At 39.3% G+C, this 144,179-nt stretch overlaps 5 protein-coding genes across 11 annotated transcripts; 4 read left to right on the top strand and 1 right to left on the bottom strand.

The window, feature by feature from the left end:
* The first annotated feature begins 27,493 nt into the window (after positions 1-27,493).
* On the top strand, positions 27,494-45,930 carry mfsd2ab (major facilitator superfamily domain containing 2ab). The gene is made up of 14 exons (XM_038309056.1): positions 27,494-27,720; positions 31,386-31,511; positions 32,079-32,203; positions 37,356-37,479; positions 38,806-38,884; positions 38,972-39,147; positions 39,260-39,347; positions 39,684-39,802; positions 41,373-41,456; positions 43,180-43,263; positions 43,358-43,470; positions 43,563-43,706; positions 44,149-44,325; positions 45,120-45,930. Exons 1-14 carry the CDS (start codon positions 27,631-27,633, stop codon positions 45,169-45,171), a joined length of 1,581 nt encoding a protein of 526 aa, XP_038164984.1. The 5' UTR covers positions 27,494-27,630; the 3' UTR covers positions 45,172-45,930.
* A 7,518-nt stretch (positions 45,931-53,448) lies between these two features.
* Positions 53,449-54,518, top strand: LOC119799230 (SOSS complex subunit C-like). The gene has a single exon (XM_038309039.1). It carries the CDS (start codon positions 53,628-53,630, stop codon positions 53,937-53,939), a length of 312 nt encoding a protein of 103 aa, XP_038164967.1. The 5' UTR covers positions 53,449-53,627; the 3' UTR covers positions 53,940-54,518.
* On the top strand, positions 54,126-55,100 carry LOC119799239 (leucine-rich repeat extensin-like protein 5). The gene is made up of 4 exons (XM_038309048.1): positions 54,126-54,281; positions 54,385-54,496; positions 54,576-54,685; positions 54,777-55,100. Exons 1-4 carry the CDS (start codon positions 54,126-54,128, stop codon positions 55,044-55,046), a joined length of 648 nt encoding a protein of 215 aa, XP_038164976.1. The 3' UTR covers positions 55,047-55,100.
* Positions 55,101-58,078: 2,978 nt separating this feature from the next.
* On the top strand, positions 58,079-67,712 carry yars1 (tyrosyl-tRNA synthetase 1). The gene is made up of 14 exons (XM_038309058.1): positions 58,079-58,230; positions 58,667-58,736; positions 58,811-58,957; positions 62,796-62,971; positions 63,054-63,183; positions 65,333-65,413; positions 65,514-65,606; positions 65,689-65,824; positions 65,913-65,998; positions 66,071-66,206; positions 66,288-66,388; positions 66,473-66,666; positions 66,878-67,019; positions 67,090-67,712. The coding sequence occupies exons 2-14, from the start codon at positions 58,680-58,682 to the stop codon at positions 67,198-67,200; spliced, it is 1,590 nt and encodes a 529-aa protein (XP_038164986.1). The 5' UTR covers positions 58,079-58,230; positions 58,667-58,679; the 3' UTR covers positions 67,201-67,712.
* A 4,379-nt stretch (positions 67,713-72,091) lies between these two features.
* Positions 72,092-136,028, bottom strand: kiaa1522 (KIAA1522 ortholog). 7 transcript variants are annotated; one of them, XM_038309050.1, is made up of 11 exons: positions 135,880-136,005; positions 135,543-135,634; positions 135,017-135,417; positions 81,744-81,902; positions 81,582-81,625; positions 81,346-81,481; positions 79,975-80,082; positions 79,717-79,880; positions 79,473-79,646; positions 76,083-79,377; positions 72,092-73,937 (listed from the first exon to the last, which is right to left on the bottom strand). In XM_038309050.1, exons 3-11 carry the CDS (start codon positions 135,246-135,248, stop codon positions 73,897-73,899), a joined length of 4,353 nt encoding a protein of 1,450 aa, XP_038164978.1. In that variant the 5' UTR covers positions 135,249-135,417; positions 135,543-135,634; positions 135,880-136,005; the 3' UTR covers positions 72,092-73,896. The 7 variants fall into 7 exon arrangements, with proteins under 7 accessions (XP_038164978.1, XP_038164977.1, XP_038164979.1 ...); XM_038309049.1 differs by lacking the exon at positions 135,543-135,634 and having other exon boundaries at positions 135,880-136,028; XM_038309051.1 differs by lacking the exon at positions 135,543-135,634 and having other exon boundaries at positions 79,473-79,643; positions 135,880-136,028.
* Positions 136,029-144,179: the final 8,151 nt, after the last annotated feature.

The raw sequence follows: 144,179 nt of genomic DNA, 5'->3' as shown, positions 1-144,179 counted from the left end.
TTATGTAGAAACTTTTAACCAAACAGTCTGACGAATGAACTCATGTTTGAAGGCTGGAATTGGATGAGATATTAATTTAAAATTAAATTTCAATCTAAAACCAAATGTAAATTGATCTTTAACCTTTGTTTTTGATATATTTTTCATTTATGTGTCTAAAATTAAGACATGGAACCTTAAAAGTAGTAGTATTTCCCTCAGAAGTCCTATAAAATCAGGTAGGTCCTATAAAAATTGCTAGGACCAATTCTCTTTACTATATATATGCTCCCAATCGGTAGAGTTATTAGACATGTCACCAGGTGATTATAAACCAGTTCAAGCACTGAGGAAATGCTTAGAAGAAATCAATGCCTGGATGTGCCATAATTTTCTTCAACTGAATAAAAACAAAACTGAAGTAATAAAGTCTTTGGACCAATAGAGGAGAGATCTAAAGTTAGCACACAGCTTCAGTCGCTTCAGCTAGTAACCACTGATCAGGCCTGAAATCTAGGTGTAGTGCTGGATTCAGACTTTCTATCACCTGAAGAACATTTCCAGGATTAAAGGACTAATGTCTCAGCATGATCTGGAAAAACTAATCCATGCGTTTATTTTTAGTGGAATTGATTACTGCAACGGTGTTTTCACAGGTCTGCCTAAAAAGTTGATCAGACAGCTGCAGCTGATCCAGAACGCTGCTGCCCATGTCCTCACTAAGACTAAGAGAGACTAAGTAGAGCACAGCAGCCCAGTTATAAAGTCCTTACACTGGCTCCCTGTATCTCACAGAATAGACTTTAAAATACTTCTGTTAGTTTATAAATCTCTGAATGGCTTAGCACCTAAATACATCACAGACTTGCTATCAGTGTATCAACCCTCCAGACCACTCAGGTCTTCTGGCTCCAGCCTGCTCTGCATACCTAGAACCAGAACTAAACATAGAGAAGCAGCATTTGGTTCCTATGCTCCACTTATCTGGAACAAACTTCCAGAAAACTGTAAAAGTGCGGAAAGCCTGAGTTCCTTTAAATCAAGACTAAAAACACATTTGTTTAGGATTGCCTTTGACTGCTCTAGTTAAACAGTTCAACTTGAATATCATTAGTTCAACTTTTTTATTTTCTTTAGTCCAACTGTTTTTAATTTTCTTTTTTGTTTCTGCATTTTTTCCTACTTGCTTTGATTCTGTTTTATTTCCCTATATTTTAATCATGTAAAAAACTTTGCATTGTCTTTGTAGTGAATTGTGCTATGCAAATAAATTTGCCTTGTCTTGCCTTGCCTAATTTCCACTGTTATGCTGATGATACTCAGCTATCTGTCTATGAATCCAGATGAAGCTAACTCATTACATAGATTACAAGCATGTCTTGAAAGCAAAAAAAAAACCAAAACAAAAAAAAAACTGGATGATTCTTAATTTTCTCCTTTTGAATGCAGACAAACCAGACGTTATAGTCTTTGGACCAGAGTCTTTGAAAAAGAAGCTGATTAGTCAGTCACTTCATTTGGATGGAATTAAACTGATTTCAAATAATAAAGTAAAAGATCTTCGTGCTGTGTTTGATAAGGACCTGTCATTTAAATCCCATATCAAAGACGTTTCTAGAATTTAATTCTTTCATCTGAGGAATATAGCAAAAATTAGTAATATCCTGTCCAGGGGTGATGCTGAGAAACTAGCCCATGCATTTGTTACAGGAAGTCCACAAGCTGTAGTTAAAAGCCTTCAGCTGATCCAAAATGCTGCAGCCAGAGTTCTGATGAAAATGAAAAAGAGAGATCATATCTCTCCTATCCTGGCTTCTCTTCATTGGCTTCCTGTTAAATCCAGAATAGAATTTAAAATCCTCCTTCTCACATATAAAGCCTTTAATGACCAAGCTCCATCTTATATCAGAGATCTGATTGTTCCTTATGTTCCTAACAGAGCACTTCGCTCTCAATCTGCATGATCTGGTGAACTGTGAAGTGTCTTGAGATGACGTGTTATGAATTGGCGCCATATAAATAAACTGAAATGAAAATCCTGAAAAATCTCCTGCCTCAAAAACATTGAAATATAGAGTTCATCCACTAGGTGGCAGCATAGTGAGACAAATGTACTGGAGCTGATTTCGACAAAGCTCTATAATTCATTTACTTTCTACTGTCAACCTTGGTGTAACACTGGTGTCCTCTGAAGGACAGCACATGGTCATAGCAAAGGAAATAAAAACACCAAACACATTGAAAGTGAATGAAGCTCCTTTAAAGACCAATCAATTATTAAAGCTTCGCTATAACATTTTATATTATATATTAATTATTAAGAATAATTATAATAATCTGGCCCACTTTAAAACCTTAATGTGAGGAGATAAGGGAAACATGATAGCTGAAATATAGAACACTTATAAAGATAAGAACATGTTTTACAAATCTTTAGAAGAAGGCTCACTGGAAACTATCGTATGTTTTTATAATGAATTTATAACCTCAGTTGAACAGTTCTGAAATATGTATTTAACTTTGGACTAATTTGATAAGAGAGCTGGATTTCATCACTGGTTGTTCCTAAATGCTGATTTATAACAGAAATGCAACTGGTGAGCAGACACTTGGCTGTCCTTGTGTCCCAGCAGACAGGGACATGAGGGTCAGTACACTATAGCCCCCCCAGTCAGATAAAGACCTGCTCACATCACAGTTTCCATTTAAAACATAAATAGAGCATCTACCCATACAGAGCAGGATGTGTGATTTACATTTTGACACCCAGCTGGTCTTGTTTTGCATGCTTTCTAACCACATGGTGACTGGGGTCCAGTCTGAACCAGCCCCTCCCCCCTGCCGATCAATGAACAGGTCGGTCACTTCCACGTCCAAACTGGAACCTGAACAGACATGGGGGAGGATGACCTTCTGATGCTTGAGGAAAACATTACATGGTCTGAGCATACCCATCAGCCACGAGGTCCAAAGCACATGATCTGATATAAATACAAATGTATTACTAGAGCTGATCTGGTGTCTGTTTGTTTTCCCCCCACATTTTATCATGTCAAATCTATAAACATCAATGCATTTTACTGTAAAAATAATAAGAAGAAAACAGTCAAAAGTACTTTTTCATGTACTTATGTCAGTACTCTGCACCTTTTGACACTTTGTGAAGGTTAAGTTTTTACTTTGATTGATCTGATCTTAAACCCTTCTAAGAATCGCCCTCGCCGCCCTTGTGGAAGATGATCCTCCATTTTCCTTCATCCCATTTCCAGGACTTTTTTTATGGCTTGCAGTTAATAGGACCTTGTAATCTTCTTTTTCTGTCTTCCACTGAGCAGATTTATGCACAACTAAAGGTTTTAAACTTTTTAACCATTTTTTTTTTAACCTTTTTTAAGTTTTTGGAATAGAAGTTCAAACACAGAAGGTTTCTTTTATATAGATTATTTTTCCTGAAATGCAGATCTCTGCAGCTCTTTACCACAGATTATCTGATCTGTGATTATCTGATTATCTCTCCGGCTTTCTTCCTAACTTCTCTCCTGGTTTCCATGGTCTTCATCATGCTGTGATCAGTGATGTTCTCTAATAACCCTCTGAAGTCTTCATCAAACATTATTTACACATAGAGTAAGTGTGGTTGCATTCCAATACATAACGATGATTCTGAGATGTAAACATCTAGACACTTATAATTAAGTTTAATGAAATGATAAACACTTAAAAACATTCTGGCTGCAGGAAAATAGTTATTACATCAAGATAATGAGTTTTCAGCCTGCATCCATGCATTAGTTTACAACTTTAAACTAAAAGAAATCTTTTTTACTGTTTATAATACTGTGTTTTGATTTGTGCTGAGAGTTATAGTACATAGACGATCCTACAGTTTGACAAGCAGGTCAGCTTGATTCGGTCCAAAGGTAGCTTTTATATATTCTTCTTTAACTTTTTACCAGCGTCTAATGATTTTATGGGGGTTTAAGGTTTCTTTTAATGAATCAAGAGCAGCATGTTTCCTGGTAGCGTTAATTAATAGGTAAAGATAAGCTTGCAGAGGACTGAAACATTTTAAATAGCAAACTCCTCCTGTAGATTTATTTGAACCCCCATCTATAATTTTCCTCTGTTTACCGCCTACCATTTCCACACAGTTTTGCATTTTCCTTCCTTTTTACCTTCTTTTCTACACTCCTGCACACAAATATATATAAATGCACATCTGGCAGCTGGCAGTCAGCTCAGCTGTACTCTGAGCGGATGACCACGTGTTTCTGCTCACATGCAGGATGTTCAGATTCCCCATAAAATCTGTCTGCACTCACATGAACAGACAATTTATATTGTTGTTCACACTCAGACGTGGGGGTGTTTTTCCATGTAGCTTAAATAAAAGCTACTTTTTAAACTGAAATCTAATCTAAACAAAAAAAAAATTAGGCTTCGTGTCAAACTGATGGATCATTGAAATGGTTTTACTGCCTTTATATGTCTGTTTAGTTTTTTGCTTTCCTACCAGAAAAAGGCGTCTTGGTTGAAACAAATTCTAGATTTAGATCTTCTAGAGGTATGAAGTATTTGGGACTTAACTGTTATATTGTACAAATGAAAAGTCTATTACTGCCATTCTCTCTGCTACAGCATTAGAGTCATATTCAGAAGTCAGAGAATTCAAGATGGCTGCCTCTTATTGGAACAGGTAGTAGAAACTTCAATTCAATTCAGTTTATTTATAGAGCACCAATTCACAACACATGTCATCTCAAGACAAGATCATACAGTCAAATTGATTTGAAGTTTTCTATCTGAGGAAAACCAGTTGATTGCATCAACTCATTGACTCAAGTGCACACTAAGCATGCTTGTAGCGACAGTGGAGAGGAAAAACTCCCTTTTAACAGGAAGAAACCTCCAGTAGAACCAGGCTCAGTGTGAGCGGCCATCTGCAGAGCAGCCATCTGTTCTACTTTCCATAATCTCTAAGACAAATTATCTTATAGACAAACTGAACTAACAGCTAACAATCACCAAGTAATTTTTCACGTTTGGCTGAATAATTAGATGCGGCTTCAAAATAAAAGACCTTCAAATCTGATTCTGCAATTCTCCTCTTAGCTGAACTTGTCAATGAGTTGATGCCATCAACTGGTTTTCCTTAAATGGAAAAGATAACATGTGTTGTGAATTGGCACTATATAAATAAACTGAATTGAATTGTACATTTAACACTTTGCTGAGAGCGGCCATGTTTTTCCATCTTTTAGAGTAACTCCATCAACTCAGAGATGATGTCACTCTAACTGAGCTTAATGGAAGGCAGAAAATATGCTGGGGCAGCCATGTTGGATTTTGAGGTGACAAAGAAACCAGCACATGGGCATGTTAATTTCAGGGACAACAGAATTTTTCTTACCTCTATACAAAAAAATAAATTGTTTAAAGATAAGTGAATAAATTATTAAATATGATTTTAGCAAGAAAGCAAAAAAAAAAACAAATACTTCCTCCTGGGTCAGAAAAGTTAGAAGCTAACATCGTCTCATAGTTTTTTTCACACTACTTCTGTTATACTCCATTAATCTATTTTATTTGCATAAATTCACCATAAAGATACTGGTGTTAAAATGAAAGGTGGACATAATCACCAGAGAAAATGAATCCAAAAGGTAATTACACAAACAGAATTGTAAATAAATAAAAATAATGAATAAAATGTAAAGAAAAATTGACCCGTTGGCACATTTTGGGGAATTACAGCAGAAACATTCTACAGAAATATGTATGTTTTGAAGATGTTTTAAAATCATTCATTAATTCAATCCTTTTTTTTGTGGAAATAATAAACAATCTATTCCACATTATAAATATTTCCCCCAAATCCCCCTCTTTGGACATTCCTCTTTGCTCTCCTCTCTTGTAGCATTTAGGTCTGGGTCTATGGTTGTGGTAGAAGGATGGTTTTGTGTCCACTGAACCAGGATCAAGTATTTTTGAAGTGATGTCTTGAATAAACTCTTATGGAGAACTCATTTCAAGGCAGAGACCAACAGACACACCTAACTTTATGTCTTAAAAATGTGTCTCCTGGTAAAGTTAGTCATTTTATTCATTTATATTTGTGATTGTAAAACAGAAAAAGATTTTCCTGGCATGTGTCATAGCAACAAGTTGGCATATAAAGACTCATCCAACAACGCCAAACAGAACACCAAATCCCCATAGTTGGTTCAGACCTTCCAGGCTTGGTTCTCTTACTGTCCCTTTGCACAGAGACCAATAAAGTCTAAAATGCAAAAAAGGTTATGATAATAACTGTAATAAATATGCCAGCATATGCGCTGTTTTATAACCTTACTGCCTGTTGTATTTTGCATACCTTATCTCTGTTGCCCACCATGTTGGATGCCTGCTTTCTCACAGCTCTCATATTGTAACTTTTTCCCACAAATGGAGCCTGAAAACTTCGATGCTCCTCCAATAAAAGCATGATCTGATCAAGACACCGTTTTCGCACCTAGATTCCAGCTGAGACTTAAAACATTAAATATTATCCCTCTCTATACATCTCACTCTGAGGTGCCTCTTTAGACTTGACCAAGAGCTCAACTGTATTTTCATTTAGTCACGAACCTCAATTTCTAAAACCTGAGAAGGAATACATCAGGTCATAATGATACAACAAAGAAAGGTGTTAAGTAGCTTAGTATTTGTCTATAAAGGTGCTGGAGACTGAGATAGCATGTCTATAAAAAAAAAGTGTGTTTAAAGGACACCCCTAAACACACAAACAAGTATACACATTAAAAAGGATCTTTGAAACTTTTGAATGTCTTTTTTGTTTAATTTAACACTCATAGATGTCCGGCGTCATGCTGATAGATAAAGGTAGTGGGATGATGTGTCAGGATATACTGTAGTTCTTTCAATAATGTCTACCTGATTTTTCTCTGGCTTCATATGATTCCTTAAGTCGACATTAGTACGGTGTGCCTCAGGGCTCTGTTATGAGGCCCCTGGCAATTTCTGCTTCTTTCATGTCTGATCTGGTTTATACGCTCCCTCTGCAGTATTTTCTGAACACTGTAACAGCTGTGTTATTTGCCTGCTACGTGGATGACATTCAGTTATTGCTCTTAATTTATAACATCTCTGGACTGCATATCTTAAATTACTGGTTAGGCTATCTGATTTGAATTGCAAAAAAACTAAGACGCTGCACTTGTCTTCAAATGCCAAGTCTTGTGTTGGGAACCTTGGAGTAAGTCTATCTGGTTTTACCTCTAAAGCTTATTATGTTATTTGCTCATAGATTTAGATATTGGTACATTAGGTTGTACTATCGACAGCCATAACTAGAAACAGATATCAAAAGGTGTATTTCTTGGAAATTATGGATTATTTAGGTTCTAACTCACATGCCTGAATGAAAAATTCTTGGAACCTTTATTTTTATTTTTATGGAAAAGAACTGGTATACAGCTCAGAACCTATAAATCAATTTGTCTCTATCAGGTGCCTGGGGTTATGTGACCAAGCCCTGCCTGACTGTGCCTAATAACTATCGATAACAGTGCTTCCATAGCTCTATGCTTCTGTTTGATGTCTAGAGACTTTAAGTGTTTTTGTTTTTTTAAGTAATTGAAACCACACAATTCTAAATTTTCTTTTGCTAAACTATATGAATGTTTAGTACTTCCATCTAACACACATAAACAAAATAACTTACATAATGGGTAGATATATTGAATTCAATACAGGGAAACACTGAAGAAAAACGCTAAGGACTTGAGACTGGGGTTACTTGAAAGATTTAAAAGTGTAAGTTAACAGAGTCCATCCAATCTGCTTGAGCTTTAGCTTTTTTTCAAAGAAGGCTGAATCCAACTTTTAGCTGAGGTTGGCCTCAAAGGCTTTAATTGCAGCAAAAAGTGATTCTACAAAGTATTTCCTGTTTGTTTATTAAATAAAAATCAAGGGCTGTGCCTTAACAGTAACAAAGTGAAGAAATTAGAGTAGTCATAGTCTTTCAATTCAGTGTAGGACTGAACTGGGGAGGAAAAAAACAAGGAGAAAAAATCAATGTATCTATTTGAGTAAGTTGACACGCAACCAACATAAACACAAAGGTGTCGCCAAACTGGGTTAAATGTCATGATGCCACTAGATCATACCACCCTGGTTCATTGAGGTTCAATGTTCAATCTGTCGAAGCCACATTGACAAAAATACGGACCTTGAAACTCTCACCTCAGCAGAGGTCAGAGTGTGTGTTGTCACCGGTTGTTGTGTCTGCAGCACAACTAAGGTCATATTATGGACCAAAAAGGGGGGGTGGGGGACTTACTCATACTGTCCCTTTCATCACTTTCACATTACCACAGTTCAGCCACAAAGTTTCCCCTTTTAACAGAGAGCAAGTTGCATTTCCCTTTTATTTGGATTGAATGAGAATCAGAGTTAGACTGTAAAAAACAGTTTCTGTCTATAAGAGAAACAGCAACTGTAATAACCTTCAGACTCAAATATTGACATATTATAGCTAATTCTGCAAGTAACCATCAAAGCCACATATTTAGTTTGAAACAGAAACATACTGGATCAGGTTTGAGTCAAATGAACCATGTCTTTGGAGTTATCTCTGTGCTATACTTGTCCTGTTAGTTGAGCAGCGTTTCATTTAGTTGATTAGTTATTATTTAAGAAATTTTAGAACATGCTATAGGGATCAGTACTAAGTTAGTAGCTCCACTAAGCTGCCCCCTTAAGGTATGTTAATGATAAATCTCCTCACAAAAAAGACAAGAAAAGATAAATCTCAACACAACATTACCACTGTGGAAAATGTTGGTGGCAGCATCCTGCAGTTTTAGATACTTTTCTTCAGCAGAGAGAGGGAAGCTTGTCCAAGGTGATGGAAAAATACATTGACTTAAGCACGGGACAATGATTAATAACAACTTTTTAGAAGCCACAGGCGATCTGAGACTAGCCTTAATTTTATATTTTGTTGATCCACCTTTAGCTGCAGGTAGAGCTTCTAGTCATTCCCTACAATATGCCATAAACTCAGCTCACCTCTCTTAAGCCAGGTTGGCCATTTTCTTTGTTGTACATCTCAAGCCTTATCAGGTTGGATGAGAGACATCTGTGCATGGACATTATCAGATCTCTTCAGACGATTTCAATCTCATTCAAGTCTGGACTCTGACTTGGAAAGTCCAGGACATTCAAAGAGCAGTTTTTTTTGGGATATATTGGCTGTGTGTTCAGGGTCATTGCCCTGGATTGGTGGTGAAGAGCACCATGGAGCAGGTTTTCATCCAAAATGTCTCTGTACATGGTGGTCTTCATCTTCGCCTCTATCCTGACTAGTTTGTCTGTTCATGCTTCACTTTAGGGATGGTAATAGCCTGGTGATGATAAGTGAGTGGTTTGCTCAAACTTGAATCCTGGTATTCATGTCAAAGACTTTAATTGTTGTCTCACCAGAACAGAGAAATCTGTTTCTCGGGGAGTCCTCCAGGTGCCCTTTGGCAAGCTTCAGATAGGCTGCCCTGTGCCTTTTATTAAGGAGCGGCTTTCATCTGGCCACTCTACCGTCCTACAGCCCTGTACGGTGGTTTGCTCTATAAGTAGTTGTCCTTCTGGAAGGTTATTTCCTCTCCACAGAGGAATGCTGTAGTCCTGACCATGGAGTTCTTAGCCAATTCCCCTTCTCACCCAATCTCTCAACCTGTGCATCCAGCCAGCTCTAGGAGGAGTCCTAATGGATCCAGACCTCTTTCTTTTCAGAATCAGAAATACTTTAATAGTCCCAGAGAGAAATTACTTTTGTTACACGCTCCAGTTACAGTTATATATATATATATATATATATATATATATATATATATATATATATATATATATACACACAACCAACCACACAAGATAATAAAGATTAAAAAAAAATATATGAGGGAGGCGTTATAGTGATTGATGACCACAGGTAGAGATGATATCCTGTGGCGCTCTGTGGTGCATCTGAGTAAGAGGAGTCTTCTGCTGAAGGAGTTTGTCTGCTGGACCAGTGTGTCATGGAGAGGATGTGAGTCATTGTCTAAGATGGACTGAAACCTAGACAGCATCCTCCTCTCTGCCATGCTTGTCATAGTATCCAGTTGCTCCCCCACAACATCACAGGCCCTCCTGATCAGTTTGTTCAGTCTGTTGTTGTCAGTGACCCTCAGCCCACTGCCCCAGCATGTGAAAGCAAAGAAGAGCGTGCTAGCAACAACAGACTCATAAAACATCCTCAGCATTGCCCCACAGATGTTAAAGGACTTCAGCCTCCTCAGGAAGAATAGTCGGCTTTGGCCCTTTTTGTAGACCGCCTCGGTGTTTCTAGTCCAGTCCAACTTATTGTTAAAGTACATTCCCAGGTACTAATACTCCTCCACAGTGTCAACATGAACCCCCTGGATGGAAACAGGGGTTACAGGTATTTTTGTCCTCCTCAGATCCACTATAATCTCCTTAGTCTTTGTCACATTGAGCTGTTGGTGGTTCAGCTCACTCCAAGTGACAAAGTTGCCCACCACAGTCCTGTACGTCCAGTCCTTCACTTTCCTCATCCTTTTCAATGCAGCCAACAATTGCTGAGTCATCAGAGAACTTCTGATGGTGGCAGGACTCAGAGCAATAGTTGAAGTCCGAGGTGAAAAGGGTGAAGAGGAAGGGGGAGAGGACAGTCCCCTGAGGGTCCCCAGTGTTGCTGACCACCCTGTCAGACACACAGTTCTGTAGGCGTACATACTGTGGTGCCCGTCAGGTAATCAACAATCCAGGACACGATGGGGGCCACCACCTGCATCGCAGTCATCTTCTCACCTAGTAGAGCCGGGCGGATGGTGTTGAAGGCACTGGAGAAAACAAAGAACATGATTCTCACAGTGCTTGCCGGCTTGTCCAGATGATTGTAGACTCTGTTTTACCATTGATTGAGGCTCAGCGGTGTCACCACATAGATTTCCAGGGGTGTCAAACTGAAATCATCGAGGGCCAGTGTCATGTAACTTTTAGAGATGTTCCTGGTACAAATGACAATAAAGTTTGTCTAAATCAATGTCTAACACATCTGAATCAAAGGAATTTTCCAAGTTCTGTATATGCCTGCTAATGACCTGGTTATTTGATTTGGGTGTGTTATGAAAGGGATACACCTAAAGGTGCAGGATGCTGGTCATCCAGTTTGACACCCCTGCTCCAGACAGTCCTTTCTCAGCAGTCTACAGACAGTTCCTTTGACCTCATGCTTGTTGTCTGCTTTCTGACATGCCCTCTGGGACTTCATATAGACGGGTTTGTACTTTCCCTAATTATGTCCAATTAACTGTGAGATTTCACATAAGCTGTAGAAACATCTCTAGATGTTCACCAGAAATAATTTGCCTCTCAGCTTAACTTTGAGTTTTCTGGTAAAGATTGTGAATAATTGTTTAAAATGAATTTGCAACAATCACAAAACAACTTCTAATAAAATACTAAGCAAAGAGTGGAGCCCTGTTGATACTTTCCAGATGTGCTTCATTTACTATGGGAGACTTTACACCTTGATAAAGACATACATTTTTGAGAGATATTTGCAATATATAATTTAAAGACATTTCTGTTTGTCTCAAAATCAAATTAACCCCAAAAAGCCTCTGATGTATTGAAGGTAATGTGTAAAAATATTAAACAATTTGGGAATAAATTAGTGTTGCACCACTACCAATACCAGTATTGTGCGGGCCCCGATCCAGCACTAAAATGGTTGTATCGGTATCAGTGAGTATCAACAAATAGGGCAGCGATACAGTTTGGAGAGCCAAAAGTTTATTTATTGTCACCTATACCAGGTAGGCAATAAAAAGTTCTACTGGATTCACTTGGTATTAGTCTTTTTCCTACTTCATAAAGGTAGGCAGCAGCTTGACAAAGCCATGATGGCAACTATTTTACATCCAAGTAGCATGCAGTTCTTCATATATACACACACATCAATTTCAAACAGATGGTATCGGTATGACATGGGCAGATTCTGCACAGCCAGGTATCGGTATTGCGCAACACTAGAATAAATACAATGTACTGTGCTGTGTGAAATAGTATTTATTAAATTAGGATATTTTCTGTTTTTTGCTTCTGCAATTCAGGTTCAGATGTGTCACTTCTTTACCACGGCTTGGAACGTCTTTGGAAAGCTAAAACTTTCTGTTTTATTCCTTCCATAATGCTGCATTTTCTTTTTTTTTTTAAAGAAGATTTTTATACCTCTCTAAACCCCATGACTTCCATTCAGGATGTATTTACCTTTTTGTGGGATCACTATGTACCAAATGCTTTTAGTTTCCATTTGAGCACCACAGGATCTGGTGTGACTTGTAAGCTCTTTTGTATGAAGAACAAAGCTGCTAAGGTGCGTCCATTTTAAGGTAAGTCAACCACAGGGCGGATCAATGCATTTTTATCTTCATTACATGTCTATACTATTAGTAAGTCTCTTACAAGTTTTTTGTTATACCAGCAACATGAATACATCCCTTGATTTGGCTTCTTTTGTTTTTAAACTGACCCTTTCAGGAATGCTTCTTTTTTCCTTGCTGATTTGATAAACGGCCAGTTTGGGTATCCACAGGTTTGAAGAGCATTTTTGATGTTTGTGCTTCCCTTCTGTTTTTGTAGGGACATGCTCAGCACGATGTTGTACGGTTCTGATGAGTGAAAGTTTGTGTTCCAGTGGAAATAGGAAGTCCACTCACACAGACCAATATCTTCTTTTTGACTCACACCACCCATTGGAACACAAACTTTCAGTCAGGTACCTTTCAGGAAAGGTATTCAAAGAGTATAGACGAGAAAAATCACATGTGGGGTTCCTCAAGGCTCCATTCTGGGGCCCTTCCTATTCAGTACATTACATTAATTACTCCCCATAGCACATATATTATAGCAAACAACAATATCAGCTACTATAATTATTCAGACAACACACAGCTTACATTGCAGTATCAACAGGTGTCTATGAACCTGTCAGAACATTGGTTATATGCTTAGAACAGATCAATACTTGAATGTTCCATAATCTGAATAAAAATAAAACTGAGGTAAAGATAACACTTTTAACAAAGGAGGAGATATCCAGAGTTAGCTCACAGCTTCTGTTAGTGCAACTAGAAAACAGTGATTATGGGCGTAGTCTTGGTGTCATGATGGAATCAGACCTGAACCTTCAGAGGCAAACAAATGTAATTACTAAATCAGCCTTTTATCACCTGAAGAGCATCTCCAGGATTAAAGGTCTAATGTCCAAGCAGGATCTGGAAAAACTAATTCATGCATTTATCATTAGTAGAATTACTGCAACAGTATCTTCATAGCTTTGCCTAAAAAACCCATTAGACAGCTGCAGCCGATCCAAAACGCTACTGCCCATGTTCTCACTAGAATTAAGAAAGTAGAACACATCAGCCTGGTTCTAAAGTCCTTCCTCTGGCTCCCTGTAGCTCAGAGAATAGACTTTAAAATCATTCTATTAGTCTATAAATCACTGAATGGATCAGCACCTCAATACATAACATATTTGTTCTCAGTGTATCAACGTCCCAGACCACTCTGGTTTTCTAGTTCCAGCATCTCTGTTCACCCAGAACTAGAACTAAACATAGAGAAGCAGCATTTAGTTCCTATGATCCATTGATTTGGAACAAACTCCCAGAAAACTGTAATGGTCCTGAAAGCCTGAGTTCTTTAAAGTCAAAGTTAAAAACTCTTTTAGAGCTGTGTTTGACTATTAAAGTTTAACTGTTAATTATTTGTTATCATTAGTAAAACTAATAATGTGAGGTATTATCAGTTTGTTTGTGGTCTCACTGTTTTGTTTGTTTTACTTCCTCCTTTTATTGTGGTTTTATCTTTATTTGCTTTTATTTTCCTTCTATTTTATTGTTTAATTCATGCCAAGCACTTTGAATCCCCTTTTTTCTGAATTTAGCTATATTTATAAACTTTTCTCCATAAGTGAAAATACATAACATTGAAAGTAATACTGTTTCGCTAAATGCCGTTTCTATAAAAAAAAAAAAAAACACAGCTAAACATAAGTAGAACCAACATTTTCTACTTTCTAAATGTTTTAATCTATTTCTAATTGGACAAGCAGAAGATACACCAATAAAAAAACCCAGCTCCATCAACGGGTTCATACCAAGCCAGTATAAGTACTTTGAAATAGAACAGATATGTTGTGCAATAAAAACGAAAAAAAAAAAATAAATAATAATAATATAAAGTTAAAAAGAAGTTTAACAAGAAAAAAGAAACTTTTTCATGCTGGGACAAAAGGCCACAAAAAAGAGTTTTCAGAGCCTTTATGAAATTAAACAGTGAACTATGTCCATTGTGCGTTGGCAGTGACTTCCAAAGCCTTTAACCAGCATCAGTAAAAACGCTCTAACCTCTTCACTCTACACAACCAGAACTAGCTTGGTGTTTGTGAACGCCCTAATACTCAGAGAATTCAGCTTGCAGGCAAGGTTAAGTAATCAAGTTGAGTTGTGATAAAAGAACAGATTACAGTTTCAAAGTCCTGATTTAAAATAACATGTTTCACTTTTGCCAATTGATCTACTTGATATAAAAAAATCACCACTGAAGTGATCTAAATGTCATGACTAAAATCACTTTTACTCCAAGCCTGGTGACAGTGGGTTGTATGTACCGCTCCAGAGGGCCTAGCTTTATAAATATACATTAGAATTAAGGATGTATAGAGTCGTTTTAAGGCTCTAACTTTCTCTTCACACTCAAAGAATGTGTAGAGTAGGTTTCTTCTTTTTTTAAGGGAAAATAAACCAGGCAGTCATTGGTGTAAAAATGAAATGCACAATTGTCTTTCCTGAAAAGTGGAGCTCAAGGAAAGCAGATAAAAAAAAAAGCAAAGGCCCGAGACCCGAGCCTTGTGGTACACCACAGGAAAGAATAAAGAGTGGAGGATTTAAAATTTGTTTTTTTTTTTAGGTAGGGAAATGAACCTGTCAAGGGCAGTCCCTTGAAAAGTGTCAAATAGTTTCTAAAAGAATACAATCAAAAACTAAGTTTTCTAATGGTACTGCCACCTGTGGCCTAAAAAGGAACTGCAGTCCCCTTCTGCTTGTTCTCAGTAGCCCAGCTCTTTCTCGCCAAGTTTTTAAAATGTTTTTTACCTTGTGAGGGATTACCATTGGTTTCTGAGTTGAGCTGGATGCTGGCCGCTTCTGAGTATCCACAAAATTAATCTCGAATTTAATGCTTTTATTATTCGCTAGATTGGGCCTATTTAACGTTAACCCGCTTGATGACATATCAGTAGGAACTTCCGACCTGAAGTAAATTCAGGAAAATAGGATAAAGGCTTATAGATGCATTGGTATCGAACTGAGGTCTCAGTCTTGTAATCAAACAATGTTTTAGGCATAAAGGGGTCAAATCAAAAGGCTATTTTAAAGATATTTTTCAGTAAAAACTTTGAATATTTCTTAAAAAGGCTTTAGAAATGTTATGTGCCATTAAATAATCCATCAATATAATACATAAACTATTTAACTGCAACATTTTCTAAAAGAAAAGACAACCGGGAGAGTATGGAGTCATAAGAAACGCCTAAAATTTGACAATACAGTTGAATCCAGGCTTAGCTCGAACCAGGAAACAGACTATAAGCTTAAAACAAATATACAGACCACGAGTATCTTCTATGGAAAAAAATTAAATGGGAGAACTCAAAGGTAGTGACGGTGGTATTTGCAAATATCTCATTAAAGAGAGCAGCAAGAAAATTCAGCAGAATGGGTAAAGTGGCCGTTAACCGTTAAAGTGTTCCTATGTTTCCAAAGAATTCTACGACAGAATACCGAAAAGATGCACTAAGTTCAAAAGCAGGCCTGCCTGTTCCTCCCTTTCAATACCCTTAACAAATATAAAGACATGTCAACACACACTGTCACATGTGGGAATATATAGGTGGGGATAAGAGAAGGAGCATAATGTTTGATGCAAGTCAGAGCAGGTTAGGTGGGTAATAACAGCAAAGCGCCCTACCTTTTCTGAGACTTCCTCTAATCCCTGTTGACTTTAACACAATTACAAAGTCACGTGTTGCAAGCACAGTTTGCAGCTCATTGCTTCAATGGATAAAAGGACTGTAAACTGTTGATATCATGTAATGATCACTTTAATTCTGAATTACAATGTTCCATTAAGGATATAACTTATTTCTTCCTTACATTACTCACTTATTATTATTATAATAAAAAACAACTCTTTCCAAAAATCATGTGACAGATTCCCCCCTTCACTCGTCTTACATTGTTCTACGTCTTCCACCTAAGTTTCCATCCCACATGCAGCTCTGTGTACCCTAGTGCTGCGCTGACGCACACAGTGTTCAAGCCACCGGACAACCTTTGCCTTCTCTGCATAGCATCGAGCTCTCACACTCTCACACTCTCACACACGCTGCGTGTGGCAACAAACACACCCAGTTGTGCCTTTGCTCTTACACACATAATTAATACAGATTCACTCATACAGAGCTGTGATCCAAACTGGCTTTATGCCATTACTGCACATGCCTTGTTAGCACAAAGTGTTCCAACATGTGAATCCCTCCTCTGATATGAACAGGCGTATTTAAGTTCTATTATGGAGTGAAGCATCTACTTGGAATGTCTCACTGCACTCGACCGACACAAGTAAAATCTATGCCATGTGCCAGATATGGGCAATGTGGAGTCAACAAGTCATCTCCATGTCATGTATTTAATTTACCCAGCCAATTAACCAGGTGAGTCCAATCTGCACAGGTTAATTCACGGTGAAGATTGGACTCACCTGCTTCAGTGGCTGGGTAGAACAAATACATGACATGGAGATGACTTGTTAACTCCACATTACCCATGTCTGCCATGTGCTCAGTGGCTTACTTAGCCATTTTGGGGTCCCAGACAAACTTTTATGAAGGTGTCCTCCTCCAGGTCTGCCTAATGTCCCAGTAGAGCCCTGGGTGTGAGGGCCTCTGTAGGGCTGTCACAATATTCATACTAAAATACTGTTACATAGTTGCTCAATGTTTTACTCTGTTTCTGCCCTGGCCTCCGCAGCTGAAGAATCAGAGGCATGAGTCTATAATCTTCAGTAATTTGCATACTCTTCTGGAGGTAGCTATCAATCAACAGGCTTGCCCTCAGCATGCTTTATTCTAAATGAGTGATGTGCCTTTAGTCAGAGAGGGGCCCGTCTGTGTAGGAGGTGTGGCTTAGAGCTCCTTCCAGAGGAATGTCGCTTAAAACTTGCTAAATTTGTAAGCCAGAGTTTGACTTATTTTGCTGTCATTTGGGTTCAATTCAATTCAGTTCAGTTTATTTATATAGCACCCATTCACAAAAAGGTCATCTCAAGGCACTTTACATAGACAATTCAACCAGATCATGCAGTCAGATTGGTTAAAAGTTTTCTATCTAAGGAAGACATGCTGATTGCATCAACTCGACTCGAAAGCAATCCCTCACACCAAGCATTCTTGTAGCAACAGTTGGGAAGAAAACTCCCTTTTAATTGGAAGTAACCTCCAGTAGAACCAGCTCAGTGTGAGCGGCCAACTGCCGAGGTTGGGTTTAAGGGACAGAAGCAGACATAGAAAAAGAAGCAGAGATACAAAAGGCAACTGTTAACCAGCTCTACATGTGGCCCCATCCATGAAGCAAACAGCCAGGCAGACAAGCTCCACGCCAGGCCCCATGCCAGACGACGAAAGAGATCATATACATTTAGTCACAGTCAGAGAAACAGGACTACACTGAAAAGCAGACCAACCTCACAGCAGCCAAGCTAATATTTCTCTCCCGGATGGTGTCACAGCCAAACAGGAACTGACCAGATGAAGCTACTAGGATGAGAAAAAGCAGAGAGAACTTAATGTTGGAGATGAAACTACAAATTCTGCAGAGTGGGAGAATAAAGATTGAATTAAGTAGAATGATGAAAAGGGGTCCCTATGTCCTCCAGCAGTCTAAGCCTATAGCAGCATAACTATAGAGATAGCTCTAACTATAAGCTTTATCAAAAAGGAAAGTTTAAAGCCTCATCTAAGAGTAGACAGGGTGTCTGCCCAGTTTCTTCAACAGAAGAGGAGCCTCATGACTAAAAGATCTGCCTTCCATTCTACTTTTAGAAATTCTAGGAACCACTAGTAAACCTGTAGATTGAGAGCGAAGAGCTCTTGTAGGAACATAAGGAACAATCAGATCTCTGATATCAGATGGAGCTTGGCCATTTAAGGCTTTATATGTGAGAAGGAGGATTTTACATTCTATTCTGGATTTAATAGGAAGCCAATGAAGTGAATCCAGGATATGAGAGATATGATCTCTCTTTTTAATTTTCATCAGAACTCTGGCTGCAGCATTTTGGATCAGCTGAAGGCGTTTAACTACAGTTTGTGGACTTTCTGATGGTAAAGAATTACAATAGTCCAGCCTTGATGTAACAAATGCATGGACTAGTTTCTCAGCAGCATTAACCCTGGACAGGATATTTCTAATTTTTGTAACATTTTGGGGAAGAAATGAATGAAGAAAATTGTATGGGATTTAAATGACAGGTCCTGATTAATAATAAAGCTGGCTCTGTCTGAGTTTAATTCAATTACTTTGGCAATCAATCCAGTGAACTTAACCTGATTGGGACCAGGTTTACAGCTTATGTTCATACTGCAAGCCTTAATGCTCAGTCCCTATTGTTTTTTGTTCACATTTCCAAATATATATGCTATCCTAGGGGAACTGCGTGGGAATGAGTGTCCCCCATGTGCAGTAGAGGACATACTGATGTCACAAGTATTAAGCTTGCTTTTTTTTATGGAGGTAAACATAGATGTTAGTGCATCTTACAATCTTTCATTTCTTTTCCCACCGTAGCCACCGCATTAACAACCCACCCTTTTCAAGAATGTCGAAAATAATTACTGTATGCCATGGCTGTGTAGCAATCTGGCCATTCAGAAAAAGATCGTATTTGAAAAGATCAGATACGTATCAGATTTAGGACCGCATATTCAAATGGCCCAGATGGTATTTGAGAAATTCAGATCTGTGTTGTTCAGGCTGTCATGAAAAGATCAAATACAGGTCGCATATTGGCAAAAAAAATCAGATTTTGGTCATTTCAGACTGCAGGGTGAACGATGCCTTATGCTGCTTTTGAATAGTACAACAGGTAAGGACGCTTAAGCCAAAGCAGAGGTGCATTAGTGGTTCGCATGATAAATGCTATCTGAATAGTGCTGGCAGTAAGGAAGAAGCTAGGGAGAAGAAGCAGTACCTCATCTGACACATAGGAGCAAATGGTACAGCCCAGCTCACCTCACAAAGTTTAACATAATATATATTATTCCATGACGTAATCTCATTGTGACACAAACTGTTCTATGCATGAATATGTTTAGTGTTTTATAATTGAAAGCCTTAGTCGTTTGCTGCATTTGGTTAACTTCCAATTATACAAGCATTATCCATGTGTGTCTCCGTCATGTAATAACGTCCATAAGAATTAAGGCTGTATTCAACGAGATTCAACACAGCAGTTCGTACTGTTGACCCCGGGAAAGAAAGATAAAGGGATAGGAGCAATTAACAGAAGGTAGGAGCTACTCCAAAAACAGTTAAAAACAAACCAGTGGAATTTGTTTTCCAAGTTTGAAACTTTCAAACTTTAAACTTCCAAATTTTTACCTTGGGAAACAAAGTCCATTGGTTTGTTTTTAACTTTTTTTCTTGGAATGACTAGGACCTAAATGACTGAGAATCTTCACCAGCAAGGCAGGAGCTACAATTCTAGGCTTTTGGTATCAAATCTATGAGTCTTATCTGTTGAATTCAGCACCAGGGGGCACCATGCATTCGCCATCACAAATAACCTATGCATTTTATAAGCATTCTATAAGCAAAGTTATAAGTTACAGTTTATATAATGGATTTCATGCAATAAAAGATACACACTTTAACTTAAGCAGATTTACACGCAAACATGGAAGTTATAAATCATATACAAAATATCTGAATATTTTCCTGTTTTTGCTTTGTGAAACAAGAACTTCAGAAACAATTTGAGAAACAATTAAAACTGCACATGAATAGCTTTGTTCACAAGATTATTCTTGAAAACAAATTTTTTCCCCAAATTGCAGTATTCCCATTTGGCAAAATTATTTTCGCAATTACATTTAACGCAATTTGATGATAAATTAAGGGACAGCTAGAGGAGGGAGCTGCAGTTTTAAGGAGAAATCTTGGAGTATCCAGTTTTTTCAGGGATTGAAACAACCCTTTTGCTTTCTGTCACCCTTTTCTGCATGGATGTTACCGATTTTTTAAAGAAGAGTTAAGTTATTTGAAGGCCTTAATGGGACCTCCGCTCTCTCACAACATTTCCAATCATACACTCAGACACCTTTCAGAGGCCTGTCTTTCTTGGCCAGTCGGGTAAAATCTGGTGAGGACATCCTTGTCCCAGACAACTCAATGTGATATATCGTGTTTTTCAACCATTTTTTGTATCAGAAAAATGTATATATTTCTCTTTTCTGTTCACTTTTCAGCTCTGCTTCTTATTTTACTTTTCTCATCTCTCCTGCTTGCTTGAGCAAAAAACTGCAGGTGAGATGAAATGATCAGTATATAGGGGAGCAGAAGTGGACAAAGTACTGTGTCGCATGTTTTTTTTTTTATTGTTTTAATTGCCCATCAAATCTATTTAATTTTAAACATACCTATATTTTGCATTGATTATAAGCCGAGCCACTTACTGTTGTGACCCATTCTAGTAGGCAGCCCCAGGTGCTTGCCTTCCTTGCCTGTATGACAGGCTCACCCCTGTCTGTGCTCCAAGTCAGGTTCTGTATCACCAGTTATCCCTCTGGGATTCATGTCTTTTCCTCTCTGTGTGCCCTATTTTCAGTGTGATTCTAAAAGAACCAGGAGAGATGTGTAAGGTGATCAAAGATGGCAAAAGTACTCACTTTCCGTACTTGAGTAAAAGTACAGATACTTGTGTTAAAAAATACTCTGGTAAAAGTGGAAGTACTGATTAAACTTCTTTACTCAAGTAAAAGTAACAAAGTACAGGCTTGTAAATTTACTTAAAGTATAAAAGTAAAAGTAGAAACCTCTTTTTCATGCCGTTGCCTATTTTAAATGGATATCTGCCAATAGGACTAGATCTCCGTTGTGTTCATTTTCAATCATCTCGTCGTCCATGCTACTATGCTAACGCCACCGCCACCAAGCTGCAATGATTTGCCGCGAATGAATACGAATACGAATCTGTCGATTCATCTTGTAGTGGTGCGTCAAATGCAACGTAGATTCCCATCCAATTAGATTGAATTTGGTATTGATGACGTGAAAAATAATAAGGGTAACTCCATTGAAATGATTCAAAACTAAAGTAACGAGCCAATTTTTTAAAATGTAAGAAGTAGAAAGTACAGATATTTGTGTAAAAATGTAAGGAGTAGAAGTAAAAAGTCGCCATAAAAATAAGTAGCTTCACACTTAATTACTTTTAATTGTGACCTTTGTGCCTCCACTTGGATGCCCTGATCACCTTTCTCCAGATAACGCAGGTAATCAATTCTATTTTGATTTTAAATGGAAAAAAACAGCCATAAATCATAATTATTTTCTCCCATCTTATGATGCAAGATTGAGCCTGCCCTCTTCTTCTGCCTTCTAGGCAAACAGTTGTACTTATACATAAATCTGAAAGTATGCATAAACCAGAATGTCTGCCTTGTCTGAAGGGAACTCAAAATTGGGCAGGAACCTTTAGACATGAAGACAGAAGATATTTGCCAAGAAGCTTTTTTATGTACAGTGGATCTCAGTGCGCCTCTGGCTGTTCTATAAAGGTCCCTGAAGTTTGTTGAGGAGTATTAGACAACAAACAACACTATGACGAGTATTTTTAATCAGTTATCTATAAATGGTAAAGGAATGAGAGAATTACATCTACCTCTGCATGGTAGGGATATGTGAATGTAGCCTGACAGGCTAAGTAAGATCCACAAATTAGGTTGCGAATTTTCAATTTGGTAACCGCAGCTTCTCCACCAGGTACAGTGCCGCTTTACGGGAGACACAAAAAAAACCCTGCCTATCCAGCTCCTGTTCCCCCATTGGTGAACAAGACCCCAATAAAATTAGGCTCCTCAACTTTAAGCAGGACATCTCCCTCAGCCCTGAGAAGCCACTCTACCTTTTTCAGGCTCAAGAACGTGGATTTGGAGGCGTTGATCTTCATCCCATCTGCTTCATACTCAGCTGCAAACCACTCCAGCAAAAGCTGTAGACCATGATCTGATCAAGCAAACAGGACCACATCATCCACAAAAAGCAAAGACACATTTCTAAGGCCAGAAAAATGGATCCCCCAAACACCCCACCTTGGCTGCACCTAAAAATTCTGTCCAATAAGTGTTATGAACATAATTGGTGACAAGAGGCATCCTTGGAGGAGTCCAGACTTTACCAGAAAGGAGTCCGACTTACAACTAAGCTCAGGCCTCGGACCTAAAGGGACCTAACAGCCTGTATCAAAGGGCCAGGGTACCCGTCACACAGTATCCCTTGAGGGACAGGGTCAAACAAATTTTCCAAGTCCACAAAGCACATGTAGGCTGGAAGTCCAAACTCTCATGCACCCTCCAGGACCCTACAGAGCAGGTATCCCCAAAGTCTGTCCTCAGGGGCTGCTGTCCTCCTGGTTTTAGAGGTTTCCCTGCTCCAGCACAGCTGATTTACATTGTTAGTTGATTAACATTCTTTTGCTGAACTGCAATCATCAGAATCAGCTGTGCTAAAGCAGAGAAACCTCTAAAACCTGCAGGACAGCAGTACTCTAGGACCGACTGTGGGGATGCCTGCTCTGTAGGGTCCTGGAGGGTGCATGAGAGCTTGGCTTCCCAGTCTACATGTGCTTTGTGGACTTGGAAAATTTGTTTGCCCGTGGTGGTGTAGAACTGGTCCTGTGTTTTAAAACAAGGATGAAAACCATACTGCTTTTCCTGAATTCAAGGTTCCACGATCTGATGGACCTTCCTCTTCAGAACCTCTGAATAGATCTTATTAAGAGTGTGATCCTAGTGTGGTTGGAGCATGCCCTACAATCCTTCTTTATGAGTAGAGGGACCACCATCCCAGTCCATGAGTCATACATGTGAGTTAATAGGACACTACAGATTAATTGAGCACACAACCTCCACTGCCAAATAAGGTGATGGCAGCATCATGCTGTGGGGAGGATTTTTTTTTTTCAGTAATGAGTGGCAAGCTGTTTGGAGTTGATTGGGAAAATTAATGGAGGTAAATAAATGGTAAACTTGGGAGAATATTTGGGAGGCTTCAAAATGCTTGAGACCAGGGTAGAGGACAATGCCAAACAAAGAGCAAAAAACAAGGTTTATATCAAAGCAAAAGGACATAAATCTACTTAAGAATCTATGGCGAGGCCTAAAAATAGTTGTCCCTGATGCTCTTCAGGCATTTGGACTGAGCTTGATTTTATTTGCGAAGGAAATTAGCAAAAACGTTGGTTTCTTGATGTATAAATCCAGAAGACAAATACCCCAAGAATATCTTCCAGCTGTAAATGCAGAGAATGGTGATTCAACGTGTACAGACTGGGAGAGGCTGAAAAGAAATGTAATACAAAGATTTTATTCATAAAAATTGATCACATCTGTTCATTAAAATCAGATTCCTTCTACTTTGCACTACAGTGTCTCTTGATCTATCACATAACACACTGAATAAAACAAACTGCTCAGTAGGTGGGTATGAACTTTTCAGTGCAGCCTGTTCTTCTGGCTTACTTCTCCAGCCAAACTTTAATAGCTTTATCTAATCTGCAGAGCATGTTTACACACATTGATCCATCTGTTACAGATGCAAACAACGTGTGCGATTGGGCTGAACTTGACTGTACAGTTGGCAAGTTCAGGGTTCAACGCCCTCTGATCTCCAGCAGAGATTTAATAATGCAGTTAGGAAAGCCTCTTTAGGGGTGTGTGTTCGTGTGTGTATACAAACACGACCCCCAGATAAAGCTGCATTCCAAATGTATATTTGAACAGTGGTGAAGCATCAGGGCAGCCTGCTGCGTGAGGTTAGCTTGCCTTAATGAGCGGCTGTGTTTGTCTAGGATGCAACTAGAAAACAAGCCAATTCCCAAACATCTCCTATGAAGCCTATGTTCCTCCCACGAGTACACAAAATAGTATTCAGACCTGTAGCGGCACGAATGTTGCAGGTTTTATGGAATGTGTACTTAGCTAAACTAGGAGCATTTACAGAACGGTGGAAAATATTTTCCCAGCATAAACCTGTCACTGCAACACATTGACAGAATGTTAGAAAGCAATCTCCAGACACCACCTATGATGGAGCTTGTGTACATCCATATATAGCAGCATGGATGAAAGGATGTCAGTGTAAGCTTTGGCTTTATTGATGGTCAGTACAGAGAAAGGTGGTCCTGTTTGGTTTAAACCTGCACACAGGAAGATCAGCCATGAAGGATGACCATCCAGAAAGGGAAGCAAACAGACACTCAGATCTGGTATAAACAATTTTACTTAACAGGGGCGGCTCCAGAAAGGTAACCGTAAGGCGGCCAGTTGGGTTTCCTTGATGATCTTAGAGTGGCGCTCCAAAACCAAGGGCTCAAGCAGCATGTACCATCTTCTTAGGGCTTTACATGTGGGGAAAGAGCCTAACCTTTATAGGATGGTGTTGCATTTGAACTAAACCCATAGACCAAGTGTAGGCCTACCTACTGTGAAGGAAGAACAAAAGAAAAACACAGAGGGAACAGAAAGTTAAAGGTTGAAATCCCACCAAAAATATGCAAAATTCTAAAGTGGTAGAAGGATGTGGCAGCCTACAAGCCTTAAGCAGCATAATTACAGATAGATTTTAGAAAAAAATTGAGCCACCGTAACTAAAAAATAGGTGTTTAAAACCCTAGGAAAAAAAGTAGAAGACGTGTCTGCCTCGTAGATTAGAACTAGAAGTTGGTTAAACAGAACAAGACTCTAATGATGAAAAGCCTTCTATGCTTTAGAAACTCTACGATCCAGCAGTAATAGTGCAGTCTGGAAGCAAGATTTTCTCTGTTAGGAACATATAGAAATATAAAAGCACTCTGAGAGCGCCTCCACAAGGAAGGAAATTCCCCCCAAATTTTGACTTGAACCTAAAGCTAAAACTTGCACATGATCTGAATCATTACCAAGTACTTCAGTACTTTTTCTTGTATTTTATGGGCAGTTGGCAAACAACTTTTGATGTTCATTAACTCCATCTTCTGTAATGAAGTGTGGGATAGAAAGGCAGTCATCCATCCATCCATTATCTGACACCCTTGTCCCGAGTGTGGTCGCGTGGGGTGCTGGTGCCTATCTCCAGCAGTCAATGGGCGAGAGGCGGGGTACACCCTGGACAGGTCGCCAGTCCATCGCAGGGCAACACGGAGATACAGGACAAGGACAAACAACCATTCATGCACACACTCACACCTTTTTTTAGACAAGTCAATTAACCTAACAGTCATGTTTTTGGACTGTGAGAGGAAACCAGGGTACCCGGAGAGAACCCACTCATGCTCAGGGAGAACATGCAGACTCCATGCAGGGTCCGGGTCAGGAATCAAACCCAAAACCTTCATGATGCAAGGCAGCAGTGCTGGTCCAGTGCTGCCCGCTAATATTTAATTGATATTTCATTGAAAGTAATTTTCTGTTCTAAAAGTTTAGCTTTAGATAATCTCTGGTTTTTATAGGCGACTTAATACAATGAATAATTACACGTTCTACAGTTTCTGATTCTCCACAATAGCTACAGTATTTTGTCTTCATTAAAATACCTCCAGACCTTTTGAGTCCGACGCTGAGGCTGTCAATAGACACTGCTGCCACCCTCTGGTTTAGAGAGGAACTGCTTGTTCCGCCAAATATCCAGCAGTGTTAGAGAATTTTTTATTTTTTATTCCTATATCCAGATTATGATCTGGATCATCACCAACATGTAATGGATTCTTCCTTGGCACGAGGGAATCCTCTGATAAAAATTTCATGAAATTTCATCCACACACATAAACTCTCATAAAACCTAACCTGTTTTGCGGATGTAACAATGAGACCTGAAAAGTAGAATTACAAATTCTCTCAGTCAATAGGGACCCAGTGAGGGAAGCTTAAACAGGTGAAATACGATCTCTTGTGAATTCTTATCAAAACTCTTGCTGTAGTGTTTACAATCAACACAAGACCTTGAACTGCATTTTATGGACTTCCTGATAGTAAAGAATTACAATAGATGTGCCTTGAGGTAACTAAAAATGCATAGACTATTTTTAGTGGCACTCTTAGCCAGAATATGGGAAATATTCCGTAAGTGAAAGTAGTAAGTCCCATGAACTTTTTATCTATTGGGTTTCAAATATATTTCCTGGTTTAAAAAAAAAAAAAAAAACACAAAACATTAAGTTTCCTTTTTTTTTTTGTCTCTGTTGCCCCGTGATGGACTAGTGACCTGTACAGCATTTACCCCCTTTCACCCATAGACTGCCTGGAGATCCAAAGATGAAATTGAGCTCTACTTAAGTTAGAAGCAGAATATTTAAAGTTAATGCATGAGGCTTTGTAAAATATTTCTAAAAAAAAGATCAATATCTTAAGCCAGAAGATCTGTTGCACTATGCTGGGGGAGCATGGAAGCCCCCTCCATGGGACTCTGGAGAAAAGAAGTTGCAAGCTCACTCGGACTGGAAAACTATCAAAGAATGGGACATTGAGAATCTATAGGAGCCAAATATGAGGATTGTAGGGACTGAAAGTGGAGCTTATTGATGGAAGTTTTAAATGGATGTCTTGACTACAGTTTTTATTAATATATTGCACCCTTTTTTCCTATTTTCTTTTTTATGTCTCTGCCTTAATCTAAAGGGCTTTGTATATTTTTTTGGAACTAGACAAATGCAGGTTTAAATTGTGAAAGTAGGAGTGAATATAAATGTGTATAAGTACATGTTAAAAGGTTTGTTGTATCAAAAAAAAGAGAAAATTCAAGAAAATATATTGGAGAAAAAAAAGATTTCTGAACTCAATTTAATTTACGACAAGTATATTAAGTTATCTTTGAAGAATTAGGAAAAAGCAAATAACAAAAACACTCATTATAATAACTATGAAAAGAAATATATATATTTTAATATGATGGAAATAATTATTTTATACAGTAGAACATTATGCCAGTTTTGTTTACATCTGCACATTGAGGAGTGTCTGCAGAAATGAGGATGACTTTGATCTAATCGGCAGGGAAGTAAAGGGGCGTGGCCTAATGTGGGGTGAAATGTACGAGGGGGCGGGGGAAGAAAAGACTACTTCCACCATCACCACATCCTCCTCTCAGTTTTCAAACACGTCGTGTAAAGGGAGGATACAGGCGTGGTAGCTTTGACCATATCTGGAAGACTAGTTTTTAAATCGTGAATTAAACCTAACCGCTTGCTGTTTTTCTTTCCCATTTTTTTTTTGCGATGGCCAAAGGAGAAGGAGCTGAGCAATACTCCAACGCTAGTTTATTAAATAAATCGGACAGCTCGGATTCTGTTAAACTCGCAAGAAAGGTAAGATAATTTAAAATACATATATATACTAATATTGCATTGGGGGATGTTGCATGCTTTTATATAATGTCGTTTTAAATCACCAACAGGTAGAATAAGGCTTGATTTTAGGAGGAAATGTTGAATAGTGGAATGAATGGAGCCCAGCCGTAGAGTGAAATACGTTAGCCGGGTGGGCGCGCGACGTTTACTGACATCTTTCCGGTAAAACCAAATAAATACTAATTTAACCTAAAACTCATGTTTTTGAATTAAACAATATATAAATAACGATGCATATCAAGCGGAGCATCGGTCCGAGCTTCCTCCATTCCGCTTCTTTTCGTTTTTATTTGTTCTCCATATTTTTTTTAATATGCTAATATAGATGCTAAGATAAGTGACGTTCTAGAACCGTTTTTTGCAGCATGTCGGGGACTATTTATACATCCATAGATAAGCGAGATGGTTTATAATGTTCATATAATGTTGAAGAATCTTTGTCTTTTTTTTAATTAAATGACCGATCAGAAAATGTAAAAATACATAAATAAAAAGAAAAATGCCGCTCGTGCGGTGCTAATATAAGGAGAATTTGATGTGCAGTTCAGGAAATAAAGGTGACACAATGTTCAGATTAAATTAGCCGCAGGATTTAGCTTCACTACCAAAAAAAGGGGTGTGACTAAAGCCTGTTTTTCATTATTTATCTTTTCTTTATATATAATCTTATCAACAAGCCATTTCCAAGCATTTTTTTTACAATCGTACTCATATTTCCTATGCCTCTGAATGCAACAGGAAGAATCCGTCAAGGTGACGTGTCAGAGCCAGCTGAGGCAGTCAGCAGATAGCAGAGAAGTTCCCCACCGTTTCCATCTCTGACCACAACTTAAAAAGATCATAGCAACGTAACCACATATAAATAGCCCCGTTCTTTGCTACTTTGTTTGGGGAAACCTCATTTTTCCACGAAATCCAGGTTATCAGTGTACAGTTGTAGCTTATAGTAACTGATAGCCCCATGTGAACTGATAAGAATATTTCTAACTTGTGAAACTCATCTCTCCGTCACCTTTTAAATTTAGACTGCATCATTATTTCATTTACAGATATTACTTTCATGTGAGCAGAGATTTTCCCTTAATAATCCCTTAATTGTATGTGTTTAAGCCTTAAGGCACTCATTGAAATACTTTGAAAATCAAAATTTCAAGACAAGAATGTCATTAGAGGACAGCACCTTATTACTTTTTTAACATACAAATAATAGATTTTTGAGCAAAAAAAGAAGCTAAATGTAATAACAAGAAATGACCTAATATGCCCATATATATATATATATATATATATATATATATATATATATATATATATAAATTTAAATGGTCCAAAAGAAGTTGATGAAAACACATTTTTTTTGTTACAACATAACCTTAGAGACATTCATTCTGATACAGGCACTTACATTGTTTACTCTTTGCTTTTTAACTTTTCAATTAGCCCTTTACCTTTTTTTTTTCTAAACTTAGTAACCTTTTTTTCCAACTTAATTTACAGTAGGTAATAAATCGTTCAAGGCCAAATGCAGCAGTATCTTTGCTGAATGGCTGGATATAAATCTAGAGCTCACTAAGGGGATGGGGCGATTCCATTTGTAAGTGATCAAAAACAGTAATTTGCTCTATAAAAGGTTAAGATTAACTGAACCAGTTATCGGTATCTACTGGGAAAACTTGTTGGTAAAAACAGTAATAATAAAATGAATGAAATTAAGAGCTTTAAAAGAGTTGGCTTTTAAAAATATCCAAAATGCTTAATTACTGCATAATCCTTCAATGAAACATAACTTTGATAAGTTCCACATCCCACAAAGTGTTTTTTTTCTTTGTATCTGCATTGATTAAAATGCGTTACTGGTTCGTAATTAATCTAAAACTAAAAAAATCCCTTCTGCACCAAAGCATTTGCTTTTTAACTTGATCAAGTTTGAAAATACAAAGTATTTGTTTGTTCACCAAACCTGGAGTTGTGCTTTTATACAAATTATTTATATGAAAACAGAAAACGCACAATATTCTCTATTTTCCCTGCCTTTTAATGATCAGAGCTGCTGTAGGAAAAATTGCCTGCTTCTGACCTCTGGATGATTGATCGATTCAACTGGTTAATTTTTAATGTTGTTTGTTTATTTTAACTCGTGGCTATGATGTTGCCATCGCTCCTAGTGTGGAGAGTCAAACATAAACCAGGGTGCTATTAAGTTGGTAACACCCATGCGTACGTGTTGCATGTGATGCATTTTAAAAGTAAGTAATCCTTTGCTGACAGGTAGAGCAGGAGTAGAACAACTGAGCAAGGTGGAGAAAGACAAGTTTAGCTGCTACTACTACAACAATGAGAGAGAGGTTATGAATTATGCCTGTGTGTCGTCACAGATGTGTTTAATGTTCAGCAAGAGTGCATTTGTGGCCTAAACAGACCAGAGTTGAGTGTTTCAACAAGAAATAAACTTGTTTACTCAGAGTCGGAGACTCTGTATTGTTATTTAAGGCAAAGCCAGGTATTGTATGCCAACTAGGACACGTGAAGATGTACCTTTTGTGGTTCAGGATTATTTTCATACAGGCATGATATCAAACGGGCTTTGTTCTCCCATCACCTGACTAGTTAAAGTGGTTCAGTGGATCCCAGGGCCCTGATTGGTCAGAAGGAGGGTGTGTGTTCTCGCCTCATTTTGGCATCTTTCCCCCTTTCTGGCGGTCATGTCAGTCCAGGGTTCTGTTGCCCTGGCATCCTCTGACATGACCACCCAACACTGCTCCGCCTCGGGTCGTGTGCTGCCTTTACTGGGGCTGTTTACAGTCGTGTCTGTTGAGGTAATAATTACGTCGACGGTGGGGAGAATGGGGAAGAATTGGCGCCTGTTGGGAGAACCAAAGCTTACCTGTGTCCTCGTGGCCGGCTCCTGCCAAATGCACTGCACCCCGCTTACTGCTGCTGGCAAAGGGGAACTCTCTCTTGCTGTTGTGCTTCTAAGACTCAAAGTGATTTGATATTTAGGTCAAATTTCTTATGAGACTCTTGCAAATCTGCCAAACTGAGCAGAAAGAGGGAGCGAGGCGAGAGGAGCGATTAAGGAGTTGAGGCGGAAAGAGAGAAAGTTTCCCAATTAGAAGCTTTGGAAATCAAATTACCTGCTGCCCGGAGGATTAATGCACTGCTAACAGTTTCCCTTAAAACTCCAGAGCTTTGAACCCTGATCAAAAGTAAGAACTTGTAGCATTTTTAGCATGCAATCAAATTAATCACAACGCCTTTCGGAAGTATAGAAAAATACTACTTGGTTTGTGCTAATTTCTGGATGTATAGGGCTGCCCCTCTCCAACCTGTTGCTGCACACTGACACACAGCTACCCTCGCTTACTAATCAAGTAGATGTTGTTATTTGGAAATGTTTTTCAGTATTTTAGCCACTCGGGTCGCAGACTCCTATAAAATCTTATATCCTGTTATTAAAATAAATAATGAATAAATATTTTACATGGACAATAAAGTAAATAATAATCAATGGCAGTCTTGCTCCATTTATTTTAACAAAACCAATCATAATGTAAAGTAATATATAATTTTACTTTGTTCATTAACGCTTTAATAATGTCTTTCATTTTTTTTTCCCATCCCAGTCTGAACACAGGCACAGGTTGACCATCTGCAACAAGATCTGCTATGCAATCGGCGGTGCGCCCTACCAGATAACCGGATGTGCTCTGGGCTTCTTCCTTCAGCTCTATCTGCTCGACGTAGCTCAGGTAAGTTTTTTTAAACGCCACAGACACACATGCAGAGCACTGCAGAGTTCAAAGTAAACTATAAAGGTTTGGTTTTGGGTGGTAAACCTTTCTAGCTGACTGAGATGGCGAGCGCTGTGATTAGGCTCCACTGTATCTGAAGGATTCAATCGGGGGGCTTGATTTCAAAATATTTTGGAGGGGAACAATGCCAGCGAAATGAGGAGGGTCTTAGTTTAATAGGCTCTTACATTAATCTGATGGTTCGGGGGTCATATTAGCCCATTAAGCCCGCGGCGTGGCAGGGTAGAGCTTTGTTCGCCTTCCAAGGCTGCTTGTTATGGGGCCCTTTGGGGGACGCAGCATGGCGCAGGTTGTACAGTCAGGATTGAAGCGTTTCATTCAGCCATCACTGCTAAAAGTCCTCTAGTAAAGTTTAAGCTCATATTACCACTGTCACGGCTACTGTTTAACTTTATATTATCAGTTTAAGATGTTTTCATTGTACCTTGAGCTTCGTTTGCTCGTTAACCTGTACACTAATTGCCCTGATCGTTTAGTATTTTAACCTTTGTCTTTTTCTTTCAGTTGGATCCTTTTTATGCCTCAATCATCCTGTTCTTCGGCCGAGCTTGGGATGCTGTGACGGACCCCACGGTGGGTTTCCTGGTCTCCAGAAGCCCGTGGACTCGTTTTGGCCGGATGATGCCATGGTATGTGTTTTAGTACAGATTCCTCCTCTGCTGTTGAGGCTTAAGCAGCTTTCTGTCAAAGTTGAGACTCTGCCAATTTCCACGACCCTGCTAATGAGGCCCATTTACGTAACTTCCTCACTTGTTGTCACATATTTGCCATTGAAACAGTGGAATAGAGAGGCAGGGGGGGCTCAGTGAGATAGTGGAAGTTTTCCAGCCGGACTGGACGTGTCATTGTTTAGGGGTGGAGCTTATGTAGCCCACGTCACCTTATTCACGAGAAAGGTAACTATGAGGCAAGCTAAGGTTTGTCCTGTGACTCTGCCTCATCACCCTCATGTGGATGCACTCTGTCTCTCTCCCTTATGTTTTTTTTTCCTGCTAATTCTGTCACTGGACCAGTTACGTGTGAAATTTATTTAGCTGCAAGAGTCCAGAACAGATTGTTTTCAGCTAAAACACTACGTTTCCAACTACAGAGAGCTTTGCTAAATCTAACTCCTACCTGCTACAGAACCGGTTTTGTTTTTTTGTTTTTTTTGGACGTATGCTGCACACTTTTTAAATTTTTTTCTGCTCAGATGCTCTTATGTGAAATTTCATTTATCATTAATATGACTTAAGTAATTTTCCACAATTTTTATGCGCAGATTAATTCATCGGTGAGCCGATGAGTCTTGACGGTGCAGGCTTTACATTTTCCTGATGTATAAGCATTAATAAGGAGGGACATCTGTTTAAAAACACCATTTCTCATTAAAAGCCAGGGGTACGGCTTTTAGCGTAACCAGCTTCTGTCCTGAAATGCGCTGAGGAGGGACCCCGGAGGTCAGTCAAAAGACCAGTTCATGAAGAAAGAGAATATCTGCCTGATTTTTTTTTTTCAGAGGAACCATTTATTTTATTTTTTTTAAGCTGTGATGACGCCGCTATGCTAAAATATACGAGCAAGTACCCTGCTTTTAAGGCAGTGCCTAAAATCGCAAAATATGGTAGTGGCTGCATCATACTGTGGGAATTTCTTTTTTTGTTTTTCTATAGCAGAGATGGAGACACGTAACAGTTTAGCTGAGGATAGATAGAACGTATGCTTTCAAATGTCCTGCGTTGGCCAAACCCCCCAAAAAAACAGAGTAACACTGCAGAGGGGTTCAGAGAAGCCTTTGGCCCACATTTGAGGAGACATATTTGACAAACTGACAGGGAGTGTAGGGTGTCAGTGGTGGTTCTGATTATAGAAGACTTCATCCATCTCCTGTCAGCACATCAGTGTCAATTTTAGGGGAAAGGAAATGAGCCAGTTGAGGGAAAAGGTAAAAGGTAGAGCAGGTTCAGGAGGGTGATTTCCACTTGGCAGCTTTTTAATAAACGCTAAAAGGGAGATGCATTATAGTTGTCTCTTTCTATGCTCTGTTCTCCCTCAGGAGTGCAATGCACAGGAGCCTATACTAATTAATAATGCAATTGGTTCCTCTGAGGCTTGGATGCTGATCTGATTTGTTATGAAATGTAAAGATCGGATGATACAAAGGAAACATAAATCGGATCTATGCGTCTGTTTCTACAATATAAAACAGGCCGTCCTAATAAGGTGATGCTTTATGACTCATCAAAATAGTTTTGAATCCAGATGTTTTAAAACGGGGTCAGGGTGGGTGCTGACGTGCTGGAAGAGGCGGATTTCCTCCCATTTTTCTTTTATTTCGTCATTGGGGAAAGGGTGTGTGGCTGCAGGCGGAGGAATGGCCGGCATGTGCAGTCACATCGGCTTCAGCTCTCTGGTTAAACGAAGCACATGAGGGCTGAGGAGGGAGTGAGCTGTTCCTTTGTGAGGAGGGGGGGAGGGAGAGAGCCTCTGATTGGTCCAAGCGAGAACACACCACCTATCTGGGCCAATCACATCTCAGGAAGGAGCCTTGCAGGATTTTTAAAGAGCGGCTGAGGAATCCGGAGGTTACTGCAGTTCATATTTCCCTCATAGAATGAGTCTCTGTGTTGCAGCAGAGCTACAAGTAACTAAATGAAATCTTGAAATTTCTGTCAACATAATCAAACACGGGGCATCTGACCCATCTTAAATGAATCTTAAACTCTGTACAGGGTAAATATGTGGCTTTTCTACCTCACCGCTGAGACGTTTGAGGGAAAGGTGTGTGCATTCTGAACATCTCTAAGGTCTAAAATTATTCAATTGCAAAGAGGCCATCCCTTCAGATCCAGAACATACACTATATTGCCAAAAGTATTTGCTCACCTGCCTTGACTCACATATGAGCTTAAGTGACATCCCGTTCCTAATCCATAGGGTTCAATATGACGTCGGTCCACCCTTTGCAGCTAGAACAGCTTCAACTCTTCTGGGAAGGCTGTCCACAAGGTTTAGGAGTGTGTTTATGGGAATTTTTGACCATTCTTCCAGAAGCGCATTTGTGAGGTTGCACACTGATGTTGGACGAGAAGGCCTGGCTCTCAGTCTCCGCTCTAATTCATCCCAAAGGTGTTCTATCGGGTTGAGGTCAGGACTCTGTGCAGGCCAGTCAAGTTCATCCACACCAGACTCTGTCATCCATGTCTTTATGGACCTTGCTTTGTGCACTGGTGCACAGTCATGTTGGAAGAGGAAGGGGCCAGCTCCAAACTGTTCCCACAAAGTTGGGAGCATGGAATTGTCCAAAATGTCTTGGTATGCTGAAGCATTCAGAGTTCCTTTCACTGGAACTAAGGGGCCAAGCCCAGCTCCTGAAAAACAACCCCACACCATAATCCCCCCTCCAACAAACTTTACACTTGGCACAATGCAGTCAGACAAGTACCGTTCTCCTGGCAACCGCCAAACCCAGACCCGTCCATCAGATTGCCAGATGGAGAAGCGCGATTCGTCACTCCAGAGAACGCGTCTCCACTGCTCTAGAGTCCAGTGGCGGCGTGCTTTACACCACCGCATCCGACGCTTTGCATTGCACTTGGTGATGTATGGCTTGGATGCAGCTGCTCGACCATGGAAACCCATTCCATGAAGCTCTCTGCGCACTGTTCTTGCGCTAATCTGAAGGCCACATGAAGTTTGGAGGTCTGTAGTGATTGACTCTGCAGAAAGTTGGCGACCTCTTCGCACTATGCGCGTCAGCATCCGCTGACCCCGCTCCGTCAGTTTACGTGGCCTACCACTTCGTGGCTGAGTTGCTGTCGTTCCCAAACACTTCCATTTTCTTATAATACAGCTGACAGTTGACTGTGGAATATTTAGGAGCGAGGAAATTTCACGACTGGATTTGTTGCACAGGTGGCATCCTATCACAGTTCCACGCTGGAATTCACTGAGCTCCTGAGAGCGACCCATTCTTTCACAAATGTTTGTAAAAACAGTCTGCATGCCTAGGTGCTTGAATTTATACACCTGTGGCCATGGAAGTGATTGGAACACCTGATTCCAATAATTTGGATGGGTGAGCAAATACTTTTGGCAATATAGTGTATTTCTGCTGGAATCAAGGTTTAAAACCACACCCAAGCCTAGTTATATGCACCTTTATTAAATAGCTGTTGGCAATAAAACATGTTCTTACAGCTTTGTGAGGGCCAATTAAAAGCTGTCACGTGTTGATTTATACGTCTGAGGTGAAGATCTCTTCCCCTAATCAGCAAAACTATTAATATGTCCCAGCAGCGGGATCATGTTGGCACTAAACTGGGCTCTGTAGGGCGTCAGCACAGTTCAGCAGGTTTGCAAACAGAAAATTGGATAAGATACATAACGATTTCATTAAAATATTTTTGGATGATTGAGGGAAAAAAGAAAAACATGAGCCAAACGGTTTGGGACAAATGGCACAGAAGATATACGTTCCTGAGAGCTTATCTGCGATAAAACATCCGCTGTAACCGGCTCCGCACTTCACAGCTGCGTGCTGCCTTCCCATGAGGGTACAGTTAATAATATCACATGGACTGTAGAGCACAGCCGCCCCCCTCCTGTCCTGGGTGTTACAGTAATAATGGGCTTAAGTTGATTAGCAGTGAGGCTGAATTGAGGCAGGGGGGCTTTGTTTGCCTTCCTGCCAGCAACACCATAGAGGCGGGTGGCTTATTTTAGTTTATGTACGGTAATGATTGTTGAACATTGTGATTTGTGAATGACTTCATATCCTGTTTTATGAGGCTCTCTGTATTCCCATAAAGAAGTTGTTAAGCATACAGAGTAACAAGCTCATTTTTTCTACTGTTAACCAATCAAATTCACTTTCCAAACACTGTTGGTGGCTAAATCAGAAATTTTTGACATGATAATTGAACTTTATTGATCTCACATTGGAGAAATATACCTCTGCGTTTAACCCATCCCCTATGGGGAGCAGTGGGCTGCCATTGTGAGGCACCAGGGGAGCAGTGTGGGGTTAAGGGTCTTGCTCAGAGACCCAGAGTGGCAGTCTGTCGAACTCAGAACCTCTGGATTCCAAGCTCTATGCCCTAACCACTAAGCCGCCACTCCCCAAAAATTAAAACCTGAACAAAAGTTTTGTAAAAGGTGTGTAAAATGTTTTTTCTTTTGTCTATATTTAGCGTCCCAAAGTAAGTAGGATATGTCTGGTCACTGATCCATACAGCACATATGTTGTGTGGCTGCATTCTTCCTTTCCTTTCAACCCAATGTAACCTTCAGATCAGGATATACCTGTTGCTGGTTAAGGATCCTACCGCCCCTGTTTATGTAAGACCAACAGGTTAGAGTTTAGTGGCTGAACTCTGAGTTAATGGGAGCTTCAGCCCGCCAGAGGCTGATGTCCCTATAGAAGCACCAAGAGGTGCATTGTTTTAAACGACGGCAAAGTAATTTCAAACATTTGAAGCTGTCTTTTAGCACCTTATTTTGAGTTATTAAGGTCTGCTCACTAATATCTCAAAGGGAATTAATTGTTCTAAGATTTGCTGAAATGATGAGAATTGAATCTAGGAACTGCTGACCCTTCTTGTTATCTGTTGAAAGTGTTGCTCTCTCTCCCTGCCTCACCGCCTGGATGACATCTATTCACATGCTGCTCAATATACATTTTCCAACTTTTGTCCTTGAACACTATTAGTGATCATTATCTCTTGTTTTTTTGTGTTTGTATCTTTTTTATCATAATTTTCAGTCACTAATTTTGTTGTTGTTCTCTTCATCCACCTGCAGGATCGTACTCTCGACTCCTCTCGCTGTGATGTCATATTTCCTCATATGGTACGTCCCACCCTTTGAAGATGGAAAAGTCGTCTGGTATATTTTCTTCTACTGCATCTTCCAAAGCCTGCAGACCGTAAGTAGCCCACTTCACTCTGAGTCTCTGCTTAACTGCATGCAAGAAGAGCTTATGTAAAAGGGCTTTAATGGCATTATATTTGGCTAAAGACTCACTTGCAAACTTTGCAGCTTTATTTCTTTTCTACTCTGAGGTCAGAATTATAGATGGATAAAAAATGGATAAATGCCTCTCACCAAGTTGCAGAGAAACCGCACTCTTAACGAAACCTTCTGATGTATATAATAGACCATAGTTATCAGAAATGACGAAGTCCACCACTTCCTTCCAGAAACCGAGCTTCTAGTGAATCAATGCTCTATAGGGTTTAGCTTGGGGCCACTTTATTGCCATTGGAGGGCGTGGAGGAAAGTCTGTGTTTGAGTGGAAGCTTGTAATGCATGACTTTCCTGTTCCGGGATGAACAGTCTGCTTCCTTTTCCTCTGACAGGTTCAGGACACGGATGTGGCTGGACTCAAGCTCAGTCAGTTTATAAGGAAAGAGTAGAGAAGGCAAAGAATTGTAAACAGTTGGAAAATATGCAGTGTTGATTGTATTAATCTTAAACGTAGCAGGAAATGTTCATTCAGTGAGCTGTACATACCAGGTTCACAATGTTGGCTTGAATCAGCTTTTTAAAAAAGGAGTTTTTAAAGGACAGTGTGTGTGATGTTATCATTTTTTGTCAAGCAATAAACTTTAAGCTTTTTATTTGATGAAAAGTGGAACACTTATCCAACTGGCTTTATGCTATTAGCCACAGTCACAGGCAGTTAAACAATCCCATAGCATGATCCTGATGCCACCATGCATTCATGTTGGTTCAATAAAGCTACAACTGGATGTTAAGGTTTTTATATCTTCTTGTATCAGCTTTGGTCAATAGATGCATCCAGCAGAAATGCCTTTAGCTCACCTGAGACGCATGCATGCCTGCTCTCTCCATTTGCTATCCAGTACTTGTTTCTAAATGTTTTATTATTTGCTTAAATAGACTTTAACATTTGTTATGATTTTGAGCTTTTTTATCATATAAAAGAGGAAGGAAAAAAAACAATCTCTCTAGTACAAACTAATGTGGTCATGGCATATTACGGAAATTTCATCAGGAGTTTAAACTCGGCTTGAACCCTGATGGAAAGTAGAAATCAGGAGATAACTTTAAAACACAGGAAGTTAGTGTATGCTTTTAAAATAATATTTTACACCCCAGTTTGTTCCAGAAATATTTCCTGGAAGCTGCTTTTTGGTCATTTCAAACAAATGACTTCTCCATGATGTCAACCTTTTATGATTCAGTTTGCATAACGAATAACACGGATCTTCTTCTCTCCAACCATCAGTGCTTCCATGTGCCATATTCTGCCCTCACCATGTTCATCACCTCAGAGCAGAAGGAGAGGGACTCTGCTACTGCCTATAGTAAGTCAAAACCAACCATGTTTTAAAGTGAGTTTAATTTTAAACCCAGGGTTAAACTTCATATGCATTTATCCTGATCTTCACCAGGGATGACGGTGGAGGTTTTGGGCACCGTTGTGGGTACGGCCATCCAGGGGCAGATCGTGGGCATGACTCACGCTCCCTGCCTTCCAGGACCCATGGAGATTCTTGCAGATCCCACCAACAATTACACATTGATACCCCACAATGTGTCAGAACACTCTATATCCCTGCAGTACACGGTAAACAAATGTTTATGGCTTTTTTACTATCTAAATTACTACACAGGAACTGATATGAGAGGTCAAAGGGAAGGTTGGTCTAATATTCTCTTTTTCCTTTATTTTGCTGTAGAGGAACGCATACATGATTGCATCTGCTGTCATCTGTTCGATCTACATCCTCTGTGCAGTTGTCCTCTGTTTGGGCGTAAGGGAACATGGTGAGTCGACACTCCACACATTTCCTCTCTCCAGCTTTTACTCAGAACAAATGAAAAGCTCTCAGCCACATTAGCGGGTCGACTCACGCATGCCTTATGCTGCATCTGCTCTGACATCTCTGTCGACCAATCAGGCGACTCGGATGTGGCATGACTGGGCTGACCGAGTGTGTGAACAAGCCCCAGCTGTGGTTTAAATTGGAAGCCTTGTGACGTGTGTGGAATGGATCTAATAAGGCAGATCTGTGCAGCCGATTGTGGGGAAAAATGTGCAAAGAGACTGCAGAAAAAACATGAAATGTTTGTATGTTTCATAAATGTCTTTTCTGGTTTTAGAGACCATTGGGATCAGGTCCAAGCCTATGCCATTCTTTCAAGGAATCAAGATGGTGATGGGATATGGACCCTATGCCAAGCTGGTCATGGGTTTCCTCTTCACCTCTCTGGCTTTTATGGTATGTATTGATGAACATGCAGTAAAGATAAAAAGCCATGGCGTCTCAGAATTAGGGATGTAAGGATCCCAAAATTCTCAAGTCGATATTGATACCCAGGAAAATATTCCAAACTCGATCCAGTTATTGTTACCATTAGGATTAAAGATAAAAAAATCCTTTTATTAAAATGAAAGATCGCCTTTTTTATCTCAACATGACACAAGCTTTTACAACAGAATCACTGATTCTTGTAGTGAAATAAATCTGCAAACAAATGCAAAACAAGTAGCCCGATTGTAAACACAATGTGACATTATTCTAAGGTTGTTTGGGGTATTAATCTAAAAAATTAACAACAGTAAAAATATGCGAACACTAGTGTTTAGTATTGATACTCTGCCAAATTAGGACTGCTCCTGGATACAGCATTTCAGTACCAATACTTCATTAGTACTTTAGACAACTCTACTCTAATTTACTAAATTTCTTCTGCCTTCTATTGAGACCAACAGCTTGATTAGAAAATGTACTCCAAGTTCAAGTGCATCTGTGTGCAGACGCCCTAAGCTGATGCTGTATTGACCTTGATCTAATTACCTCTGTTTTTATACCAGATTTTCATTTAACTTTGCAATCTTTTGCTTGGATGCGGTCGTCATTGTGCTGAACAACTCGGTTCTTCTGTAGGTTTTGTGTCAGCACTTAGTAGTATTTAGAGCTCCATCATTCCTTCCATCTAGACTAAGACCAGCTGAGCAGCCTAAATCATGATCCAGCCACCGTGCCTCACTTTTTAAATAAAGTGCTTCCAGTTTTTTGTTTTTTTTTTGCCAAATGTACTTTTTGTCGCTCCCTAAATATGATTACCGTAATTTTCGGACTATAAGCCGCACCTGAATATAAGCCGCAGAAGCTAAATTGCATGATTTGTACATATACAAGCCGCACCGGACTATAAGCCACAGGTTTTTTATGTTTAATTAACATATGGTTTGTGCACAGAGAGGATTGTTGGGAAAGAGTTTGGGGAAGCTCCTATTTATCAACATTTCAACACAATTTGCATACTTGCATATGTTAACTGTTACAATTTAGTGCAATAGAAGCTCCCATTTATTAACCGGTACGTTTTTTTTTTCATAATGAGGGTGTCACACAAACTGTCTTGCGCTCGCAATGTCCGTCTTTCTCGCTGTCGTTCTGTCTCGTACCACTCGCGGTAGAAGTCTGCTTCCGGAGGAACTCAGCATTCCCACGTGTGCGGCTACCGTACTTGTGTGTTGAAGCAAATGTGACGTCAACATGCTGGATGGTAAAATCCATAGATTTAGGTATTACCCTAGTGGCCATTAGCTGTAAAAGTCCATGGATAAGCCGCAAGGTCGAAAAATGGGGCAAAAGTCGCGGCTTATAGTCTGAAAATTACGGTAACTGTTTATAAACTCCAGTTTTAATTAGTCTTAGGGTTTAATTGTGTTTGTGTGATTCCATGCTTGTGTTTACTCATCATGCTAAACTCTTGGCAGCTCTGCTGAGTTTCTCTGTGTGGCTGTTGCCTGATTGAGCCTCTGTGTTTTTTGCTCCTCAGCTCCTAGAGGGAAACTTCGCTCTCTTCTGTAGCTACACACTGGGATTCAGGAAGGACTTCCAGAACATTCTGCTGGTTATCATGGTGAGCATTTGCTTAATGCACAGGTGGCATTTTCAGACTCAAAGAGGCCTTAGACAGAACTCAGAACAGTCCATTTAGGTGGAACAAGGGGAACCTTTAGAAGACAAAAGCGTCCCCTCCCAAGGCGAGCACATAAATTGTCTGCAGAACAAGGAATGCTCTGTGGCGGGTTACAAAGCAGGGCTCCTGTCTGGCTCTCTGTTCCTCAAAGTGCTCTGCCTGAATGCCATACCGTTCCCACAGACGGGGAAGGAGCCTCATTCTTCACTCGTTTTGTTCCGTGGTTTGATATAAAACCCAGAATCAGTCTGCAGGTCCTGAAATGTTTTCAAGTCTGCCAACTGAGGCAGCAGAGCTGCTGAGGGGCAAAAGTCCAGGTTACAGAGGATGAAAAGATTACAGCCTTTAAGCCTTAACTTTATGGAAAGGATTTCAGAGCAAATATGGGCACCTTAATGTAAGTACATTACATTAATGGAATGATTTCTGAGAAAACGGCTCAGATGTGAATTCACATAATTGGCACCAAGACATCCTAATCCTTCCACTCTTTCATTTTCTGAAATATCAGGCTAATCTAATAAATCTGACTGGATCAGAATCGGGACTTTCCTTGGAACAGAACTTTTTTTTTTTCCATATTTAATCAGATTACAACCAAAAACGTCAGTAGGTCCCTGAATATTTTAAAGTGTAACATCAAAGCCTAATAAGCTTGGATGAAGAGCTTCAGTGAAGATTGACCACAGATTATCACTGGATTATGTTGGGATTTTACTGGTCCCAGCATGATGCCACCACCTCCATGTCTCAACATAAGCATCTCGTGTTCAGGGTGACGCCAAGCTTCTTGTTTTCCTCCATCTCTTCTACATAAGCTTTAAGTTTAGCATCATTTTGTGGAAAAAAGAAATTTCTGCTTCAATAACAAATGTTCTGCTTAATTTCATTGAATCCCACTAAAACAGACTGAAATTTCTTCTTGAGCTTTACCTGGGGAGCTTTTTTTTTCAGATTACTTTGTCGCTGATATTTTTTTGTTGTTGGGGGGGAAAAAAACAAAGATTTAAATGAAAAATTCGATGTTAGGTGCGTTTAGATTCATGGATGAAAACACTAGAGTTGAATGTAAGGAGAAGAGCTCAGGGAGCAGCGGCTGGCAGAGCCTCGTATGCTTAATGAGAATCTGAGGCATGCAGCAGATTCTTCATCGAAGGACGGGCCGTATCAGCTGTTTCTCGTTGCGATCGATGAGTTTGCTAGTGCTCAGATGTGTTCTGATTCCTTCCAGAAGAAGCTGATGAAGCTCCAGGCTGGTGTGGCTGCAGCAGTCTGAGGGCTCAGAGGATACTAACTAACGCAGCAACTGAAAAGACTTGAAAAGGAATCAGAAATAATCTGAGCAGCTTCACAGATGACCTGGAGAGAGAGAGGGGGTCGCAGGTGGGCGGCTAAACTTTCAGATATGCTCCTATCTGAAGGAAAGAGTGGAAAAATACAGTCTGTCGTTGGTATAGATGTCAGAGGCCAAACTATTCAGATAACCCCCCCGCTGAGAACAGCAGTTACCTGTTCAGATTTCTACAAACATGAAGCTCAGATTTGCTTAGTTTGGATCTGGATGAGGCCTTATTATATTCCACTGTTTGGATGTTTAAGAGCTGCAGGCAAACAGCAGAAAGTCTTTTGTTGGATTCATGAGATCTTTGTTTTACCTTTGCAGCTTTCTGCTACTCTAGCCATCCCGGTCTGGCAGTGGTTTCTGACTCGCTTCGGGAAGAAAATGGCGGCGTATGTCGGCTCCTTGGTAAGAACATCCTCTCCAAATCTGCTGTCACACTTTAAGAGTGTTGGATCATGGTAGTAAGCATCATTCTCCTGTGTTTTTTTTTTCCTTCCAGTCTGCCGTTCCCTTCATGATCCTGGTGGTTTGCATAAAGAGCAACCTCATCGTCACCTACGTCGTTGCTTTTGCTTCTGGCGTGGCGGTGGCTGCAGCCTTCCTGCTGCCCTGGTAAGGACCCTTGCTACGCGCCCATCTAGATCGGATTTTAATTTGTCTTGTTCGTGCACTTCTAAGAAGGTTTTTTTTTTTCTCCACCTCAGGTCCATGCTGCCCGACGTGGTCGACGATTTCCAAGTTCGTAACCCAGAATCCACTGGGCACGAAGCCATCTTCTATTCCTTCTACGTTTTCTTCACCAAGTTTGCGTCTGGCATCTCCCTGGGCGTCTCCACGCTGAGCTTAGAGTAAGAGCTGCTCCCCATCTGTGATTTGGAGCATCTATTTAAATTCTCAAGTCCTCCACCTTTCTGCAGAATCAGAAGCGCCTTTAGCGTTGTGTGGTTTCATGATTTGTTGCTACAAGATTTAATCTAGAAAAACGATTCAGGAAAGTCAAGTTGAAGGAGCCCAGCATGTTATTCCTCATATCAGGTCTTTTCGGGGCAGATTTGTTGGTCTCCCATCAAAAGTTTAAATCCAGAGCCTGGGGTCACTAAAAAGCCCAAAAATGAATGAATCACATCCCTAAATCCCACATCAAAGCAGGAATTCCTCCGCTCATTAGGGGCTGTACAGTAAAACGTTTTTTTGTGGGAGTCAGATGACTGACTGCTGCTGAGCACCGATGTTCTGCTGTCCACATCAAAGCGCCACCATCTAACTCCGTTTACGCTGCCTTCTTTTCAGCTTCGCTGGCTACATCAGCAGAGGCTGCTCCCAGCCTGAGGAGGTGGATTTGACGTTGAAGCTGTTGGTCTCAGCCGCCCCCATAGTCCTCATCTTCATCGGCCTGGGAATCCTGTACACGTATCCCATCGACGAGGAGAGGAGGCAGGGCAACCGCAAGTACCTACAAGACTTGAGGTAAGGCCTTTGGAGCTAAACGGCCATCAAAGATATTGTGTAGGTCGGCGTTTAAACTGAAACCAGTGTGACACTTAAAATAATTCCTCAAACACTGCATTTGATCACAGTGGAGAGCGGTGAATATAATGTGGGGCTTGTTCAGTCATCAATGAGTACCAAGTACCAAATGGAGCTGTTAACTCTGAGAGAGGTTTACAAACTGCGTCTGTCCTCTTGTGCTGGAAAAGTAGCCTGGTTAGCATTAGCATCCAAGTTAAAGAAAGCTCCACATTAGCTTAGTGCTAGTGGCTAACTCTTTAGCTACTTATAGTTAGCTGCCTCTTTAAAAGAAAGACATTTAACCTGAAGCGTATACAGAAGAACAGTTTTTCTCTCTGCATTTAAACTCACTGACCTGATTGTTTTTTCCACAATGAATAGTTGGTACAAGTTTTCCTTTTTCAGTCAGATTTCTTACACTGAATTTACTCTTTTTAGAAAAAAAAAGGTGATTTTAATGCATTAAATCATTATTTGTACAAATACATAGCAGGATGCCGTCTCATCCTGCTATGTATTTGTAAAAATAATGATTTAATGCATTAAAAGAAAAGTAAGGTGGTGTTGGAAAATAGAAACATGAGATATAATGGAGATAAAATGCAAAAATTTAACTATATCTTTAGCTATTTTTTAATATGCACGAAAGAGAATGAAATATTGAATATTTGAGTACACAAAACTAAAAAGATGAAGATGTTTTAGCAAACTGAGGATGGATATGAAGCTATAATCTCTTCTTCTGCTTTCAGGGATGAGGAGGATTCAGAGACGGACTCCAGAGAAATGGCAGACATGATCTAGGGTGTTATTTTTTTTTTTATTTAGAAGCTCTTCTGGACCAATCTGTTGATAAGCTGGCATTTTGCACTGGGCGGGACCAACGGACCTGGACCTGGACTTGGATCCAGGTCTGTTGGAGTGCGCTGACACCGCCTCGTCCTGCCAAGGCTGCTTCTGCTGCTGTTCTGAATAGAAACTGTGTGAGCCACGCTGAGGCCTTCCTGAAGACATCCTGCTCCTCCTTTTTTCTATTTATGATGTTTTCCTGGCGCCTCACTAAGCCTTACCTTTTTTTGTACAACATACTACTATTAGGTACAACACAACAGAGATTTTCTTTTCTCAATTGAAATTGCACAAAAAGGGTGAATTTGCATTATTGGTGCTTTTGGATGGAGCAGGGCAGAAGCTCCTCTTTTCTACATGCATTACTGAACGTTAGCGACCATTAGCACTGCGCTGGAAGGATCTTCACAGACCTGAGAGACAGCGGCAATGCCTTAATCTCTGTCACATTTCAGAGGAGACATTTCAGAAATGGATAAAGTGACATAAAAGTCTAACATCTCATCTTAGTTTACAAAACAACAATGGGGTGTGCCAGGTTGTTTGCTCATCATTCCCATCACACTGGCTCTCCTGGGAAGCGGTGATTACGTAACATGGTGCCAAGAGCCACTACAGTTTTGAACGCAGTGAGTTTGCACAAAAAAAACTGCCAACTTATCAAGTCAACTGTTTTTTTTTTATATATATATATAGATATATATATATAAAACAGCTACCGAAGACAAAATTGTCTCTTAATGCTTTAATTTCTTAAAACAGTGAAGCGGGGACTACAGCTGGAAAATGTCTGAATATTATTTAAATATTTATCAGTTTGGTTTTACAGTCCTCCTCCTTGCAGTATTTAAACCTATTTAAGGCCTGTACAGTTGTTCTAACAGAAGCTGCAAAGCTTTTCGTTTTATATAACCCGTGTAATTCTTGATGCTTGTTGTCATTACTACAATCTTACAGAAGACTTTGAAAGTTTACACACCCCTATTAGAAAGACCAGGTTTTTGGGGTACCAAAATGAATGATTTCAGAACTTTTTCCAACCTTTAATATAAACGTAAATCTAATTAGTTATGGAGGAGTTGTGGAGATGTGCTGGTTGTTTTTAGTTGGTTTTAGTTTTGCCCGTTTCTGCTTTAATTATTCTTTTATTAACGAAAAGAAAAATGACACTCTTTAAGCAGATAAGTTAAAGTTAAAACTGGCTGCTACTGATATCCCTTACCTTACAATCTGTAGATGAGTAATCCCAGAGCATCATGCTGCCACCACCATGTTTCTCTGTAGGGATGGTCTTATTTCAGTGATCCGTTTATGACCAGTCCTGCCATTTGGAACGGTGATCTAGTAACAACACAGCTGCTCCACTTGTTGAAAACTTTATTTTCTTTTCTTTGCTGGAAGCACATATCTTATCTTGGCAGTATTTTGTTTAGTAAGATCTTTTAGACCATTTCTGCAAACCATAGCTCTACATTAAGTCTGGAGAAGATTAAAGAAATCCTCATGAAATAGATAAACTTTAATTACATTTGAACATCTACTCTATAACTGATAGGAGGTCCAAACTCAGGACTGAAGGTTAGAGTATTATTGTTAGGTTTTTCCCTCTTATAGATCCACATTTATTTTATTTATTTTTTTTCAAATCTATTCTTAAGTATTTCTCAGATGTTTTGAAATGATTCATCCTGTTATTACAGCTTAAAAACCTGCTGTCCTAACAGGAGTGTGTGAATGTTTTTTTTGTTTTTTGTTTTTTTTACCTCTGCTGCAGCACTGTAAGCACAGAAAAGGGAAAGCACACTTTTTGGTTGGAAAGATGAATTCACATTTCATTTTTCTTGTTTATTGAAACCATCCAAACACTTTGTGATCATCTCAGTCCTGGAAAAAAAACAAAACAAAAAAAATCAAAGGACTTGCATGTTTCATATCTGTTGATATGGAGATGTGTATATGTAGTATCATATGTTATACATACTGTTACATCATGAACGTGACAACTAAGTTGCCATAGTGATTCTGTTTTAATACCATTAACCTTGTTTTCTCCTCCCTTCATCTGAATGATACTGTATGTGCCAACATCACTCACTGATCTTGTAGTTTTTGTAAATCTTGTAAATGTTTTGGTTTCTCGTCATCCTATAGTGTTTTTTCTTTTTTTTCCACATGCACGTCTCTCACGAGGCTGTTGACAAATATGAGCTTTAATCCTATGGACACACAAGCCTTGTAGACCTGCCTCCTGTGCATATGTAAATATTGTATATAAAGCTGTAAATGGATCCGATGCGTGTGTCTGCAAGTGAATGGACTTCTGTACTGTAGTTATTTAAAATGAAAACTGTGGAAGATAATAAAAATTAATTAAATGGACTGGAAATGACTTTTATTAAGATATATAGTGTAAATGCACCAAACAGAATCCCTCCACGCAGTATCCACACAAAACAAGGAAGGAAACATACATGATGTATAATATATAACCTTTTTTATGCAGCTTACAACAAAAATAACATTTAAAATTCAATTATATCTAAACATTTTTGAGAAAAACATCAATATCAGTCATATGACAAACTAACGTGAACCTCTTCATATTAATACTGACTAATTAACACTGTTTATACATAAATAGACAAATGTTTTTACAACCTATTAGATCTCCATGAAGTGAATTCCAGTTTTACCTCAATAACCAAAGGACACATCTGTTTAAGTGATATAAGATCAAAATCGTGTTTGAAATATTTTCTCCTTCTAAACTTATGTACTAATATGTATTTCGTTCTAAAAAAAAAAGAACTATTACATATTCCTTTAAACTTCAATATTCTGGATTTAACAAATTAACTGCTGTGTTCATGAATCTTTCTGTATAACTCTTACAGCTTTCTTATTCTGTAATATAAAGGTTTTATATTTAAATTCTATTTCCCCATATTTCTACATAGTAGTTCATGCCATTTTGAGTGAACTATAGAATATTTTAATTGTTTCATGATTTAAAACTTCCTTCACTTTTTAACAAATCTTTAGATTTAATGAAAACTTGGTGGAAAATTAAGTGGAAGGAAAACCTTTACTAGAAGAGGCAATCTTGAAGGGACTCTGTAGATGGGAAAGGTTACCAGGTGTGCACATCATATGGAGATGGAGCTTTTAAAGCTTGTTAAATGCTTCACGTGGCCAAATTACATAATTTTGGCTTCCACGTTGCATACAGAAAGAATTCCATACCACATACCTAGAAGAAAAGTATGCGAGTACATAGGAAAGCTGTATAGCTGTAGACTTTGTGTCTGCATGGAAAAAACGTGCATCGAGCATGGCTGTGGCCATAGAAACAGACAGGAGTGCTCCTTTTTTTTCTTTTTTTAGTTGAAAGTCAGTTTTCTATTTTGATTTAAATTACGGTGGAAGCTTAGAAGGCCGCGGAAACCAAACTCTTTAAAGTCCAGTGTAATGTTTTCATAGTCAGTGATGATCAGGAGTGCTGAGTCATCTGCTTACGTTGGTCTATTGTGTTTGTTTTGAGGTCCACCAGCAAACATGTCATTTTAGAGGATCTGATCTGCTTAGAAGTTTTATGAAGTTGCTGGTTTTATTCCTCAGCGGGACTTAGAACCTTCACGTTAGACTAGGGGTACCCAAAGCGGTTACCATGACCATGATGTGCTCAGCATTACCTCCTGAACTAAACCTCATTCTGACTCTACTAAATATGATAAAAGATACCAGATCCAATAACGGACTTTCTACACAGCAAAAACGATCTAGAAGTAAGCAAACATTTATTAAGTGTATTTTACCTTAATTTGATTATGTGATTCAAATGATTTGCAAATGGAATTTGTTTTTTACCCTTAAAATAACATCATTAGATAATATACACTTGGAATAAGACAATGCAATTGTTTTTTTTCTTATTTTAAGTGTAAATAGTCTTGTTCCATTGGCAGAGTGTCTCACTTATCTCCTCAATTCAAGGAAAAATGCACTTATTTTAAGAAAAAAAAAATGTTTTTTCACCTCAGCTCCAAGAATGGAGGATAAAACTTCTCAGCTTTAATCCTCATTTTTAAATCTTACTGTCAACTTTAGCTTTAACAAACCTGAGGAACTAATATGGCCTGATTAGTGCACAAAATCTCCTTTTTTATTTATAGTTTTTTGCTTATTAAATCTGCCTGATCCAGGGCTGTTTTCGTTAGTAAATATTCAATTGTCTAATGATTCAAAATTGACTTTACTTCTTAGGGACGTGAGGAAATATAGACATAAAACAGAAGATAATATTTTGGAGTTGTTTTTCTAAATGCAATCATAGTATTCTTTGTTTGATTACAATGCTGCAATCATGAAGGTGTGTGTTTTATATGTGAAACATTTAGTAAAAAAACAAGCACAATATCTTATAAAAGTGGGAACGCCCCTCACAGTTTTGTAAGTTTAATTTTGTATTATAAAACTGAATATCTGAGATGCTGGGCCTGATCCCAAATAAGGAGTGTGTGAAAGGAGTAGTAAAAGCTGAACAGACTAATCTACAGCAACAGATAAGAGACTATCTGCCTTTTCACTCTTCATAGAGTGACATACAGGTGCTGGTCATAAAATTAGAATATCATGAAAAAGTAGATTGATTTCAGTAATTCCATTTAAAAAGTGAAACTTGTATATTATATTCATACATTACATACAAACTCATATATTTCAGATGTTTATTTTGTTTAATTTTGATGATTACAAATGACAACAAATGAAAATCTCAAATTCATCATATCAGAAAATTAGAATATTGTGAAAAGGTTCAAAATTGATGGCCCCTGGTGCCACACTCTAATCAGCTAATTAACTCAAACCACCTGCAAAAGCCTTTAAATGGTCTTTCAGTCTAGTTCTATAGGCTACACAATCATGGGGAAGACTGCTGACTTGACAGTTGTCCAAAAGACGACCATCGACACCTTGCACAAGGAGGGCAAGACACAAAAGGTCATCGCTAAAGAGGCTGGCTGTTCACAGAGCTCAGTGTCCAAGCACATTAATAGAGAGGCGAAGGGAAGGAAAAGATGTGGTCGAAAAAAGTGTACAAGCAAGAGAGATAACCGCACCCTGGAGAGGATTGTGAAACAAAACCCATTCAAAAATGTGGGGGAGATTCACAAAGAGTGGACTGCAGCTGGAGTGAGTGCTTCAAGAACCACCACACACAGACGTATGAAAGACATGGGTTTCTGCTGTCGCATTCCTTGTGTCAAGCCACTCTTGAACCACAGACAGCGTCAGAAGCGTCTAAAGAGAAACAGGACTGGACTGCTGGTGAGTGGTCCAAAGTCATGTTCTCTGATGAAAGTAAATTTTGCATTTCCTTTGGAAATCAAGGTCCCAGAGTCTGGAGGAAAAGAAGAGAGGCACTTCATCCACGTTGCTTGAAGTCCAGTGTAAAGTTTCCACAGTCAGTGATGGTTTGGGGTGCCATGTCATCTGCTGGTGTTGGTCCATTGTGTTTTCTGAGGTCCAGGGTCAACGCAGCCACATACCAGGAAGTTTTAGAGCACTTCATGCTTCCTGCAGCTGACCAACTTTTTGGAGATGCAGATTTCATTTTCCAACAGGACTTGGCACCTGCACACAGTGCCAAAGCTACCAGTACCTGGTTGAAGGACCATGGTATCCCTGTTCTTAATTGGCCAGCAAACTCTCCTGACCTTAACCCCATAGAAAATCTATGGGGTATTGTGAAGAAGAAGATGCAATACACCAGACCCAACAATTCAGAAGAGCTAAAAGCCACTATTAGGGCAACCTGGGCTATCATAACACCTGAGCAGTGCCACAGACTGATCGACTCCATGCCACGCCGCATTGCTGCAGTAATACAGGCCAAAGGAGGCCCAACTAAATACTGAGTGCTGTACATGCTCATACTTTTCATGTTCATACTTTTCAGTTGGCCAACATTTCTATAAATCCTTTGTTTTTATTGGTCTTCAGTAATATTCTAATTTTCTGATATGATGAATTTGAGATTTTCATTTGTTGTCATTTGTAATCATCAAAATTAAACTAAATAAACATCTGAAATATATGAGTTTGTATGTAATGTATGAATATAATATACAAGTTTCACTTTTTAAATGGAATTACTGAAATCAATCTACTTTTTCATGATATTCTAATTTTATGACCAGCACCTGTAACTCTACACAGGGTTGCCTCTTAATGTTTTTTAATGAGCTAGAGAGCCACCTGCTGGTGAAGGGGGGTAATATCATTTTCACTTAATATTAGCTTCTATATTTTTCACATCTATCTTTCCTGCATGTTTGCTGAAGTAACATTTGAACTAAAATAGTGTTTCTTAACTAAATGTAGCTTAGTGCATCATCTAAAACAGGCTATAATGTTGATCTGCTTTCATCAAATAAAGCTGAACCAGTTATGCAGCTAACATAAGCCTCACACTTAGTCCAACTTTGCATTTAAAGACTAAACTTATTTAATTTCTCAGTCTTCCACACAGGCGCATGTTTAGCTCTATGCAGTCTTTTGGTAAAGCATCTGATCCCTCTGTTTGCTTATTTATTTATTTCTATGGGCATGTCTTTGGAAAGCCTAAGAATTATAACTCAGCTGTCTAAACTTCTGGCTTACAGGCTGAACTATACTATCCACTTGAAGTTTGTAAATAAATCCTTTAACAACACGATGCAGATGTTGTGGGGAGGCAGAACCAGTGTGGTGCACAGTGGGGTTTTGCCTGGCAGGAGAAAAAATGTTTAACATCCAGCTATTTAGCCAACTATTAGGCCTCCAATTATGTTTAACCTTAATTAAGTCCAGGGTTGATTGCCTTATGGACTGGAATGGCAAGGTGGAGAAATTATCCTCCGGATTCCAGGCAATCAAGTTAATAACAACAATAATAGCAATAGATCTATCCAGGATGTATAAATGTACCGCAAAGTACTATAAACATTTTATAAATTAATACCTGCTTAGGTAATTTTACATTTATACAAGCTGAACAGTGATTACAGTGTGTCATAGTATCAGCTCTCTCTCTCTCTCTCTCTCTCTCTCTCTCTCTCTCTCTCTCTCTCTATATATATATATATATATATATATATATATATATATATATATATATATAGTGTCCATCCATCCATCCATCCATCCATCCATCCATCCATCCATCCATCCATCCATCCATCCATCCATCCATCCATTCCTTCCATGTTTTTATGTATCCATCCATCCATCCATCCATGTTTGAATGTATCGATCCATCCATCCATTCCTTCCATGTTTTTATGTATCCATCCATCCATCCATCCATCCATCCATCCATCCATCCATCCATCCACCCATCCATCCATCCATCCATCCATCCATCCATCCATCCATCCATCCATCCATCCATCCACCCATCCATCCATCCATCCATCCATCCATCCATCCATCCATCCATCCATCCATCCATCCATCCATCCATCCATTACTGCTTATGCAGGGAAAATATGCAAACACAGAAACCCACTGGGCTGAGGAATATATAATGTGACCCCATGAAAAAAGCACATTTATAAAAATCTGAGGGTTGTACTTCCTGCTCTGGACTGTTAAATGTTTGCATCAGCTGGGTTACAATCTACAATCATCTCACTCTGTTGAAAACAGGAACCAGCCTACTCAAAACATCTGGCCTCTCCCAGCTGGAGAGTTCATGTTATTCTTCTACTGTTTTAAAACACAACTTTTTATAAAACTGATTTAAATAATTAATAATTGTGCAGTTTTCTTTTATTTAATATAAAATAAATATTGTGTGCTGAATAAAAAAAGAGCATTTTGCACACCCTTTTAATGTGCTTTATATCAATTCTGACAATGCTTTTTAAAATTTATCATCAATGTATTTTTTTGTAACTGTGGAAATCATCTTTTTTATGGTAAATCAAAAAGGGTGTTAGAAACACAAACATTGCACCATAATGATAACAGTCATGATAATACACAATATGTTGTACTGGAAAGTTGAAAATATAATATTAGTAGTAATTTTGATGGTAGATTAGAAAATTTTGTTAACAAATCTCACTTAAGCAAATAAAAACCTTTTATACAAGCTATATTACAACCCATTGACTTAATCTTTAGGTATTAGTGAGCGCACTGAAAATCTGGCTTTTATTGTGAAAATCTGCTCTTAAACCGGAAGTCTTTACGTCCTGTTAAAAAAAAAAAAAAACCCTCCGAAACCCCAAAGCTCCAACATGTATTTACTAAATTGAACATGTAAAAGTAAAAGCATCCCTCCGGAATTTATACCGCGACCAAAGGACGCGTTAAAAGCAACTTTAATCTCGTAAGCTCCATCCGTCGGTTGTTATTAAGCCGTAATGGCTGCCACCCCTCCCGGACAAGGCTTCCCGAACAAGACTCGTGTGGCCATCTTGGCAGAGCTGGACAAGGAGAAGAGGCGGCTGATGCAGAGCCAGTCCATGAACAACCCCGGAGCCAACATCCCCATGTCGGCCCGGAGCAGCCTGAAGGAGGCAAGGGACAGCGCGGAGCAGCAGCACATCGCCGCCCAGCAGAAGGCCGCCCTGCAGCACGCCCACATCCACTCCTCCGGCTTCTTCATCACCCAGGACTCCTCGTTCGGGAATCTCATCCTCCCGGTGCTCCCCAGGCTGGAGCCCGACCTCTGACTCCTCATCCTTCCGGTGCTCCCCAGGCTGGAGCCCGATCTCTGACTCCTCATCCTCCCGGTGCTCCCCAGGCTGGAGCCCGACCTCTGACTCATCATCCTCCCGGTGCTCCCCAGGCTGGAGCCCGATCTCTGACTCCTCATCCTGCCTGTGCTCCCCAGACTGGAACCTGACATCTGACTCCCCATGCTCCCAAACTCTGACTCCTCATCCTCCCGGTGCTCCCCAGGCTGGAGCTCGACCTCTGACTCCTCATCCTCCCGACCTCTGACTCCTCATCCTCCCGGTGTTTCCCAGGCTGGAGCCCTATCTCTGACTCCTCATCCTCCCGGTGCTCCCCAGGCTGGAGCCTGACCTCTGACTCCTCATACTCCTGGTGCATCCCAGGCTGGAGCCCGACCTCTGACTCCTCATCCTCCTGACCTCTGACTCCTCATCCTCCCAGTGCTCCCCAGGCTGGAGCCCGACCTCTGACTCCTCATCCTGCCTGTGCTCCCCAGACTGGAACCTGACATCTGACTCCCCATGCTCCCAAACTCTGACTCCTCATCCTCCCGGTGCTCGACAGGCTGGAGCTCGACCTCTGACTCCTCATCCTCCCTACCTCTGACTCCTCATCCTCCCGGTGTTTTCCAGGCTGGAGCCCTACCTCTGACTCCTCATCCTCCCGGTGCTCCCCAGGCTGGAGCCTGACCTCTGACTCCTCATACTCCTGGTGCATCCCAGGCTGGAGCCCGACCTCTGACTCCTCATACTCCTGACCTCTGACTCCTCATCCTCCCGGTGCTCCCCAGGCTGGAGCCCCACCTCTGATTCCTCATCCTCCCGACCTCTGAATCCTCATCCTCCCGGTGCTCCCCAGGCTGGAGCCCCACCTCTGACTCCTCATCCTCCCGACCTCTGACTCCTCATCCTCCCGGTGCTCCCCAGGCTGGAGCCCGACCTCTGACTCCTCATCCTCTCGGTGCTCCCCAGGCTGGAGCCCGACCTCTGACTCCTCATCCTCCCGGTGCTCCCCAGGCTGGAGCCCGACCTCTGACTCCTCATCCTCCCGGTGCTCCCCAGGCTGGAGCCCGACCTCTGACTCCTCATCCTCCCGACTTCTGACTCCTCATCCTCCCAGTGCTCCCCAGGCTAGAGCCTGACCTCTGACTCCTCATACTCATGGTGCTTCCCAGGCTGGAGCCCCACCTCTGACTCCTCATCTTCCTGACCTCTGATTCCTCATCCTCCCGACCTCTGACTCCTCATCCTCCCGGTGCTCCCCAGGTTGGAGCCTGACCTCTGACTCCTCATCCTCCCGACCTCTGACTCCTCAACCTCCCGGTGCTCCCCAGGTTGGAGCCTGACCTCTGACTCCTCTCCCCGCCTATCTGACCCTGCTGGTCTAAAACCAGACATTATCAGGCTTTCTTTCTCATGTTTATGCTGTTTATTTCTGCAACGTTTCAATCTTTACCATGGCAACGTGCAGCAATATGGTTTGTTTTGTGTAAATAAGAAATTCTAAGATTTCCATGATGTTTATTATTATTTTGCCTCTTCTCTGAAAGTAGTGAATGTTATTCTAAGATTTCAATTTTGTTCTTTTTAAAGCTGCCACCACTGAAGTAAATAAATTATTTTTATTAGTATAAATCTAAATTTTGTTGTCTGTCTTTAACTATTTATCTAATTCTCCTTTTTTGATTTTTTTTTTAATGATGTTTATAAAACAATCCTAGATTTGCCTCCTTTGAACCTACAGCATAAGTAAAATAAACTGTGGGTCAGGGACTTTTTAGTAATGGATTTTTTCTTTTTTATGTGAGTTACTAAGCCATATCAGGATATAGTTTAACGTTTTAAGATTGACTTTCTGTACTTTACTATAGGTTCTGCTTTAAAGTCGTAGGGAAGTCATATTTAAATTTTAAATTATTCTGGCTTAAACATATATATAAATGTACTCTTTATCAGACCATATTGTCCCAAAAAATAGAACATTTCTATAAAAAAAAAATCCTGTCTTAAAATCTGTGTTTTCTTCCATTATCTTATGCAGGCCAGTTAGTTATACATCAGCCTGTACACCTAAATTCGGCCAATAATTTATCAATGGTCATCTGTCAATCAAATTTTTTTGATTATAGCATCTTGGTTTATATGTCCCAGCTAATATGCGCAATGGTTGAAATAAGAATAATTTCTAATTTTTAACCCAACTATTAGCTTCGTTTGACCTGATATGTTTTCAGGTCAATATGCAGTGCTGGGCACTAGGGCTGAAACAATTAATCAGATTCATCATGATTAATCGATTATTGACAAAATCATTAACTAATTTAGTAATCGATTAATTGTTAACTGGAGTATAGAGACTAAAATAGGCCCTTAGCTGACATAGCAACCCAATTAGAGTAGTAATTATATCAAAATTGTAAAAAAAAAAAAATATATATATATTTTATTTTTTTATTGACTTAGATTCAACTTTATTTATCCCCATGGTTACTCCTTCAGGGAAATTCTGGAATTTAAGATAAAAAAAAAAAAAAAAAAAAAAAAAATTGTCAATGGGCTCTATCCAGAATTCTGAATGAAAAAGTTTGATTTTTTCGTAAAAAAAAGTCTTTAAGGAATCTTTGGCTATCTGATTTTTAATTAAAAAAAATATCGAAAAATTAATCGATTTGCAAAATAATCATTAGTTTGCTGCCTTCCTTGACACATTGAGATGGTGCCAAGAATCGTTGGTTCTGATGTAGTCAAGGGGATAAATGTGGCCCTAAATTTGCATATAACTCCACAACTTCTCAATCTGATTTTCCATAAATGTCTTCTGTCAGATTCCAAATCTCTCAAGATGCAAACGGTTAAATCCTGCGACAGTAAACTCGTTAGTTAAACCCCTGGTAAAGTTAAAAGTTACAGAGTGTTGCTTGAACAAGCATGAAAAGAATGAGCATTTCCATAACTGGTGTGAAAGTAGGGAACATTCAATGTCGAAGCTGTTTTGGAAAAGGCTCAAACTGGCTTTCTTAAATAGATATGAGATGGAAGAAGGGCGGCGAACATTAATGGGTGCTCTAAGTCCCAGTACATGGCTGCATAGCTATATATTTTCGCAATGGTTGTGGTCGTGTGGGCTATAGGTAATAATTGCATGAATGATGTGTAAACACCTGGAAATGAGTATATGTTTGTTCATATTGACACAAACAAATGTATTTTGTTACTTCAATAGACTTTTGAAGTGTGGACTTATAAGTAAAGTAGGAATCAGGGAGATTGTTGATGTTAAAGACCACAGGAAGAAGAAGGGTTATAACTGAAAAAGATTCATTTTATTATACCCCCTTTTTAGACATAAGCACTCGGTTCTACATCATATGTAATAATATATATTATTAACTGTACATAATGTTTGTATGTGTTAGATTTGTAGCTTTACTTTGTGGTCGAAAATAATTCATTCATTTGTGCATTAATTCAATGACAAAAAAGAATGAATAAAAAATATGGTAAAATAAAGAGAAAAAGGAAAAGGCACTAACATTATTGGTAATAATAATGATAATATTAGTAAAATAAAAGAAGAAATTATGTCAATACAGGGTTTATTGATAATAACAATGGCAGTAAGATGATGATATGCAGTGTAGTGATATCAAGAAACTAAATATCCCTTCCTTTTTATTAGTGTTGCACCGATACCAGTACCAGGCAGGACCCCGATACAGCACTAAATTGGATAGTATCGGTATCGGCGGGTACCAACAAATAGGGCACTGATACCATTTTGTCAGAATTCTGAGATTAAATTCAGAATTGTGAGAAAAAAAGTCAGAATTGTGAGAAAAGAAGTCAGAATTGGGAGATTTAAGTCAGAATTGTGAGGGGAAGAAAAGTCAGAATTCTGAGATTACAGTCAGAATTCTGATTGTTTTCTTATATAATACAGAAATAACATTTAAAATCAGTTAACTCTTTTAATTTTTTTCAGTGGCCCTAATCCTCTTCCGTATTTTCCATGATCCCTTCAATATGTAGTAAAAAAATCTTGCTTTGTCCTATTTCATTGGTTCTACACCTCCAGCCCGGTAGGTGGCGGTAAATGCCACTATAGTTGGTTTGCAAACCTCTGAGTTAATACTAAAGAAAAAAAAAAACACTCTGCACTCGATTGCTCTTCCCTTCCCTGGAGCGGATGCCAGAGCCAGGGTTGCCGCTGATGCAACCTGCTGACAGGTCCGCTCTCAGCCGGCTGCTTCTCTTCTCCACCATTCATTTCAAGACCACAGACTTATAGGTAAGCTGTCAAAATGTTGTTTTAAAGAAAAACCGATTGGAATATTTGAAAGGTGAAGCTAACGTTAGCCGAACAAATATCAAGTTTCTGTCATCGTTTCGGTATAGTTAGCTGCACATGGTTTTGCTGCTAACTAGCTGAAGTCTTGTCTTTTCCACATTCATTCATCATTTTACCGACTTGTTTTCTTTTTCAAAGTGGAGGCAGTTAAGCAAACAGAGTCTAATAAAGTATAAAACAAAATAGACAATTTAGTGTTGATTCATAGCTAAATGTTTAAGGTGTGCGTCATCATTCTCTGTTTAATCCTGCTGTTACTACAGTAAGATCAGGATCAGGCTGTTTTAATGTAGTAAACAAAGAGTGCTGTTGTTTAAAATGATTTATTATCAGACCAGATTAAGGAATCTAACTTCTAAACCATCTTTCTGATCAGAGATCCCAGAACCATGGCTGATCAGCTGAGTCCAGAGGAGAAGTTCACCCTCATCACCAGGAACCTGCAGGTGAGCCCTCCCCCTCATCATGTGTCTGCATCCATCGGTCAGTGTCTTCATTCTGGGGCTGGTGGATGTTGCAGGAGGTCCTCGGTGAGGAGAAGCTGAAGCAGGTTCTTCAGGAGAGGGAGCTGAAGGTGTACTGGGGTACAGCGACCACCGGCAAACCGCATGTGGCTTACTTTGTCCCCATGTCCAAGATAGCAGATTTCCTGAGGGCCGGATGTGAGGTGAGAGCAAAGTATTGACAAATACAGTACACTTTTTATGTGATGGACCATTAAAGGGAACATATTTCTGCAGGAGGAGCTCCATGTCTTTCAGGGTGTGTCTCTTTCAGTCTTATACTTCTAGACGGATTTGTTTTTTCCCACATTCTGCTTTACAAAAAGGCTCAACCTTATTTAACCTTGGTGTGAAGTGTCTATCAGCATAGTTTATAAAAACATTCCCACAGCATGCTGCTGCCACTCCCATGTTTCCCATTGAGTGTTGGTATGTACAGGAGCATTGTTTGAAGCATGGAATAATTTTGACATTTAAATTGTTTTCTTTTTTTATTTTGACTGCTGATTTTCAATTTTATTAATTTTTTTTTTAGTTTTAAGTATTTTTTAGCTAGTTTAGTTTTTATAATATATAGCCTAGTAAACTAGCCCCACCCGCCGAAATCATTTTTGCCTGTGAATTTGGTTTAGCCTAGCTCAATGCCCCAGGCCCTAGAACTGGTGGTCCAATCACAACACAGAGATGTGTTTTGAATTTCTGGATACAAAGCGGGTGGGGTTTTGAGGGCGACTAAGCTGCACGACGCTGGAGAGAGCATAACAAGGAAGATGGCAACCACTATTGAACATTTATCGTATGACTCAGCTTTGGAATCTGTTTTGAAGGATTAGACTTGAGGTTTTCGTTGAAACGTGAGCAGGAAGAGGCTCTACGCTTATTAATTTTTAAGAAGGACGTATTCACCGTTTTACCGACAGGCTGTTTGTTTACACTCCCCCACCAGCTTTCTGTGGTGCTTACTACATCACAGTCAGTTGCTCTCATTGGTCAGAGCATTGGCCAATAGGCACAGACAGGGTTTGAAAAACATCGGGTTGTTCTCATCAACAATATTCGGATGTCTCATTCATCAGGGCCAGACTAAATTACACATTTAATATCACTTTTACTCTGGTTTATTAGGCTATTTAATGTATTTAAAAAGAAATAAAATCTCTAATGAAGACAGAGTGCTGCAGTAATTCAAATTACCTGACTGCTTTACCTGCCTGTAGTACAGCAAAAGAAAGCAAAAACGGCAACCAGAAACTGGATCTCATATTAATGCATTATGATAAAGACACAAACTAAAACCAAAATCATTCTATCAGTTAGTTTAACTACGTTTTTTTCAATTTTGTTACAGTTTTTATTAGGGGTTGGACGATATATTAAATACTCAATGTATCTTGAGTTTCCCCAAGCATGATAGTTAAAGCATCTCTATCGCAACCAACCTAAACTCGCATGACGACATTAAACTGACTGCTTCTATTGCACTGAGAGTATAATTTTTCCCACAAACTTATATAAAATATAAACCCCTCCTCCAAACAGGATTATTTTCTGCACGGCACGCACACTACGGCAACCAGCAAACGCAATATGGTGACAGCAGGTCACAGCAGATTTTCCTGCTACTGTTTGGAGAAACTTCTAAGGTGGTTTTACTAAATTAAACCTCAAAATCATGTTTCAATAGATCCTAATATTTTATTAGATAAAAACTACATGTGGATACCAGCTAATCAGGGGCCACATTAGTTTATTATCAGTTTGAGTTTCAAGTCCTTTTAACCACAGAATAATACGATAATTACTCAGATCCTGTATGCTTCTGTATTAATTTATTAAAAAAGAAATGAGAAATTAAAGAAAAAGATAGTGCTGACATTGATTACGGTTGTTAAACATAAAAATAAGTCATTCATCCATGGTATTTCATGTTTTTTTCAAAGATGATATTTCCTATAAGATTATATTAAAATCACAACAGGTCCACATAAAAAGCAAAAATAATGAATAAATATGAAAAAAGGATCAGTGGAAACGAAGCTACTTTTTAATAGATGGGAAGACGGATGCTGTCGGATCAAAACGCCATGGATCTAATTTGATTGGATGTCGTGCTGACCGCACAATAACACAGACGCACATATGACAGCACTATGGTTACAATATTTCAGTCCAAGACGAGTGTTAAGTCTCTTTACATTTTGTCGAGTCTAAAGTCATCAATTCATGATTCAAGTCTGAGTCTAGTCCAAGTTATGCGACTTGAGTCCACACCTCTGGTAACGTTAGCATGTTTGCGCATTAAAAAAAACATACGGCTCAGTTTTAACCTTAAATGTTAGATATATAAAAATTAACTTGCCGTGAAAGTGTGCGGGAATCCATGCAAACTTTTAACCTACAGGGAGAAGTTTTAAGCTTTTAGTTACAATAATATGTTTAATACAAAAGTTATTAAGAGGGCTTCCGAGGCTCCTTAAAATCCATAAAAAGGTTGTGAGTTTGCGTACATATTTTTAAATTTCAGGAAAGTGTTTGGAAAAAAGACGCCTAACCTTAAATCCATTTCACACAGATGACGACCTGGTTTGGTTAGTTTCTGTTTCTCCGTGCTGCAGTCTTGTGGTTCCACAATGTTGTCAGAGTTGTTGACGGGTGCGTCACAGCAGATGCATCGGAGCGTGTGATCTTCTCGCTGGTAAATGGGCGGACTGCCCGTCACTTTGAATCAGTCACTTTGGGTGCGTTTGATTTCAAAGGCTGCATCCTCCAAGCACCTGGTCAATCAGGACTGGATCCTTCAAGGTCTGGAAAAATAAGGAGATCAGAAGAGTTTTCTTCAAAAAGGTCCAGCCTTCTCCGGCTTTCACTGCCCATAAGCCCTGTCGCCTAGCAACCGTTACATTTGACACACAAAGCAGGAAAAGAATGGATGCTGAACTTCTCACTACTGTTCTGTGCTAATAACATTTTCTAGGAGCTTCAGCAGCAGAACCGTCATCATGAATATCAGACTTATAGTCCCCACACTGCAAAGATCTAAGAATCTGTGCTTAAATGTCAGCCTAAACCATTTGCACATAAAACTTTTTAAAAGAATCATCTGCCACATATCTGACTCAATAACCTCTTAAACTATTTTCATTAACTTCTGATGAAACTATTCACATACTTGCATTATAATAAATTGCACTTCAAATTTTCACCACTGTTCGGAGCCATTTACCTTTTTCCTCTGAGCATGGAGCAGTCGGCTTGCAATGAATCATGGGATAAACCAAGACTACGTAGGATACAGCGTTCCCGTACTTCAAAAATGGAGGCTGCATTCGTCGGTAGCATAACGAGGAGTCTTCTGATCTGAACAGGCCTCTGCGCCGCACTATGATGTAATCGGCCGACGAATCTGACCTTAGAGGACGCGGCTGCTCAATTCGAACCCGACATGAGTCGGCGTGTAGCCTAATGCACGGAGAATAAACCCATACCCAGAATGCAAAGCTTGCCAAAAAAGGCTAGGCTAGGTGGTTGTGAAGCCATCTGCAGAGCTGCAAATCCACCAAATTAAATCCTACACAGACTCATCACAAAAATCTGCTTTTGAAATTGGAAGCATGCAGTTCATGTCTTTGGAGGAATATAGTCCTTTACTGTTGGTTCATTAGCTGTTAGCCTACCTTGGCGTGTGCTAAAGATAGATTCATGATTGAAGGTGACTGAAGATGATACTGTAGATAGTTACTGAGGTTTTGTTTCTCCCTACTGCCAGTTTTATTTTGAAAGCTCTTCACTAGCCTCTATGATGTCATAGGTTTTCCATCCACTCCCCCATTATTCACTACGCTATGTTGATATGGAGCATAAAATAACAGTAAAGTATCTGTAGGGTTTGTGGCGGTAAAAAGGCGTAATATTAGTTTAAGGAGCTTCTACCTGTAATTTGATCTCATGTTTGTAACCATAGTAACTGTCTCTTCCTGTTTTGCCTTCCCCTCCAATCCTCAGGTAACCATCCTGTTTGCAGACTTGCATGCTTACCTGGACAACATGAAGGCTCCCTGGGAGCTGCTGGAGCTCCGGGTGAAGTACTACGAGCAGGTGATCAAGGCCATGTTGGAGAGCATCGGCGTTCCTCTGGAGAAGCTGCGTTTCATAAAAGGCACCGATTATCAGCTCAGCCGGTCAGTCAACACCACACGAGTGGATAAAGATGGGTTTTAGCCCCGTATGCTAACTATGCCTGCCTCCTTTAACGTTGGACAGAGAATACACCCTCGATGTGTACCGCCTGTCCTCCATGGTGACGGAGCACGACGCTAAGAAGGCTGGAGCTGAGGTTGTGAAGCAGGTGGAGCATCCTCTGCTCAGCGGGCTGCTCTACCCTGGACTACAGGTAAAGATGCCTCTGAACATCTAATATTTTAGAGCCTCTTTACTACAATTACGATTGATTACTGAATTATTTGAGGTTTATTTCAATAATGGATTCATCTGATGGTTTCAGCCCTGAATGATATGATGTATCCCAATATAAGAAAATCTCTCCTGATACGTTTTAAATGGTGGATGAATCGAATACACAATCATAATTACACATCTCAGGCATTTAAATAGAAGCAAAATTTTTCTTGATTTAAAAAAAAAAAGAGTTAGAAAACCTTCTATCCTCTGATGTATGGTTAGACCCCTGCTGTCACTCAGTAAGGAAAGGCAAGTTTCTTTATAAACCACATTCAGTTGCATGAATGTTCAAAGTGCTGAAATGAAAACCCATAGGAAAAAGACCATAAAATAAGAAATTAAGTGTTTAATAATTAAATAGGAGGAAGCTGATATTCAAAATAAAAGTCAGAATGTTTAGAGCAGTCTAATTCCATGCTAAACAAGTTGATTTTTAATCTGGATTTTAAACAGTTGAGGGCTTTAGTGCTTTTATAGTTCTATGAGTTTATTCCAGATTAGCTTTTAGCAGAAACTAAATCTGCTTCTCCATGTTTGGTTCTGGTTCTGCCAACAGATTTGAGATGCCTGGGCAGAGTCTGTTAACCTGACAACAGCCAGATGCATGTCTCGCTCCGCCTAGCTCCACTCACATATATCTGGGAACCCGCCATAGGAATTGCCTTTACTGAAGGCTGGGCCTTATCAAAACTCCTTGCATATGATTGGATAAGCCACTTGTCTGTCATCTTTATTGACGTGCTATTTCAACCACTCACACCGAAGCTAACCCGTGACGCTGTGAGAGGAGGAGCCATTTGGTAGATCAAGCTCTTGCCAAATCCGATCGGGAGAAGGGCGAAAACATCGTTTCCACCAACAAAAGCCTTCAAAGCCGTTCTCTGATGTTCTTTTAATGAAACAATATCAGATAGATTGGACAACACAGAAGAAATAGCAGCATCAATGCTAACGCTTGCTTCCTCAATGCGAGCCGCCATTGTTGTTGGAATCTCACGGTCGCTTCTCCACTCCAGGACACACCCACCCTGCGTCCTGATTGGACAGACCATAAATTCGGTTGGGGAAATCCCTTTCAATGAGCGGGTTCCCAGATGTATGTGAGTGGAGCTAGGCGGAGCGAGACATGCATCTGGCTGTTGTCAGGTTAAGAGTCTGTAGTGCATTCAGTAATTTATAGAATAACAGAAGTGCTTTAAAATCTGTTCTCTGAGATGTTTGAACTGGGCTGATGTTTAAGTGAGGGCTTTAGCAGCAGCGTTCTGGATCATCCGCAGCTGACAACTTTGTCTCGGTCTTATTAGAGAGTGGTCTGGCTGCAGAGCTGCACTGTGAATTCTCCTGGTCGGTTTCTGACAAGAAGTTTATTCAAAGATTTTCAAAGTTAAAGCAAAGTTGATTCGAAGCCTTTCTAAAGTAAAAGCTAGCTTCGATAAACTTCCTGGGAAGCTAGCCTCCTTTTACAAACAAGTGTTGTTCTGCTGGAAACTTATTTATACCTACAATTTTACTCCCCACTAAACTCCTATCTGGAATAATAGATATGTGCTACATAGAAATAAGTCTCTGTGTTTGGATCACTGGATGGAAAAGGGCACTTGGTCTATAAGACATTTTCTAAACGACTCTGGAGGCTGGCTGCACTATGAGGATTTTTGCTTACTGTATAATAAATAAACTGCTCCTATGCTCAGATTAACACTGTCATAAACTGTAATCCACGTGCTGCACGCTAATCCAGAAGGCTTTGAATACAGCTTCTGGAATAAACTTCCGGTCCTGACGGTGGTGCGGGCCTGTGTCCTGACGGTGCTGGCCTGGGTCCTTCCTGACGGTACGGGCCTGTGTCCTGGCGGTGCGGGCGTGAGTCCTGACAGTGCAGGTCTGCAGCCAGACTCTCTTTGTCTTAATGAGCCTCTGAATGCTGGAGCCTGATTGGTGGGTTTTAGCTGCATCACAGAGGCTGTGTTCTAACTTTTAAAAGCTCTTCCTTTAGTCCAAAAACTATTACTGTATTACTAATCAAGGCTAAAGTATCTAGGACTAGTTTGTTAAAACATTGAACCCGTCTGTTTTCTTAGGCTTTGGACGAGGAGTACCTGAAGGTTGATGCCCAGTTTGGAGGCGTCGACCAGAGGAAGATTTTCACCCTGGCAGAGAAGGTAAAAGCCTCATCGATCTGGTTTTAGTAGGTAAACACTCCCCTGGGTGGCTTTAAGCTGTAAAACATTAAACCGACACCGTTGGTTCCCCTCTTTCCAGTACCTCCCCTCCCTTGGCTATGCGAAACGGGCACATCTGATGAACCCAATGGTTCCAGGACTGACGGGAGCTAAAATGAGCTCCTCTGAAGAAGTAAGGCGTTAATGAAAGATCCTAATGAAACGTTTCAAAACATTCAGGGCCAGCACTGATGCTTTGATTTATTTGTGTGTAGGAGTCAAAGATCGACCTTCTGGACTCCAAAGAAGATGTGAAAAAGAAGCTGAAGAAGGCTTTCTGTGAGCCAGGAAACATCCAGAACAACGGCGTTCTCTCTTTTGTTAAATACGTTCTCTTCCCTCTACGAGGAGGTAAAGCACAACCCCCCCCCCATTTGTTTCTTAATTATGTTTTGTTTTACTTCTATAACCAGACTTGACTCTTGTACTTATGTTTCAGAGTTCTGCATCAAACGGGACCCTAAATGGGGGGGAGATAAGGTGTATACCGGGTTTGAAGAGGTGGAGAAGGATTTTGCAGAGGAGGTGTGTGAAGCTGCACTAAATGCTGCTTTTTTTTCCCTTCAATTTTTAGAAATACTTTCCTCGTATTTTTAGTTAATCCATCCCGGAGACTTGAAGGCCTCGGTGGAAGTCGCCTTAAATCAGCTCCTGGATCCAATCAGAAAGAAGTTTGAATCTCCTGAGCTCCGGAAACTCACCAACTCTGCTTATCCAGATCCATCCAAGACAAGTCAGCATTCGACTGATATAAAACGTTAACTCTCCTCCTGCCTGCTCTAAACGGAGCCTGTTTTTATCTGGTTGTTAACAGAAGCAGGAAAAGGAGCTAAAAGCGCCGCAGGAGGTGAAGACGATGAGCTGCTGCCCTCCAGGCTGGACATCAGGGTGGGGAAGATCGTCAGCGTGGAGAAGGTCAGCAGCTTAGATTGTCTAGGAATGCTGTAAGGGGGGGGGGGGGTTCTTTTATAGCGCTGACGTTGCATGTGGAACCTGCAGCATCCAGACGCCGACTCGCTGTACCTGGAGAAGATCGATGTGGGCGAGCCGGAGCCGCGGACGGTGGTGAGCGGACTGGTGGCTTACGTGTCCCAGGAGGAGCTGCAGGACAGAGAGGTGCTGGTCCTGTGCAACCTGAAGCCACAGAAGATGCGAGGGATCGAGTCTCAAGCCATGCTGCTATGTGCCTCAATGTAAGCTACACTTTAAAAGATAAAACAAACTAATATCTCTGTCTTAAAATCCATAGAATAAATAATTGAGATGATTGCATCTGTTAGGTTTGCTTTTAAGCTACCAGTTGTAGCTTAAATGAAGCATAGGGGAGGATCTGTGATGCTGTGGGTATGTTTCCCTGAGACATCATAGATTATTGAAAAGGAAAATGTCTTGTCTTCTTTCCAGAGAAGGTGAGCCCAGGCGGGTGGAGCCTCTCGACCCACCGGAAGGTTCTTCGCCAGGGGAGCGGGTCTTTGTGGAAGGCTACGAGTCCGGGAAGCCGGACGACAGATTGAACCCAAAGAAGAAAGTGTGGGAGAAGCTGCAGGTGTGTTCCCGACCTCGATCTGTTCAGCACTCCGACGCAGGAAGGAATGACGTGGTGTGTTCTGTTCCAGGTGGACCTGAAGATCTCGGACGAGTGTGTGGCTCAGTGGAAGGACAAAAGGCTGCTGACCAAACTGGGACAGATCACATGTAAGACGCTGAAAGGGGGAAACATTAGTTAGATCCAGAAACCAGACTCCCATCCATCGCCGGAGCCGCTCCACAGATCACCATGGCGACATTAAGCTTCATCTGGATGTTTCTGGAAGGACGCTTCTGACAACATAGACCAACCGTTTTCATACTTTAATCCTGACTGAGATCAAGAATCTTTAACAAAACAATACGAGTTAAAGTTTGTTACTTATGCAGCTAAATGCAAACAACAGTACATATTTAAGAATGGAGATAAGGAAGTCTGATTCGTTTGCTCTTCTCTAGGTCTAGCTGATAATATCTCAGGGTTCTGAGAGGAGCTTCTAATGTTTGGGGACTTTTTTCAGGTTTAAAAGTGTGGAGTCAGCTGCCATATATGATTGAAAAGGAATGCTTTGAAAACTTCATCCCATGTATGTAAAGTCAGTATTCCTCAATCTGTCAGACGGCTTTAATTTGAGTGCTGCCCAGAAGTCTTATCATGTTGGAATAAACAAACACATCTGTAAATTGAAATAAACATTGAATCTGAGGGTGACGACTGCGTCGTAATGTGGATGGAGATAAATGTGTGCGCTCCGTTAGAAAAGGTTATTTATTCAATTCAAAACAGGAAACCTCTCCAGTATATTTTCATGAATAAAGCCAGTGATGGTTCTGGATCACATTTAGCAGGGTGGGGACCGAAAAAAAATGAAAGAATTAACAGCAATTTTTCTTATTTAAAATATATTCAGTGAACTCCTGAACTCTGTGCAGAGCCTGCACGGATTGTAGGGGAAATTTGGACGTCATTTACTTTAAGTCATGTATCATGGGAGGAAAAGGCAAATGAAATAATTTAGATAAGTAATAAGATAATAAAATATTAAATTCAAAGGGTAATAGTGTCACAGGACCATGTGATGTCACTCACCAGTTGGTGAATGTGACCTTGATCGCTCAACATTGGGCCATAAGTGCAACGCCATGAGAACATTTTTGTTGCAAAAAATAATAGTTAAATATTAAACAGGATAGTAAATTGGTATTAAAGTAAAAAAATGACGGACATATCTTCCTACATTAAAAAAGTATAAAAAAAACAATTTGAAGACGTTTCACTTCCCAACCAGAACACTTTCTGAACTGAAAATGTCTGAAACAGGGTTGAGTTCCAGGCTTATAGATTGGCACAAAGAAACGTCTTGTTATGACTTAGAAAACATGCAAATTGAACCGAAAAACAGGCGAGGCCAGGTGAGATACTCTGGTCCCCTGCATGGCGATGCGGATTATGAAAGTGGGAAAGAATCAACTTTATCGCTGCATTTTAACCCTTTTGGAGGGCAGGAACCCCCTCTGTTTAAGGTTACCTAGTTTTTTCTCTCTTAACATAAATGGCTTCCTTCACACCCCTTTCAAACCACCTGCCTTCTTTGTCCAAAATGTGGACATTCTGGTCCTCAAACGAATGTCAATTCTTTTTCAATTCAGTTTATTAACGCATATCACCTCAAGGCACTTTACAGTTCAACCAGATCATACAGTCAAATTGATTCAAAGTTTCTATCTAAGGAAAGCCAGTTAATTGCATCGACTCGAATGCAATCCCTCACACTAAGCATGTTTGTAGCGACAGTGGAGAGGAAAAACTCCCTTTAAACAGGAAGAAACCTCCAGCAGAACCTAGCTGGAGGTTTCTTCCTGGAGGAACCTTTGTCCTTAAGGTGTAGGAGGACAGCAGAGTCTTGTCCGGAGTAGGTAGCCCGTGTGTTGAGCCATGTGTCTGTGGAGAGGTTGGTTGTGCCGCTCTACAAGCCTGGAGCGCGAACCTGACTCCAGACTTTTGAATTGAGAAAGCGTACTGAATGGGAAGCAAAACTTATTCAAACTTGGAAAACAAAGTCCAGTGGATTGCTAACTTTTTATATTTTGTTGGAATGACTATGACCTGAAGGACTGAGAATCTTCACCAGCATACAGTCTGAAATATCTAATTGAATTAAACTTTAAAAGCTGTGACCTATCATATTTTGAGAAGCAATTAGTAAGTCTTGAAGTAAAAATCTTTTTTTATTATTATTGCCAATAAAGTTCGACCAATGGGGTTTTAAAAAGGTTTTTATTGTTTATGGAGTAAAAAAATAAAGATAAAATGAAACTATTACACTACGGTGTTAAATATAACTGCTCCGATAACATTTGGTCCCACTCCAAATTAGTGTGAAAATTACTCTATAGCCAGTGTCAACTTTTCTTAGCTAATTTTACTCATTTTAGTGTAAGAATCAGGAAGACCTCTCAGAGACTGGTGGATAATCAACACCATTTAGTGTAAAAGTTACACTGCATGACTGTCGAATCTTTCACTAACTATTAACTCTGAATTTGACCAGATTTACTCTCGGTATAGTTGCAAATACTCTAGAGTAAAATATGTTCACTGAATTTTTACTATGTACTAGAATTATGTTAATTTGCATTCATAATTCACGACTATCTCATATTTCACTTATTTTAAATGCAAATCTGTTTTAATCATATCAGAATTAAAACTTAATAAAACTGATAAGTTTAGGTAATTGATTATTTTGAAGTTGCCTCAAAATTACATTTAGCAGATAAAACTAGGATCCTATCCTAATACAACACTAAATGTTACCTTATATTTAAAATCATAATTTAAACAAAATTAATAGGATCCAAAGGCTCCATCAGAGACTAGTAGTGATGAGTTGATGAGGCGTAATGAAGCGTTTGATACCAGGTGACTCAGTACTGCCTTTAAAATCCATACAGGGAGCCTCTTTGACAGACAACTGACTCTGTTTGACCTATAAAATAAACATCATTTTGTGTTTTATCGTATTATTTCATATCTTGGCTTGAATTGAAAATATCTGTGATATTTTCAGATGCAGTCAAATAATGTGAACATATAAAGTGAACATGTGAATGAGGTTTATTGTGGAATAGGCTTTTTTCTTTATTTTAAAGAAGTACATTAAGAACAATCAGGTAACAGTCTGTTTGAAATCTATTTAAATTCAGATAAGTCCAGTGAGACAGAAATAAAAACAAACTAAAATCAATATGAGATCAAAATGGTCCCACACAGCAGCAGGCTGCTCCATATTTCTTAATGTATTAGAGGAACTGCAAAAGATTAGAATTTTTTTTTTTTTGCAAATGCATCTCATCCGGATTCACTTATAAACACAGTTTCTTGCATCAGAATCGGATGGAAACAGCTGCTGTGTTGGTGTGACGTTGAAACGCGCTGCATGACAGGGAGGTTTTCAGGTGGTCCTTTTAGTCTTTTTTTTAGCAGCCTGTCTACACTGTTTGTGGAAATGTCACATTAAACCTAAAGCTATGAGGATTCTGATATGCTTACATCTTCTCTGGGACCTTCAATGAATTCATTCAATGAATGCAATTTAGTTTTTACCTGAAACAGCCAGCTTACTGCTTATTTGTCTCACTCAGGTGAGGCTCCTTTGAAGCATCACCTCAACCTTTTCAGCACTAGAGCAAAGAAAAGCAAAAGCAGGGAAAGTAAATATTTCAATAAATCTCCCTTAAAAATATTATCTTGAACTGCTTATTCTATTGTTTAACAGAATTCAAGATTGCTGTCAATAAAATAAATAAATAACAAAGAAACAAACAAACAAAAACTCTCCAGCTGCAATTACATCGTTCCACCCCTAGGGGGCAGCCTCCACTTTAGGAACAGTTGAGTGGCTTTGGCTGTTAACTGTTATAATAGAGCTTTCAAGCCTTTCTGTGTGTTTTTGTCTTAGTTTTAACTCCATGTTTCTACTCTGATCACTTCAGAGTTTGTTTTTAAGGTTGCTCCATATTTAGTTGGTTCATTTGTGTTGAGTTTCCTATTGCTTGTGTTCTGCTCCCTGTGCATTTGTTTATGTTCATTTTATATTTGTTTGTGTATTTTATATTAGTTTATGTTTGTAGACCGTCTCTGTGCTAGGTAGCCTCTTCCCCTCTGCTCCATTCCACAGCGTCTTTCATCCATTTTGATCAGATTCACCTGGTTTCATTTGTTTCTCCTTCTCTTCAATAATTCCCAGGTTTATATTGTTCTCTGATGCGCCTTCAATGGTCCTTAACTCTGTTCCAAGGTTATATTTTTATCATCACGCTGTCCTTGCAAACCATGAACTTCTTTATTACCCTTCTGCAATTTGGACCCAACAAAAACTCATGGCAGATTTCCCTGTTTTGACGACACTTCTTCCAGGAAATCTGTGTCACTGTGTGTGAAATGCATGTGTGGTTTTTGAAGGTAGTACACAATAGACTGAGGAGTCTCTAAAGAAAGTCTCTTCTTTCTTTCTAATCGGAACCAGCAGACATGTCTCCCTGTGCATGTGTGGGTTCTCTCTGGGTACTCTGGCTTCCTCCCACAATCCAAAAACATGACTATTAGGTTAATCGGCATCTCTAAATTGTCCTTAAGTGTGAGTGTGTGTGTGAGCCACACTATCTATATATTAGAACTATAAACCTTTACTTAAAAAGCGTCAAATCTATTCTATTCCCAGAATCCAGAGACGTTTTTCATTTTGAAAGAACGATTTCAAGAGCCAACAGTTGAAGCAAGTATGTTTTATTAATAGTAGTAATACCTGTACATGATTTTTTCTGTTTATAATCACCAAAATGGAGATTTAAAAAAAAAAAAAAAAAACTCTTTGCAAAGAGTCAAGAAGAGACTTTGTATGATTCCACTGGGGAAGAACAGTTTTGTGCAAACAGTGATGAGCTCCATTCTCTGTACTAAAAGCTCAAGTCCAAGATTTAGAAACACATTTTTTTAATAAAAATATCGAACCAGCTCCAGTGTATTATTTTCCAAGGTAAATCACTAGACTAGTTACTCTAAAAGTGTTTCTTTTTTATTTCAAAGAGTCTTAAATATTTAATATTTGATAGGGAAAGGTGACCTACAGTGCTACTAGTGGATTAAACCCACACTAATTGTTGAACTGCTTTAAACATTGCTGTAGAACAGTATCTGCTCCCTCACAGAACTATCCTGCTTTCGCTTTTTATTTTTGTCACACTTATTTATACTTATAAAAAAATGTTTTATATCAGTAAAGACAACCTGAGTAAATAATTCAAAAGGATTTAATTTATTAAGATAAAAGCTACTCAAACCAACCTGGGCCTATATAAAAAATATCAATGACAATATTTTCCAATTGGATCAAGTTTGTATTATATGATTTATCTAACTGGTTCAATTTCTCTAAGCCTCTTTACTCCTTCACTAAAATGGAACCTGTCTGACAACAGGAAGTAGGCTAAAAGATCTCTAATATCAAGACATCACTGCCGATATAAAAGTACTAGAGAACACATGAGACATCTATCAGTCTGCAAACGGTTGCAAATAAAAGGAAATCTTTAAAGCTTCAGAAAACCACATCCACATCATTAAGCTCCAATGGAGAAAACATCAAACAGCAACTCATCCTGGACAATCCAGAAGAACCCACGGCTACATTTAAGGTTCAAATCTCTCTTGACTCAGTTAAGATTAGTGTTTAATAATCAAAAATAAAAAAAAAAACTTGACAAAAAGTGCTTTTATGGGGACAAAAGATAAACTGTTTGACGTAAATGTCTTGCCATCATATAGAACTATGAATTCTTGCAAGTATTCAAATGTAAGACAATAGAGCAAAATGAGAAAATATCTAGATTTAAATATGACTTAGTGTGACTGTAATTCAAGCTTAATTCAGAAATACTTAATTTCACCTGAAATTAAACGTGGAATCTCATTGAAGGATTTAATCAATGAGAAGGGATTGATGCAGATGGCTGTAGGCATTTTTTACACAGGCCAATAATAATAATAATAATAATAATAATAATAATATTAATAATAATAATAATAATAATAATAATAATAATAATAACAGAACTTAATTAAAAATTTCCATTTTGTATTTATTCGGGTTGTCTTTGTCTGTTATTGTGATTTTTACCCCATGATGTTTACCCTCACCTGCAGATACTTGTAGCAGATTCTGATTCTAAAGGTATTTTGCAGCACTTTGACAAATTATCATCTGTAGCTTTACAAAAGTCATTCTCGCCTAACTGACAAAAAATCCTTTAGGATTAATCATCATCCCTTTTTCTTTAATACTTTTACACACAGTGAAAAGCAGGACTCAAACTAATTTGGGTCATTTCTGTACACACCTGGAGGTATAATCCAGGAGATAATGTCTCACCCTGGCATTGCTTGGATAATCTGTCAATCCCAATGAGATTTATTACTACGCATTATGTTTTACTACAGCATGGGGTTAAAAATATACAATAAACCCCTCTCTGTAACATTTCCGCTGAGGATGCACTACTTTGTTCAGCCTCCGGGAGGCGACCTACACAAAACAAACTGAGACGCTTCATATAATGTGCATCACTCCACCCTGAAGGGTCCTCATTTTAGATTATTTAGAAAAATACTTTAGAATAAAGCTTTGTTATGAATTTGAGAGTTTTCGCGTGATATATATGTATTTTTTTTGCATAAATATAGAAAGGCCATTACAGGCTAAGGCGTTTGGAAAAAGAAAAACACACAACTACAAGCTGAGATTAATATCCATCAGTAATGTTACAAATCCCCTGTTGTGATTCATCCTTTCCTTTGCTTGCAGTCTTGTTCCGTTCCTCCTGCGACTATCGCTCGATCAAAACAGTGTTTCTATCGTGTCCGCCGTCACTCTGGTAGCTGTAGGCAGATGATGAGAAGAGGATGTATGCCATTAGTACAATACAGTTACAGGAACACAGCTAATGAATATTCTGTCCTAATCTTTTTGAATTATTGAAACATGATCATGAGATTCAGGTTATGGCTGATTAAAGCATGTACTTGACTGGAAGAAAGCTGCAGGCGAGTCAGCAGCATCTGTGTTTTGCATGAGGAGGCCAGGGTAGAGCTTGTTAGATCACTTGCATACTTGTGGGTACGTTGAGCACACATTACAAGGTAAGGATTAAAATTGCTTTGCTGCTTTACTCAGTGCCGTGCAAGAATTAGCATTGTGTATAATTTTGTAATCTAAGGATAACTAGAAGCTCTAACTGTCCAGGAGGTTACAAAATAAGCAGCAACATACAAATGCTTGTCACTAATACTTTCACCAAAGCTTGAAAAAGTTCAGTTTAGGCAACTGGACGTGACATTTTCTAGAAGACTTTTCAACTCTCAACCAAGAGGCTTCTGCAGTTTTAACTAGTGGGAAGCACTAAGATTAATATATTGTAGGTGCATTGGCCAAGGAGGTCACATCGGGGGTGTTTATGGTCGTTAGGAGGCTCTGATCGGTTACCTCCATCGTCAGGGTGGTTTTGGTCACGTCCCTCATTGAATGTGAGTCAAGTCAGGGCTGGTGGGAGGTGAATCTTCTGGGTATTGTTCCTAAAAGTGCTTTGTAGGTGGTTGAAAGGTTATGTCTAAGACCACCTCCTCTGTTGAGGGATGTTTTTTCCAGGTTAACAAAGATGGCTTCCCTAACACCTCCTTCAGCCTTCAGGTGTAAGTGAACAGCTGAGTCCTGTCCTGAGGAGTTGCCCTCCTGTATTTAGCCCTGCACCCATGGAGCGGTTGCTTATACCCCATGTAAACTACCCTTGAAAAACCGATCCATGCCGAGACCGGTCCGAGCTCGGATCAGTTAACCAGGCCGAGCTCGGTTCTGACGACCGTTTACACATCACGCTATCTCGGTTCCTCGACTCCTCGCCTCCTAGTGACGATCTGCGGTATTACTGCCAGTATTGAAGGAGGAAATCAAGCAGTTGGTGGTGGTAATCCACCAAAAGTTGTTTGCCAACCGCCATAAAACACAAGAAGAAGAAGACAAAGAAGGAGGGAATCAAGCAAATCAAAATGGCGGCGCCCGTCACATTCAGAACATTATGCTTGATTATTATTGCTGTACTTCGGTGTTTGCAGAGGTTCAGGCAAAGACGGCAACCATTATTTAAAACGTTATGTGGAGAAGATTTTGATTGCTGTTTATAGTTGTTCTTCTTCTGTTTTGTGTTGGTTGGCAAGCAACTTCCGGAGGAGCGTTACCACCAACTACTGGAATGGAGTGTGAATCGGGATGTGCAGCCAGACGGAGATGACACGTTCTGCTTATGCGCTCTTGTTGTCAGAGAAGCGAGCCAGGGAAAAACCAAGCCGAGCCCACCTCTGGAACTGGTCTGCAGTTATCTCGGTTCGGTTCAGTTTGCTTTCCATTTACACATGATAAGTTATCTCAGTTACTGAGCTCGGATCGGTCTCGGCACGGTTTTTCAAGGGTAGTGTAAATGGGGTATTAGTCTCTCCAATGTACAGGCCTTAGCACTCTTCAATACACTGAACGTCTTCTAGAACATGTCCCATTCATGTCCCATTGCCTAGACTGAACTTTTTCAAGCTTGATCATGACCTGGATGACTGAAAATCTTCACAGATACTTTCACAGAAGCCCTTTTCACATTCTTACTCTGTAATAAATTTATAAACTACCCTTTAAGGCTTTGGTGTGCTTAAAGAGCTTTCAGCATGGATGAAAAAACCAAAGAAGCATGGCGTATGTATCACATATGGAACGCATGTTCCATATGTGATGTCAAGGTTCAGGTTACTATCAGTTAAGGTAGAATTGATACTAGGGGGGAGGCTGGATGTTCTCCTCTCTTTGCATCACATTACTGAGCTGCCTGATATATCACACCTTGAGAGGGAAGTCCACATCAACTCTCCCCAATTTATGTTGGTACATTTCTATTGATCGTGAGGCAAAAATAATGCATTCGGATTGTTGATTCAAGGTATAAGGTGCAACAGACAATGAGAGGAGATAATGGTTCCACTTACTTGTTTTAGGTGGTGCTACATGTTGTGCTGCTCCAGGAGCTGTGTCTTCCTCAACCCTGACCTCCGTCTTTGCTAAACAGCTCTGGGAAATCAACATCGGACTCGTACTACCAGGAGATGGTTTCTTTGCTATTGGTGGAGGAGTTCTGTCACTCCTAACTCTGCCGTTGGAGAGAGCACCAGCCTTTGATTGTTCAGAGACCTGCTTGAGCTCAGCTGCCAAGCTTTGCTTCAGACTTTCTTGAGCCTCTGAGGAGGAGGGGGTTACAGGCTCGATTATTACCCTTTTTGTACTCCTAGAGAAGATAAAGCTAGCTGTAGATGCAGGGGATTTAAGCATATCACACCCTTCAAGTGTTTTTAAAGACTGCACTCCTGGTTCGCCGATGCAGCCAGAACTGGGGGATTTCACGCCCAGTCTGTGTGGGAGACAGTCTCTGGAAGACATGGCTGCAGTTTTCATACGAATGGCCTCCTGAAGGCGCACCGAAGGAGAACTCATTGTCACCGAAGATACTTTTACTATCTGAGGGGGAGATTTCACTGATAAAGACTTGCGAATAGGCTTTGGAGGAATGTTTTGAGATCCTTGGCTTGGGACATTATTCTCCAGAACTTCAGTCCCCTCATGTGTGGCTTCTTCAGGTTGAGGTTGATCCTCAGTTGCACTGACCGTCCTGAGACGAACCATCTGCAGGAGCGAGGGAGTTACCAGTGGTATGTTTGCATCCTCTTTAGGTATTGGTGCACTTTTGTGGCGAGACAGGAGCTCCTTGCTTCTGGAGTCTCTGCATGCTCCACTAGGCTGCCTCCTGAAATTAACCCCGGGGGTTACATTTTCCATCTGTAGAGGAGGTGCTTTTGGCACAGATGTTGGTGTTGAAAGCTGTGGACTGTCTGGAATTGAGGAGGGAGGCTGGTCCTCAAGTTTTAGAGAGTTTCGCTTCATAGAACTGCTGGAGGGAACCGCTGTCTGCACTGACACTGGGCTCTCTGCTCTAGTAACTGGTGGTACAGGAAGCAATTCCACAGATGAGAGAGAAACTGTGTCTTTAGCACCTGGAGTATCCTGGGAAGAAGACTCAGTAGAAGGGTCAGCTTTTACAACTTGTTCATCATCCACAGGTTTGTTGTCAACTAAAGGTAAAAATGAAATGGTTGGTGTTTGCTCTATCAGATCTCTTACATCATCTCTTATTAATGGGGGAGGTGGGGGGAAATCTAACTCATCTCCCCCATCAAAGACAACTTCCCCTTCTAAAGGAGGAGGTGGAGGTGGCCAACAGGAGTCTACAGCATTTGACATGTCATGTTCCTTCCTCAATGGAGGTGGCGTCGGTTGGTAAGCTGGAGGAGGTGTATGTGGCGGTGAGAGCTTACTCAGTTTGGAGACATCTACTGTAAGTCTCTGCATAGATGGAACATCACTTGTTTTTAATTCGCTCTTATCACCTGGAACCATCTCAGCATTTTGGGATTTTGTCATATAATCCTCAACAGACAAACAAATGTCTATTGCAGTGCTGCAACTCAGCTTCCTTTCTTGTGGCTCTAATGGTTGCTCTGTTTCATCTCTTAACAATATTCTTATTGGCTTTTTCATAACTGGAGGGGGCTCTTTCTTTGGCGTCGTCTCTTGACTGTCTGGCTTCTTTAAAACACAGATACTACTTGATTCTCTGGTCTTAGCTACCGTATCATCCTTCTCATTTTTCTGTTCCTTTTTTTTGTCTGAGCATTCTCCAGCATTTAGTTCACTGCCTCCATCTTCAGGATCTTTTATGCCAAGGTTTTCTACATGTCCTGATATTTCTATGATAGGATTTTTCTGGGTGGACTGGTTGTCAGCTGTAACTGCAGCATCTGCACCGGGTTCTCTTTGGGGTTCTACTTGATTTTCTCTGCAGTCTTTAATCTGTACTGGTTTAAAGGGAGTTTTGCTTAGATTATGAGATGATTGACACAGGAGATCGACAGTGCGTCGGCTGTGGGCCCATGTCTCCGGAGGGGGTGGGGGAGGGGCTTTGACTTTAGGAGGAGGAGGGATGTTAAACAGTTCTTGTACTTCTGCTCTTAAAGATTCGGACTTGCTACTTGGAGGAACTTCTTTTGTTGGAGAGGAATCCTGGGGAGGCAGAGTTGAGCTGCATGTGGTAACATCTGCATTTGTAGGCTCAGATGTACCTGAAGATAAGGAAGTTAGTGAGGACGATGGAGAAGCTGTGGAGGAAGAGGCCCGAGATGCAGACCTCTCTGGTTTGATGGGTTTCTTTTTCTGTTCATCTGAAGAGTTTGGGGATATTTCTTTTGGGGAAAGTGTTGGAGTGCCACTCTGACTAGAATAGCCACTGGAAGGAGAAATTGTCCGTTCAAACTTTCCGCCATCTGAAGTTGTTTTCTGTGGGGAGGAAGGATCGGATTCTTTTTGCAATGCTGGTGCTTCTTCAGGCTGGGAAGAGGAGTCCTCTGAAGGGGCTAAAGGCATGGAGGAAGAGATTGTCAAGCTTTCCCCATCAGAGTTTGTCAGTGGTTTTTGGCTCAAATGGGGATTTATAGGAACCGACTTAATTTCGTCACCTGTTTCTGTTTTTTCAGAGGAACCTTTCCCTTCTACTGAACTTAAATTACTAAGATGTTCAAACTCCGCCAGGACCTTGAACTCACTTTTTATCTTTTTACCATGCAGAGAGTTTGTTCTTCGTGGAGGTGCTGGAGGCTGTTTGGTCTTTGTGACTGAAAGACTATGAATGCAATTGCGTTTGCTCTTTGTTTGATCCCCGGCAGCCAATGACTGTGTTGCCCCATGCCCAGACTCTATTTCTGGTGTGTTTGCTTCTACCTTGTTCAGGCTGCTGTTTGCATTACCTGAGTTACAAAGGCTAGTTAGGTCCTGGCCATTACAAGACTCCTCTATCTGCTTTTGTTTCAAAATACACCCTGCTCTGTCAGAAGATGGAACTGTGGAATCTGAAATAATTGTCTTAGAGGACTGGGATTCACTCCAGTTTGAACCTGAGGCTGAGCGGGACATTAATGCTGAGTCGTAGTTGGAACTATTTGTCTGGGAACCATCACCGTTCATTCTTCTGGACAAAGTCGGACTAACTGCTGATTCCTCAGATGTCAAGCTGCTTTTGCTGACAGCACAAACGCTGGTTCCGTGATTGACACTGCTGCCACGAGTCCGGCTGTTGCTGCGGTCAATCTCAATTACTTCAACCGAAGCAGGTAAAACAGCATTAGGGATGATTGTAGACAAGTAAGTGGCCTGAGGCGAAATAGACATCACTGGACCCTATAAGGAATCAGAAGTAGGTGTTAAACATCTTGATAACATGAATACTCAAAATACATTGAGGCACTCAACTCAAACCCTAATAGAATTCTTACCTGAGGCTCCTGGAGAAAGTTAAATGTCGAGGGAGAGAGTGAAAAGGATGTTGTCATTGTAGGAACCGCAAGAGACTTGGGTCTCATTGTGGATGTTGGGCAGATATGCATCTCCTCATTCTGGTACACTGCATACAGTTGCTTTGTAGACGCCTGTTCATCCCTGAAGACCTGTTACAGAATTAACAGACAACCGTAACAGACGTTTCCAATAAGAGCTTAGTCTGTAATTCGAGCCATTTACCTCTAGTTCTGATAGATGGACCCTTGCTCCCTCTTTTTTTCCAAACGGAGTCCCTCCATCCATTGTTGGAATGATAACAACACTTGGCTGGATGTTGCCATCAGGGGTTTCATGACTGGGGAGCTGAGTCGGAAGGGGCTGAAAGGTGGAACTTCTGTTTAGAGCTGTAGAGAATATCAGCCATGTTAATAGACAGATTACTAATGAAGGCCAACCAAACGCTTTCCAATTAAGAAAGGAATAGGGACAGAAACATACCAAGCTCTTTCTGAACCTGGTTGGGAATGCCCATAATGGTGGTCCTCCTGTTCCTCTTCCTGCCCCTTTCGTGTCTTTTCATTGGATTCAGTGGCTTGAATGTAGAGCCTGAAAGGAAGCCAAAAACATTTTGATTTTCTAACAATAAAATCCTAAATCCAGTTGGTCTTGAGATAAAAATGTATACTTTTAGTCATCCATTTTAGCAAACTCATGTGTCTACCTCTACATTTTGAGTTTGGATTTCACCTTCCAATTACCTTGATACAGATGCTTTACTGGATCATTCCAACACAGAAATATACTTTGAACTAAAATAGAGCTTGTCAAACACAGAAAATGCTACCAGAGTCGACTCATGACCCAAACTATTGCTTGAGTAAAACGTTTCTACAAAACCAGTTAACCACAGTGTAAATGATATCAAAGACAGCATAATTAACCAAAGTAATTGGTTTTGTTTTCATATCTATAGTGGACCTCAAGACACCATACTGGTAGGTCGAGACCTTAACTCTCTAGCTGTGGGTTTACCTTTATTATCCTGCTAGAAGAGAAATCTCTATCCCAGTCTCTAATCTTATACAGCTTTCTAATGCCAGAGCGTATGTAGCCCAAAGTATTTCAGAATCAAATCTGAGCATATTTTGAAAACCACGAATGAAATCTACTCGACATAATAACCCTACTACTGTCCTCTTTTACAGTGGAGAGGATGGTGTACTTGGTGCCTTACAGTGCTTAATTGTGGTTATATCTTGTAATCTTTGCTTTGTCCAGTAAATATCTTACCTATATCTTGTCTAAGTCTAAATAATCTCGTAAGGCACTTCTGGTTTATCAGCCAAAAAAACAATAACAATAATAAAACCTCACAGATGAAAAACTCAACAATGTGCATAGAGCACATGCTTTTTTTAAATCAAAAAGAATATGATCAGAATCAGATATGATTCGAATACCAATGGCAATCACTGCGTGGGCACATGCAGCCTTTTTCTCTCGCTCTTGATAATGCTGACAGACAGACTCAGCCTTCCAGCTGTGATATGCAGAGGAAGCCACATAGCTGTCTGACATGCTTAGAACTTCTAAGACCAACCTAAAAAAAAATCCCTCCTCGGTTCGGTATATGAGTGTGTGTGTCAAGTTTCTCTGCCTTTGATTTCAAACCAAAACTGCAGAGGCACCAAGCGGTGGGGAATGAGTCATGCATTTTAAGTAAATACCCAACTCCAACTTTGTTAAGCAGTGAAAAAAAATCTAACTTGCCCCATTGCTGCTATAATTAGCTCCTTTTAAGATGCAAAAGATATAGAGGATTCCTTCTCAAGTGCTTGTGTGCAGAGCACGCTCACACGAAATGCTTACCTTGGTGAGTAAGCCCAGGTCTGTCCAACACAGCGGAAGTTGCAGTGGTATCATTATTGGAGTTGGGACTTGTCTCCATAGAGTCACCTCTATCCTTGCAGCTGGTGTCCTGCTCAGGGCAGATGGTATCTGTGAACTAAAGGTTTCACAAACACAAATACAATAGTAAGCTACACGGTATTCTAATAGTGTGCAAGAAATGGATAAAAACGTATCTACAAAATAGTTTTTCTTACAGCAATGCTTTCATTGTCAGCATAGTTTATTCCGTTCTTGTGCTCTGTGTGGAAAAAAACAACAACCCAACAACAAATAAATTAGTAACCAAAATTACCCAATATCTGATGATATGGTAAACATCTGTGGCTCCATGAAGGAAGCCGCTCTGAATGCCTCACCTTCCTGCTGCTGTATCTTGAGCCCCTCCTGAGCTTCGGTGTGTAAGTCTTCCAGGTACTGAGATCTGCTCCCTTCAATGAAAACATTCTCCTGGTAGTGCTGGGAGGCCGTGTAGTGAACCGTCAGCCTCTTCTGGCTTTCATTCCCCTTTGGGCCAGCTGCTTGATGAAGTATGAAAGAAAGAAAAAAAACCAAATACATTTTATATTATAAAATATGTCCAGAATCGCAGCTAAAATAAATCAAATCCTTTTACAATTGGGGGATTTGCCTACACTGAGTGCTGTCTGAGCACACAGACAAGAATACTCCTCAGCGATCATGTTTTTTTGATAGACAAGGCTCAGGGTCAGCTGTGTGTTTATAAAGAAATTTGTGAAACTTTTAGAAAAGGAACTTTATTTTTACAGCTTTTTAAGACATGTCTGTACTTCATTTTGGAAGCTAGGGTAATGAGGAGAGTGCAAGAGTTTGAGCAGAAAACAGGAAGGCTTACTGAACATACAGCAATGGAACATGTTGGTTAGTGGCCTTTTGGAAATCTTTCACTATAGGCATACATTTTTTTATCTAATAGAATATACATGGAGACTGCTTAAAGTGACAGTTAAACATTTCGACCTTGAAAACATTTCATTACAGTTAAGAAATTGTCCTTAATAATCGTATGCTATGATTTCTAAATATAGCAACAAAACTGAAATTATCATTCCAAATTCTTATTATTTATTTCCTCCATTCTTCATTTTGACAGGTGTGAAGGCTGAAACGTAGATCTACGTCACACCAGGTCCTCTGTTGGACTTGAACCTTTTGACACAGCTCACTCAGTAATTTAGAGGACAGATGTCTCAGTGTGGCTGAGGCTTTTAACGGCACGACCATGGCCCGGCTAATCTCCTGCTGTATATCTTAAGGCTTCGCTAGTCCCTGCAGGGTAAGATAATCTGGCTTCTCCGTCTGATAAGATGCTATACACCCCAACACTGTGAGGCCTCCTCTGTGGGAAATTGAACAGATTCTCATGCAGGACCAGTAAACACAATGAAGATGAAAACAAAACCTGACTTACAGAGATAACATTTAAACTAAACATGTAGAAGATTCATAATGGAGCCTGATTTGACTTCATATAGCCTCAATTGATCATTGGGAGAAAAGTGAGAAAAACATTCATTTAGTTTTTGGGTATGAAAGGTTGAATCGTTTTTATTGATTAAAGCTTAGTTCTGGGCCAGTTTGTATGTTTTCAGTGACGCTTTCACAAAGCGTCAGCATAATGCGATGTAGAGCAAAGCACAGCTGACATGCGGCAATACAGGATTAGCCCCAAATGGGACTATAGTCACTGTAAACAAACCATTTTATTTCCATTTGTTTTTGTTGTTGCATATTTATATGATTTAATGATTAAATAATAAGACTAAATGCTGAAATCTTTGATTAATTTAATTAAAAAATTCTATATTACAGTTCAATTTAATTCCCTTTGGCTCTAATCATTTGGGCCTATACCAACTTTTAGGAAATATGATGGATATGACCACTAACTGAACCAAGATATTATAAATATACTATTTATAGATGGTAGAAAGCTACTTTAAATAATCTGTTGTGGAAGAAAAACATCACACTTAGGATGTTTCCATGTCATGAACTAAAAGTCTGGTCAAAAACAATGAAAACAGAATGTACCAAATGACAAAGGGGGGAAATAAATGTAACCATGAGAACTTAACATACTGGCTAAACATTTTATTTGTGGTGTAAAAGTGTTTTACTGCTTTGATAATGTTCCAACCCAATCTTGTTTAGATGTGGGAAAATATAGAAAAAAATAAACAATATAGTATAATATTTACATTTTGGCTGGTGATTTGCACCCCAACCTCCTTTTCCTCTGTAGATGGTGGGCAGGTTGCTACTGTACACCTCCTGTACTACTGTAAATATGGCCATGTTTAGATTAGCCACCATAATTTCTGAATATTTACTCAGTGCTCACTAATCTTGACTCAAAAAGTTACAGAGTACTAAGTTTGAAGGCTTTTTGGTTCACCAGAAAAATCAAGTATTAAATATAAAATAATAAAAATGTCAAACTGGTTGGGTTGCATTGTTAGAGGCGCTATAAAGTTTTCTGAGGGTGAATTAGTAATAAATCTGATTTATGGAGGGGTTTGTTTTCATAGTTTACATGATTTGTCATTCATCTTAATCTAGAGCTTATAAAAACAGTAGAGGACCCTATATGTAATACATAAATATAATATATATAGATATATGAATGATGAATTGTTTTATTTCACCATTTATTTCTAAAAAGTAAATGTGTATGCCTAATTCTGCCTTATATTTAGATTGTGGTAGTTAAAATGCATCAGCAAAGAGCTTAATTGGGTGTCATGTTGCAAGTTTGAGAGGAAATTAAATGAAGCCAGGGGGCTAAAAGTGTAGCTAAACAAGGCTCAATGTGAGGTGTCCTCTTTCCCTCCTTTTGTCACGTTTAACACTGCTTCTCAGTCGTACCTGATTAGGTAACACAGTGAGTGTGTGTATTCACTTCGTATGTGTGTGTGGACAGTGTCGCCCCTATCCTCAAGTATTCCCACTGCTGACACAACCCAGTATTTCTGGGAAAATATTTTCCTTGGTCATTTGAAAAACAACAACAGCAAAAATAATTTTATGTAAATCATGTAATTTAAGCGCATTCATTAAAATAAGAAGCTTACCCAAGACTGTGCCAGACCCCTGCAGAAGGTTTAGGGATTTCTTTTGGTTGATTAAGATGATCAATAAAAAAAAACGTCAGTTAAGCTCCTTTATCTCATTAAAGCAGACCCCTGGCTGCTCTTTAAAGCTAATTATGTTTGTGTTCATGTAATCATAAGGCAGACATCTTCAGATCTTTAGCCAAACTCTACAAGATATTCACCCCCAGCCTTCTGTGCAAACCAGGCACTCACCCTTCTTCTTGAAGACAGACAGCAGAGAGTGGATGCTCTTCCTCAAGTAGACAACCATGCCTACGCCAGCATCGTAGCGCACACTAAATCCAAATATGGTGGTAAATCAAAGCAATCTGACAAGTTTTAAATTCAATGATAAGATCCAGATCCTCTGACTTTTTTAGGAAGAAAAAAAACAAAACAACAAAAAAAGAAGAAATCCCCCCCGACTGCAGCTTGGTTCCTGTTAAACATAGATGCTTCTGCAGAGTGTCTTGAGAGAGAGACAAGTGCACAATGAGATCAGCTCCCAGCCAAAGCTTCCCCGTCCCAGCTGCCTTATCCTCTGGCTCTGATACCCAGCTCTTCTCTCCTCCCCTCCCCTCCCCCTCTGATGGCTCCTTCACCCCCCTCTCTATTGTCAAAATAAAGTCCCCCCATTCTCCATCCCCTCCTGCTTAAAACGGCTGTCAAAGTTTAGCTTTCGGGAGGCAGCCACCCCCAACTTTTCAGACACGTGCTGGGTTGTGTGTAAACACCCTCAGAAAGTTCAACCCATCTAATATGGAAGAGCTCGTATACATTTAAGAGCTTTGAAATACAAAAATATACAAAAAAGGGATTCATTTTGTTTGGTTTAATTTTAAAGAGTAATGTGGTTTTGGTTTATCCCAGGATAAGTGATATAATTAAGAGTTGTGAAGTCCTATTTATTGTGTTCCTAATGAGGGCCTTCAGCAAAGTGCATCTGTCAGTCTCTGTGTCTCATTATATGAGGGGCTTTAGGGGCTTCCTTTTACAGCAGAGGTTGTATCCTCACCGTGGAACTCTGAGCAACTCTTAACCGCACTTTCTTTTCCTTCTGCTCTCCTTTTGTCTGACATCCTTCACATCTTTCTCTGCCGTCAGTCTGCCCCTTATGCAGCTATAATCACCATCAGAGGTTATAAATAGCCACTGCAGCCTCAGTGACCCATCTGGAACGGTCCCCGTATGACGATGAGCTTTTTTCTACAGCTGCTAATATTTCCTGATAAACTGCAAAAAATGCAAACCTTTATGAAATTAATAAAGCCTTATGTTAGAAAAACAAACTTAAATTCTTTTTGGGATTTTTGGGGATTCGATGCTTGACTTAAGCTGCACCTAAATGTATAATGGAGGATGTTCCTTTTCCATGTGGATCATCAAAATAAGTGGTCCTCCTAATTGTGAATCATTCTGGTGATATGTTTATGTAAGGCCGCCCTACGTGCTCTTCCCCATTTTCACTTACAGGTTATGAGACATAGAGGAACAAATTGCAAATCTTCTTTTGGAAAGTAAGCTTGTCTGAGCGATGCAAACAGAAACTTTTAAACAGAGCGTGCACGAGTAGAAATGGGCTTGTGCACGCTCTTACACGTTTTTAATAGGCGCTTCCTTTCAGGTGCAGGTACAGGGTTGTGCATGTGCATGTTTTTTAAAGTGGAGAGGGTGGGTATTTTTTTTAACATTTTGTGAAAATCCTCCAATATACCTTTAATTATTAAGAATATTTAAAAAAAACAACCTTTTGAACAGATTTCCTCGGAAGGAGACTAATTTTAAAACAGTCCATCTTTGTCTAGTTTAATCTTAGTACAAATCTAGCTTTTCTGCAAAGACCTTTTCTGTTAAACAAGTCCAAAATTTGAACTTTTTTGCTTATATGTAAAATGTAACATACAGTCAAAGACAAACCTTACTCATATGCAGTTCCAAATATTGGGGATAGCAGCATCATTTATTTATTTTTTTTCATTTAGTTGTATGGTTTTTTTTTTTTTTTTTTTGCAAAACCCCCAATGGACTGTGTTGAAGATTAGCACATGTACTAACACACTTAAGCACTGTATCGTTGTTGTTTTTTTTCCTAATGTATATGTGCTGCCCATATTACGGTAAGTAAATAAATAAATGCTGTGGTAAAGCCTTTCTTCTGCAGGGATGGAGAAGCTGCATAGAGTATATGGGATAAATGATGGAAGTAAATATAGAATAATCCTTAAAAAAGAAAAACATCTATTGGAGGCGATGAACCCTTTGGTGTGACAAAGGTCCGGAACATACAGTCAGAGGTAGAGTGATCAACACAAAGTCTTATGTTAGAATGGCCCAGAATGATTAAAGGCTTAAACTGAATAAATGATTCATTGAAAAAAACCTGAAAACAGATGTTTACAGATGATCTTCATCCAATTTAACTCATTATTTTGAGAAGGAGACCCGAAAAACCCTTTAGGTGTAATAGAAGTACTGGTTGGGAGTGACTGAAAACTAATCAATTGTGCACGTTCTGATTTTTATCTGTGAAATTAAATACCAATATTTCTTTGACTTTCTATAGGACTCTACTTAGTTTGGTCTTAGAAACAAATCCCAAAACAGCAGTGTCTTTAGAGAGACTATACAGTTGCAAAGAAGTGTGTGAAATAAAAAACAGCTGCATAAAGAAGAAGATTATATGAAAAAAAAAAAGATGAATTATTTAATCCACTTGTATTTTAAATTGATGCATATTTCCAATTATTTTTCCCTGCAGGGGTCTACAGCTGGGCCACACCAGCTGGAGGACAGAACCCCTCATCCATTCAAATATTCTTTCCCCTGCTCGGGGGTGCAACTCTGGAGTAAAAAGCCCTGAGTGAAACTTGGGGGGGGTTCACTCTCAAGGTGGAGCTGGAGTAAACAGAGACGTTCAGGATGGCAGCTTTAGACCTGGGAGCCACGCCAAAAGATTAACTGTCACCTGCTTCATCTGTCCATCTCTACCTTACACTCCTTTACAACTTACATTTGTTTTTCTCCAATTTGTTCTTAGTTTATTATACATCTCTGCAGTTTTGTTCTGCATATAACATAATTAGGCTTAAAGAAGCTTTTTTTCCAATGGGGAGCATAGTGTCCGAACCCTTCTGTTTAAACCCCCCTCCCCACCCTATCAACAGGCCATTTACTTTTTGTGCCAGTTTTGGGGGGTTTTGGCCCAACCAGGGTCCCTCCCTGTTGTTTACCAAGACCCCTTGTATCAATATTCATAAGAGGACCTGATGAGACACCATCTGCTCCTGGGGGAGAGGGCAAGGGGGAGAGAGGGGAGCCACATGCCTTTGATTCACTGCACAAAACCCACCATTCCCCTGCACGAGCCAGCAAAACCACTTTACAACAGAGGGCGGGTATTATTTTTATTTTTGCAAAACCACAGTCTAACAATAATTATATGCGTACAACTTCCCAGCACTGCTAAATCAGCCAGTGTTGAATTTTCAGGAGTAACTGGAAGCTACTTTAAAAACTTTCTCTGTGAAGCAAGAACAAAAGAACAACTATAAATCACTGAGGCTGGGCTGATAGAGTAGTTAACAGGTCAAATATTCTGGATGAGAGCAACACTTAAATACACACGTTAAATAGAAGGTCAAAGACCATTAAAACCTCATGAAAGCTTGAATTACAGCAAGATTTCAATTAAAAAAGTCCCACTTGGCATTCTCCATTGATTTATAGCTTACATTTAAAATTCCTGGCATCTGATAACAGGGTAAAATTAAACCGCCTCTGACATTTTAGCCTTTTCATGTGTAAAACAGAGAATATGTGAAGGAATACAGAAATTTATTTTTGTTTCATTGCTGGAGCTGTGCTCATGGGTCCTGCAATGCAAATATTTTGGGAATCTTTTTAGGTCCTAACTGCTATTTTGGAATGTCAGGAGGTTCCAATGTTAAGAACTATTGCTAGAATGCATCCTGCTTCCTTTTCCTGCTTCCTTCTTTACTGCCAGCACTATTCAGACAGCATTTATCATGGCGACTGCTAGTGCACCTCTATGGCTTTAGTGTCCTTTTAAATCTGTCTAATTCAGACTGAGCCCCAGCTGCAGGGATACATCTAATACATGCAGTATAGCAGGTTGTTTTGTTAAATGGTAAATAGCATGTACTTATATAACGCCTTTTTTCAAGTCAGGAGACTTAACCAAAGCGCTTTACACTACATTCATTCACCCATTTACACTCACATACTGATGGTGGAAAGCTACATTGTAGCCACAGCTGCCCTGGGGCTCACTGACAGAAGCGGGGCTGCCGTACACTGGCGCCACCGGGCCCTCTGAACACCATCAGTAGACAATGCAGGTGAAGTGTCTTGCCCAAGGACACAACGACACTGAAAGTCGGAGCCGGAGGCTCAATCCTTCGATTTCAGGGCAAACTCCCACATCCAACGCCACTGTCGCCCATCAGTGGGGTCTGCTCAAAGTAAAGTATATGGCAGTGGTTCCCAACCTTTTTTGATTTGCGTACCCCCTTGGCATTATTGTCATCCCATGAGTACCCCCTGAGTCAATAGTGTTGATTATTTTCAAAAACTAGTAAGTACAACTGCTTATAAAATGAAAAATAATTCTATAATTTCCATAATTTGATCATTTAATGGTCGGACATTGTCATGATGGGTTTCAGAAAAGCCCAGTATGCAGAACACCACGGAGACAGATGAAAAGTTTAACAAGTTTTATTAAGCACAAGCACATGGATTAAACACAGGAACTGGTTCAGGCCTGAGGGCAGGTTCACTGGAGTCTGTGAGGATGACAGTTCAGTTAGCTTGGGAGCAGATGAGTTTGAGTTTGAGAGTTCCTGATTTATACCTTGAGGAGTCCGGGTTTGGCTTTGAGAGAGGAACTGTTGGGTCCAGAGACTGTTTAGTTCAGCAGAGTTCAGTAACCGCTTCAGCGTCTTGCTTCTAGCGTGAGGGCAGACCTTGACTTTGGGTTTCCAGCTCTTAGTCTAGAGCAGCATGAGAATCCAGAGAAGAGTCTTCAGGTTTGGCTCAGAGGGCAGGCTCGGCAGGTTAAGCTCATCCAGAGCTTACAAGGGAAACTGGATTCCTGTAAGCAGAGACAAAGAGGGATTAGAATCCAACCAGGGAACAGAAGCAACGAAGGTACTCAGGAGATGCTAGGCTCAGGTGCTAACCAAACTGGATAAACACTGCGGCGTTGAGGCAAGGTCTGAAGGCCGGTTATATACTGGAGGATCCTCCTGATGATGAGATGCGCCTCAGGTGTGTCGAAGGCTCAGCTCAGGAGGATCCACGGCGAACTCTGCTGGAGAAAGGTGGAACTTCTCCAGATCCCAACAGACATGTAATCTTCTCAATTAGAATAAAAAAGAAAGCATAAATATGTTTCCTGGAAAGTGAATAAGTACTGTAAGCCTTACAGAACAAAACCCATCCCAGCCCTATTTTATTGTATTTTATTTATCTGGGAAGTGAAATATTAAATGTTTTGACGTACCCTATAACGCATTGGCGGACCACTATGGGTACTAGTACCCCTTGTTGGTAGAGGGTACCACTGCAATTGTGCCAATGTTGGTGATGTGAAGAAAAATCTCCCCACTGGATAATTATAGCTTTGATTAAAAGAAGGATTTCTTTTGCAGAGTTTGAAATCATTATACTTGACAATAAACACACCTATTTAATGCACTGTGTAATTGTGGGAGTTATGCCCTTTGTAGCACTGTTGCCTTTCGGCAAAAAACACTTAGGCATAAGTTGTGAGCTGGGGTCTTTCTGCATGTCGTCCGACCAAAAACAAGACTACTGGGGTGCACCATGTTAGAGGTAAAAACTAGCCTCCTGATATTTGCAAGGATTAATTTGGATGGGTTAATAAAACAGTTGAATAGCATCTTACTAGACCCGTAGACAGCTTTGTGCATGAACACGTTCAATGAACAACATTTACTTAATACATTCTTATTTTTAGTGAACGGTGAACTGAACGGATCAATTTTGAATTAATGAATGTGAAAAAGAGCAAAGTTCACTCTGAGAATAATAAGCAACACACATCTCATTTTGGTGTTCAGTTGTTCAATTGGTAACAACTCTTTTCATTGGATAACGTCAGGTTCTATGGCATTTATTACGCCAAACAGCACATCAGACCAGCATGTCTTCTGTTAGTACTATTCTGCACGATTCAGACTCATCCACTGGTATTCCTGATACCAGTTTTGCAGAGCGCTTGGCAAAGTTTGGTGAACTAACAAAGGAAGAAAAAATAAATAAACGCCTTTGTGCAAACTGTGCCCACTGGGACTTAAGAAACAAGTTGGTACGTCAGCCACGTCCACATCAAATTTAAAGCGACACATCGAGTTAAAGCATCCAAGCTATCTTAGGAAAAATCTTCAATTGAATGAGGAACTTCAGAAATGAGTTTTGATCCAGATCTTTTTAGCAAAACCTGAATGTTCCTCAATGTTTCTGTAGTTCTGTGTAATTTGGCTAAATGAAGGCTTCACTGCACATCCAGTATATTGATTATTTTCCATTTCTTTCGATATATCATGATCACACATCTAAAGGGTGAAATATGAGGTTCTATTGTGTAGGATTGTGGCTTATTTTACCAAATAAACTTGAACTAGTTCATTTATAGGTTTGTGAACCTGATATAGTTAATTTTTAGCTGTGTGATTTGAACTTTGAGCTTGTTATTTTTAAGTTTGAACTGGCAAAACATTGACATTGGATATGGTCGAAGGAAAAATGTGGTGAAACTTTTCAATCTTTTCCATTCCGTTTACTCTTGAATATGCCATATCTTCCTCCACACAAAGCATTTCTGTCTACTAATTCACTTTTCTTAAAGCCGTTAGGTCTCTTTGTAAGTCCAAAGAAAATACCGACTATTGTGACTTTTAACTGCCATGTTTACTACACTTAAGCGGCCCATTTCTATCGCAACTTTGTGGTTCAAATGAGCCGATAAATAAGTAGAGTCAATATCGAAAAGACTAATTGCTTCAGTGTGTTTTTCATAAGCGGCTGATAGCATCAGCAGGGTTCGTTTCATTCTAATTTCAAAGAAACAGCGTTTAAAAGCCACATTAGTGACTTTAAAAGCTTTTATGGGATAAACTGCTGTGTTAAACAGTCAAGAATAGAAAACATTTTATGACCCCTGCAAATGCAAAATATATCAAAGCAATTGACAAAATCAGACTGATACTGAACGAAGCCTCTGAAAGTAACAACATACAGTAGGATTAATTAACACTTAGCAGCATATTAAATCCCATCCCACAAAATAAATCATGATTAATTTACTTTAAAAGAAAATCTCCTTGTTTTGCCAGAGCAGAGTTTGACTTATCTCTTCAGACAAGCTGCTGTGCATCACTCCTTTAACATGACCATGTAGTTTCACGCTCCACTACAGAGTGCTAAATCAGCTCAGACTAGGCTTAAACCAACACCATGAGATTGCAAAAGCAGCAAAACATTTGATGAGGCTGTTTACTGGAGATTCACATGGTCAGTTTGTATTGATGATGAACAGAGAGCTGCCAAATGTGAAATACGACTCCTAGGGGGCTGACCAATGAGGTTACTGCTCACACCCACACACACATACTGGAAAATGTAATTTGTTGACAACATGGAGTGCATTAGTTCATCTGGTGTCCTCAGCTCACCCTCCCATTGCAGACCAACAAAAGGTAGAATAAAAAGAAGATGCATGTGCTGCCTTTGTGATGGACTTCATGAGAATATCAAGTTAGCATTCGGGGGAGTCTGTCATGGAAAGGCAGAGAAATCTCATCTCATTCCCCTTTTCAGGTCTGAGGTTCAGTGGATCTAAAAATTCAAGGGGTTGAAGACAGTGTTGTATAGTAACAAAGTAAAAATACTTCACTACTGTACTTAAGTATATTTTGGAGTACTTTATACTTTCCAAGAGTATACATTTTTTTTGAGAACTTTACAAACTTAATTGCATACTTTTACTCCGATACATTTTCAATGTTTGGTTTAGTTACTAAGTAAAAAAAAAAAAAAGTGTTTTGACCTCACCTACTGATTACAAAGTCGGGTCTTGCCTGGGCTTTTTCATCAACACCAATAGGATACGCCTGTTTCGCAAAGCCAGTCTAAATTTATCCTACACTTGGTTGTGTATATCATTTTAAGTGAATTTAAACTTCAAAGTTTACCAAAATGTAAAAAAATGTAATTCAAACTGCATTTACTTTTTACTTATACTTTTCACTACATTACTTGAGTACATCTGTTTTTACAGTAATTCTTATACTTAAGTACAAGCCATTTCAGATACTTTAAGACTTTTACTTAAGTAACATTTCAGTCAGTGACTTGGACTTTTACCTAAGTCATATTTTGGAGAGGTACTTATACTTTTACTTGACTCCGAGATTTCAGTACTTTATAAAACACTGGTTGAAGATGACCTATGTGTTAATTTTACGAGTTTGTCTGGATTCTTGAAACAAATACCATCAAAATGTTCATCGGATGAGCTTTGATTCCAAGTAACACAACTTGTATTTGGCTCCGGCTATCAGTTTTTTGTTTCATTTAATTTGTATTAACTCAACTTCTGTCTTGCTCGCTGCACCGAATGTCCCTAAAGAGTTTAGAAAATATGGTAAATCTAGCCTGAAACCTTTAGCAGAGACACCAGAACAATAAGCACAGTGTCTCCCTGGACATTTTTTAGAAAAACCCGATGAGTTAGAGACAGAGGGAGCTGTTTTGTCCTCTTTTTTTCCCCGTTAAAAGAGCTTGATATGTACAGTAAGCTCAGAGCAGAGCATTAACATGCTGCAACATTTCCCCTCAAAGCAGGTATTTCTCATGAGGCCTGGCTTAGTTCCTCTTCAGTCAGAGCTATTTTAAAGGGCCTGGATACTTTTTTGAGTTATTTAAACTTTAGTGTCTGTTTTTGATTAAAATATATAGTTTTTCAACTTTCAGCTAATAAATATAATGGTTTGAACTTACAGACAAAACTGCTTTTCTGGAAGTGTGTTGGGTAGAAAAATATTAAACACTGACAGAAAAGAGGCTCTGTGAAAATAAACACAACTGGCTGTTAGCCACTAATGACTTTAAAGTTGGTATCTGCTTCCTCTAAGCTTTAACCACAGGGGTGTTTCATTGTTTTTAAGGAATGTTGACCTAATTTATGAATCATTTGACTAAATCTGTAGTTAGCATATCTTATAGGAAGCCTTTATTTGAACTATTGCAGCTTTTGTAAATGGGCTGGATTTATATTGCATTATATGGCATAGTCATACTGACTATTTGAAGTGCTTTAGAGCTACACTGACATAAATACACTCCCAAATGCACAAAAATCATCTGGAGATAAGCAGAATAATAGGCACAAGTGCCTTGCTTAGGGGCATAATGAAATATGGCAGAGGGAAACTGGAAGGGAACCCAAAACCTTTGAAATGAAACACAATTATTGTCCTTCCAAATATCAACAGAAGCACTTTTGTCCCTGTCCCTTTCTTCTTTTTGTCAATTGCAATTTATTCTATTCTATAAAGAAATTGAAAGTCTCCAAACAGATATAATCTGTCTGTCACTTTAAGGATATCATGTTGTATTTATGAGGAAAAAATATAGAATATATTTTTTCAGCATTATAACTAAAACAAGATCTCTATCTATCTATCTATCTATCTATCTATCTATCTATCTATCTATCTATCTATCTATCTATCTATCTATCTATCTATCTATCTATCTATCTATCTATCTATCTATCTATCTATCTATCTATCTATCTATCTATCTATCTATCTATCTATCTATCTATCTATCTATCTATCTATCTATCTATCTATCTATCTATCTATCTATCTATCTATCACACTACCCTGTAGGGCATGGCATGGTTCAGTTGTGGCTCAGTTCTCTGATAACAAAGAGCGCATGAGCAAACCGGATCATCTCTTACAGTTAGCTGACTCATTTCGTGGGTTCCGCCATGTCTGACTTTGCAGTTCACAGATCTCTACACCTGTTCACAACACGAAGTTCTTCTCTGCCTATTAACAATAAATGGCATTAAAACAGCATGGTGTGACCATGGATGATGAAGAGGCCGAGGAAATTTGGGCGGAGGATGCTATCCAGGCACATAGGTTCCTGAATATTATGGCCGCCGCACTTCTTCTTTGTGTAATTCCCACCTTGAGAGCTGTAGAATCGTGGACCACAAATAGGAGTTGAGGAACCATGCCAGCAGGATGATTTAATGGTCATTAGAACCGAGCTCGGTCCGAACTTTGCATGGATCAGTTTCAGAGGGCTAGTGTAAATGGGGCATATCACTGTGTCTTTATCTGCTATAGTCATTAAAACACAGTGTACCTTGATAGAAAAAGAATTTGATTGTCACTGATGCTAACATTAAACATTCTGTGGTCTGTTCCTCTAGTTTTCTTTTCTTTTCTTCTTTGTGCCCCCACTCAGAGGAAATCAGAAGTTCAGGTGGGTAATTCCTGGTGACAGTCAGTGTAGGCAGTGATTTATGTGCTGTCCTCCAGTCTCCCTTACTTTGCCTCACCTTGTGTTGATCTCACTCCTTTTCATCTCCTCAACCTCTCCTTCCATCAGTACCTCCCTCTTTTCTCTGTTCACCCAGTGAGGTACGGACTCAATCTAAAAACTTAGGTACCATTTGGAGCAGACTTCCTTTACAGGCTAAATTTTCATAGCTAAATTCTCCCTGATGTGCTAACGAGAGGAGGAATTACTTTAGCTCTCCTTCTCTTTGGTTAATACTAAACCTTTCAATCTAAGAGAGCTCATAACTCTGTTCCACAGCAGCCACTGAACACAAATCAGGGTTACAGCCGTGAACTGAGGAATGGCACTTGTGTGTGCGATTGGACGACTAGTGCTGGTAACATTTTAACAGCTGCAGTATAAAATAAGGCAGCTGGATGGAACTGTAGCCCATTTATTTTAAATTTTTTGACGTGTTAATGAAGCAACTATTTCATGTTTGCACTGATAGTAGAGCTATTTCCCTGCTTAAAGGTAAATGTGCATCTAAGTTTTCAAACTTTTGCATCCTCCGAAAGATTATCTTGTACCGTCTCTCTTTACTTTTCTCCATTTATTTTCCTTTAGTCTCTAACGGCTACTTAAGAAGGTGTGCATTTTTGCATCATCTTAAGCATATTTAGTTACTTAAACACAACTGTTTCACGTTAGTAGGCTAGGACATGAAACAATTGTGTTAAAGTAACTAAATACGCTTAAGCAGATGCAAAAATGCATGAATAATTTTTTCTGTGCCCTTGCTGCATTGCAAAGCATTCCCATGGCATGATGCTACCATTGCATTGTGTGAACATGGGGATGACTACAGTGTATTTTTTTGCGTGCATAGTTTTTCTCTCGCTGCTTCTTGCACGTGTGTACGATGTATCCCTACATGGGTCACTAATGCAGATCAGATATATTATTGCTTTCTTCTAACAGGGTGTTCTTTCCCCCCCCCCAGATTAACAAAGTCCAGATTATAGACAACAGGGAAGTTAGTTAAGCTATTCTCCAATCCAAGTGGGTATCTGCAGCTCTTCGATAGCTTAAAATGGCCATCGAACGTTCTGGTCTGGTTAATTGCTATTTTTGTCTTTAAGGTTTTAATGCTTTGGGACAGAATAGTATTTCCCAGCTTTGAACTTCAACCAATCTGGTGTGGTTTATAGTCTTCAAGACGCTGAATTTTCTCCAATAAACCTCTGAGGTCATTACAGAACCATTGTATTTAAACAGAGATTAAATTACACATGAACTTGTAATGAACTGACGCCTCACTGGGATTTAAACAGGATTTATTATGTTAACTTAGGCTGAACACACAAGCAAGGAAGACTTTTCAGACTTTTTTATTCTACATATCATGCAAAGCATCTTTGATTTTCACCCCACGAGTTAACCAGATGAAGTCACAGTAAACCCTGTGGCCTGTTTATAACAGCCAGGGCAATGTTGTTTCTTTTAGTGCAAAGAGTCATATCAAAAGAATTTTTAGGGGATTTTTAAGCTGCACTGGAGGAAAACAGCAGGACTTTATTTCTAAACTCATCATTTTGACCCACTGTATAAACACATGTAGTACTAAGATATGAAACCAACCAAGAAGTAGTAAAGCTAAAGAAAAAACTGTTATTGACAACTATTTCTTTCAACTCTAAATCAGTAACCTATGGGGGAAAAGTCATATCATGTTTTTAATCACTGATGCCTCGACTGACAAAATATATATATATATATAGTGTATATATATATATATATATATATATATATATATATATATATATATATATATATAGTGTATATATATATATATAGTGTATATATATATATATATATATATATATATATATATATATATATATAGTGTATATATATATTTATAGTGGATGAAATATGGTGGAATGCAGAGCGGTTTTCAATTCAAAGGCTCCAGTTCGCTCACAACGTCAATTAAAAATGTTGGATTATAAAATTTCTAAAATAACATTTATTTGATTTAAGTGTGATTTTTTTTTTTGAGAATTAATTATCAAATAGGAAACACAGGGCAACATGAATGGAGCAAGGTGTTACATTCACAGCTGGGAAACAACGCGATAACTTAAAAGCCAGTTAAATAAGACAATACACATGTATTGGTCACATCATTAAATCAAATGCTGTGTGTCCCAGGGCCCTGGCATAATTACATGAAGGACAAATGTCAGAAAAGGCCTTGTTCTGAACATTTGAGTGAGCAGCGGAGCGAATGAGAAAACATCCTCCTGAGTGGGGAACGGGAATTGCACGCCGTTATAAATAGTGCCATTCTTTTTGAAAATATCTTTCTCTACTTTGAAGTTCTCTCTCTTTCATTATTTTCTTTCCCTCTTAACCTGATGAAGGGATTTTGGGGAATTTTCCACAGCAGCTTGGGCTCCCCTATCACTTGTAATTCAAATTAAAAGCTTTTTAGGATCAAAACTAAAAGCTCTACAAACACTGATACTGACAATAATGACTCAGAGCAGAGGAACGTTTTCCCCTATGTCAAATGCCGTCATCTATGGACCCAAAACAAGTTAATAAATGTGGTTTGTTGCTAAGTGGTGCGTGGGAGGGAGCGCAGGAGTCCCTAGGGTGACCCTGGAAAATGAGAGAATATTAGTGATGCAATAGTCTCTAGAAGACACCACCCTGAAAGGAGACAGACAGCAGATTGTCCACTGGTGACGCAGAGACTGAAGGCAATTGTTGCAAAATTAGATTAAAATTTTGACTGCAGTCATAAAATATATCACTTTTAAGGCAATTGGTGGAGAAATAACCTTCCTATGTGGAGAAAATATACATTATGCACATGAAGCTGATGCTGGTTATGAGTAAATTCACATAAAAATAATACAAATCAACCAAACTAACCAATGAAGCACTCCTTAATAGGTCTTTTTTCTGAGCAAGATATTTATTCTTTATAAATAAAACATAAATGGAGAGAGGTAATAATGGCCCCAGAGAACAAACTCATCACCTGTTGTTGTAAAAATGGCCTGATGGGCCACCGTTAACAGAAATAATTTGCTCACCTGCAGAAAACTGATGAAGCAGTAGGCGTATCAGATAATGTTAGCTTAAACACTTAGCTTTGTCAATGAATGTCAAAACATGAACATAAGCAACACTTTCACATGGGAAAGTCAAACAGTTTCCAGCGGTCACCTTAAATTTAGACACACTGTTGTCAATCCCACGAAACTCATGTTGCAAAGAGCAACAGTGGAGGTCTAAATCTGGCCAATCATGAGAGAATAAAAAAAAAATTGCAAAAGAGAGAGGTGCTGATGATCAGATTAATAAACTTGGCAATTCTGATATACTCCCTGAGGTTCTTGTTCATAAAATACAGCAAAAATAATAAAAAAAAAAAAAAAATTTCCCACATTTATCTTAGAAGCTCTAAGGAAAGCACACATCATAACCCAGAGTTGATCAAATTTCAGAAAATTCTCCTACAATAATAGAAAAGTCCACCTTAAATTGGTTGAATTTAAAATAGGTTTAAAATAGACTTTAAACCTTGTCTCTGTATTATAACCCATTAACGATTTTTTTCCTCCTGGTGCAGCAGAAAATCTCCTCTTGGTATAATAAATCATCTGAAATATTTTCCTTTCATAATAGTAAAACTGGGGCACATTAAGCAGAAGCTCCAAATGTCACAATCTGCAGAGTCTCATCATTGAATTAAAAAAATGTCAAAATTTAAACTCAGTTGTCACATAAAAAAGTGAATCAAAAACAATAATCTTTTAGTTTTTTTGTGTAGAGACCAAAGTTAAAACAAACACTTTAAGGTATAAAGTTGTGTCTTAAATCCTATACTGGAGGTTATGGAGCTAGGGCAGAGGAAAGCTACACAGAGAGAACATAAAAACTTCACACGCACGGGAATATTTGTGACTATTTAGGAATCTGTTTGAAAAATGTTTGGAAACTTAAAGGAAATCTATGATACAAAATAAGTTGTTTAAACTTGGCCTCCTTATGGAGTATTATCTAAATCACCAACCCCGCACATATGACCTAACCAGACCGACTCTGTTTTTCAGTATTCACACTGGCTGTAGTAGTACTGATCGCAGTTTCAGAACAACAATATGCATGTGTCTGAGAGAGGCAGAGGAACAAGTTTTTTTGATGTTGAGTGGCAAACAAACAGCAACTCCCTCTGCAAACTGTGAGACTTCATTAATGCTGCTGGAAACTAATTCTTCCTCCTCAATCTTCTCCACTAGCATCCCAACACGTAAAGCAAACAGAGGAAGTCTCCCTTTTATCAACAAGTTTGGGGGATTTGGACAGAATCCGACTTCCTTCAGTTATATATCTGTGCCACAGCACAAAAAACAAACAAGGAAGTGTCTGTGCCAACCCTATGGTGTTTGAAATATCTTTCTATGCTAGGTATTTGCTCAGGATAAAACAAATGCCCTTTCATTTGAAAAAATGATAAAATTTTTGGTCCTAAACAGTAAATAAAAGGTCAATATTAGTGGATACTTGTTGAGGTGCAGAGACAGAGAGGCAGAGATGATTTCTTGCTAAATTTATTGAAGTAAAAACCCAGAAATGTAATGTGTGGCATAATCTATAACCGATCGACAAGAAACTCCGGAACCAAAAACTAGGAGACAATAAGGGAATAGACCTAAGGAATTAGGTAATGAAGAGAATCCAGCAACGAGGAACTGTATAGGATGTGTATATGTGGGAGAAAGAACAAAGAATGGGCTAATCAGCTTATGGGGAGCAGGTGTGGATAGAAGCATCTAGAAGGGAGCTGGGGGAAAGGAGACTGCTTTGAACCATGCTGTCACAGTCTTGGTTCTGTTAAGTTTTCTTTTGAGAATTTTACTTTGCTCAATGTTTTCTAGTTTTATTGGTTTAATTCCTATTTTCTTTTGTTTTCTGGATATATTTGAGTTCTTAGGTTTTTATTTGTTGCCCTCTTGTGGTGTTCTCCCTTTCCCTTGCTCCTTTCTTGACTCCTCTCTTCACACCTGCTCCCAATCAGCTCGTTAGTCCTGTCATTGTTCAGTCTCCCATAAATACTCTCCTTGTGTAGTTTCTCTGTGCTGGTTCCTCTGGTTTGTGTTACGTTTTAAGTTGGATTTTGGATTCCTGCCTTTGTTAACTTTTATCATTAATTAAAACTGCAAGAACTCACCTCTGCCTCCCATCCTCTGCATTTGGGTCCAAAACCACCCTAACACATGCGGCTTTTAAGACGGCGCAGCTTTTCTGTAGATTTGTCCTGACCACCAGAGGGGGAAGTCAAAGTTGGAAATTAAAGAATAAGTGTCACGGTTGGTTTGAGGTTTTGAGGACCCAAATGCAGAGATCAGGGGGCAGAATTGAATCTGGAAGATTTAATATGTTAAGTGAGGCAAAGAACCAAAAACCGGGAAACTACCATGAAGAGCCAGGAAAAGACGAGGAACCAGCACTGATCTGCACAGGGAGAGTATATATAGGAGACAGAACAAAGACTGGACTAAAGAGCTGACAAGGAACAGGTGTGGGTGGAAGCATCTAGAAGGAAGCCAAGGGGAAAGGAAACAAACACAAGGGGGCAACAGAGAGTAACTCAGGAACAAAACACTGCTAAAAAAAACTACAAATACAAATAAACTAAAAATAAACAGGGCAGAACCCTGACAATAAGCGGCTAATTTTTATTTAGCAGAAGAACGGGCTAGCAGCAGGCACAGAGGAAAACAAATGTCCTGAATTCACACAATTTGACATTCATTTGCTGCATTAAAGCTGCCGAAGCAATGAAGAAACTGGGCTAACAAAGCTCTTACTGCTGTGAGCCAAAAAGCAAACGGAAGGGAGACAATTTACTAGATATCAGCGGCTTATAGCCCTGAGTGGCTTATTTTAGTACGTTTTCAGTTCTTTCACAAAATTTAGTGAGCGTAGCTTATAGTGAGTGCGCCTATGGCCCGGAAAATGCAGTAAACAAGAGATGCAGAGGTGCTCAAGTACAGACAGAAAACAACTAGGATGACACAAAATGGAAATGAAACCAAAGAAGCAGAAAACACAGATGGACATAAATCAAACTGTGACTGAAAAGTCAAAAAGAAAATTTAAACAGAACCAGAAAGTACATGATATAAAGTGTTTAAAAAAAAGCTCTGAAAGGTGAGCATTATTTTATTTTGTAAAAAACATATTGTTCACACCAATAATAAAATATGACTAATAAACCTGTATTTACATGTGTATCAGTGGTGGGGTGTATTCTGTTGCTTGTACTTTTTTAGTAAAAATGCCAAATGTTATCTCATTGATTGATCAAAATCACTGTCTTCAAGTCTAAGCATTAAAATATGGGAGAAATATATTTTGAAAAAATAGAAATAAGCCGAAATGAAAACCTAAAATTGCACCAGGTTATATTATTTTCAGGGGTAAATAACAACTGCTTAAATTTGAAAAATGAGTCAAATATTTATATTATTAAGGGAGCAGACAAGTTTGTAGCCAGATTCCACACATTAGGTAAATGTAAAAAAGAAAAAGCAGGAATTTATGATTAAAATACACAAAGATAATTTACTTCACCACCAACATTTACCATTTTAACATTTGAACCCGAAAGTGGTAAATATTTTTAAGTCTATTCTTTATTTCTACATCTAAAATCAAACTCATTTCAACTATTTTTCTTAATTTTTCATTTTTATTCTTTAAGTTGTCCAATAAGCATGATTCATTTCAACTGTCTTACAGGTAAAACTACGTTTTATTGCTGATAATAGGATTTCAGTGATGTTAAATCTTGGGGTTACAGTATGTTGTTGGTTTCTACAACAGCAGGACAGAACATACAGTAACAACAGAAACTTTAGATCAAACACTGGACACTGTGACCCATTTAGGTAAGGAAAATAGAAACTCAAAGTCCATCATAGTCTGTATAACTTCAAAGTAAGAATAATGACCACTGATGGTTCGGTAGGTTGTTTTTCCCCTGTGTGCAATGTTTCAAAGCTTAGATTGATATTTTAATTTAATTATATTGTAACACAGGAAGCCAGAGGCTGATACTCATTAAGCTGTCTTAGTTCTTCCTTTCACGCGGCCGAGCTGCAACAAATCTTCAATCTTAGCAGCAACATGAAAGGTTAAATGTCACTGCTTTTCTGGATTTTTCATCTTCTCTATCTCATAAACCACCCGAGATAACTAATTTAACATCAGTACATGTTAAAGGGAGTTTTAAAGCTAGGTTTTGTGAAGTTTCACCCTTTAATAGTTTCATTATCTCTAATTAAAGATGATGCATGAGGGTGGGTTTTATTAACATTCTCAGAGCGGTCATATGCGGTCTGCTGTTCCGTGGCACTCAGTGCTACATTACTAATTATTAAATAGCTACACCTTAACAAGAGACAATTTGTGTCTTTGTTACTACTTTCTACAGAAGCACCATAGAGAGCCTTCTGACCATCTGTTTCACCGTGTGGTGTGGATGATGCAGCTCCTCAGTCTGGAAGAAGGTGAGAAGAGTACTGGGAACTGCAGAGAAGATCATCAGGGCTCCTCTTCCCTCCATAAAAGAAATTTCATCCATATCAATGCGTTTTTTTTTGCAGCATGTTTTTTTCTCCCACACTGTTTACATACTTAAAAAAAATGGAAGTCATGACAGCCGTAAAAATTTTTATTTCATCCCAGTGCTGTGTCCCGAGCCCATAACGAAGCATCCAATGCATAACCAGCAGGTTCTTTAACAGCTTTTCCCCCGCTGCCATAAGACTGTTGAACTGTTGAAAACTCTAATAAGTCACAAATCAAGACTCTGCTTCACACTGATAACATCATATTTACACTACATGGTGAGAACCTGTGGGAACAATTTATTGACGTATTAATAGCGTTGTAGGTGCAGCTCATTCAAATATTAGGCCATACGGGCCGAGAAGTGTAATAATTAACATAAAAATAAATAAAAAAATACAGATATGCAAAAGAGCAACCGGGTGGGATTCAAACTCCAAATCTGATAGTTAAAAGGCATTCGTGTTAACCCTAGTCTAGTAAACTAGCCCCAACCGCTAGCGACCAAAATCATTTTCGCTTGCGAGTTTGGTCTAACCTTGATCAATGCCCCAGGACCTAGAACTGGCGGGCCAATCACAACGCAGAGATGTGTTTTGAATTTTTGGATGCAAAGCGGGCGGGGTTTAGAGCGCAGGACGACAAAGCTGCACAACGCTGGAGACAACACAACAAGGAAGATGGAAACAACTATTGAACAGTAGCATGCACTGCGGCAGCAGCTTTCAATGGATTGCTCCAAAGTTCTCTTTTCTGTTGCTGTTGTTCAATAACAGTATGTTTTAAGATCATTTGAGGTGAGAATATTATACTTTAAAGCGTCACTTTACGGTCCATTTACTGAATTAATGTGTAATGAACAAAACAATTTCCGAAGTTGAGAGGACCGCCGCAACCAGGGGAGCTCTGAGGCTAATGGCAGACATGGCTAACCGCAGCCTGTTTGCAGTGGCCCTCTCTCAGCATAGTCATGTGTGAAGGACTGCTGGCTCTGATGGTGATTTTTGACTCAGCTTTGGAATCAGTTTTTGGAAGGATTAGACTTGGGGTTTTCCTTGAAACATGAGCAGGAAGAGGCTCTACGCTCATTAATTTTTGAGAAGGGCGTATTCGCCTTTTTACCGATAGGCTGTTTGTTTACACTCCCCCACTAGCTAACTACATCACAGTCAGTTGCGCTCATTGGTCAGAGCGTTGGCCAATAGGCACAGACATGGTTTGAAAAACAACGGGTTGTTCTCATCAACAATCTTCCGATGTCTCATTTATCGGGGTCAGACTAAATTACACATTTAATCTCACATTTAGTCTGGTTTATCAGGCTATGTTAACCCATCGGCAAAAGAGATGCATACACAACTTGGAAACCAGGATGGATTAGAATTCGGAGCCATAGTTACCGCACCTTTACATAGCTGTTATGCATCAGAAGGACTGTTTATCATATTGCCATTTCACATTTTTTTGTATTATTTATTTATATAGTCATTATCAATACTATTATTATGGAACAAAAGAGTCCAGCTGTGAAATAATGAAGACATTACGATACCCGCTCAATTGTAGTTCTGAAAGAGTTCTATCCAGCAGATGCTGCCATTCTAAATTGTATCAAATGTATTGAGCTTGGTTTTGGCCAATTGTGTCAAATGGGTGTCGTGGGAAAAAAGTATTAAACTATTCATCCTAGTTAAATAAACGGAGATCGATTGGTTCATGGGTCTTCGAAATTGCCATCGTTAGGAATTTGTGACAAGAATGCAATAAGGATGTTATTTCCCTGTGTTTATTGACGTCCAATACCTTTTTTTAATGTTCAGTTAAAAAATTAAAAAAATAGATCCTTTAAAAGGATGGCCACCATAGAGATAGCTGCTTGCCTTCTATCCACTTTTTTTTGCTTTCCTACAAACCTACTTACATTCTGACAATTTTTAGCTGCAGTTGTTGTAAAGTCAAACTTCAAGACCAAAAAGCAGAATAGGGTGCACATGCGGGATGCAAACTCCAAGGCATGCAAGCGCAGAAAAACCGGTGTAAGCGCACAGCAAAAGGCGAAATGAGCTGCAAACATGTATGATGCAAACTCTAAAATACGCAACCATAAAAAAACAAATGCAACAGAAAAACGCTGCAATTACAAAAACAATCAACTGAGCAAATGCCTGGGGATGTTTCCGCTCAGTTTTCTCCCACTGTCCAACATGACTGTTGGTTGCTGGTGTTTTCTTTTTCTTCCTCCTATCAGTCTTTGTGTTCCCCTGTGATGGAGAGGTGAACTGTCCAGGGAGTATGCTGCCTCTCTTCAAATGAGCGCTGAGGATAGACCCCACTGGCCCTGGGACATTGCAAGGACAAGCGGGTGGAAGCAGTCGATGCATGTTAGACCAGAAACGGTTCTCTGAAGGTAACACTTCTCCTGGCAATGCAAATAATGTTGTTCCTTTCTACATTTACATTCAGATCTTTCATATATCCTCAGCTTTTTCATTTTACCATAAAAGAATGAAAACAAAGCATTAATATCAAAATATTCGTTTTTTAGTCTCCAATTCTATGATTTCAGAGTCCAATGTTTCCAATTAATTATTTTATAAATGTCCAAACAGCATATTAAAAAATTACCTTAACAAAAAAAAGGAAAACACTGCATGAGACCATGCTAAATCATTTCATTTTTTTTACACCTTTACTGTATACTCCTGCAGTTTTGAACAAGGAATTAAACAAAGGTGTAGCAAATATAATATTATTGCAAAGGTGTCATATTAACAACATGGCCAATGGGAGACATTTATTTATAAAATATATGTCTAACTACAGCAAAAGGCAGTGATTATATAACTCTGAAGGAGCTGCATGAATTTTTGGTTAATAATAGTTGTTTTCTAAAAGGACAACCATTAAAAAAAGGAGTATGTCCAGCAGACATTAACACTTTGTTTTAAAGCAAACACGCAGGCTGAGCTATGGAACATTGCAGGAAGGTCTGAACAAACCTAATTTGAATTTCTCTCCACAATTCAAAATGAGAAACAGACTAAGAAGTCACCAAAGGTACACTGCGCAAACACTGAACTGTGGAAGTGGAATTACCAGGCTCTGGGTTAACACTGAAGCATCCTATGATAGCCTGAATTGGACTTACTGTATCAGGCTGTGAACAAGTCATCACTGCATGATGAGCTGGAAAAAACTTCTGTAAGATGAAGTTGTCAGATATCATCAAATTGGACAAAACTCAAAAAATTCCAAAGAATATGAATAACTTGGGGCTTTTACAAAGTATTCAGTAAAGGGTGTGCACTCTAATGCAACACAGCTTGTTTATTTTCTGTGCATCTTCCCAAGTTAATACTTTTTAATTGAAATTGCAAAGTTATATGTTGTATTTCGAGGAGTTTATCACCAGATAAATTCTTGATCTTCTAATAACTGGATTTAAGGTGTCAGTTTCAGCATCAACCAACACGTGACCAGTAGAGAGCAGTGTCACTGCTTCTCTGGATCTGAGAAGGGTTTTAGTCTGAAGCTGTGAGAACAAAGCTTAAAGGTAACGATCTGCCACGATCCAGCCACTCATGTGGATGCTACTTTGACACCTACCTCCTATACCTAAACATTGCACCTAATCTACACATTTTCTGGGAAAAATAAATCCTTATGTCGTTTTCTCCTTTAGCAAGATACAGTTCCATGTTACACTGCAGCGTATCTATGCTGGGGATTAAAGAGTTTTCATAAATAAAACTTCTGTAATATGCCATCAATGGCTTGGCAGATGTTCAAAGAACTAGTAAATCTTTTCCCCCTATATTTAAGAACTTAAAAACCTTGCACAATACACAGTACATTTTAAAGTATTATAGTAACACTTTAAGAGTTAAATTTAACACCAATCCAAGCGCATTTGGTCCCACTCTGAATTAGTTAGTTAATTGACTCTCTACATAGTGCATATCTTAGTCCAGTTGTCGTTGTAATAACTCTTGAAGAGTCAATGTACATTGACACTGCATATTAACACCTGTGGAATTTACTGTGTATCTATGTTTTTTTGTTTCTGTCAGTAAAAGTTCAAATATATTCTTGCAGTGAGGACACTGAGAGATTTAGGTTTGAGGCAGCCTGTTTTTCTAAATGTGAGTAATGTTAACATTTGAAACTGAAACATTTATGATGGGAGCTGAAGATTAGGGTGATGGTAATGATGCCTTCCAGCCTTAAGGGCCAAGACTCCTTACTTAAGATAAATCGTGGAAATACAAGAGGAAACATGCAGCCTTGGCCAGCAGTTCAGTAAAAGGTCTTATTACTGTCTTGTCAATAAAGAGTATTTAATCAATGAGGAAAGAATTTTCACTTGAATGTATAGTTGTTATGGTTTTTCCTTCTTCTTTTTTAGTTTCTTTTTGAGTTTTCAGTTATTTCTGTCATTATGTTTTCTTGCTCATTGGTTTCTTTCCATTTTGTGTCATTGTAGTTGTTCTCTAGTTATATCTAAGCAGTGTTGTGTTTTTTGAGTTGCTCTATGTTTCCCCTTCGTGCCAGTCTCCTTACTGCTAGCTCCCTTCTAGTTTCTTCTATCCACACCTGCTCCCTATCAGCTGATTACCCCAGTCTTTGTTCTCTCCTCCATTTATACATCTCATGTTAAGTTAGTCAGTACTGTTTTTTTATTGTTACTTTTTTCCTCATGTCTGTTTTCCCCTGGCATCTCTTAGTTTTTGGTGTCTGTATTTCATTCTTGGATTTTGCTTCTGTTGCCTTTACCTTCATTAAATCTGCAAAACTCATCTCTGCTTCCTGATTGGATCCTCAACCACCCTCCACCCTACCTTGACATCGGTGTAAATAAAAACAGAGAAGAGCTATTGCACTCCTTTAGATTATTTAATATTCTGTCTCATTTCTAACCAGAAAAAGTCTTTAAGGTATGAAAATAATTTTAGAGCTGCACGGGGAATAAATTATTCATGTCTTAAACCAATCAATGTATATTCTTTATTTGTTTATTATTTATTTCAAAGTTATGTTTTCCAGATACTTGGAGGTGAACTGGGTGATTCACAAATATAAAAGAGTTTTTTGTTATTTTTTGCATGGTTTTAGTTTCAGAGGATCTGGATTTTTGCTCCATCACACATCAGTTAAATTGTTTGCTCAACCACCTGTAGCTTATCATCTGAAATGTCGGATTATTTAAATATAATTCCGCATTATTAAACTTAGATCATCCAAGCAAATTCTTTCAATTCTGCCTGGCATAATGTCCGTTGGAGAAAATTCCTCTAAGTGTAACATTAAAAGCTGAATACCCATTAAAATATGATGCTGAAAACGTCAAAAATACACCAATCAGTGACAGTGTGGATAAAGAGAAAATAAAATCACAGAGGGGAAAAGGAAGGTCTTTACACTTTTTTAAAGGCAGAAGTCAGAGTTCATTTTTAATGCCAGAGATTTAACCAGCACAAAATACATAATTGACCAGAGAGATGAACCTGGAAGTATGGAAGTCAGAGGAGCAAAACAGTCTGACGAGGAGCCTGAGCTCAACACAGCTGATTAGTGCTGGAGGATAAGATCGTGAAAGGCGTAGGAGGAAGAAGACAGCAGAGATGAAAAGTCATCCTCGCTTTATTTAACTGTGTAGCTTAAGCTGCTCAGTGGGGAGTCCCGCACTTTGAAAGTGGCATGGACTGAATGGCATCTTCAAAGGAGGACCAAGGAACGTCTTAGCCATGCTTACAGAAATTAAAAGGCTCAGTCAAGCTTTCCGCAGCGTGGAAAATAGAATATGGAACAACACCCATAGTAAGAGGCGGCTGAAATGAAAATGGCGGACACGTCAACAGGCAGCTTTATTCCCCATTTAGACATAAGACTATGCAGCATGCTCTTCTTGTCTTCCCTCCCCATTGTAATCTCGACTCTTGTTTCCATCCTCCCTCCTCTTTTTTTGTGTGCCTCCTTTAAACAAGCATAAATATTGCTGCGCTCGCATCCAAATATCTCACCTTTCAAATACTAGGAGATAAGCCCGTTAGCCAGCGATCGAAGGTCAAGGAGATAACAGAGCAGATCCAAGTAAGAGAAGAGGAAACAGCAGAGAATGGATGCTATTTCAAGGATATTCATTGTAGTTGTGCTGTTTTATTAGACGTCTTATCTTTGCAAAGAAAAAAGAGAGAAATCTGAGGTTCTCCTGCAGAGTGAAGGGAAAAAACGATTTGAAACATCAGGAAAGTCAACCCAAATAATTCTACAGAAGTTTTCAAACTAGAACAATTATTTAATCCAGTAGCTTGAAGACTGAAAGTAAGAGCTATGCCTTGAAATTAAAAAAATAATTTTTCCTTTAATCTTAAAATGGATGCAGATTTCCCTTTTTTGGGGGCGGGGACTAAAAAAGTTGTAGCTAAGGTTTGACCCGAGAACTTAAACTGTATGAAGGAGTTTAGACGAATGCTATAAAACCTTTCAGGAAATAAATCTTTAATTTTATCTTGGTCTTCAACAAAAATACAACCTGCTGTCATCTAATTCACATTTAGTGGACTCATAGCTTCAACTGTTGTATACCATAATCATCTAATTAGAGAGAAATGCTTTTTCTTTTGCCTTTTCCTTGGATAACAATCTTGTCAAAGAGCTTCAACCCTCAGCTAAGAAGTAGGAAGGAATCACTTTTTCCATGTTTGAAAAAGTCAGAGTTTGTGTCTTGAATGGCTGCTCATGCGTAAAGCAATCTACTGGAATGTAGGAATCTATTCACACCCTAAGTTTCTATGTAAACTGCCAGGGGAAGAGACAGTGGGTACAGGAGAACAAAAGATGATAATCACACACATCCACAGACATTTACCAACCAACGTGAGAGAGAGATTGATGTGTTTCTGGGCCAAGGAAGACATTTTCTGTCTTGCAGAAAGAACCTCACTCATAGTTCGCTTCTACTTTGACTATTAGTTGATACGTACACGTTAGGCTGCAGGATTTATATCAAATATTAAATCACTGCAAATAATAAAACGCAGAAGAAAAAAGTGAAGGTCTGCATAACTTGACTGTATTGATCAAATTGTATGACATTATTTATCTAAGGTTCTTTTTACGAATCCCAACAACAAGAAGACTCAATTTCTAAAAAAACTTAGCTCGTTTTAGTCTCTGTTGTCATTGGAGACGATCCCCCTTTTAAAGATGAATGTTTATAAAACTTTGCATTCTTTATTGAACTCTCTGTATTCTTATTAATTTGTCATATCTTGGCCTAATAAACACATTACTGACCACGATGTTGATGTTAAGATATAACTTTGGTTAAAAGTGACTAATCTGTTGAGGTTTAGGTGTTTTTTAGATGCTTGAATGTTGTCTTTGTCTATACAGGTGCTGGTCATAAAATTAGAATATCATGAAAAAGTAGATTGATTTGAGTAATTCCATTTAAAAAGTGAAACTTGTATATTATATTCATACATTACATACAAACTCATATATTTCAGATGTTTATTTTGTTTAATTTTGATGATTACAAATGACAACAAATGAAAATCTCAAATTCATCATATCAGAAAATTAGAATATTACTGAAGACCAATAAAAACAAAGGATTTATAGAAATGTTGGCCAACTGAAAAGTATGAACATGAAAAGTATGAGCATGTACAGCACTCAGTATTTAGTTGGGCCTCCTTTGGCCTGTATTACTGCAGCAATGCGGCGTGGCATGGAGTCGATCAGTCTGTGGCACTGCTCAGGTGTTATGATAGCCCAGGTTGCTCTAATAGTGGCTTTTAGCTCTTCTGAATTGTTGGGTCTGGTGTATTGCATCTTCTTCTTCACAATACCCCATAGATTTTCTATGGGGTTAAGGTCAGGAGAGTTTGCTGGCCAATTAAGAACAGGGATACCATGGTCCTTCAACCAGGTACTGGTAGCTTTGGCACTGTGTGCAGGTGCCAAGTCCTGTTGGAAAATGAAATCTGCATCTCCAAAAAGTTGGTCAGCTGCAGGAAGCATGAAGTGCTCTAAAACTTCCTGGTATGTGGCTGCGTTGACCCTGGACCTCAGAAAACACAATGGACCAACACCAGCAGATGACATGGCACCCCAAACCATCACTGACTGTGGAAACTTTACACTGGACTTCAAGCGTCGTGGATGAAGTGCCTCTCTTCTTTTCCTCCAGACTCTGGGACCTTGATTTCCAAAGGAAATGCAAAATTTACTTTCATCAGAGAACATGACTTTGGACCACTCACCAGCAGTCCAGTCCTGTTTCTCTTTAGCCCAGGCAAGACGCTTCTGACGCTGTCTGTGGTTCAAGAGTGGCTTGACACAAGGAATGCGACAGCAGAAACCCATGTCTTTCATACGTCTGTGTGTGGTGGTTCTTGAAGCACTCACTCCAGCTGCAGTCCACTCTTTGTGAATCTCCCCCACATTTTTGAATGGGTTTTGTTTCACAATCCTCTCCAGGGTGCGGTTATCTCTCTTGCTTGTACACTTTTTTCGACCACATCTTTTCCTTCCCTTCGCCTCTCTATTAATGTGCTTGGACACTGAGCTCTGTGAACAGCCAGCCTCTTTAGCGATGACCTTTTGTGTCTTGCCCTCCTTGTGCAAGGTGTCGATGGTCGTCTTTTGGACAACTGTCAAGTCAGCAGTCTTCCCCATGATTGTGTAGCCTATAGAACTAGACTGAAAGACCATTTAAAGGCTTTTGCAGGTGGTTTGAGTTAATTAGCTGATTAGAGTGTGGCACCAGGGGCCATCAATTTTGAACCTTTTCACAATATTCTAATTTTCTGATATGATGAATTTGAGATTTTCATTTGTTGTCATTTGTAATCATCAAAATTAAACAAAATAAACATCTGAAATATATGAGTTTGTATGTAATGTATGAATATAATATACAAGTTTCACTTTTTAAATGGAATTACTGAAATCAATCTACTTTTTCATGATATTCTAATTTTATGACCAGCACCTGTATAGTATAAATGTATTTCTGAGCATTTTTTGTACTTAAATAACTTAAGGAGTTTATATTCTTTAAAGTTTCCCTTCCAGTCTTAGGATCAATATCTTCTATGTCCAGCATAAGGAACACTTGGATGAAGTTCTCATCACCAGATCCTAATCCAGAAAGGATTAGGATCCAGTAGTGATTCTGAATATATTAATGGTGCTTTAATTGTATATAAACAATGTTTTTTTTCTTTATACTCACATTCTTATCCTTCACCATGAGCTTTCCTTTCTCATCGTGCACTTTTTCCAATCTTGGTAATTTGCATCTATATCATCTGCTGGCACCAAGGTCAGGAAAGATTCATGCAAATTGAGAAAAACATTTTGGACTGGGAGATTTATTCTAACATAAAGCTATTGGTACTTTCTGTACGTTCTCTTTGCAATTGACATTTAACTTCTTTTCAATTGCTTCAGGGCACAACTTTACACTTTAACCTAGAGGAACCCTAAATAGGACTCTTAAATCCTATAATCTTGGAGAATTAAGTTGTTGGTGAATAACTTTGCACCTTATGGATTTTAAACACATTGGTTTATGCAAATATATTCTTGCAAGAGTGTTAATTAAGCTGAAATCAGAAGAACTTGTTGAGCATTACCTTGCATTCAACCCAAGTTCAATTGAACTCTTCCTCCTTTAAAGCTTTGTGTCTCCTGGTAGTTTTTAGGTTGTCTAATTTTTGCATCATCCTATTAAATAATCAGCCAGAGCAATCCTTTAGCACATATTGAAGTTGAAAGGACAATCGAATGTTTTATATATGGTGCAGCTAAAAATGAAGCTTTCCCAAACAGAAAGCAAAAAAATATTATGAAGAAAAACAATCGAATAACCTTTAAAGTCCTTAAAAAAAAGAAAGATATCAGCCTTTAAAGTTGAGAACTGAGAAACAGCAGAAACAGATAACATCAGCAGAACCCAGGTGAAACAAAACATTCACATCAACAGAGCATTATCTCCTAATCTGTGAGCCTGTTGGTGTGTAAAACCAGTTTGTCAGGTGTTTTCTGTTGCTTTTGGGACAATTACCTGAGATTAGGATCAAAACAGAAGAGGATCTATTTTCCATAGCAGCTATGGCATTCCATTCGGTCAGGGGAAAATATTTGCATTATTTGCACTGAGATTGAACCCAACACACCATGTAGTACCAGGAAGGATTAAGAAGAACTGCTGGAACTAGATACCGATCTGCATGGCGAGCAAACTGGTGGAGTATAAAACAGTTGAAACACAAAAAGAAAACACTAATGGAGAGAAATTTAGCATTGGATTAATGCCACCAAAAACACTTTCTGTAGAAATTCTTCACGCGGCCACACTAACACCATCAGACACTCTCATTTTCATCTCCCCTCACAGGATTTCTGAATCCCTCCTTGCTGTTTTGTAGATGATTAAACAAATCTCTCTTCCATCCTCCTACCTGCTTTAGTTTTGTCCGGACGTCCCAGCAGACGAAAGCTGGCGTGTTTTTCCTGGCTTGGACTCTGGGTGACTGATGGAGAATCCTCTTTTGTTAACACCTTCTTCTTCTTCTTCTTCTGGATGCTGTTCCCCATATTGGGGGCCCGTCCTTAAACCTCCTAAACCGGTTCTAGCATCTTGATTCCTTGTAACTTTACATCTGTGCACCTGCTCTCCAACATGAGCTTAAGTCAGCGAGGCTCTCCTGAATCCCTGCACTCAAATCATTCCTGATGAATCCACCTTTCTAAACAGAGTGGGTTGTCATCTATTTGTATTAAAAAGCTTCTCACAACATTCCAACAGGACAAATAACCTCCAGCTCATTAAATATGCAGATCCACCAATAAAAGACAGAGAAAAAAATTGGAATCAATCGAGCGTCTCCGAGCTGACACCCTGCTGTTCATGTGCATCCAGCCGCTGAACGAATGGCAACATCCAGATCTGAGACATGCTTGTGTGTGTGTGTGTACCCCTCCCACCCTCTGCGCTCTCAAGCCGCGCCTTCTCACAGCTGAGCGTTCTCACACAGACCTCCATCGTATAGATCATTCAATAATGCACACAGCTTTCTGCCACACCTGATCTACTGTCCTCCTGGTAGGAATGGTGATCAGTCATTTGTGCTCCAAACCATTACATGTACTGACGGCAGCAGATCCAGTCTACATTTGTGGGAGATGCAGAAAACCCAGATTCCTCCATGTCTCAAAAACACTGGAAGAGAGAAGGTAACTGGCAGAAAGAGAGCAGGAAATCAAAGGTTTGAAGGAAAAATTTAATATATAAACATCCCTGATATGCTTAATAATTCTGTATGATTTTTTTCTTTAAAAAAAAAAAAAGAAAGAAAGAGAATCATCTAAACGTACGCATGCAGTGAGTGTTTGATAGAAACAGCAGAAACTAGGCCAGAGAGCCAGTCCCACTGATCAAAGCTGGCTTTGAGATGAGAGTATTCCAGCTATGCTTGAAGGAAATACAGATGCTGAGCCAGATGGTTTATGAGAAGAAGATAATGGGGAATTTAAGAACCTTAGGATCCAATACGTCCAAGCAGGACTCACTAACTCCCCATTGTTTTCTGTCTTTTACAGCACAACACCTTTTGTGAATTGCAAAGATGTTCACATCACTTCTATCTCCTCATAACAGCAAACGTTAATGCATTTTTGTGAGATTTTGGTTAAAGATTAACACAATACAACACACTATTGTAAAATAAAAAAATAAAAATGTTTTCCGACAAATCTAAACCTGGAAACATCATCCTGCATTTATATTCTATTTATAATTTAGCTGTGAATATTCCTGGATGCCAGTATGAGATGCATCGACCAGCTCTGTGCATGAAGAGTCTCTTTTACAAAACAGCCCAAGCTCAGTCTGATTGGAAACTGAGCATCTGTGAACATCAGTCCTGATGCAGCAACGCAGTTGGATCTGACCTTGATTGGATGTTTTGCTTCATTCATCCTACCATCGACTCTGCCCAATGTAATTTCTCCTCTAAAGCAAAGCATCCCCTCGGCATGATGCTGCCACTACTATGTTTTACATGTGGTATGTGCACAGTGAAATTTTTATCAAACATAGAATTTTATTATTAGGCTTAAAAGCAAAATTTTGGTCCACAGTGGTTGTATGACCACAGTAGTTCGTTCCAATAATTACTTTTGACAGTTTTCTGCAGGACCTCATGGTGTTCTTTTAACAACAATCAATTTCGTTTAGCTAAGTCCCTGTCAGGGTCACGGTCGGCCGGTGCCTATCTCCAGCTGTTCATGCACGAGAAGCGGGTTACACCCTGGACAGGTCGCCAGTCAGTAGCAGGGCAACACAGAGACACACAAATACACACAACCATGCACATCCCCAATTAACCTAACAGTCATGTTTTTGGACAGTGGGTGGAAGCCAGAGTACCAGGAGACAACCCACAAATGCACATGGAGAACACGCAGAAAGGGCCAGCAATCAAACCCAGAGCCTTCTTGCTTCAAGGCAACAGTGCTACCCACTGCATCACCATGGAGCCATTCACTGCTTTCACTGCAGCCGTTCACACTTAGGGCCGGATCTATCAAAGGTTTGCGTGTATAAAAACGTGAGCTATTTCACTGCGCACGCTAAAAAATGTACAAACTGATCCATCAACAGCGTGCTAAAAGGATTTGGTCTTTAAAACGTGCTAAATAGCGCCTCTTATCCATTTAGTACTTTTTCTGCAATGAATATGCAGTATGGGGCGTTTACACGCAAAAGTGCGTCTTGTGGGAGGAGAACATGTAAATATATTAATTTAGCGCTCGCAAAGTGATTTATTAAACCTGAAAGCAATTTTGCTAACGGTATCTGACTCTATATTTAACACGTTTCAAAAGAAGGTGCAAATGGTCTGTATGCGTAATTGCGCACACATGGCAGCGGTTATTGTCGCAAGAAGGAGACATCGAAATGAAGCAAGGAGACGCAGAGAACGCATTTTTTCACTCCGTGTGAATATTTTTGGAATGAACGAGGAAACGATCATCAAAACATATCGTTTATCCAGCATTGCCATTTTGGAGCTGTTGGGGGAACTCCGAATGGATTTGGAGCCAGCCACAAGGAGGACCCACGCACTACCAGATATCACAAAACTCCTTGCAACATTGCACTTTTTTGCATTTGGGTCATTCCAGCGTACGGTTGCAGCGAGAGCTGGGATCTCCCAATCTCGTTTTTCAGAAGTGCTGTCCGACGTTCTAAATGCCATGTCGCCCTGACGCCCTAACGGAGAACCCCGACCTCCCACCTGCGCCTGTGGAGCAACACGCCAATGATGCAGGGATGCGTACGCGCAGTAATCTCATCCACAGTCACTTCTTGTGAGCCATTTGGTATGTGCATTTTTCTACAGGCCAATACAAAACACCTGTTTTTTTTTTTTTACTGCAGTGAAGTAGAAATTCAGCCACATACCACCTTAGGGAATAAAGGTTGCCAAAATTTAAATATATATATATATATATATATATATATATATATATATATATATATTTTTTTTTTTTTTTTTTTTTTTTTTTTTTTGGAGGGGGTGGGGGTGTCACTGTAAGATTTAAATTTCTTAATGCACTAGTTTGTACAAACTACTTTGCCGCAAACCGCAAAACGCGCAAAACCATCATTTAAATAGGGTGTCTCCAACAGTTTTGCACCTGCCACCAGTTACACAATCGCTCTTGTTAAATCACCCGCAAACCATGGTTCAGCCCCTCGCCCAAAATTCCAGTTTGCGAGCGCAAATTACTGCACGCAAAATTGGATCTTGATAAATCCAGCCCTTAATTTCGAAAGAAAAATCCTCTATAAGATCCTGAATTTGAAGTGTGTGACAAATAGCTGTCCAGTCCACAGATTGAAAGTGATTGGTTACACAGGATTTCATTTAGGACGGCTGGGTGGGGCAGCAGTTAGCAGTAAAAAGGTCTGGGCTTTAAATCCCAGCCAAAGCCATTTGCATGCTCCCCCTGCTCCCCAGCTACTCCAACTTCGTCCCAAAGTCTAAAATTACGCTTTTTAGAGTTAGTACGAACTCTAACTTTCCCTTAGAAGTCTGTGCATGGTGGTTTGTCTCTGCATTGCCTTGTGATGGACTAGTGACCACTCTTCTTTCTGTGAAGTTATTTTCTTCCACCTTACAATCACACACTTCTCTACGTTTTGTGTCATCATATCAAAATATTCAATAGGAAGATCATCTTTGATGATTTGACACATTTGCAACCAATGCTGTCACTCAGTTGCTATAACACTGATCTCTAAATCGCTCCCAGTCCTCTGCAGGCGGACATGACGAAGGGCGAAAATGATATGAACACCATCAGGAGGGAAGACGCTGCTGACCTCATGTGAAATGGAGACTCCTCGTAGGAGCAGAACAGAAGAAGCCGTTCTCTCATCAAAGTGGCCACCATGTTGGCGTTTCCCGTCGCTTCTCTGATATAATGAGAACAGCCAGAAGAGATGAGAAGCTTCTAATAAAAAGCTGATTTACTGTGACGGGGGGGTGGGGTGTTGTAGGGTTGGAGCCACAGGACGTTTTTATAGAAGACGTATTGATTGTTATCTAAAGAGCCGGGGAAGTTACTGGGAGTCTTTGGGATGATGAAACAGGATGTCTTAGAGAATATGAGGAATGTATCAGTAGGACATTACTCAGGGTTAGTATCGAAAGGGTAAAATGATCTGCTATAAAGCGGCCTCTTAATGCAGCTCCGGTAGAACCGCGCCCAGTACATTTGTGCTGGTAGAGTAACGCCGACCTCACTACCTCATCTGTCTTTCAGCTGAGAGTGTGCACTTAGAGTGCTCGGTACCCTGAGCTGAAAAACATCTCCCAAGCATGCCCATTCAAATGGAAAAGCGATCAAAGTCTGAGATGGATGTCAGGATTCGACGGGTGTCAGAAAGTCGGAGGTGAGCAACAGTGTGTCTGTGCACAAATCAAAGGACTCTGGTGTTGCTGCTGTCAAGGAAAGTGGTTGCCAGGGTTACCATTAGAAGAGTGAAGAGACGTTGATGCTGCTTTAAATGTTTCCGTCCATAGCTGCTTCTGTCAGTTTCTATGCAAGTTTGATGGGGTTTATGAAAAAAACGGCAAAGCAACATTTAGTTGGATAAAAAAAGTAATATTTGTCCATCATTCTATTATACTGCAACATAATGACCTTGGTGTACATCTTCACATTTAGATCCTGAAAGTTTACAAGTTAACCCAGTACTCCCATCTAGTGGAAAAATCTTGCTATCGCCAAGAAAAAAATAAAAATCCTATGAACAAAAAGCTGTGACGACTTTTAAACCTAAAAAGGCTTAGAATATTTTTACCCTGGTAACAAAAAGGCACATCCAAATAATCTCTCTCTCTCTGTCTCTCTGTCTCTCTCTCTCTCTCTCTCTATATATATATATATATATATATATATATATATATATATATATATATATATATATATATCTCATGAACAAGAATATAATGTTTCTCCACTTATTTCTGTTAAATATATTATAATATATTGATTTATTTTACATTTAGAGCTTTGATTTTCTTTTATATGATTTTTAGTTTACGGATGATAAATATTAATAATAATAATAAAAAAAAGATATTCAGTGTACAAGAAATGTTGAATATTGTGTCTGGTTAGTCTTTCAGCCATGGCCTTGGAAAAAAAACTACTGTCATGAAGACAATCACTGGCCCCCAATATGGAGTGTACAAATGGTTATTGCTAAAGAAGGCGATTATTTACAGAGTCCTGTTTCTAAGTATGTTCATAAAAAGAAAATAGTTGGAAGGAAAACTTGTGGTAGGAAAACACCTATGGTTAAAACCTCTATGCACAGACAAACCCTACAGATAAGAAGATGTAAATATCATAACAGTTTTGCTTACATTTCTTAACAGAACTGCCTTAATAAATAATATATAGACAATAAAAACCATATAAATCCATGTTTTTAGCATCTTAATTCAAAGATAGTTTTAGTGTAAGTTATGTTTTATGTGGATGCCTAACTTCTGGGACATGTCCCTGCAACCAAGGGCGTAGGAATATGTTTACAATTGGGGGGGACACATGTCGGAAATCTGAGATTCGTAAATATTCAACAGAAACATATCTTAAGTACGCTACTTAAAAAAAGGCTATTTAATCTTTTACTTTATTCCTTTATAAATGTGTTTGCAAAAATAATGCATTTAAAATTAACATAATGCATTTGTTCATAAGATGTGAGCATATCACCAAACAAAATTACTGGAGTCTTTTATTAAGCAAAGGGAGATTTCTTTCAAGGGCTTCAGCCCTTGGCATATTTAGTGTCCGCATACGCACTAGAAAATCAAAACAATTCAGTAGGCCACACAAGTGCAAAGTTTGATATGTTTTATTTTGTCAAACTTGCAATAATGGTCAAAAATGAATTTATATAGGTTGACTGACAGAGGGAGCTGACAGTGTGTTGAAGAATTATGGACAGGGCGCTTTGAAGCATCTGGTTCAAAAATGCATTATCAACCTTTGGTAGAAATCCATCCATCCTTCCATTTTCTGTACACCCTGTCCCTTAGTGGGGTCGGGAGGTGCTGGTGCGGGGTCCACCCTAGACAGGTGGCCAGTCTGTCCAGACCTTTGGTAGAAATGGCGCCTTTAATTCCAGTTTGCAGTACAGAACAGAGAAAACTACAGAGTTTTCAATGTTGTGTTAATCTGTTTATAGTGTAAAAAGAGGAGCCAGCAGTTTATTTGAGGAAATAAAGATGCAGAAGTTAATTAGTTGGTTAATTAGTGGTTGTGCAGCAGTCCGCTGCACGACCAATGCGGCCGCCGCTGCTAAGAATTAGAATTAATTCTCCCTGTGGTTTTAACTAACGATCAGGAGCGCGGCAAGTATAACATCTGTCCATTTCGGCGAATCAAAACCATGCAAAAAATAAAAAATCCTCGTAAAACGCACGCCCAGACCGGGCTAATTTCAACACAAGTTGTGTTAGGTGACTGTTTAGGTGACTAACCCTCACACTGACGTTTCAATTTTAAAAAAATCTGAGTAAGTCCTACTGCTGTTTCAGCCTTTTAGTTGGTGGTGGCATTGTACTGAAATGAGATATAAAAAAATATATATAAAAAAAACATTTTGGCTAGCGTGGCAAACGTCTAGAGAAAGTTAGCAGTTAAATATTGGACGAGTGATCAGCCCAAGACTACGGAAGAGGATTAGGGCCACTGAAAAAAAAAAAAAGTTAAGTGATTTTTACATTTTATTTCAGTTTAATACGGGAAAAAAGTCAGAATTCTGACTTTTATTTTCAGAATTAAGACTTTTTTCCCCCTCAGAATTCTGACTTTTTTTCTCAGAATTTTGGATCTTAATGTAGATGGGCACCATGAAGGCAGAGATGTGGAGCACTCAGCTTCACTGACAAAGATGTGAGTTGTTTGAGAGAGCCAGTGACACATTGGTGGAAAATGACAGAATTAGGCAACTTTTTATGTGCCCGAGGGGTCCCCTCATTAATGGAGGACCAGAAGGTCATTAAAACAAGAGAGCCAGTCTCTAAAAGAGACATGGCTATGGCTTGATGCTAACATGTTTGTTGTTAAACATACTTTTGTTATATTACATTTGTGTTGTGTTTTCCAAATAGTGTAGAAAATTAATGGTGGGTTTATAATGTTTACCTTTTATGAGCAGGACAGGAAGCAGAGAAGTGTAGCATTACCTCCAACTAGTGAAACTCATAATTATGAAGTTATTCAACAAATTCCTCAAGTAAAAAAGTGCAACTTTTATTTTTTATTTATTTATTTTTTTTTACCAGATTTGTTGATTAATTTCAGAATTATGTATTCCTTCCAAATTTCCAAATCTGAAGAATTTTTTAAACCAATATCTACATTATTTAACATTTAGTTTATGTTTTAGCAGTACTTCCTGTTATATTTCTTTATACGTATATTTTACATTTTCTTGCACAGCAAGCTCAGCAGATTTGAAATTGTGTGCTTGTGTAAACACAAGTAGTCAATCTTTACTCTAAACATATATTCTGGTTATTTTTTAGTTAGACCTTCTTGTTTTTATATATCTGTATAGTACCCCCCCCCCCCCCCCCCCCCCCCCCCCCCCCAACCACCAAAAAAAACCTCTAAATTGATTAGAAATATTAATCATCTGTCAGATATCTGAGAAAAAAGTCAGAATTCTGAGATTAAAGTCAGAAATCTGAGAAAAAAGTCAGAAGAAAAAAGTCAGAATTCTGAGATTAAAGTCAGAATTCTGAGAAAAGTCAGAATTCTGACTTTTCTCCCCATGTTAAACTAAAAAAAAAATGTAAAAATCAGTTAACTTTTTTCAGTGGCCCTAATCCTCTTCCTACAAGTCTAAGATGCCTAAACCAAAAAGATTCAGTTTCTATATATGAAAGTGAACTGACAACAAGACGTTATAAATAAGCAATATTCATAGCAGCATTCCCGACAGACCATTTTACCTCATTAACAAGTTTCTGACTTTCTGTATCGCTGTTTCCCTCCCGTCTGAGTGCTCAAACACTCAACAGTTCACAGAGGGGAGGGGGGGTACAGTGACGTAACGCTATGTTGCGCCTTCAAAATAAAAGCACGATAGTTAAAAAATTGTCAAAATCTAATATTTTGCGGTACAATTTTTGGGGGGGACATATCCACCTGGCTTTTATATTGGGGGGACATGTCCCCCCCGTCCCCCCCGCTTCCTACGCCACTGCCTGCAACCACTAAGAACACAATGTTGTGTCTGGATTAGCTGTCTAAGCTCGACACCAACATAAAGATGTGAATGTAAGGTGCCACTTAATCCCCCCACATGCTCCAGCATAAACAAGCGACTGGCGCCTGTGTTGACAAAATTTTTTTTTTTTAATCTCAACATATTTTGAGTAAATCTCAAAAGAATGAAATACAAAAGCATTAACTAAGAGGTTAATCTCCAGCAGCAAAGAGAGGTATCCATGCCATCAAAGCTTGCGCAAGCACGCCATTTATTTGCACCCTCCTAGTTATGAGCTTGTGTGCTTCAGAGACATGTATTACCACTGCAAGACCAGCAGGAGGGAGAGAAATGCACAGACTAAATTAATGCTGCTATTAACTACCGTTAGGATCATTGTTCAAAGGTTCTCTGAGACACATAAGATGAATATCATTTAGCATTTATGAAGACATAGGAGACGCAGAGCAACAGAGGATTAAGTAACACTTCTTGGCGTTTTAATGTGCAGAAATCTTCAGAGGATTTACTCAAACTTTGCTGAAGACTTATTAAATTCCGGCATTGTTTTGTCATAGTCTGGTCTATCTTTTCCATACAGAGTCACGCATAAATGGAGTTCAACAGGTGTATCTGTTAATAAGTATTACATAAGAAGAGCTACGCACACACCCACCCACATGTCCTAGGGGGGAAATTAACTGTGTGTCTCTGTGTAAACATAGACCAACTCCCTCGGTCCAGGCTGATGTGTTCCAGCTGCTCTTCTTCCACTTCAAACATCCTGCATGTCATATGAAACAAAACATTATCACTGACCTTATAAAGAGTAAGCTGGATGAATTTGGTTAACTTTGCCTATGCGTTGGTTTGCATGAAATTTGTTTTTGTTTCTTTCCTAAAATGGATCTTCTGAAATGTGTTGTGTGAAACTAGCCTGAGTTTCCTATCCGGCCTTAGCTAAAGGGCTACATCTCAGTTCATTATGAATACTGATTACATTTAATCAGTTCTAGTTTAGACTCTAATACAGTAAATTACTGTCCCTTAACATTTTGTAAAGTAGAGGTGATCTGTTGCATCTGCACATTTTTAATAAATGTATTTCTGCTGTGTAAGAGTGGATAACATGCTTACATATTATAAAAAACAATGTAGAGACTTGTTAAAAAATACACCAATGCAAGACTCTCTATATTTATTTTTCATGCCCATTCTTCAATTTTTGTTCTGAGCCTCCTTAGAATAAACTAATGTTTATAAGACAGAGACAATGGTAAGCAGTATCTAACAACAGAAGCTACAGCAATGTTGTAAGACTTCTTGAAACTCTAGCGTAGCATAGAGCCCAGCACTGATTTAGCCATGCTCTGGGTTTTCTTTTGTATTTCAGTGTTGCTATTGACAACATTTTGACAACCTACTGGTACATAATAACTACTACATTTTCAATCGGAGTACCCTCGACAGAAAAGGCATTCTAGAAATCTATCTCTATTATTCAATTCTGTTGTATCTGTTAGTTCAACCCATAACCTTTTGTTCTCTCTGCTTTATTCTAATTATAGTAGCTTAATCTGGTCTGGTTCTGTTTGGCTCTGACACCAGCAGGGAAGCTGCTTTCAAACACCTCCAATTATAGATGCTAGAGTTGCACCTATTTTTTTAAGTGCTTAGTCCTGTTTCTCTCCTAGACATAGTTGGGCGTTCTCCACTTAACTGTTTCTTTCCTAGACACAGTCACCTGTAAAGCTTGTTTAACGTGATATAAAATGTATTTATAAATCAGTGCTTCTATGGTCCTTTTGTATGTTTGCCTCTGTCTCCTTGATCACCCAGAAAGCCTTGGCAGAAGGCGAAGGCACTTACACCAGGCCTAGTTGTGATGGAGATTTCTCTCCACTGTTGCTGCACGCATGCGCTGTGTAAGGCATTGCTGAAGAGTTAACAACACAATCAGATCAAATTTGCACTGTCGACACATGCTTATCTAGGAGGCAAAAATGCAATGACTTGATGCGATCAGCTGATTCTCCTTAGATAGATAACATTTAACAAATCGGACTGGATGGTATGATTGAATTGTTTCAGTAAAGTGCCTTCAGATGACATGTGCAGTGAATTGGCACTGTACAAGAAACTTTATTAAAATTAATTGAGTAGAATAAAAATTAAACTGAATAGAAATTACATTGGCTTCCATCTGGACTACTTGACATTGTGGAAGCCAAGACTGAGCTTTAAGAACTTTGGGGATTTTTCCATTCTGGTCTGATTGATCACCATTGTATACAGACTGGATGACTGAGAATCTTCACCAGCATAAAGTAGTGGACTCGAATTTTTACACTTAGCACCTTGAAAAGAAGTGATCATCCATGGTCACTAGATAAGCAGATATATCCCACACTGCTTTGCGAGAGCTCTCCACACAAAGCATCATGGGATTGGATGGGCCCACTCCTGGGTAGTGTCAGTGGCAGCAAATAACAAACATGGTGCATGGTGACTGAGGGATTTACGGGTTAGGACGGACGTTTGGACACAGCCAGTGATTGTTGCTGTAAAGAAATCCAGTCTGTCTCGCCTTCTCTTCACCTGTGGTGACGTCATCACCCTGCCTTAAGCGCCCTCTAAGGAACCTAAGCAAAGGATTCATGTTTACACCAGAAACCCCAGCATATTAGTGGCTCTTTCTCTCAGTTTTCATGAAATTGTTAAACTCATCCCTGCCACTAACCACGCCCTTTCTTTTCTAGTGGTTCCAATTCTTGTCCCTTGCAGCACCCTGTTAGCTAAAGGTATTTACTTCTAATGTAACACACTGTCAGGCAGGTCAGTAGATTATAAACCATATTTTCACATATTCTTAAAGGCACACTATGCAACATTTTTCAGTTAATTAATGTGTTCCATAACGTTATGGATGATTAAATGATTCATTTCAGGTTGAACAAAGGTATTCTTGGCCGCCCTGGTGGTCTGTGGGGGAAATACTGCACTTGCAATTGCAGGAGCACCGACCCGCACCCACAGGCTCAAAAGTCTCGTGAGAGTCAGTCTTGCTTTACGGCGAGAACTGCTACACGCCCCCAGTTAAAAGCATTCTCGTTGCTAGCGCAGTGGCGATCTTTGTGCAGTTATGCTGCTTTCACATCGGACGCAGCAAAATCGCGTCTGCTGCTTCATTTTTGCTGCTTGTACCAGTTAGTTCTGACGCGCGGCTGAAGCAGCTTTGCTGCTCTGGCTGCACGGTGCAAAAGTGTGTCTGACGCGCGTTGGGCGGAGCTTCACTATCCTTTCTCTGCCTTGCAGCTATATTTGCTGTGATCAGTGGGAATAAAGTAGTTTTAATATGTGTTTAAGTGAGAAAATACACCTGAAAACGTAATCAGTGGCGTCAGTTCATTCAGATTATTATCCTGCCTTCAATATTTTTTTCTGTCGGAGCCGCTCAGACCCCCACATACCAGCGGTGCGCCGACAGTAGGGATCCCTTCATCAGCAGCCTCTGGCCTGGTTGCCTCCTCGCGGTTCACCACGGCAGCTGGTAGGTGTTTTTCATCTAAATAATCCAAACTGCATATTCTGCCGGCAGATTTCTGCATTTTAAGTTAATTTAAGCGTCAATAAACTGTTTAAGAGGAGTGATCATCAGCGCTGTCTCTCTCTCCCTGCGTCAGATGCTTAAACGCGCCCGATGCGCTGCTTCAGCTGCTCAGACGTGCTGGGCCTGCTGCTCAAAACGCGCCGCGGGACCTTTTGCTGCGCCTTGACGTTACGTTGCATGTAAACTCGCTGCTTCTGTCGCGCCAGCTGCGGTGTGAACGCAGCATTAGTCATTCGTTGCGTTCGCCTGTCTGCTAAGCTCAAAACAACCGCGCCTGGCTTGATGGAGAAACCAGGAGAACAGCTGTGCATATTTACGACAGTGCACTTTTACTTTCGCCCTCTGGGGGGAGCCTCGCTGGAAAATCAACACCGGTTGCATAGTGTACCTTTAAAAAAACTGAGGATAAATTATGTCAATTAGAAATTGTTTTGAATATTCTATGCATAAAGGAACAAAAAATGTTTGTGATGTTTTTGTGGGATTAAATCAACAAACAATAAGACTACTTAAAGAGGCATTACAGAGTTTTCTAATGATTACTGCCATCTGTGGCCAAAACACAGAACTGCAGCACTCTTATGCTCGTTCTCGTAGCTACTAAAAAGGTTTTATCACCATTTTCCCCTTACATGGAGTTCCCATTGGTGTCTGAGTTGAGCTGGATGCTGGTCACTTCTGAGTATCCACAAAATCCATCTTAAATTTATCAATTTGATTGTTTGTTAGCTCTGACCATTTAACATGGATGTCCTTTAGTCTTAAATGGTCAAATAAAAAAAGGCTATTTTAAAGATAGTTTTCAGTAAAAACTTACAAAATGTCCCTTTAAAGCATTTTCAGGATGTTGTAGCATTAGCAATGTCATATCCTCTTGAGGTTGTGTTTTAATTTACTCCAAACAGACGCACAAACTTGGTCTCTGTCAGACTTTATTGTGGCCTTGCTGTATCCAAGCCACAGTAACACATTCCTCGTAATGTTGTTGCCTGGGAGACGTTTACCTTACCGCTGCAGTTTCAGGCCGGCGGTGATGGATGAGGGTAGGAGGTATCTGCTTACCCAGGTAAAATTACTTCTCATCAGCTTGCCTGTGTGCGTGTGGTGAATGATGGCTGCGTAGGGACATGGCTTGGTTGCATTAAACTTGTATACCCCGACACTTCAGTTGCTGCTCTCAGCCTGCCAAACTGTATTAAAGCCTGCTTAGAGTTGTGGCCTGTAATAGAGCTAAAGCTATATGTAATGTCTGTGTAATTAGATGTGTGCCGCTCACTTGCTCTATGAGGCCCTGTAATCTGCTTTACAGTTTCTGAATCTACTCACCCTGACCATGTTTTTCTGATGTGGCTGCCACACACATGCATGTGAAGAAAATTAAGCCATGAATGCCATGCATTACGACCGCTGTTTTACAATGCCTTGTCTGTGACACACGAAGCAGACTCTACACGTGCAGAGCCAATGGCTGCACACATGAACGCACACGTGGAACAGAAAAAAAAAATGACCTCACGATTTAAACAGCACAGTGTGCGACAAAGCAGGTAGTTGCAGGGCTTCTGTTAGGCCTCATGTTTGGATGTGATGTCATGAATGTGGGCGCCGCCCTAAGCCCTGCAATATGCCGCTGACACACAAACACAGTGACGCCCTCTGATACAGGGTAGCACCCGTTCTCACACACAAATGGAGAGCTGTGACACACACTGATTACACATGAGCATGAAGTAGAGGCCTACAAACCCACAGCCGTAATGAACAGAGCACTCCAAGATGCAAATTTCTGAAGAGTAATAGGCTCAGATGAATAAGAAAACAGACAAGATTGACGGACGTGTGTGTTTCTTTTGCTGTGAGAAGTTACTCTAATTAAAAAAGCATTGAGGGACTGATTCTCTAAGAGTCCTCTTTAAGCTGAATAGGGCTTTGTGATTTGTTGTAATCTCTCCCCTGCATCGCATAACTCTAGACTCAATCTGGCATCCAGGCTGCCCTGAACTCTCACATGCACTCAGAGGAATTCAACACATAAAAACAGACTTTTCTGAAAAAAAATAAATAAAAAATGGCAAAGATCTCTAATATCCAACATATGGTCCAGGACTTGACTTTAGAAATGAACTGCTAAGTCAGATAGTCATCACAATGTCCGGTGTTGACAGGAGGAATATTACTTTGGCTTTGGTGAAACGCACAAAAAAATTAATTTCTGGTTTGATTAGGAAAAGTGAGGTGTGTCGTTTGAATAAATTCAACTGGACCATTTTTAAGTTATGGTATGTACAATATCTCAAAGGATTACATTTCTTTTAAGTTCAGGGGCCTCATTTCTAACTACAAACACTACTCTAGGGTGCCTGCCTCACTATCTACTTTAATACTAAAAGTATCAAAGTATTGAAATCTCTAAGACACAAAAAACTGTAGAGAAACTCTTTTTAGTACATTCTGGTGAAAATGTACAAATTACTTCTGACAAAACTGTATCTGTTTTCCCTTTTGCAAAACCCTTCAAGGTGGGACTGAACTTCTTTTTGCTGTCTCTATGTGCTTTCATGAGAGGCTAACAGGTAGTATGTGGACCACTGACTTAATGTCCTTTGAATATAAATGCAAATAGTCAAACCTTTTATGACAATTGATGCAACTACAGCCATCTTAAATAAGGAAAGCAGGTGTGGTTGCACCTCCCCGACTTTCGGATTCACGCTTCTGACTTTCTGGTTGAAAATATGTAATTTTCATTACAATTACGAATGGCACAAGCTTTAATCCGACCTGTTTTTGCACACGTGACTCACCAAACAACAACACCAACAGTCTTGGAAAGGGAGACTTGTAAAGGGGCAAGCCATATATATATATATATATATATATATATATATATAAATATTTGAATAAGGGTGATATGAGGTATAGAAGTGAAAGTTTGAACTGGGCTAACAACAGCTAGTGGCTGATTCACTAAACTTGTCACAGTCTTCTTTCTGTTATGTATTCTTTGCAGTTTTACTTTGCTCCATTTTTCTAGTTTTAGTGGTTTAATTTTTATTTCGTGGGGTTTTCTGGTTATTTTTAAGTTTTCAGGTTTTTATTTGTTGCCCTCTGCTGCCCTCTTGTGTTCTCCTTTTCCCCATCTCCTTTCATGTCTGCTCTGTTCACACCTGCTCCCAATGTGCTCGTTATTCCTCTCTTTGTTCTGTCTCCCATAAATGCACTCTTTGTGCAGTTCCTCGGTGCTGGTTCCTCGTCAAACTTCGACCTTCACCGTCTTACAGTATCTTACCTTGCCATGATTGTTTTCCCCTAATATCTCATTGGTTTCTGGTTTGTTTAACTTTTTTCTTGTTGGATTTTTGGGATTTTGGGATTCCTGCCTCAGTCGTTTGTTTACCTCGCATTGAATCTACAAAACTCCCCTCTGCCTCCCTGCCTCTGCATTCGGGTCCTCAAACCTCAACCAAATCTTGAAAAAACTGATGATGATGGTTTCTAGTGGTTCTTAGAATTTCTAAAAGTAGAATTGGAGGCAGATCTTTTAGTTGTCAATTTCCCCTTCTGTGGAACCAGCTACCAGTTTTAGGCCATGAGGCAGAAACCCTGTCTACTTTTAAGGCAAGGCTGAAAACGTTCCTTTTTCTTAAAGCTCTTGGAGAGAAATATCAGCTGGGCTGTTGCCATCAACACCTTTGTTTATACATGTTGGAGCTCAGCCATGTTTTCAGTATAGTCCTGTCTATCTGACTGTGACTAACTGTATGTGCTCTCCTCATCCTCTGACATGATAGATGGCTCAGAGTGTGTCTGCCTGGCTGTGTGTTTCCTGGATGGGGCCACATGTGGAGCTGGTTAACAGTTGCCTTTTGTATCTCTGCTTCTTTCTGTAAGTCTGCTTCTCTCTCCTTGAAATCCAGTCGGTCTTGGCAATGGCCGCTCACACTGAGTCTGGTTCTGCTGGAGGTTTCTTCCTGTTAAAATGGAGCTTCGCCTCTCCACTGTCAAAAGTGGAGAGAACAATACTGATTTATTTTCTTACCAATCATCATCATCCCTGATGCATGACTCAATTAGCAATAGAGGAGAAAAAAGCTGCTGCGGACTGTTTAAAAAAAAAAAAAAATGTGAACAGCGACTGTAAGATGGCAGGATACAGGGAGAATCTATTCATTTGATCATATATTTTAACAATCCTTACTACTAATTAAAACAGAGAAATCATCATCATGAAAAAGTTATACCTTCATATTCATCAGTGCTGCACTTACATTATTACTATTCCTCTTATTAAAAGGAGTTGTTCAATGTGACTCAACAATCTTCCCTCCCCAAAATGAATCAGCACACCGGAAAAACGACGCCACTAACTAATGCATTGAAATCAAGAACATACAGCGTCGCAAAGACTTATTTTCCACCTTAAATATGGCAGGCTTCTATTTATAACAGGCCCTTAGCTTATCCAACAGCTCAAAAATGGCTTATCTCACTATCAAATATCACTGCTTTATTTCTTTATTGGCAAAATATGTTAACCTGGGTAAGTAATATTCTCTATCTTTGCCATCTGTTATTACCCCTCTTTTTTCATTTTAGGTTTTGATAAATCACATTGAAGGTAGTTAGTAATACTTTTACATATCCTCCCCTCAGTATTTTGCATGTTCTGATGATCAGCATATTTTCTTTATATTCATGAAGGAAAACAAGCTAAATGAATTGTACTCCCTGTTCCACTCATTTAAGATCTGATTTGCACCTTGATAGTGGACAAGCTTTGCTCACCTTACCACGTTTGCAGGTGTTTTTAAACATGAAAACCTTTAGTAGACAATGGCTCTACTGTATGTTGATGCTAATGACATCAAGGGTGGTGGATACTTTTAAAGCATAGTTGTGATGTCATAATGTTATGGTACCATGCAATCTTCCGGCTCATCTTTGCACGAACATTGTATAGTTTGTATGACTAGGCTACTCTAAAAACTGATGGCTTGATACCCCAGTTTTTTTTTTTTTCTTTTTTTGTTAAGTATGACTAATCACACAGCATTACACTGCTATTACCATGTTTGGCAATATAAAGTTTTTTTTCTAAAAATGAAGCTATAGTTTAACACCAAATTGAAATTCATTCCAAAACAATCTGGTTGTCAGAGCGTTTCCATGTAAGCCATTTCTTTATCCAAAAGTTTAGCACTGATCAGGGCTGGGTGTGGCTGGTTAAACTGAACCAGCACTAAAATGGGTTAATCACCTTATTTTATCGTTTAACAAATGATGCCATTCTATTTTCATGTGTTTGGATAGCTTTTTAAAACCATATTATAAAAAAAAAAGACTTCAAAGTTACAAGTCTAGCACTCCTAGTGGCCAAAAGTTACATGGTGTGCATTAAGTTTTAGGAAATATTGAAATATAAAAGGAAAGCAAAAACTGAACAAAAAAGGAGGTAAATGCTCTCTAAAAGCACTGATGATACCTAAAACACTACAGAAGGAAATGGCAGAGTCTGCTCTCTGGGTGGAAACTTTGCTTGAGATATATACACTCATCACTAATATACACAAAAAAAAATCTGGGGTTCAATTAGTTGAATGTTTGCTAGTTTGTGCATCAGATGGTCATAAAACAAGCCGGAAATCCAAAGTGTAATGTGCCTCATCAGATATTTAAAGATGTAGCTTTGACCCATGGTTGGACCCTTTACAATGTTTCTCTCCATGCTTAATCTGTTCCTTTCAGGCTCAAACTGGAAATACCCTCAGACGAAATGCCAAAAAAACATTGGTTCCCACAGATTTTTAACATCAGGCTTGGACCACATCCTCTGCTGAGGAATTATTAGCTCTATATCTACTTAATATTTGGTTTCAAATAAAGCCTCCGACTGTTATCCCTCCATGTAGAACATAATAATAAATCATGAAAGGCTTTTTAGTTGCAAAACTTCAAAAGAAAAAAAAGAGAAAAAGTACTGGAGTAAATCTTGACTAAAAACAATAACACACCCACAGGCACACGCAGAAAGACAAAAGAGAAACGGACGAGTATGGGGATGGAACAAAAACAGGAAATGGGGACTGTGGGTAATCTCTGTGCTGCCGACCAAGCAAATGCACCAGTACACAGAAAGAGGGGATTAGACCCCTGAGTCGAGTCAGTGGGAGTCACTTTTTTGTCAAAATATACATGAGCACACTGATGTCTTCACCAAGAATAAATCCCTCTTCACTTTCTATCAAAACATTCCTTAGATTTAAATAATCAGCACAAAATCTGCTAAAAAAAAAAACATAAGAAAGACAACAAAGAAGCAAGAAAAGGCTTTAAAAAATCAGATCCCCAGAAGAATCTTAATCTTTACAGAAACTTTAAGGAGAGTTTATGACAGAGCCTAAATAAATGGAGAAAATCTCCATTTACTTACTTCTATTTAACTGGCAAATGGTATTTGTAATAAGCTGCAACTCCAAACTTTCCCTTTGTAAATGTGTTGTTTTAGAAAGACCTAAATTGTGCATTTACTGTAATAAAGATTTTTTTTTTTTACTTTCTTCTCAAAGTGCTGTCTGGTCATCGCCTTAGACTGGTGAAGTTAATATGAACCAATATTAGGCTTTAATGTATCAGTCTAAGGCTTTTATTTTGAAATAGGAAAAGAAGAAAGTCTCATTTTTCTCCGTAAGTTGCCAAATAACACTAATGAGACAAATGTTTCCTGATCTCTATAATGGATGAAGAATACTGGGACTGGTAAAATATAAACTGCTAATGTTGCTAAAGTTTGCATCTGTTTCTGAGTTTTCTGTAGATGCTGAATTGGATAATTCTGCACTAAATCCAGATTCCTTAAAACAGAGATTGTGAAACTCAGAAATCTACGCTCTAATTCTAAAAACTAAAAAATACAGTCTTTCTATTCCCCCCTCAACAACCCCCCAAATATGATTGAAAATGCACCCTTTCTCCTTGATGTTTATTTTCCCATAACAGAAGCTTGATGTCATGCAACTACATAGAAGTCAACTGGATCAAATGTAATCAGACCAGCGATAATGGAAACAAGGTTTGATACAAAAAGATTCCAGATCAATATTAAATTAAATGTAATGAAATTGTACCTGAACAATTCTATATGTATTTTTGTCCCTGATTTACCAAAAACAGTATGAAAATACAGATATGCAAGGGCAAAGTAAGTCTGCAACACAAAAAAGCTTGTTTGCTTGTATGAGATGGAAGTTCGAATAGACAAAATAGCAAAGGTTGGATGGTTAACCCTATAATGCCAAATGTGATACATACGGCTTCTGAAATGTTTTGCGTCTGACACCTTTTGCATAATCTAATGGTAAAAACTTTGCTCAAAATCCTATTGTACACAATCAGATATACAGTGGGGCAAAAAAGTATTTAGTCAGCCACCAATAGTGCAAGTTCTCCCACTCAAAAAGATGAGAGAGGCCGATAATTTTCATCATAGATATACCTCAACTATGAGAGACAAAATGAGAAAAAAAAATCCAGAAAATCACATTGTCTGATTTTTAAAGAATTTATCTGCAAAATATGGTGGAAAATAAGTATTTGGTCAGTTACAAACAAGCAAGATTTCTGGCTCTCACAGACCTGTAACTTCTTCTGTAAGAGGCTCCTCTGTCCTCCACTCGTTACCTTCATTAATGGCACCTGTTTGAACCTGTTATCAGTATAAAAGACACCTGTCCACAACCTCAAACAGTCACACTCTAAACTCCACCATGGCCAAAACTAGAGAGCTGTCAAAGAACAACCGAAACAAAATTATAGACCTGCACCAGGCTGGGAAGTCTGAATCTGCAATAGGTAAACAGCTTGGTGTGAAGAAATCAACTGTGGGATCAATTATTAGAAAATGGAAAACATAGAAGACCACTGATAATCTTCCTCGATCTGGGGCTCCACGCAAGATCTCACCCGTTGGATCAAAATGATCACAAGAACGGTGAGTAAAAATCCCAGAACCACACGGGGGGACCTAGTGAATGACCTGCAGAGAGCTGGGACCAAAGTAACAAAGGCTACCATCAGTAACACACTACGCCGCCAAGGACTCAAATCCTGCAGTGCCAGACGTGTCCCCCTGCTTAAGCCAGTACATGTCAAGGCCCGTCTGAAGTTTGCTAGAGAGCATTTGGATGATCCAGACGATGACTGGGAGAACATCATATGGTCAGATGAAACAAAAATAGAACTTTTTGGTAAAAACTCTACTCGTCGTGTTTGGAGGAGAGAGAATGCTGAGTTGCATCCAAAGAACACCATACCTACAGTGAAGCATGGGGGTGGAAACATCATGCTTTGGGGCTGTTTTTCTGCTAAGGGACCAGGACGACTGATCCGTGTGAAGGAAAGAATGAATGGGGCCATGTATCGTCAAATTTTGAGTGAAAACCTCCTTCCATCAGCAAGGGCATTGAAGATGAAACATGGCTGGGTCTTTCAGCATGACAATGATCCCAAACACACCGCCCGGGTAACGAAGGAGTGGCTTCTTAAGAAGCATTTCAAGGTCCTGGAGTGGCCTAGCCAGTCTCCAGATCTCAACCCCATAGAAAATCTTTGGAGGGAGTTGAAAGTCCGTGTTGCCCAGCGACAGCCCCAGAACATCACTTTTCTAGAGGAGATCTGCATGGAGTAATGGGCCAAAATACCAGCAACAGTGTGTGAAAACCTTGTGAAGACTTACAGAAAACGTTTGATCTCTGTCATTGCCAACAAAGGGTATATAACAAAGTATTGAGATGAACTTTTGTTATTGACCAAATACTTATTTTCCACCATATTTTGCAAATAAATTCTTTAAAAATCAGATAATGTGATTTTCTGGATTTTTTTTCTCATTTTATGTCTCATAGTTGAGGTATATCTATGATGAAAATTACCGGCCTCTCTCATCTTTTTGAGTGGGAGAACTTGCACTATTGGTGGCTGACTAAATACTTTTTTGCCCCACTGTACCTGATAACAGCCAGTAGAAGACTACACAAAAAATAATCTTGACTTATCGCATAAATTAATAATATAAAAAATGTATTTCTGTTTTTTCTTTTTACATATTTTGTTAAAAGGGCAAATAAGGAATTCAAACCCCAAAAAAAGTAATTTTCTGTTTTGTTTCTGTTCTTGGATCAGGCTTTAAAGGGTTAATTGGGTGCAAATTGGCACTAGACAAAGTGAAACTGAGGCACAAATAACAAATGTACAGGTACTTAATTAGAGTATGCATTCAAATGGCGTTTGTTTGTCTGATAAAGGTATATTTTGAAAAAAAAAGCCTTTAGGTAAATATAAAATACTTTTTTCGAAACCCAAATTTCTTTGCTGAAAATATTGCATTCTTTAATGAAATGTTTATGCTAGCTGTAAGCAGAAAGTCATCATTTCAAAAATACGAAACATACTGTAAAACATCATTATGTATGCAATTAAATTTTATTTTATGTAATTTCTAATATTTAAATTAATCAGGAAGCATCAGTAGAGATGTGCCTTGATACAACCAAAGGTACTGAGGTAACAGACCTTAAAGAACGCATTAAATACTGAATCAAGGATTTTTAGATTTTTTAGTTGAATATTTTTATAGTCTAAGGGGGATATTAAACTTTAACTTCATGAGAAAAGAGTTTGGATTTGTTCTTTACCTTCATATTGAAAATATGGCGTTTATATGACTGAGTTTGTTAGGTAACAGCAAGCTTTCATCACTGAAATGCTTCAAAAATTCCATGTTCAGATTGTTTACTGAAAAGACACTGGAGCAAAAGTGAAGTGAAGCAGTTAGATCTGTAGAGCGAAACTAAAACATATGAGAACACTGACCCTTAGCAGCCTCCTGGTTGTGAAGTGCCAGATTATTATCCGTCCCGCCAGTGGGAACGCGGTTCAGCCCATTGCCGAGGTTCTTCTTCCTGCGACTTTTCCTCAACCAGCTGAAGGCCTGACCCAGGGAGCTTCCAGACTTTCTCTGTCCACGCTGAGCCCTGGCTTCCCTGGCTAAGATCTCAGTGATGTCCCTGGGTACCAGATCACCTGTAGACCTCCTCCGGGACATTGTGAGGTGGGTCCCGGTAGCCCTGGGTAGCAATCTCCCCCTCAGACTGAGGTCTTCTCACAAGGAATGATTCACCGGATTTGAAACCTCCTTATTTTCCAAGATTTGATGACAGAGTCGATCCCCCTTTGGCCTTTCTTAGTATCTTTTTTTTCCTGACCGCCACCACCTGGGATAACAGTGAGATCAGCAGGATGAGACATAGAAGGCTGGAGAACAAAGCCATTGGGAGGACTGGGTGAGACATTGAGAAAATGAGGCTTTAAGGATAAAACTAGAAACAAGCTGGCTAACCTGGAGCATTCACTCAATGTCCAGCTGAAGTTCTAACATCATCACTGATTTTAATCCTTACAGGGAAACCAGGTCTTCGCAGATACAGTATCCTACATGGGTGTGCACACATGTGGTTTAGATCAGCAGAAACTCAAAGATTGGTTCAAGAATAGAAAGAATCTCTGTACAACCTAACTAGGAATGAAAAAAAGATCCACACATTTTTACTAAACAGACAAACCAAAAGGGAGTGGGATAAACTGCAGACTTAAGTTTCCTCTACCTGCTGTATCAAAGCAAATAGTATTTTTCTACAGTGTAAAAAATTGCAAAGATCCAATCTTAAACAACTTACTCAGTGAGTGTACCGTCCTCCCTGCTGCTCCTCTTTTTTTTCTCCAAGCCTGAGAACAGCTTTCCAGGGGATATATGAGTGTGTTTAGCAGAGTGAATGAAGCTCCATGCTCTCTGAACAGCCCGTCCCTCCCTCTGCATGAGAGCCAGCCTCTCCTCCACCCTCTTACGTTGCTGTTTGCAGTCAGCCACAAAGCCCAAGCTCTGCCTGCTTCTCTCTACATACCAAACAAGCTGGATTTTTTCTAGCTTTTCTTCTGCACTGTTGAGTCCTCTGCTCTGGCTGCAGGGATTGTCATTGTTTTTTTGTTTTGAACTTTGTACCCTTTTTTGCATCCACTCGTTACCTTTTTTTTTTTTACAGCGACCAGGTTCAGAGTGACTCCTGAGTCACAGTCACAGTTGTTCAGATGCATAGTTTTGGTACAAATGCATTTTTAGAAATTGGCTTGTGGATTGATTTTCAAGAAAATCAATCGTCAATAAATGCATGTAAAAAATTAATAAATATCTCTGATAGCTGAGGTTGTCCCCTGACCCTGTGCAGCCAGGTAGAAACCTGACACCCTTAGTTTAATGTGACACACACACACCTACACTCATACTCAATATGGCAGACAGGTAGAGTGAGTCGCAAGAGGCCAGATACCCTTGAGTCTTGTTTATTTTTCCCAAACTTTTAGCTCATTTTGACATCTCCGGTGTTATTAAATTATTATTTTGCTTTGACATTTTATTTTGTTTTATTAGCTGGTTGTTGATCTATTGAGTTTATTGTATTTTATTAGTTTGTATCAGAGCAGAGTGCTTTAAATTTTGCTTTAAAAGCAGTAATCTGATATTGATAGATAGACTTAAGGGCAGGTAGGTAGGTAGGTGACTGAATCTGATTTTCAGACAATGACCTGATCATATAATAAAGGGAAATTCTTTAATCCAAACATTGCATGTATTTTTGTAGCTCTTGCTGAATGTTTAGCTGGAGAATGGATTAATTAATTATTTCCTTTGGTTTCTGTTCCACATAATTTTATTGTGCATTTGCTATGTAAGCAAAAAAGTTCTGTTTTGGTTGCCTTTCATCAAATCACCTCCGTCCACATGCTTGCAATGTCACCCTGATTACTTGTTGAGTCAGATTTGTGGAGTGCGTGATTAAATTCTTTGAACAGATTCTCTCTGGAGCTCATCCAGAGTTACCATGGACATTTGATCAGATATCTCATTTATGCCGTTCTTGTCCAGCCTGTCAGTTCAGGTGCAGGGTTTGTTGTTGCAAATTTAGAGTTGTGCCTTTACTCTTTGGTTTTACTGCTATTCAACAGGGATAATGACTCTTGGATTTGGGTCTCCATAAACAGAGTTTGCATGTTCTCAGTGGGCAAATAGGGGTTTTTCTTCAGATGCTGCAGCTTTCGCCTACTGTCCAAAAAACACGGCTGTTTGGTTAGTTGGCATCTCTAAATTATCATCAGGTGTTCGTTGGTTTGCTTATTATTTATCCTGTCTGTATCTGTGTTATACGGTGACTTGCAACCTATTTAAGATGTTTTTCACCTCTTGTCCAATGTAAATTTAGAATACAGAGCAGTTGCCTTAAACTCTGCAGGGACTTGACAATTGAGAGAAGATTGCATGTTGTCGTATCACACAAATGCATAAGTTTTATTTAGTCAGGCATGGCCTGTACAGGCTCACTTGCTCTGTGTTCCATCTTTAACCAGTTGGTTGTGGGTCAATGTCTTCATTTAGCTTCAGTGATGAGGCTGCATATTACCTGTCCGTCGGGATTCCTGAGCTATTTCTTACTCACCTTCTGAACCAATCACTGTCAGTCCACCTCTGAGGAAAAGTCCTAAAACACATGGCTCTCATATGCTTCAGGTCATCTTTTCTCAATTTGATCTTTTTTAGTCAGCAGCAGCCTTTATGATATCCCATTGGAAAACAATGGGAAACTATGAGGAAGTTCGGCAGCTAAGACAGAATGAATACACACTGTGTCCATTATGCCTCCATTAGTTTGGGTGACAGATACCCATTCTGATTCCATTTAAAATGATTCAAACTTAATAAACTTTCCCCGTGTATCAGATCTGTGGGCAGGTTATGAATGTGACATGATTAATGATACGTGAGGTCTGACGTTAGTTTGGGTTTCTAGAATGTGTGGAAGAGTGCAGGAGGTGGAGGGCTCTGTACCGTAAACTGCTGTGCAGGGAGGGGTTAAAATGAGTCATAGCTCAGTTGAATCTGACTTAACAGCCTGAAATGTTTAACATTTCCATGGCAATGGAGAAGAAAACAGCCATCCTTACTGTGTCTGCTTCAGGGTTGAGTCCCTCTGGGAACGTAGAGTGTTTATGCGCGAGTGAACGCTGAGGGAGGCACAAAATCATTAACCCACATGAGCCTTACTAGGGAATGTATAGCCAATCCAGCCTTAGATAATCTGTTTCTCTTTGCTACGATCACAGAGAAGGTCTCTTTAAAAACCTCCTTCCTGCTGATGACGGATTACTGAGTACTGCATCATTTGATGCAGTAAAACAATAGAGATCACAGTGGCTTGACGAATATTCACACCTCTTGAACTTTTTCCAACTTCTGTCATGTCTTAAGGAGTTTTATTGCTTTCATCTCAAGAGTTGGACATGCTGCAAGTCTCTTAAAGAATATCTCTATCAGCTTTGTACATCAAGACAAACACCTTTGGCCAACTTTCTTTTTTAAGGTCAGTTTCAGTCAGAATGGATGGAGCCTGTTTAGGTACAACAGATTCTCATTTGGTTTTAGGTCTTGACTTTGACTAGGCCATAAGACAAATTAATATTCTTTCATGTCATTTCTTTCACTGTAGCTCTTGCTTTATGTTTAGCATTGTCATCCTGCTTGAAGGTGAACAGTTCTCATTCCTAAAGTTGTTCTTCCAGGACCGTCTGATATTTTGCTCCAACCATAGTCTCATCATGATATTTCTGATTAAAAAAATAAAAAATTCCACAACATTCTGCTGCTGTCACCATCTTTCTATGCTAAGAGGGTTTTTATTTTGTTTCAACCACTAATACTGTTCTCTATCTAGACTGAGTATCTTGTTAAATGTTTCCCATTGTTTCCATGCATAACATGCCTTAAACTTCAAGTATAGTTTTTTGTGACCGTCTTTGTAACCATCCTTCTTTTCATTCCTTAATCAAGGCCAGATTTGACATGTTTTGTTTAAATTCACCTGATGTGACTGATGGCCAGCATTAGAATCACAAGGCAAAGTCCTTGGATGGTATATACCGCTGCTGGCATAGCTGACATAATAAAGTAAGTACAACTTACCTGATTGCCACACAGTCATTTAAAGCTCTGTACATTGTTGATCTGTGGTCCTCACTAGTTTGCTCTCCTTACTTCCTCTTTATTACAATATTGTTTGCATTGCCTCATTAATTTTAACCTATGAAAGATGAAATGTCTTATTCACTTTTTTTCCTTCAACATTGTAAAATGTTTTAATGGAAACACAGCTACTGACAGACTATTGAGCTAACAGTTGGTCTGTCAGTGAATTCCTCCATCTGAGTTGTGGAGTTCTTCAGCTCGTCAAACGTTACTTCTGTGTCAGGGTTTGGTTGTGGTTTGGAGGACCCAAATGCAGAAGCAGAGGCTGAGGAGATTTCTTGTAGCTTTAATGAAATAAACAGAGGTAACAGAGGCGGGAATCCAAAAATCCAAAATCAAACATGAAAAATACAAAGCAAACCATCTGGGGAAACCAAACACGAGGAGCCAGGGAGAGACGAGGAACATGGACAACATTATGGGAGGACAGCTAAGACAAGGAACCAACAAAGAGTGAGAGCAGAGGGAGAGCATACATAGCAGAGAGAGACAAAGGGAGGGCTAACGAGCTGACAAGGAGCAGGTGTGAGAGGAGACAACGAGGGAGCCAAGGGGAAAGGAACACACACAAGAGGGCAACAGAGGACAACAGAAAAACATGAGAACTAACATAAATCTAGAAATTACAACAAAACTGGAATTAAACCAATAAATCTAGAAAACAAGGAGCAAAGTAAAGAACAGCAGAACCAAGACCATGACATTCTCTAATTAACCTTGTCCATTTCAGTTTATTTGGGTGCTAGTTCTTTGGTAAGTTTGCCGTACTTTTTTCATTTTTCAATTCATATATATGAGGTTCTTTATGAGCTTCGGATCATTTATTAAAGAGACCTATGTTTGCATTTTTAGGAATTTTTAGGTCTATAAAAATATAATCAAAAAGGTTTTTTTTGTGTGCAAAATTTTCATTAGATATGGCAATTGCAAGTAAGGTGAATAAAGTAAAAAAAAAAAAAAACAACCTAGTTCAGCACGAGTGTGACCTATGAGAATAAGCAGAAAATTGCCTAATTTCTGTGTTTTGACCACAGGTGGCAGTATCGTCAGAAAACTCCCCTCATTTTAAACAAATAAGATTTAGCTGGATGACCCAAACCTGGCTGCAAACAGGTGTGCAACAGTGCAACGGCACATCTTTGATCCTGAGTCAGAGCAAAAAGCTGAAGAAGTGGAGCCTATTGCTACAGGGCTCCTGTAGAGACAGTTCCAGGGCAGTGTTGAAAGCAATGTTCCTGCAGTGTTGAACTTCCTGGAAACTGTCCATAATAGCTGTGTTTCTTGTAAAGTGATGTTTTGTGATAGGCAGATCTAGGAGACCCTTAAAGCTACAGTGTGTAATTTTTAGCGACATCTAACGTCCAGACTGCAGACCGCAGCAACATGAACATCTCCCCGCCACCGCTTCTCCCCCCCAACAGTACGGCGAGCGTTACGGGACAAAATGTCTTCCACGACGTCCGCATCACCTACCTTCTTAAGTGATGAGGTTTGTTTACATAGATAATTTTACAGATAGTATTCTCAGGCATAATACTGCCATCTATTGTTCAGTACCGTCTCAGTATATCTCTCTCAACTTTCCGTAGTGTAATGGGCGATCTCGCAATCGCTAGTTTGTTGGCTCTGCGCTGCCGTAGCGCAAAGATGTCTGCCTCCATGGCTGCGACACCCGCTCCTATGTAATTATAAATAACGAATTCTAAGGCAACGCAAATATTAAGGTTAAGAGGCTGAGCTCGTAGATGATGATAAATAACATAGTTATGTATAATATATTACATTTCTGACTGTATATCCCTGTAATTATTACACACTGTAGCTTTAATTTAGGTAATGAGAATCTGACAAAATTCAGACACAAACAGCACAAGCATGCCTAAGAGATTGTTTTGGTGCAAATTGGCACATGAATAGTGTACAGGAATTATATGCACATTTTTCAGAATTTATTTGTGGTAGTGTTAGGTTCTGTGTCTGATATATTAAATATAACTTTCACGTAGGATGTGCTTTAGAATTAATGTTAGATTTTTGTATTGTTTTTGTTTTTACTCTGCTTGGGTTGCTGGGTGAGGGGCAGAGCCAGCCAATTTTGACGTACTAATCCGGAGGTATTCAAACCGCCCAGGTTTTCACCAATAAAATGTTTCCTCATTGTCACGATTAGTGCTGGTTGATTTTCTTTAGCCCTTGGATGTACAAAAAGCTTATGAGAAGTGAATTTTGGATAAAAGGTCACCTTTATAACCTCTTAGGCCTTTGCAGAACTGTTTTAAATTTGACATTTTATCACCTTATAACCACAAGCTTTAGCGTATTTAATGGGATTTTGTTCAAAAATTGCCAGAAAACAGAGAATAATTGTCAGCAAAAAAAAAAAGAATTTGCTTACAAGGCCAAAGGGAGATGGAGCACAGCAACACCTATACACTTAAAGTGTATTTTGGATTCTTGGGCTATTTGATGTCATAAAGGAAGCTGATCTGGTTGGCCTGACACAGTTAAAATAAAGAGATGAAACTTTCAGTAAGAGACCTGTGTGAAACTGTGTGTGTGTTTGATGGGACTGAAAGTAGACTGCAGGCAGGAAATCCATACTGCCGGCTGGGATAAGCCAGCTCTCTCAGAGCAGCATTATCATTCCCGACCTGCTTTTGTCCTGTGACCATCCATTCTTTCTGCCCCAAATACTTCACTCTGTGCTTTCCTTGAAAAACACACACCACTGCATCCAAACCAAAACACTAGCACATGTTTCAGCTGCATTAATTAATATATTACCTTTTTACCTGCACAAAAAAAAAAAAAACATAAAAACAATGTAATACCATGGAGCAGCTAAAAGGATGGGAGGGGTGGATAGGAAGGTAGGAGAGGAAAAAGAAATAAGGGCAGCGGGAGAAATATGGAGTGTAATAACAGTTCAAAAAATAGAGAGAGGTCAATGTGCAGCTAGAAAAAATAGAGGGGATTCCTGTCTGTGCAAAAGAAACAGCTTTAATTTACCAATCGCTGTAGATGAAAGAGGTAGCAGCTGGCACTGAGAGCTGACTGGGAAGGTAGATGGAAAGACAAAAATAAAGCAAAAGTTAAAGTGGATTTTCTAAATTTCAGCAGAAACTATACAAAATCACATGATCTTATCAGTAGATACATCTTCAGAATAAAACACCAAAGACAGAAATCTGTTATTTCTGTGTTTCGGGACATAATCATGTACTGCATTGTTAGGAAGAATAAGTTCAATGAAATATTTCAAACAATTCCATAAAAAATAAAAATAACCTTTTATTCCTGCTGTTCTTATAGAGAAGCAATTTAATTACTTTAAATCTGTGAAACACATGATTGACCGTATATCATAGAATTGGAGCAGACAACGAAGCACTGCAAAAAATTTTAATCTAAGAAAGTTTATTGTTCATAAAATAAGAGCTTTTTTTCTTGAATTAAAGGAATAGTACACCCAAAACATGATTAGCCTTCATTTTCTACTCACCCCCATGCTGAACAACACTCTGGAGTACTTTTTTGATTTCTCAAATGCATCTGGAGATCTGGGAGGCTTCTTGCTGTCTGCTGACATTCAAATAATGGAGGTCTATGGCGCCCGAGACAGACAGGTCCATAAAAGTCCACAAAAAACGTGTCAATATTCCTCCATACTGCTCGTCCAATGTATTCCAAGTGTCCTGAGTGGGTAGCATCCAGAATTTACTCGAAACGAAGTCATTTAGAATGTCCATTGACAAAGTGAATCACTTTGTCAATGGAAAAAGGCAATTTACATTTAAAATTAGTAAAAACAAGTGCAGTCTCATTTCAAGTGCATAACATCTAATTATCCTATTTTATATGTATATTAAGTGTAAAAATACACTTATTCCATTAGCCGATTATCTTATTTACCTGCTCAAATTAAGGGTAAATACACTTAATTTAAGACATTTTACTCATTTTTAGATCATTTTTCCAGTGTGGAAATATCACAAAATCTCTTTTTATCCAAAGTTAGACAACTTGACAAATGATTAAGATCTCATCACTACCACCATTATGCACCTTATAGATGCCTGCTTTCTCGGACACACCGGATTCAAATGCCTGTTTTCCCTCTTTAGGTAGACTGTGTAAACAGAAAGATTAATTCCATCCTGTAGGCTTCTGTGAAGAGTTTTTATCTCAAGGCTGACTTAGAAGTAAGACATTATGTTTGGTACTGAGCTCAAAGCAGCTTGCATACATAGACATTTGTTAAGTTAACATTGACATAACAGAGAAAACTTTTAACAGTGAATCCTAAAAGTACTGCTTTGGTTAATGTAGAGGCAGGTATTATAATTTGTTCAATCTCATCAATTGTCTCGACACTTGATAAAAATTAAGCGATTATGAAGTTCTTCTATCAGCAAACACTCTGAAGTAGAGAGCCGATCCTTGTTTTAGCTTCCAGTATTTTCTACTCTCTGATAGAGGAGCAGGTGTTTAGTTTTCAGCTTGTTACATGTTTGTCTCTCAGCTGCTTGACCCCAGATAAAGATTAAGATGTCAGAATTTATAGGTCAGGTGGCAAGAAGAAGTGGATTGTAGCCTGTGCAGGTTCACATCACCCTTGCTTAGTTTATTAAGAGGTAATAAACTAAGTAAAACTGTGTGTCAGAAAAATACACCCCAATGAGCTACATTAAGTCAAAGCTCCATGTTCCCTGTTTTTTTTTTTTTTGTGTTTTTTTTTTAATGGAGCTGTGACGTATTTCTAAGAGTTTGGAAGCAGTCTGAGCCATAACAGGCCAGCTGTTTGGAGAACCATCTGCTTAGCAGCTTACACACAAAATTAAATACATTCTTTCTGTAGTATTCACCCAAAACCAAACCGTTACCGTCTAAGAGAAAGCATCCAAT

The sequence above is a fragment of the Cyprinodon tularosa genome, unplaced genomic scaffold (genome assembly GCF_016077235.1).
Source record: "Cyprinodon tularosa strain WSP-4 unplaced genomic scaffold, ASM1607723v1 ctg655, whole genome shotgun sequence".
In the NCBI taxonomy this organism is placed as follows: Eukaryota; Metazoa; Chordata; class Actinopteri; order Cyprinodontiformes; family Cyprinodontidae; genus Cyprinodon; species Cyprinodon tularosa.
Note: the sequence above shows the minus strand (reverse complement) of the source record. Positions and strands in the feature narration are given on the sequence as shown.

What these genes read in the sequence shown, in the direction of transcription:
- mfsd2ab (XM_038309056.1), top strand. Translation starts at nt 27,631, where the DNA reads ATGGCCAAAGGAGAAGGAGCTGAGCAATACTCCAACGCTAGTTTATTA. An exon ending in GTCTCCACGCTGAGCTTAGA is followed by an intron (nt 43,707 to 44,148) that starts GTAAGAGCTGCT and finishes CCTTCTTTTCAG; the next exon opens with CTTCGCTGGCTACATCAGCA. An exon ending in AAGTACCTACAAGACTTGAG is followed by an intron (nt 44,326 to 45,119) that starts GTAAGGCCTTTG and finishes TTCTGCTTTCAG; the next exon opens with GGATGAGGAGGATTCAGAGA.
- LOC119799230 (XM_038309039.1), top strand. Translation starts at nt 53,628, where the DNA reads ATGGCTGCCACCCCTCCCGGACAAGGCTTCCCGAACAAGACTCGTGTG.
- LOC119799239 (XM_038309048.1), top strand. Translation starts at nt 54,126, where the DNA reads ATGCTCCCAAACTCTGACTCCTCATCCTCCCGGTGCTCCCCAGGCTGG. An exon ending in ATCCTCCCGGTGCTCCCCAG is followed by an intron (nt 54,282 to 54,384) that starts GCTGGAGCCTGA and finishes TCATCCTCCCAG; the next exon opens with TGCTCCCCAGGCTGGAGCCC. An exon ending in TCTGACTCCTCATCCTCCCG is followed by an intron (nt 54,497 to 54,575) that starts GTGCTCGACAGG and finishes GGTGTTTTCCAG; the next exon opens with GCTGGAGCCCTACCTCTGAC.
- yars1 (XM_038309058.1), top strand. Translation starts at nt 58,680, where the DNA reads ATGGCTGATCAGCTGAGTCCAGAGGAGAAGTTCACCCTCATCACCAGG. An exon ending in AGATCGTCAGCGTGGAGAAG is followed by an intron (nt 66,389 to 66,472) that starts GTCAGCAGCTTA and finishes TGGAACCTGCAG; the next exon opens with CATCCAGACGCCGACTCGCT. An exon ending in ATGCTGCTATGTGCCTCAAT is followed by an intron (nt 66,667 to 66,877) that starts GTAAGCTACACT and finishes TCTTCTTTCCAG; the next exon opens with AGAAGGTGAGCCCAGGCGGG.
- kiaa1522 (XM_038309049.1), bottom strand. Translation starts at nt 135,248, where the DNA reads ATGTCCCGGAGGAGGTCTACAGGTGATCTGGTACCCAGGGACATCACT. An exon ending in CAAGATACAGCAGCAGGAAG is followed by an intron (nt 81,626 to 81,743) that starts GTGAGGCATTCA and finishes TTTTCCACACAG; the next exon opens with AGCACAAGAACGGAATAAAC. An exon ending in CTGACAATGAAAGCATTGCT is followed by an intron (nt 81,482 to 81,581) that starts GTAAGAAAAACT and finishes TGAAACCTTTAG; the next exon opens with TTCACAGATACCATCTGCCC.